The sequence below is a fragment of the Clarias gariepinus genome, chromosome 5 (assembly GCF_024256425.1).
Source record: "Clarias gariepinus isolate MV-2021 ecotype Netherlands chromosome 5, CGAR_prim_01v2, whole genome shotgun sequence".
NCBI classification, from domain to species: Eukaryota; Metazoa; Chordata; class Actinopteri; order Siluriformes; family Clariidae; genus Clarias; species Clarias gariepinus.
In genome coordinates this window covers 7,622,033-7,743,928 of record NC_071104.1, presented here as the reverse complement: position 1 = coordinate 7,743,928, position 121,896 = coordinate 7,622,033, and the positions used below count along the sequence as shown (strand labels likewise).

The 121,896-nt window shown below is 38.8% G+C and overlaps 1 protein-coding gene across 1 annotated transcript; it reads right to left on the bottom strand.

Moving 5' to 3' along the window:
* Positions 1–2,135: 2,135 nt before the first annotated feature.
* Positions 2,136–94,588, bottom strand: LOC128524001 (dynein axonemal heavy chain 7-like). The gene is made up of 63 exons (XM_053496263.1): positions 94,444–94,588; positions 79,556–79,688; positions 79,074–79,146; positions 78,666–78,846; positions 78,179–78,251; positions 77,857–77,982; positions 77,603–77,722; positions 70,630–70,813; positions 69,661–69,840; positions 69,242–69,514; positions 68,745–68,872; positions 68,330–68,408; positions 68,004–68,225; positions 67,618–67,764; positions 67,058–67,378; positions 65,898–66,265; positions 64,674–64,860; positions 64,170–64,363; positions 63,622–63,820; positions 63,398–63,538; positions 62,691–62,903; positions 62,381–62,490; positions 61,467–61,635; positions 61,043–61,145; positions 60,437–60,564; positions 60,038–60,250; positions 59,789–59,887; positions 59,043–59,291; positions 58,424–58,573; positions 57,776–57,958; positions 57,271–57,447; positions 56,898–57,029; positions 56,353–56,574; positions 54,637–54,834; positions 44,264–44,419; positions 43,650–43,818; positions 43,426–43,552; positions 42,947–43,166; positions 41,967–42,839; positions 40,575–40,804; positions 40,126–40,456; positions 39,700–40,046; positions 38,948–39,128; positions 35,008–35,193; positions 34,516–34,679; positions 33,836–33,990; positions 32,942–33,132; positions 32,584–32,717; positions 31,787–32,122; positions 26,691–26,817; positions 26,224–26,418; positions 25,926–26,018; positions 25,647–25,823; positions 25,321–25,482; positions 24,628–24,828; positions 24,308–24,469; positions 17,991–18,176; positions 17,637–17,774; positions 16,650–16,880; positions 16,306–16,458; positions 14,187–14,364; positions 12,114–12,217; positions 2,136–3,192 (listed from the first exon to the last, which is right to left on the bottom strand). The coding sequence occupies exons 1-63, from the start codon at positions 94,586–94,588 to the stop codon at positions 2,986–2,988; spliced, it is 11,934 nt and encodes a 3,977-aa protein (XP_053352238.1). The 3' UTR covers positions 2,136–2,985.
* Positions 94,589–121,896: the final 27,308 nt, after the last annotated feature.

The window sequence follows — 121,896 nt, the reverse complement described above, 5'->3', positions numbered from 1 at the left end:
TATGTCCTATGAGGCGCATAGGCTCACTTCGCCTCGAGTGTAGCCTTCAACGGAGGGTGGCCCCCACTACACTGGGCTATTGCCCTCTCCTATGAGGCGTGTGGGCTCACTTCGCCTCTAGGAATCAGGGCTCATTCAACCAGGGGGATCGCCTCATCTATTGCACTAGCAAGAGGTATTCCCCTGCAGCAAGTGTGTGACACGGAGGGTTGTCCTCTCCGCACACATTTATTACATTTATAGTTTGGATGTTCATGCTACTCCGGGCCCACGGGTCCTCGAGTCAGCTACCCAGACATAGTTCTGAGACGTTCTCGGCCTTGTGCGCACACGCTACACAACCTTGGAGTCCAGACACTTGCAGTGCGGCGGCGTTGGTACTCTCGTTCCCATAGCGTTTTCACGCAGCATCGAGTGTAGCCTTTGAAAGGGAACGTCTCGGGTTACTTTGCTGTAACCCTGTTCCCTGAAAAGGTGGGAACGAGATGCTGCGTCCCAATGCCACACTGCCTATGTGACCGGACGTCCATTCAGACAAATCAATCTGAGGAATGTTTCCGGTTCACTCCTATTCATAACCTGCAGGTGCGTCCTATCAGATGACGTCACCTGACCGAGGTTATAAAAGCCAAAAATTTGGCGTGTTTGGTACACACATGCTTCACAACCGGCAACATGACAAGATGTTCCCATAGCGTTTTCACGAAGCATCTTGTTCCCGCCTTTTCAGGGAACAGGGTTACAGCAAAGTAACCCGAGACGTTCATCCATTTTATTGATTAGTGATCGAAAATTAGCTAGGAAAATGCTGAGTAAAGAGAGCCGATGTGGCATTAGCTTTCGCTTAGCTCCTAGCCCGCCGCACTTACCCCACCTTTGTTTACGGTCTCAACGCCACCGAGTCGGAGATCGGCGATAGAAATAGCAGAATGGTGTAAACCAATGTCTATAAGTTTTTGCCTGCTGTAGGATGTTAAAGCAGGGCTGTTCTGAGTGAACAACCCGACAAGGAATAAAAAGATAACTGTAAAAAACTGGAGAGACGTTGATCCTCACTGTGCACGTGCTGCCATCTTGGTCTTGGTATCGAAAATGCGAACTGTGCAAAAAATAACCTAAACTTGTGTGAGCTTGTGCGCAGTGAGTTACAATATTGTCTGGCCAATCGCCGGTATTTATAGTTCATAGATGAGCATACTTGGAGATTTTTAATGTTTAATTTTCATGACAAATATAACATAATACACAGAATTGTTATGAAACATAATACTTTAGAATCATGTTCTAAAGGGCATAGTAAGGGGGATGGTTTTTGTCATTTTTTTCAACAGGGGGGATGCCATCCCTTACATTCCTTTGCATATTTTTCAACAAATAAAGCCATTTAAATGCCTTTAGCAGAAAACTCAATCAAACAATACACTAGATTGAGAGGTAATGATCACATGACAGGACAAAAGGAAATGCAAATAAAATGAAATTAATGCTACCATGAACCTTGTTTGTGCAGTTATGTTGGAACTTGTGTGGAGTTGTTTTTTAGGAGTTGAGCCTGGCCCCTTACTTGCAGTAAAAGGAACTCTTAATGCTTTAGCATACATTTAGCAAGGCATTTTTGACAATTCCATGCTTCCAAATTTGTAGGAACAGTTAGGGGATGGCCCTTTCCTGTTCCAACATGACTGAGCACCAGTGCACAAAGCAAGGTCCATAAAGACATGAATTAGCAAGTTTAGAGTGGAAGAACTTGACTGGCCTGCACAGAGTCCTGACTGCAACCTGATAGAACACCTTTAGGATGAATTAGAGCAGGAACAGCGAGTCAGACCTTCTCATCCAACATCACTGTCTGACTTTACAAATGTGCTTCTGGAGGAATGGTCACAAATTTCTATAAACACACTTCTAAACATTGTGGAACGCCTTCCCAGAAGTGTGTTTATAGGAATTTGTTACCATTTCTCCAGAAGCACATTTGTAAAGTCAGACAGTGATTCCTTCAAGCTGTTATAACTGCAAAGGGTAGACCAGCATCATATTAAAACCTATGGATTAAGAATTGTATGTTACTCAAGTTTATATGCATATAAAGGAATGCGAGTGAATACTTTTGGCAATATAGTGTTTGGCAGAAATCCAATGCAGCTTAAATAACACCATTTCTCCAGAATCAACAACAAAGAATTCCTAGAGCGCATCAAGCCAGAGACCTTGCTGTAAAGCAGAAATTATCCTGTTTCTGCAATGTCATGTGCGGGAGTTTACTCAAGAATGAAGGGAAAGGTCAGTGGAAATAAAAGGAAAGATGTCCCAACAACTTGATGGCTCGATACTATCAAATGTGATACCAACATGACCCTTGGCACTGAACTGTGTGGAGGAGAATAATCAACAGAATAAACCATAATCGGCCTGATCAAGCTTATAATTGATTAACACGAGAGCCCAAATTGTACACGTCATTTAGGTCCATATACAGTACATTATCTTTACTTGTGAAGTATACTGTCTATATTCATTCTTTTTTGTAGGCAATGACACATTTAAATTAATTATTATTGTTTAACTTATTTTTCAATGCAACAATCAGCCAAAACATTAAAACCACTGCAATGTTACAGTACATTAACTATCTACAGTAGTTACAATAGTATCTGTCAGGAACAAAAGAATCTGAGTGACTTTGACCATACGCAGATGGTTTCTGCCGCTGCAGGATTTCTAATTTCAGGAGTGATGTGGAGTGGGTGCCCACCATAGCAATGCAGACCAGATTCACCTATGGTAGCTGCATAATACTAGGCAGATGGTTTTAATTTTATGGATGATCAGTGTAAATTTAAACATTGTTTTTGTTAACAGGATAATATTTTAGATAAGTGCTTTTGAATTTATCTTATCAGTATGAGCTAATAGTCTTTTTGTAAACATTATAACTTTTAAAGTGTTTTTCAATTGAATATGCCACGATTATGAACTACTTTTTTATGAGTCCAGCTGGCAGAGAAGAGCAACTCCGCGTCGAATCCAGTGCTCGGCTGGTACGTCTGAGTTGAGGCTCATGTTAATGACATAATTGGTGGAGTGGCCAGTGGTAGACAGTGTCCCCCGTCTTTCACTTGTCTTATACACCGGTGAAATGTAGGACAGGCGCTTAGGAATGTCCTGCTTCTTCATGGGCTTAAGCCAAATCTACAACAGAGCAAATCAATGAGGGTAAACATTAGAAACAGACTCTAAATTGTGTGCATATGTAATTACTACATGTGTCCAGAGAGATTAAATTACTATATCACACCATACAAAATAAAAATTATTATACAGTATGAGTCAAAAAGATCGACACACATTCTAATTTAATGTTTTTTTGTTGTATGACTAGTTTCCGCATTCTAGAGCAATACTGGAGATTTCAAAACTACTGTATGAAATAACACATGAACTTATGTAATTAAGTAACAACAATAACACCAATCGATTGTTATTTTAAGAAATAAAGCTCGGTTGTTATGGAATAGTTATTGCAAGAACTATATTGTCAAGTGCATTTGCAAAACTTATCAAGCATTATGATAAAATTGGTTCGCATAAAGACCATACCAGGAAAGCAAGACCAAAACTTAACTCAGCTGCAGAGAAGTTAATTTGGAGTTAAATCAAAGTCACCAATTTACAGATCCTTAGATTAGGGCAATTATAAAGGTTCTGCTCTAAAGTGGGCTCTAGTTCAGTAAGATTCCTAGGTCTGCATGCTAGGTCAAAACTGCTTTTTATTTAAAAAAATTTTTTTATTCAGTTTAGGCAACTGTGATGGTCACTCTAGAACCCTCCAGGACTTAATTTGAAACTTCATTCTGAGGTATGCTTGGGATCATTGTCCTGGTGGAAGGTCCAGTGGCACTGAGGTTGCAGTTTCCTCACAGAAATCCATGAATCCATGTTGCCATCTATACATTGCAGGTTTCCAGTGCCAGAGGAAGCAAAGCAGACCTAGAGCATCACCGAGCCACCACTATGCTTCACTGTAGGCAGGGTGCATTTTCAACCTATGCTTTATTCTTTCTTCTCTACACATATTCCTAATTTATATACCAAAAAAGTCAAGTTCATAGAACAGAATTCCCAAACTTTTGTGTCCTTTTTTTTATATGGTTTTTAGTATATTGGAGCAGCAGGTGTAGCTTTTTGCCACAGGTAGTGTAGCTGTCTTTAATGCTAAATTTGTAAAATAGGCTTTCTCCTTCACTTAACTTTTTGTATACTTGACATTTATGACATGCAGTGAAACATCTTTATCAATAAATCTTTGACCTTTTCAAACCATATCAAACCATTTTCTTAAGCAAATAGTACCAGCAATAATGGAAAAAATGGAAAAAAAAAATTCTTTAATCAGCAGTGGGTATGTTTTAAATTGGCAGTTATTAAACCAATAATTTAGAAACCTGATCACGACCCCTGTCAGCTGTCCAATTATAGGCTGATCTCATTTATCACTTTCATTAAGATTCTGGAAAATATAGTAGCGGAGTAGCTATGTTCATATCCTTATACTGTAGGAATAGCATATAGGAAAATTTCTTATTCTTGGTTACAGTTGCTTACAGTTGTTTTCTGGGAGAAAAAGAAAAATAAATTAGACAAAGAGGGAAAAAGTAAAACAGTACATCCCTTGTTGCACACTAAATAAAATTCAATAAACAGGTATTGCACATGTGAGGGAAAAAAGGAAAAGGCATTGCACAAATTATATAGGTAAATCAGAAATTGCACTTGATGTGGTATGGCCCAAGAGCATTCATAAATACTGCACAGGGAAATTATACATTTAAAGTAGAAATTGCACTTGAAAAGTGGTATGGCGCAAGTGCATTGGTAAATAATGCACAAATTGTCCAGCTATAGTGTACACAAAGTTGTACACAGAGAAGAGTTGTATAATTTTATGGCCATTGGGAATAAAAGATGTCTGTACAACACTTGATAGTATAAGGTACACCTGTGTACTACTCATGATGTCAGATCAGCATCTTGATGTGGCACACAATAACACTATTTTCGGGGGGTCCTAAGCTATAAAAGAAATTGAACGAAATTGAACGAAATTGAACGCATTTTCAACAGACATAAATCAAATAAATAGAGTTACTGCATTATTGTCATGCACACTCGGAACGCGACCGGCACTAGGACCCGGAAGTTAAGCGGTCGCGAACCAGGAAGTATAAAAGAGGTAAACAAACCATAGATCTCCCCCCAGCGGAACCCGTGCCTGTCATCCCTCCATCTCGAATCATCGCACCCCTCCACTGGGATTTGGAGACCAGGGTCCGCCAGGCACAGGCGGCGGAGACCGAACCGGCAGGTGTGCCGCCTGGACGACTCCACGTACCCCAACATCTACGAGCGGAGGTTCTCCAATGGGGGCATTCGTCCATCATCGCCGGATATTCTGGGGCTCGACGAACCCTATCGTTCATTCGACAGGCGTTTTAAATAAGATATTTACGAATCAGGACATTCGCATAGTTTACACTATCAGATCGCCTACTATCAGGAAATTAAATTAATTTCAAGACCATTTAAACCGAGGCATTGCCATGCCTTTCATTGTTTTGTCCCTGAGACATTACAAAAACTACTGTATGTGAGAAACTTTTAAAGCACAAATTTGGGCATCTCATTTCATCATTGTGAAAATACTATGAAGCACATATACACACATTTATCATAAAAGATCTATTGTAAAACAAAAGTAAATTCATGTTTACATCAGCATTGGAGACAATATTGTTTTAGGCTAACTACACACAATTTTCCGTCGTACTTGGTCTGGCTTTTAAATAAAGTCCTTTCATGCACCATCTGGCGGATATTCAGTGAAGGACAACACATTTATTTAAATTCCCAAATGTTGCTTACGGCATACATCCGACGTTGTGCAGTCATCTGTGCAGTCATCTGTGCGGCATCTCAAAAAGCACGTGCAGTCTTAATGGCCACATCTGTATGTTTCTTTGTCTCCTCTCTTTAAAGTATACTGCAAGTTCATCACCTTGGTTGTCTGGGGTTCGCCAATCCTCCAATGAGACCGGAGCTGTTGTTATAAAAGAGGCGGGGCTCCCTTGACTTGCCGTCAGTCGTCCTGCTTTCCGGCCAGCAGGCGACTGTCCATTGTGTGTTGACTGCGTTTTTGTTTTTGTGTTGATCTAAGCGTTGCCGTGTTTAGTCTGTGTTTTGTCCTCTGTGGCTATCCGTTAGCCTGATTTTGCCTTAGTTTGTTTAAACTTTCGAACACTCGAGACAAATAAAACACCTGCTACTGAATGACGTTTGTAATGAACATTAAGCACTGCTTTGCCTTGATTAATCTAGCTCTATTATTATTCAAGTCTTGCTGAAATAACCAAGAGAAAGGAGACAGGTAAACTGGAAACTTAAACTTAGTTTACTTTTGTTGATAGTAGGTAAGGAGTGACAACTACCTTTGTATTTTTGTTTTATTAATTAGAGTAGTTTAGTTTGGGCGCCGTTTGCGCCGAAGCTTTCGATTTCTTTTCTACATTTTTTGTTTGGTAGTTAGACTATTTGGGTTGAGGTTTAGTTATTAGAATTCCTTGTGCTTTTGATAATTTCTTTGTTTTGGTGTCACTTAGTTTTCTCCTTTCCTTTTAATTAATCTTTTGATTTACATTTTGAAATTGGGTAAAAAAAAAAAACTGCTGTTATCCTTATTCACTTGCCTCACGGATTTTCTTCATGGTTTACCCCTGTGGCAAAAACATCTCACTTAAATGTTACAGATTATACCCAATAACATCTAACTTGTAACACTTTGTCTAACGTCAGCCTGCAGCCCAAATTGTAGTTTGTGTGTTAACCTGTGGAGGCAGTTTCGGGAACTGGATATGAAAGCCCGCCGCTACTGGGTTTACTCTCTGACTGCACAACGTCGGATTAAAGGAAGTTTTTTTTGTGGTTTATGAAGAAATGCGTATTTCCGCGCAAGTTTTTCAACAATTAATTTTTTTTATTTTGGCCTTTTCCGCATTTCCTTATGTATAGCATGTAGGATCATGGGATATATCTGGTCCTCCGAAGTGTAAAATGAACGCGAAGAAAACGAACTAAAAGCGCTTTCATTGCGTTCGTTGGGATTTAAACGCCAAGAAAAAGCTGCATGCAACGTTTTTTTAATGCCATATAAACGCGCAGCCAGACAAACGCACGTCACTAAGCGCGTGTGAATACTCTCATTGACTCCTATGTGAAGAAAACGCTCGCCGCTTGATCTGCGCTCAACGGACGCTACAAACGCAAGAAAAACGCTCGATTTTAACGGCCCGTGTGAACAAGGCCTAAGAATCAGAGTGCGCTAGGATGACATCTCGATGTCGAAGCACTAGCTGCTAAGACTGAGCCAGAATCAGCCAGTCATCTATGTAATTCAGAGTACGGATGCCCTGGAATCATAAAGCCAGGGCTGCACCCGTACGTTTTATATATGTGTGACCTTTAGGTCAATTGTCACAAACCAAAGCTCTGGTTGGATTTGAGATACAGTGGTGTGTAAAATATTTATCTTTTGCATGTTTGTCACACTTAAATGTTTCTGCTCATTAAAAACCGTTAACTATTAGTCAAAGATAACATAATTGAACACAAAATGCAGTTTTTAAATGAAGGATTACGTTATTAAGGGAGAAAAAAAATCCAAACCTACATGGCCCTGTGTGAAAAGTGATTGCCCCCCTTGTTAAAAAAATAACTTAACTGTGGTTTATCACACCTGAGTTAAATTTCTGTAGTCACCCCCAGGCCTGGTTACTGCCACACCTGTTTCAATCAAGACATCACTTAAATAGGAGCTACCTGACACAGAGAAGTAGACCAAAAGCACCTCAAAAGCTAGACATCATGCCAAGATTCAAAGAAATTCAGGAACAAATGAGAACAAAAGTAATTGAGATCTATCAGTCTGGTAAAGGTTATAAAGCCATTTCTAAAGCTTTGGGACTCCAGCGAACCACAGTGAGAGCCATTATCCACAAATGGCAAAAACATGGAACAGTGGTGAACCTTCCCAGGAGTGGCCGGCCGACCAAAATTACCCCAAGAGCGCAGGGACAACTCATCCGAGAGGCCACAAAAGACCCCAGGACAACATCTAAAGAACTGCAGGCCTCACTTGCCTCAATTAAGGTCAGTGTTCACGACTCCACCATAAGAAAGAGACTGGGCAAAAACGGCCTGCATGGCAGATTTCCAGGGCGCAAACCACTTTTAAGCAGGGGCCAGGGGTAGCTCAGTGGTTAAGGCACTGGACTACGGTTCGGAAGATCCCAGGTTCAAACCCCACAACCACCAAGTTGCTACTGTTGGGCCCTTGAGCAAGGCCCTTAACCCTCAACTGCTCAGATGTGTAATGAGATAAAAATGTAAGTCGCTCTGGATAAGAGCGTCTGCCAAATGCCTAAATGTAAATGTAAGCAAAAAGAACATTAAGGCTCGTCTCAATTTTGCTAAAAAACATCTCAATGATTGCCAAGACTTTTGGGAAAATACCTTGTGGACCGACGAGACAAAAGTTTAACTTTTTGGAAGGTGCGTGTCCCGTTACATCTGGCGTAAAAGTAACACAGCATTTTAGAAAAAGAACATCATACCAACAGTAAAATATGGTGGTGGTAGTGTGATGGTCTGGGGTTGTTTTGCTGCTTCAGGACCTGGAAGGCTTGCTGTGATAGATGGAACCATGAATTCTACTGTCTACCAAAAAATCCTGAAGGAGAATGTCCGGCCATCTGTTCGTCAACTCAAGCTGAAGCGATCTTGGGTGCTGCAGCAGGACAATGACCCAAAACACACCAGCAAATTCACCTCTGAATGGCTGAAGAAAAACAAAATGAAGACTTTGGAGTGGCCTAGTCAAAGTCCTGACCTGAATCCTATTGAGATGTTGTGGCATGACCTTAAAAAGGCGGTTCATGCTAGAAAACCCTCAAATAAAGCTAAATTACAACAATTCTGCAAAGATGCCTAAATGCCTAAATGCCCAAGTCTGCCAAATGCCTAAATGTAAATGTAAATGAGTGGGCCAAAATTCCTCCAGAGCGCTGTAAAAGACTCGTTGCAAGTTATCGCAAACGCTTGATTGCAATTATTGCTGCTAAGGGTGGCCTAACCAGTTATTAGGTTCAGGGGGCAATTACTTTTTCACACAGGGCCATGTAGGTTTGGATTTTTTTTCTCCCTAAATAATAAAAACCATCATTTAAAAACTGCATTTTGTGTTTACTTCTGTTATCTTTGACTAATAATTAAATGTGTTTGATGATCAGAAAAATTTTGTGTGACAAACATGCAAAAGAATAATAAATCAGGAAGGGGGCAAATAGTTTTTCACACCACTGTAATTTTGGCTGTCAACATTTTGATATTCAGCCCACAAAATGTAAAATTAGATGCAACCCCCGTGTCTCTTGGAAACCATTCTCTGTCTGGCAGGGGAACATGTTCTACGGCCCCTTTTCCGAGCAAAGTCTGTTATCTCTGCAGTGCTTCGTGCCTGAAGAGACATACAGTAGGTTCCCCGCTGCTGGCTTTTCTAAAAGGTGCACAAATTTTGACACTTCGGCTAGATGGGGGAGGGAGAGGGGGGTTTGATGTTCGGCATCCTGAAACGTGGCAGGAAGGAACTGAACACCTAACATTTCGCTGGAGACCGCTGCTCCCCGAACACCAGTGGTGGCGGAGATTGAACCACGGCCTCCTGCCAGTGCTCAGATCTCTCAGTATGTCAGCCTGGTATGCCTGCAAAGCCATTGTGTGCAGAACAGCCAGACCCGCTGCCTGAAAAAGCTTTTCCCACCAACAAAGATGTTAGTCTACACGGCTTGGTGTAGACTAACAGCTCCCAGGAGAAAGATAGCCTAAAAAGCATCTTTTTATTCTGGGGCATCATCATAAAAGACTTTGCTTTCGCATCAATGATATTTGAACAAATCATTGTCAATAGCACAAAAACACGGGATAAATACGGCTTATTCAATGAAAGAGTTACCTCATCATGGAGGTCGCCAAGAAGGAGAGGGGCCATCATTGAGGCCCCTCCTCCGGCCACCTGACAGAAACCTGTCATCTAACTTTAAGTGTTTGGGGGATTTTATTATTTATTTATTTATTTTACGGCGAATCGAGGTGTACGCATTCGACTGCGCATGTTACCACCTCTTATTACAACTGATACGCTCGCTGATCACTAGAGGAGCGCTCTGAAGTGATAGTTTCCATTTCCGCGAAAGCGAGAGAGAAAGTTTCTTTCGCCCACTCACAGGAAGCGCCGAAGTGCGCTTGAGAAGTGGACGGTAAAAGCTCATAATCCGGCGAGACAAAGGGACCTTCCCTTTGTCTCGTGCGCTTCCGCCAGATATGCACGTGAAAAATGCGAGCGCGAGGGACTTTAATAGGGAGAAAATCGTGGTACTCACCTGCTCCCTCAAGCCAAGATAGTATGCTCTTTCCCCAAACACTGAAAACATAAAGCGTGGAGATCGCCCTCAGCGAGATATTCTTCTACACGGAGGGACGGCACTCCTGTCTAACTCTGCCATCTTTCTAGTGAGTAATAAGACACTTCCTATTTTCGCTTTCTTTTTAAAAAAATGCTTGCACACACGCACACAACGATGTAGTCCTTGATGACAAAAAGAGCTGAGGATGTTTCTGGTTCATGCCTATTTATAACCTTCAGGTGCACCTAATCAAATGACCGTAGTACCCATGTCTGATTTTGCCGGCTAGCATTCTTTGAGCCTTCTTTGACTTTTCCTTATCACCTAAAAGCCATTTTTTTCTCATTTAAACAAGTGTATATTTCTCATTGGAACACATGTGTCAACACAGAAGTTTATGTTTTCTCTTTACATACTTCCTCTGGGCAACATAATTTGTAAGGATGGTATTAGTTTTTACTGGTATGCTGATGACACACAAACAGTTTAATAGAGTTGGGCAATGTGTGAAGAACATAAGAGACTGAATGTTAATTAACTTCCTTCTGCTTAATCCTGACAAGACAGAAGTTCCAGTCATAGGACCACATGCAGCTAGAAGCAAATTCTGTGGTCACACTTTGGATGGCCTTTCTGTTCCATCAAGTGCAACAGTAAAAGACCTTGGTGTGATTATAGAGTTCAGTCTTTCATTTGAAGCTCATGTAGATAATATTACCAGGATAGAATTCTTTCATCTCAGAAATATTGCCAAGCAGTATACAGTATTGTCACTAACAATGCTGAATGATTAGTTCATTCTTTTATTACCTCTAGGTTGGACTATTGTAACGCCTTACTGTCTGGTTGTTCAACTAGGTGCATAAACAAGCTTCATTTAGTTCAGAATGCAACAGTGAGAGTCCTCACTAAAACTAGAAGATTCGAGCACATTTATCACATCCCTATCTTATCCACACTGCCTACTTCAATCAAATGATGCAGGCTGCTTGTCAGAACCACATATTTTGCAAAGAAGAATGGGCAAACATTTAACTTTCTATATGTGCAAAGCTGGTAGAGACACACCCCAAGGGACTTGCAGCTATAATTGCATTGAACAGTGGTTCTACAAAGTATTGGCTTAGGGGGGCTAAATACGATGGCACGGCACATTTTTCAGATTTTTATCTTTTAAAAAAATGGTAATTTAAATTAAATGGTATATTATTTTCCTTCTACTTTATAATTATGTGCCACTTTTTGTTGGTCTATCACATAAAATTCCAATAAAATAAATTTGTGGTTGGAACGTGACAAAATGTGAAAAAGTTCAAGGTGTATGAATACTTTTTTCAAGGCTCTGTTTTATGTGAAGCACCTGCATACTACAGTACAGTATGACCTTTCTGGAAAAGAGTATAATAGAGTGATGTGTAAAGACCAGCAATGACAGTGCAGTATGGGTTTAATGTATTAAATTTAACTTTTACAAGTCAGGTGTTATAGGTTATTATGTCAGGTTATTATATACTGTGTCGATGTACAGTATGTAAAGAAACACAGAGGGAAATGTGTAAGAAATGTAAATGAATGAATAAGGAAATTATAAATACTTACCACTGGCATGGTGTCATGGAGGACCTTGGGGTAAGACTCTGCTAACAGGTTTTTATCTCTGTCCCAGCGAGCCCCATCCAGGAACAAACCACGAATGTAGACACCTGCCAGACAAATTAGGTAACACTGTGGGTTATATAAAATTTTTAACCATGAACTGCGAACATGTTCTCTTTCTTTCTCATGTATACTTGGCTTAGTTTTTGTATTTTTGTTAATCCATCCATAACACACGCAAATCTACTCAACTAATCATTTTAATAGAAACATAATGGATTGTGTCAACACTTTAAACTGTTGTTGGGAGTATACTGTTGGGGACGTTTCTTCTTTTTTTTTTTTTTTTTATAAAATGAAAACTAAACAAAAATTCAAATCACATGGGAATTTAATTTACAATAGAACATAGAGAACATAACAAATGTTTAAACTGAGAAATTTTATTATTTTATGCACAAAATGGGCTCAGTTAAAATTTGATGCCTGCTACAGGTCTCAAAAAAGTTGGATCTTCTCTTCTTTTCAAAACAGTTTGAAGAGGTCTGAGCATAGAGGTTATAAGTTTATGGAGTTTTGGTGTTGAAATTTAGTCCCATTCTTTCCTGATATAGATTACCAGCTGTTAAAGAGTTTGTAGTCGTCTTTGATGTATTTTTTGTTGAATGATGTGCAAAATGTTCTCTATAGGCGAGATTTGGACTGCAGCCAGGCCAACTCAGCACCCAGACTCTTCTGCTACAAAACCATGCTGTTGTAATATCTGCAGTATGTGGTTTTTAATTTTCCTGCTGAAATACACAGGGCCTTCCCTGAAATAGACGTTTTCTAAAACCTTTATATACCTTTTAGCATTCATAGGGCCTTCCATAACATGCAAGCTGCCCATACCGGATGCATTTATGCACCTCCATACCATCAGAGATAATGGCTTTTGAACTGAGTGCTGATAACATGCTGGAAGGTCTCCCTCCTCTTTTGCCCAGAGGACATGGTGTCCATGATTTGTAACAAGAATTTGGACAAGAATCAACCATAGAACACATTTTCACTTTAAAACCATTAGTCTATTTTAAAATTAGCCTTGAGCCACAGGACACGATGGCGCTTCTGAACCATATGGCTTTCTCCAGCTTATCTGAATCTTTTTCATGATTTAATGCACTGTTGTTGGTTAAATTTGCAATTTGACATTAAGGAATGTGGTTTTTAAAGTATTCCACATTGTTTTTATGTACTCCAATTTCACAGATTGGAGAGCTTCACATCATATTTCTATGTACAGTATATTTCTATTTTTATGCACATCATATTTCTATTTTTATTTTTAGTTCTATTTTTCCTAGCACATTTCTATTTTTATTTTTAGTTCTATTTTTTCCTAGTTTAATTTAATTTTTTTTATTTAATTTCTATCGTATTCTTTTATTTATATTTATTTCTTATTTGTAAACTTTAATTCTCTTTTAGGGTCAATAGCAGTCGTATAATGCATTTCACTACATTTCGTACTGTGTATGTTTGTGTATGTGACAAAATTTTTTTTAATTTGATTTGAATTTGATTCTGCCCATCTTTACTTCTGAGAGATCGCTTTTATAGCTAATCATGTTACAGACCTAATGCTAGATGTTCTCCCGGCTTTTTTAGCTTTGTTGACTTTTTGAGACCTGTAGCAGGCATCAAATTTGAAATGACCTCATTTAGCGGATAAAAGTGTAACATTTCTCAATTTAAACATTGGTTGTTACGTCCCTCTATGTTCTATTGCGAATAAAATATTGACTCGTGTGATTTGAAAGTCTTTTAGTGTTATTTTATTCACATTGAAAAATGGCTTTTCCGGAATTCTGGTTGTACCGATCAAGCATTATTTAAATATATATATTTAATACATTTTACATTTTATTTATAATAACTAATTCCAGCATGAAAATGGAACACCTTAAAGAATTTGGGTACAAACAAGTGAGGTTGTCCTGAGAGAAAAGGGGTCTAACCATTATGCTGTTCCTAATAAAACAGCTCTTTGTTTCTCTATTTATCTCTGCTTCTGTCTGTCTCTCTGTGTCTTACCATCCTCAGGTGACTCTGTGAACTCCATGTCATCCATGACCTCAAAGTCAAAGGCAAGCAGGTCGATAGGGATGCTGTGTTTGCGAGCATAGTTCTGTTGAGCTCCTGTTAGGAAAGCTTGGGTGAAGAAGAAGCCTGACATCCAGAACACAGCTGGTGTGCTATTATCATACCAGTCCTACACAAAAAACACACTGTATCAGTCATTCGCCAGCACCTGTATAGAGCCCCAGGGGCCCGTAGTTTTGCCATTAATGCTGTGGCATTTTGCAACATGACATCATTGAGAAGTCAACTAGCCCCTGGTCCAGCCACATTATGGTGCTCAAGCCTGATGGGTCCCTCAGGCTTTGTAATGACTTCCAGCGTCTCAATTCTATTTCCACCTTTGATGCTTACCTGCTTCCAGGTGTTGATAATTTTGTGGACCATTTGGAAAAGGCGCAATCGAAGCTATGATGGTGCACCACTTAGTGCAGTCAATTCTAACACACCCACACACACACACAGATGCACGCACACACACACACACCACTACTACTACTACTACTACACAACTACGTTGTGTGCCTAACAAGGCGGCAGGCTGACGGAAACCTTAGCACTCACAAAAAGTAGTACAGGGATCACACTTTGACACTCTTATTGACCCCAGGACATGGGAAGTCACGCGTTTCTCCTCATGGCTCAATGAACAAAGAGGCATGCAGCAAAAGACACTATTTCAGACAATCCTTAAAGTGTGCCAGTAGGGCAAAACTTATATCCATACATTTACTTTTTATTTCTAGGTTTATGTTTAATTATTCTGCATAACCTAAAAGGTGTAATTAGCATTTATAAGCCCTTTTTATTAGATAAAGGTATGAATAAGTATGAAAAATATGGGATGTGTGATATTAATCGAAGGCTTGCTTTATTCAAAGAACATTTGTGTACACAAGAAATTTGTAGCATGAACAGAGGCCATGCAAAATCACTTTATAAAAGGTATTTAAAAACTTCAACCAGATGAGCCCCACGTGACACCTGAAACGGCAGGCTAATGTATGCACAAAAGGGGGAACCACGTGAGGCAGAGCTAAGCCCGCAAACATATCCGATTGGATCGATCACCCGTGGGACAGACCGACACTAAAGGGTTAAAACCTCAAGGTCCGAGCACGTCGTCACGTCATCTAAGGGCTGATCTTCATCTAAGGGTTGAACATTATTCAGCGGCTAAAAGTCACCTACACCTCTGAAGGTCGAAGCAAGCTCTTTCATCGCTCCTTCACCGTTGACTTTCGCCCTGTCTCTGACCAGCAAGCAAACTGCTCATCCATTCTCCAAGATCTTTAAGAAACTTTGTGCCAGAACACCGAAGTCCCGCAAACGAAGAATTTATAGAAGTTCCCTGAGAGACATCATCTCAGTATCAGAGCTCCAGAAAATCAGCAACATCTTGATTCCCTACCACTGAAGGTGAATCACAGAGGAAGCCTGCAACGCAACACAAGTAAACAAAGCAAGCTTCATACCTTGCTGAAATTGGTGCTCATTCCATAGCTACAGTAAGTGAGAGATTGAACCCAAGGCTTTACTCTTGTGACTTTCTTAGTACTAGAAAACTCCATTTAACTTTCACCCTTGAACTGTTTGTGTGTATGTGTGTGCGTGTTTGTGTGTTAAGTAGCGTAGTTTAATGTATCGTAGATTAGTCCAATAAATTATTTCTTTATAAATAAGTTTCTTTATAAAGAACTGTTGTCTTGGTCGTCTACTTTTAAAGTCTAAACATTTGCCCAGATCTTAAGTTACCTTGCTCATAATTGCTTAATACTAGATTTTATGGCCACGTGATAAGCAGAACTGGTAAGATACACTAAATTGTGCTTAACGCTGGATGGGTAGTCAATAAAGTGTACAGTATATATAAATTTTAATTCAGTTCAATAAAATTTACCCAAATTCTTAAAGATTCGATTCACCTCTGAATCAAAGCTGAAACCCTACAGTAGTTTCGATAAAACTGTATTTTTTTGACTTCTTAAAAAGTATATATTAAATACACCTGTTGCTGCAACTGTCCATGTGCCAGATCGTTTACAACAGGTAATTTATGATAGCCCAAGCTTACCTGTAAGAACTTGAGCCTCTCCAGGAAGTCACTGACATATCCTCCAATAGGTTTAAGGCTTGGGTATGACTTTTTCATCCACATTCCTGGAACACGGCCTTTTAGGATGCTAATAACTACTTCCTCTAACTCGGCTGACATCACCACAAGGCCCTGCACCCCAGAAAAGAAAATAGGTAAAGATCTGGCACATACTGTCAATTATCAGTAAAGCATCTCTAAAATGTCTCTAAAGTTTAAGCTTACGAAGTATCTCTGTATTTATGTTTCGTAAAACATTATATGTTCAAAGTAAATATAATGTTTCTTAAGGTATCCTATCTAAGGTTCTCCATGATTCTGACCTTGATGGCCTTCTGAATGTTGATACATGAATCACGGATTGTTCGCAGAAGCTTGTTGAAGCGACCCATCTCCTGCACCAGCACTGTGTTCATGCTCTGATTGTAACTGGTGGGATACTTGCGCATGGCTGCTTCTGTGTCAAAATCTTTTGGTAGTTTGCTCAAAATGTCTGCTGCCACGTCATTGACCATGTCATCAGAGGACTTAGAATCACCACCTGTCATCCGAGACTGTGGGAAAAAGATGAATGAGAAACACTGGATTAGCAAGGTTAAATTCAATGAAATTCAATGCTATGGGTAAATACCAGGACACTGAATTCTTTTTGCTTGCAGTTTATTCTAAAAATCTAGTCAGTGATTTTTGTGGCAAAAGCCACAAAATCACTGACTAGATTTTAAATTAAGCCAGGGGCTGCACTCACGCTTACAATTCTCCAAAAGTAAAATAATGATACACAAATTAACAAGCAATGACTAGTCCCTCAGGAACATACTGTACACAGAGTTTTAGATAATTGTTTCACAACTTAGTTTCCATTGCATGAATATTGCAGCCATCAGTTACGTAAGCTTAATTGACTCATTAGCAGCAATGATCACATTGCAGCAAGTAGCAGAAAATATTTTTTCATTAGTTACATACTGTAGAAACAAGGGTAGATTAAAATTCAAGAAATGCCATGTAAACTCTTCCAAATCTCGCTAAAGAAACAGGTGCAATAACTGAAGAAATTAATGCAAATCAATAAACCCTTATTTTATCGTATTTCCCGCACATACTACTAATGATTTATAAAAATAATAATGTTAAAAATATATAATAATAATGTTGAAGATTGGGACTTGTAAAGGTAGCACTGTTGCTGTCACATTTGACTTCCCTGTGTATTAACTATACTAAGCTCTGTGTTACGTTTCATTTAGGATCAAGAGAAATTAATTTGTAAAATTAATGTAAGTTTAAGCAATGAGATTTCAACAAACCTGAGTGAGCAGGATGCTGTCAAACAGGAGCTGCGTCTCCACCTGGTCCTTGGTGATGTCAGCGTTGGCATTCATTCCAAAGACTTCTGGTGACGGGTACAGTGGGAGCGCTTTGGTGTACTCTATGTAGCTGTTAAGCTTAAAAAAAAAAAAAAAAAGACACTTCTTGATGCACACAAACAGAAGGTAGAGGCATTAAAATGATGCCGCACTTACAGCAGGCCACCATTTTGCAATGCATGGAGAAGTTATATCTTAAAGTCTATTCATTAACTTGGTAATTTTATCAAATTCTGGTGACAGCAGTAAATAAAACATAGGTTTGTGTGTGTGTAAGAAAAAGATAAATATTACATCTCCTTCAGGCGGTGAGTAGTATATCCCGCTTGGGTCAAACTTGTACTCTGGGTCTTCAATAATCTTATCTATATAGAAGATGGAGAGAATGGTGCGTAGGGTCCGGCGGTCCCAGTCATCCGTTACACGTCCTCCATAGTTACACTCCCCTGTCATATAGCGTAGAGCATCGAATGGCACATCCTACAATAAATACAAAACAAAGCAAAAAAATTATTTAATGAAAGCAGCTTATACAGTCCATCTGAAAAAGACACACCTATTTCCTAAATGTGGTGATGACTAATACATTTTCCCTTATTTATGTAAAGCACAGTCTGAGCTTTCATAATGTTGCTGATATTAATATGTCAGATTCATCTACAACTTTTAAACTTATGTCAAAGTACAAATACAAAAAAAAAAAAACAATTTCACACTCTAGCAAAAAAGCAGAAAAAAGGGAGAATAAACAAATCTGACAGATTGTTTTAAACACAGAATGTCCATGAACATGTTGAGTGTGTGTCCATAGCAAAACAACTTAATTATAAGACTTAGAAACACCTTTTATTTGTGGTAAAGTGACTGATGTGTCTAACTTTTTTCAGCAGAACCTCTGTTTCACTAAATCCTTTTCATTAATATGTAACATTCACAACTCCTGTTGTCTTAGCTGTTCACACCCACACACTCCGATTCCTCACACAAACATGGCTCTTTTTGAGATAAACAAAAATAAAGCATGGTTTTTAAAATTTTCAGCATATGTAACCTCGGTCAGGTGACATCATTCGATTAGGGGCACCTGGAGGTTATAAATAGGCATGAACCGGAAACATCCTCAGATCTTTTTGTCTTCAAGATCCTCTTTGTGAGTGTGCGTGTGTGCAAGCACTTTTTTAAAAAGAAAGCGAGTTAGACACGAGTCCGTCCCTCCGTGTTTCTGTTTTCGTGTTTGGGAAAAGAGCACGCTATTTCAGGCTTGAGGGAGCAGGTAAGTATTGCAATTTCTCCCTATTAAAGTCCCTCGCGCTCAGGTTTGCCGTTTTTTTTTTTTAACGAAACCGCGAGCTGAGACACATTTTTCGCGTGCATATCTGGGGGAAGCGCACGAGACAGAATTTTTCTATTGTACACAATGGCTTTGCAGGCATACCAGGCTGACCTACTGAGAGCTGAGCACTGGCAGGAGGTCGTGGTTCAATCTCCGCCACCACTGGTGTTTTGGGGAGCAGCGGTCTCCAGCAAAATGTTAGGTGTTCGGTCCCTTCCTCCCATGTTCAGGATGCCGAACATCTAACACACACAGAGAAGCCGGCAGCGGGGAACCTACTGCCAGGTATGTCTCTTTAGGTACGAAGTACTGTGGAAGATCAGCACCCTCAGAAGACCTGTGTTCAATTCCCGCCGCCACTGGCTTTTCAGGAGACAGCGGTTTCCGACAAAGTGTTAGGTGCTCGGTTCCCTCCTGTCATGTTTCAGGACAACGAACACCTAAAAGCCACTACCATCACCACCACTCCTCCACCTAACAAAGCTACCGCCCCTTCGGAGAAGCTGGCAGCGTGTAAGCTACTGCCAAGCATGGCAAGGAGTCAATCATTGTGCTTCAACGGCGTGGGCTTTCCACTTGAAAAAAACGGCTTTCCCGTGAAACCACAGTGAGCACCTCTGTTAATTCAGAATCACAGGCTTGCTGGTAAAAGGGGCCATAGCACATGTTCCCCTCCCAGACAAAGCCATTCGGCGTCAACACGTCGCCCTAGTTTACCTCATTTTTTTAGGGTGGAGCCTTAATGCCACAGAAAGCATCCTCCTTCCTACACGAAGGATGACGTTGAGTGTGAAGCGGAATCCAACCACAATGCGGGCACAGCTGTCTTCTGCGCGCGCCGGATCCATCAAGCACCCTAAAGGAGTCCAAGCTAGGCCAGGAGGCAACTTTACCGCTCCTAAAGTGGTTTCAGTGGTGGCCAAGTCCCGGGGGATTTCATCCAAGGGCCAATCCCCAGAGGCAATAAGGGTTACGCGCCGAGAGCTTCGTACCCTTTCTATGTGGTTCAGCCCTCGGTCTTTGACTCTGGGTTTCACTCTAAGTCCGTGTTGTCATTGCAGATTGCTAACGACAGACGTTTTCCTCTTACAGGCTGGCAGCCCAAGGGATCTGGAGAGGTCATCTTCTCGCGTGGCACATCAATTGCCCCGAAACGATGACTCTATTTCTGGCCCTGAAATATTACCTTTAGTAGCTGAGAGGCAATAAGGGTTACGCGTCGAGAGCTTCGTACCCTCTCTATGGAGCTAGCGCCTCAGCATCGACATGTCGTCCTAGCTCACCTTGTTTTCTTTAGGATGGAGTCTCAACACCACGGAAAGCGTTCTCTTTCCTACACAAAGTATGACATTGAGTGTCATGTGGGATCTGACCGCAATGCGGGCACAGCTGTCTCCTGCGCGCGTCAAATCCATTTTAAACACTCTAAAGGAGTTTAGGCTAGGCCAGGAAATAACTTTTACCACTTTCATTGGTGGCTGAGTGCCGGGGGATTTCATCCAAGAGCCAATCCCGAAGGGCAATAAGGGTTATGTGCCGAGAGCTTTGTACCCTCTGAGTCTCACTCTAGGTCCGTGTTGTCGTCGCAAGTTGCTAACGGCAGACGTTTTTCCCTAACGGGCCTTAGATGGCCACCCAGCCCAAGGGATCTGGAGAGGTCATCTTCTCGCGTGGCATATCAACTGACTCGAATTGATGACTTTATTTCTGGCCCTGAAATACTCCCTTCAGCAATTAGGAGGCTAGCATGTCCTAGCATGGATGGACAACATTACGGGTTGTAAATATCGCCTGGGCAGACTAGATTTGCGCCGCTAAGGAAACTAGCGCACTAGGTTCTGCTTAAGGACAGGACAAATTCTGTCCCTCAGGATCATTTACATTCCAGGACATAAAACATGTAGACCCAGTCCACTGCCGAACTGTTTCAGTGCTGGAAGTTTCTGCAGGAACACTAACCTCGGGCTTGTGCCCTAGTACACTCGGAACGTATGCAGCCGCTATTTCGGCCTACGTCCTGACTGATGGGGTTTGTGGAAAACACCCTTTGTTGCCGGCTTATTCGCAGACCTCATCAGCCTCCCCAGCGTGCTTAGGCTTTGCCAATTGGCTAGGAAAAGCTGTTCTGCATTTTTACCCAACTATCTTCCACAGTCGAAGCCTTCTGTCCCCTGCCGTTATAGCTCCTGAGCAGTATGACTTCACTGGCTGTGTCCAGCTCATGCTTTTCAATTTACAGCGCACCTCCGCATTAGCTAGTGCTGTAAACTAGGGCTGCAACAACTAATCGATAAAATCGATAATTATCGATAATGAAATTCGTTGTCAACGAATGCCGTTATCGATTAGTTGGGCTGCGCAGGTTACTGAGAAGCGCGACCCCAAGATGCACACAGCCGCTCGCGCAATGGAGGTTACAGAAGCGCCGGCAGGAAAAAGCGCGCGCCCCGAGTCCTCCAAGGTATGGGAGTGATTTACATTAAACGCCTCTAAGAAGACGGTAACCTGCACGCTATGCAAGACCGAGCTTTCATGGCATGTCATGCACGCACACTTAAAGAGAAAACATGTTGGTGTTACGGATAGCGAAACGTCAGCAGGGTCGGTAAAAACTGTAAAAGTATCGTGTAAAAGTTGTATAGTTTAAGTGCTTTTAGTTTAAACTGTTTGCTAACTTCGGGACAGTCGCGCTAGATCTGTTCACGTGCTACTCGCTAGCATCAGATGGCGCAATCACCTCATGAGCAACAGTGATTAGTTAAATGGCGCTATTTTAGATCAGCTTAATTTACACGGTGTGAATAACAGTAGAATATTACATTTAGTGATTGTTGTGGTTTTCAGCGAATGCAAATAACAGTATATTTGTGACTATTAGCTTTTTGCATTTCTACAGTTTTTTTATAGTCCACTACAAAGTTTAGCTGTTTATATCCTATCAACTGAATATATCAGTGTATTTTTTTAACTATATACTGTATATATTATATACTACATTTCATTTAAGGTTTAAAATGTCCAAATTAAACATTATTAACTCTATATGTGGCTTTTGCATTTTATTTTTATACATAAATAATACCCTGATTTATGTTTTTTTTAAATAGTTATAAGCGAAATATCAAATGAAAGAAGCGGTTAGGTTTTATCCGATTAATCGAAAATATAATCGCCCAACTAATCGATTATCAAAATAATCGTTAGTTGCAGCCCTACTGTAAACTAGAGCAGGGTTTCATACGTCGTGGGGCCAAAGGGCAGCCGCCATTAGATGAATTGGGTGAGAGATGCTAGTGCCCTAGCCTATGAGGCGCGTGGTGTTTAGGGCCCATTCGACCAGGAAGCTTGACTCATTACAGTAATTACTCTGGCAAGAGGGGTTTCCAAGTATGTCATGCGGCAGACTGCCTTTTTCCGCAAGACATCTGTCAGGCTTCATAGTTGGATGCCAGGCTCGAGGGTCCTCGAGTCAGCATCCCAGAATTATGTCTAAGACTCTTGGGGGAACTGTGCGCACACTACACAACCCTGAGGGTCCAGACACTTGCAGTGCGGCAGAGTGGGTATTCTTGTTCCCATAGCGCTTTCACGCAGCATCGAGTGTACTGTAGCTTTTGAAAAGGAACGTCTCGGGTTACTTTGCTGTAACCCTGTTCCCTGAAAAAGCAGGAACGAGATGCTGCGCTCTAATGCCGCACTGCATGCGTGACTGGACATCCTTCAGACGAAATTGACCTGAGGATGTTTCCAGTTCATGCCTATTTATAACCTCCAGGTGCACCTAATCGAATGTCGTCACCTGACCGAGGTTATATATGCCAAAAATTTTGGCGTGTTTGACACACACGTGCTTTAAACCGGTCACGACGAAACGTTTCCCAAAGCGTTTTCGCGCAGCATCTCGTTGAACGGGGTTTGTTTCATTCATAACGTACACAATTCACAAAGAGGGGCAACTTTTGCAAAGACAAATTGTAAATTTACCCCAGAAAAACAAAAGACACAAATATATACATGCTGAATAAACACTGCATTTTCTTAAAGTAAAAGCGTGCGCGATGTTATTTCAGTCATTCCAGCCATTCGTGGTCAAATAATTATTTAACGCTGGACACAAACAGCATAAAAGCATGATGATAATTATTGGACTGATTATTACAGTATTATCATCCTTTTTTGCTGTTTGTCTCCAGGGTTGAATAATTATTTGAAACTGAAACACTTTGTGTGAATTCATGCCACGAGTCATTTCATCATCAAAAGAGACTTACTAAATAAGAATATTTACAGGAAAATATTTTTTTAAAAAGGTTTTGTTTCTTTATTCAAGCTCTTCCTGTTCTGTTGAACACAAACAAGCATCAGCACTTCACTCCCCCCAAACAACACAGCAATTAGCATTTACTTACATCTGAATAGAGCCGTTTACATAAGTCTTTTATGTGAATGGAACGCTAGGTGCAGGGGCAGGTCTGACATATGTCTGTTTTTTTTTTTTTTTAAATGCATTTATTAACAGACGTTTATTTGGCAATTAACTTTTTGGAAAAAAAACTGTCTATGTTTGTGAACATATTTTTTTCTGGGTTGCTACAATATAATTTCATTCACAAAAACACTTGCAAAGAAAAAAGTAATTGTCATCGTCGACTAAGGGTTATTAAACTAGGATCCCTCAATGTAATATATTAATTAATACATTCACTAAATTCATCATGTATTTATGTGTGGTTCATTTCAACATAAGTTTTTTTATGTTGATATATATTTAAATTATATTGAAATACAATTTACTGCTCCTCATATTATGTAATATGTACAGTAAACATCGGAAAGTAACTAGAACAGCAAGTATAAACAATACAGTTTTATCTACCGTATAATTCATGTTTTTAGGGATTTGGAACAAATAATTGTAAAAAGACAGCATCTATATATAAAAGATAATATTTATATTCTGTATAGTCATATTTTAATTATAAGAAAGAATGATGATGTCATTCAAGTATGAAAGAGCTAAATATACAGACAGGTGTAAAATTTAAGTAGAAATCTTGAAGGTGGTGTTCTAAGGTATAAATAAAAAAGATGTTAAAACACAATTCTTCTAGGTGTTTTGTAATGGTGGTGAATAGTGCAGTCTTATTTTCACACCAAAGACTATTTTGATTATGTGCTGGCATACTAGGTGTCAGTTGCCAATTTTAGGACACTTAAGAAGTGGATGGACTGTGCGGAGGAGCATAAGTGCATGCACTCTGTGTGTGTGTATTCCTACATCATATTGGTCCAGGAACATATGTAGTTGCTGAACTGAGACACGCAGGTCAGTTTCATTAAACTCATAGGGGATGTTCCAGCCGAGGGGTCCGAACTTCCTTCGCTCTTGAATAAGAGCATGAAAGAAACACAGGCCATACAAAAGCTTCTTGAACACCATCTAAAACAAATATGTATAAAAATGTATTTATTATGTAGACGTACAAACCCATGACCACAGAACACAATTAAAAATAAAACACTTGAGTAAAGAAAACATTTTGCTACCTCATAAAGAAATAACACGTTAGCGCAAACCCTCTATTTAAACTGATTTACCGGCTTTGAGCTGCTTTTGAAAAACTGTGGATCAGAGATGGGGTCCATATTAAGGGAACCGACGATGTTGGAACGCAAGCCCTTAGGGGCCTCATTCGTCATCTTGATACCGTTCTGTAGGACGGCCACAGGGAAGTTAGGCGAGGGGTAACTGGTAAGCCACAGGCGGAATTCTGGATTAGTGTTCTCTGGGTTGAGCTCCTGGAGGAAAGTAAGGTCAAAACATTTTATTTGTTAGTATGGTAAAAGGATTTATGATGTATTAATTATTAACTAAAAAGGAGCAAGAATGTTTAAAATTAAATAATAGCTTGTCACATGACTCTATACTTAATTTTGAGACATTTCTCCAAACTCTACATCCAGGTTTTGTTATAAAGTTTCACCCAAGTAGCACTAGAAATAGTCATCAGTGATACCACTACAGTAACTACAACCAATGCTCTCTTTGAAGTACAAGAGGCTGTAAACACTAGTGTCCTCCAAAAATCTCAAACATCACAAATTTTGCCTGGCTAAATAACAGTCACAAACTGTAGTCGCGAACTTTCACTTCTATAATTATTCTGGTTTTAATCATACAATAAAGTATTAATGTAATGTCTGTACTAAATAGTACAATAAACTATACTTCTATTTCCAACTTTCACCTCATTCAGCTTTCACCTAATAAACCATGTTATCCAGCAGTACCTCACAAACTCGTTCCAGCGTTGTCATCCAAGAAGTGGCCAGGTGGCAGTTTTGCAACACCACCCAGGTACCATCCTTCATTCCCCCCTCAATCATATTCATTGCAATGGGACCCTGGCCTTGACCCAGTGATAGAGAGGTCAACTTGTTGCCTGTAAAGCCCTATGAATAACAAAAGGCAAAGTGCTTAGCATAACAGGGCTGTAACAGGGTAGAGAGACTACTGAGACATAAAAGGGCTTTAAATACAAAACTTCTTAAAGTATTTTACTTTGGTATAATACGCTTTCTTTTACAAATATTGAAAACAAGCATGAATGTTTAACCTGTTCATCTCCAAACTTTAGCAAAGCTGCCATGGGGTCAGAGCCTGGTGAGAGGATGAAGATGAGGGGTGCGCAGCTGTGACTGTCTGCAAAAGCGTAACCCAGGTTAAAGGGAGGCACCTCAATAAACTGCTGTCCCAAGCTGCTGGACACAAATTCCTGCACCATAGGAATGATCTGAATGAAATCAAAAAGGGAAACATATGGATTATCATATTAGTGCATAAAAAAAAATACATAAAACGTGTGTTGACAGACTATTGTTCATTGTCGTTTTACCTTGTCTGGTCTCAGGCAGCGAATGACCAACATTCTCTTAAACTGTACCAGTTTCTTTTGCCACTCTCCAGGAAAAATTGTGTTTTGAGGATCCTGTGTAACAAGCACACATGTACATATAGTTCTCACCTAAATCATAATTTCCACTTTCATGCTTTAAGTTGACTTGCATGCTGTTTCTTTAGGTCCCATAAAATAAACTATGAGCTGATCTCAGCACCTCCTCTACTATTTTCCATCTATTTATTAGGATTTTTCATCTATTTCCATAACACTGTGAGAGAGTTATCAAACACACCTTGCTGTCATACACTTTCTTCCATTCATCATTTAAGCATTCAAAGTCTTTTCGAAGGCCCCTAAAGTATCCCAGCTCATCCAGACGACAGATCTCGTCCCATGATTTCTTGCCAAGCCACTTGCAGGGTTTAGGGTAAGGGTTATCCAGACCCACGCCACCTGTCAGCAGAAAGCGCCACTCAATCTCGTCGATCTACAAGATGTACCAAACATTGCGTTATATTATATATATAAACTTTATATATACAGGTATATATATAAAAAGTTATATTATTCATTGCAATATGGTTTCTGTGTCTATGAAATTGTTTTAAAAAACAAATAACAGCAGCAGTATACATAAAGCAGTCCCATATTTGAAGAGTGTCAATCTCAATTTAGAGAACCAAACACATGGAAAAAGCCACATTGAACATGTCTACTAACCTCTTCTGTAATTATTACATGTGGAAAGGCAGTACTTACAAGTCCTTGGTGTTTAAGCAGGTTGACACTGAGGCAAAAGGAGAAGAGCAGCTTGTCTTTTTCAAAGAGTGATCGGCACACATTGACATAAAGTGAATAGGTGAAATGGTCTTTTAGGATCTGCAATCTGGATAAGCACACACACACACGCACACACACACACAAATTATCACAAGTTCATAAGTTTTTTATCTTGGTGCAATGGTATTATAAATATATCACCTATTGTTACTGCTATTGATTAATTAATTACTGAAATAAAATGTGGATTTTTATTTTTTATCTTATCTTACACTGATATAAGTTCAGCATCCCCTTGAGTTAAAAGCGTTTTAAGCCACTGTTTAAGTCATTGTTTAAGCCAGTGTTGTTATAAGTGTTCCCTTTCAAAGGCTACACTCGAAAACGCTATGGGAACATCTTGTCATGTTGCCGGTTGTGAAGCATGTATGTATCAAACACACCAAATTTTTGGCTTGTTTGAAACACACCAAACACACCAAATTTTTGGCTTTTATTTTTGACGTCATCTGATAAGATGCACCTGCAGGTTATAAATAGGAGTGAAACGGAAACATTCCTCAGATTCTTGTCTTCACCTAGTTGTGAGCGTGTTGTGTTTAACCAGCAAAATAAGTGTTTAACTCACCGATAATGGCAGAGTTTTAAACGAGATGTCCCTCCGTGTGTATAATCCATATCGGAGGGCGATCTCTACACTTTACTGCTTTGATTAAGTGATACGCGCGCGCCTCGCATCTCGAGCCGCCGCGCATTCCTGGAGCTTAAACTTGTGCATCCGGCAGAGCAGTGAGAGACGGATTTAAAAACTCCTTTCTTGCGCGTTCTCATCGGATCGGGAAATTTCTCCGTCCGCTCTCAAGCGTGCCCTGGCGCTTCTTGTGAATGGGCAAGGATAAACATCCTCTCTTGCTTCCGCGCAGATGGTAATAGCCTCTAAGCATTTAAAAAATAAATAAATAAATAAAACAGACGTCAGGTTCTGTCGGGTGGCCGGGGGGCGGAGCCTCAACAACGCTCTCTCCCCTTTTCTTAGCAAACTCCATATGAGTTAACCCTTTCATGGAGTAAGCTGTATTCATCCCGTGTTTTCCTGCAATCAACTTATTTATTTATTTAAATATAGTTGGGGTAGAAGCGCGGAGTTATATGATGACACCCAGATAGAAGAGACGCTTCCAGGCTATCTCTTTTCTGGGACATCATCCTTCCTGAAGAGCTGTTACTTCCTTTCAAGCTGTGTAGACTTTTATCTTCCCTGGAGGGAAAAGCTATTTAGGCAGCAGGTCAGGTTGGTGCTCCATTGCACACCATGGCGGTTTTGCACGCCTACCAGGCTGACCTGCTGAGAGACGCGAGTACTGGCGGGGCTCTGCAAGGTAAGGCGTATTGGACTTACGCCAGGCCACAAGACTTGTCTCTTCGTGCAACAAAGCAGATGGCTCGTGCTATCGGCCGTTTTATGGCTGCTATGGTCTCCGCGGAGAGGCACTTGTGGTTGAATCTCAGGGGCATCAAGGAGAAGGAACGTGCATTTCTCCTTGATGCCCCATCTCGCCTCCGGGCTTACTTGGCGATGTCGTTAACTCGGTTGCCACTAGGTTCATGAGGCGAAGTTATATAACAAGCCTTCGGAAAATTCCTTCCCCGCCGTGCTCAAGAGTCGGGACTGTCGGCCTCCCAGTCTCGACCAGGTCTGACTGTTGCGAGGCGTGAAACACACAAGGAGAGTGTTTTGAGCTGGGCACCCCCTCGCAAGATTGAGGTGCGTCACGCAATCCGCCTCAAAAGAGGTCAGACTGGCATATTGTCTTCACAAAGAAGCCCTGAGGTTCATGTGCCCAGGACCGTGGGGGGTGGCCCCCCCAATGGGGAGAGGCACGCAGAATTCCTTTCAAAGAATGAAGTGTTCTCCCTGGCACCCCCAGGAGGTTGGTGTTCTTGCTCCGCCACCACTGGTGTTTCGAGCAACTCCAGTCTCCAATAAAATGTTAGTTCTTCTGTTCTTTTCCTGCCATGTTTCAGGATGCCGAACATCTAACATCCCACCCATTTAACCAAGCCGCTGAGCTTTGCCCCTTTCTGAGAAACTGGCAGCGTGGAAGCTACTGCCAAGTATATCTCCTTGGGTACTAAGCACTGTACGGAGAAACTACAGGATCCAGTTTTCACATCACCCTCTGCGTTTCAATAGCGTGGTCTCCACTTCTATGAAACCGGAAAGTGCGCATCTGCTGACAGAAGTTGCTGGGAAATGGGGCCATATAACATGTTCCCCTACCAGTCAGAGAGTCAGGCTACTACATTCGGTATTTTTTGGTTCCCAAGAGGAACGGGGGGCTGCGTCCAATTTTTTTGATTTTGCGGGCTTTACCGCTATCTAAAAATAAATCAATAGAAATATTGCCACAACACAGGAGGTTCCTGAGGTTCGCTTTCGGGGGCGAAGCTTACCAGTATCGGGTCCTTCCATTTGGTCTAGCTCTCTCACCCGCACATACACAAAATACATGGATGTAGCTGTGGCTCTTACGACTCCAGAGCATCCATATTTGAATTACATGACGGGCTGGCCCAGTCTCAGTAGCTAGCGCTTCGACATCAGCATGTCGTTCTAGCTAATCTTTGTTTCTTAGGATTGAGATCCAATGCCATGAAAGCATGCTCTTTCCTGTTTAGAGGACAACATTTTTGGGTGTCACATGGAATTTAAGCGTAAGCGGGCACAGCTGTCTCCCGCTCGTGTCGAATCCATTCTCAACACCGTCAAGGAAATCAAGCTAGACCAGAAAGTGACCATCACTTTCAGAGATCTTAGCTCTCATGGCAGCTGTATCCACGCTGACACCTTTGGGCCTTCTGCACATGAAAGCATTTCAGTTGTGGCTAAGAACCAAGGGATTTTACTCTAGGGCGAATCCCCAATAAGGGCTACGCGCCAGGTGCTTCGTACCCTTCCTATGTGGTTCAGACCCCGGTTTCTGACTCTGGGTCCCACTCTAAGTTCGTCTTGTCGTCGCAGATGCTAACAACAGACGCTTCCCTCGTGGGCTGGGGTGCGGTCTTAAATGACCGTCCAGCCCAAGGGAGCTTTTTTTGCGTGGCACATCAATTGCCTCAAAATCATGGCTCTATTTCAGGCCTTAAAGCACTTCCTCCAGCAGTTGAGACTACCATGTCTTAGTGCGGGTGGACAACACTATGGCAGTCTCATATATTAATCGCCAGGGCGGACTGTGCTTGCGCCGCTAAATAGCTAGCGCACCAGGTTCCTGTCCCTCAGGGCGATTTACATTCTGGGAAAATTTCATGTAGCGGAGGTGGACCTCTTTGCCTTGCAAGATCACCAAATGTCCCCTTTACTACTCTCTGACTTCCAGCCCCTGCGTCTGGACGCCTTGGCGGTCCCTTAACAGGACCAACTAAGTCAAGCTGGTCTTCCAGCCAGCGTAATTAAGACTATTCTAAGTGCTAGGGCTGCCTCCCCTAGAAGAGCTTATGCCCTATTGTTTTTGAAGCCTTCTGTCCTCCGCCTTTTACAGCTTCGAAGCAGGAGAGACTTCACTCACTGTGTCCAGTACGTGCTCTTCAGATTTACGTCCACCGCATCAGCCAGTGGCGTAAGTCAGAGCAGCTTTTACATGTTTTGAAGCCGCAAGCTGCGTGAGAGATGCTATTGCCCTCTCCTATGAGGTGCGTGGGCGCACTTCGCCTCTAGGAATCAGGGCTCATTCAACCAGGGGGATCGCCTCATCTATTGCACTAGCAAGAGGTATTCCCTTGCAGCAAGTGTGTGACGCGGAGAGTTGGTTCTCTCCGCACACATTTGCCAATATGCATCCTATTGTTTTGAAGCCTTCTGTCCTCCGCCTTTACAGCTTCGGAGCAGGAGAGACTTCACTTACTATGTCCAGTACGTGCTCTTCAGATTTATGTCCACCGCATTAGCCAGTGGCGTAAGTCAGAGCAGCTTTTACATGTTTTGGGGCAGCAGCTGCGTGAGAGATGCTATTGCCCTCTCCTATGAGGCGTGTGGGCTCACTTCGCCTCTAGGAATCAGGGCTCATTCAACCAGGGGGATCGCCTCATCTATTGCACTAGCAAGAGGTATTTCCCTGCAGCAAGTGTGTGACCCGGAGGGTTGTCCTCTCCGCACACATTTATTACATTTATAGTCTGGATGTTCATGCTACTCCGGGCTCACGGGTCCTCGAGTCAGCTACCCAGACATAGTTCTGAGACCTTCTCGGCCTTGTGCGCACACGCTACACAACCTTGGAGTCCAGACACTTGCAGTGCGGCGGCGTTGGCACTCTCGTTCCCATAGCGTTTTCACGCAGCATCGAGTGTAGCCTTTAAAAGGGAATGTCTCGGGTTACTTTGCTGTAACCCTGTTCCCTGAAAAGGCGGGAACGAGATGCTGCGTCCCAATGCCGCACTGCCTACGTGACCGGACGTCCGTTCAGACAAATCAATTTGAGGAATGTTTCCGGTTCACTCCTATTTATAACGTGCAGGTGCGTCCTATCAGATGACGTCACCCACCGAGGTTATAAAAGCTAAAAATTTGGCGTGTCTGATACACACATGCTTCACAACTGGCAACATGACAAGATGTTGCCATAGCGTTTTCACGCAGCATCTCGTTCCCGCCTTTTCAGGGAACAGGGTTACAGCAAAGTAACCCGAGACGTTCTTGTAAGTTGAAAATGCATCTACATTTTATGGCTTTTACTAGTTAAAATACTTGATTACACATGCACATAATGTATGTTAAGCAAAAGAGGTAATACACAAAGGGGAGAAATACATTGTATCTTGTTAGTAAAAATTAAGAATTCCATTTTGACAATATTATTGTGCTAAACTTTAATGTGTGACACATTAAACCTTGAAACAGTTAATGATCAGCTGCAGGTTTTTATGGCGAAAAGGTAACCATGAAAGCAGATAAAAAAAAAAATGATTTGAAGCAACTAACAAATGAATCTCTGATAGACTGACTAATTACACAAAACATATGCATAAAATACACAAAATTTCAGCTAAACAAAACAGTTCATGTAGCTTCTCACCTCTGCTCCAGAACCTCACTCTTGCCTGAGTTGTCGATGGATGAGTTAAAGAGATTGATGAACCAGCCGAGTGAGTACTGGTACATGGGTTCAATGTTCGCCAGATCAGCGATGGAAAAAAACAAAATGCCAGAGTGGACTGAAATGGGTGTGTAGCCCAAACGTGTTTCATCAATCTTTTTTTCCGTCACCTCAGCTACAGCTTGCTTTTCTGAGATATTATTGGCCAGCACTTTGGAGGAGGAGAGAATCTCTACAGCGCTCTCATCCTCCAAGATGTTCCCTTCAGATGACGAGAGTACTTTCAGGATCCTGTCTTCGAGCTCTTGAAGCATTCTGCCAGATGAGGAAAAGTGGGCCAGACTCTTAGATACAGTAAGCCAGAAACATCTTCAATATTATACCACAATGTTTTTTTTTAATTATTTTTATTATGGATGTGGCATTATAGGAAAATTAGGTAATTTAAATCAAGTTTTCAGTTTGAATCCAGTTACGCTTACCACTCTGGAGTTAAATATTTCCCAATAGCATTCTCCCAAATTGTTATGAGTGAAAGTTTTTATGTTTGCTACTACAGTCCCTTTACAGCAACGAAAAATGTCTTGTCTTGTACAATTAAAGCTCTTGGAGTAGAGTTTGTTTCTCATATGACACGACTTAGGCATCTCTTTACCTCATGAAGCTGGTTTGTTAGTACTGGGATACTTTTAGGCAGTTTCATAAGATAAACACAAACTCCGAAGCAAATTCTACAGATATAACAAATAGGGAATAGTGGGAAATAAAAGTCATACTTCTGGTTTTCTGCTCCCTGCAGGATGAGGACTTGTTTCTCCTCCTCTAGGTCTGGCCTTTCTCGAGCCACTACTATACCAAGCAGCTGGTCCTGAATTCCCTCAGGCGTGATCATGAAGTTCAGAAGTGTCACCTAAACATCCGAAGTGAATTTGAATAATTCAATGGCACAGGAAAATTCTTTCTCAGGCAACATATGTTAAATTATGTTTTATGTTTGGTATATTTTAATAAGTATTAACATAATATAACATATTATAATACAACATATATTAACATAATGTAACATATGTTGCATACAAATGGTCAGGGTGTGTATATGTGTGTGCATGTACAGTATGTGTGTTTAAGCCCCACCTTGACTGAAGTCTCTGGCAGATAGTGTGGGTTGCGTAGTTTGGTGGTGATGTAGAAGCGGAAGTCTGGTGAGTACTCTATGGTGGAGTCTCCCAGCCGGATACACACACTCCCACCCTGCTTAAACGTCTGCTTCAGAAGCAGAGGCTCAAGAATGGGGTCCAACTCCTCGCCCACATTTTCCAGTAGAACTGGAAACCAAATTAGTTTCATTAAGTTGCTTTAATTGCAATTCATTAGAAATAGTAAATAAGTACAGTCTAGTTATTTCATTAATAGTTAACTTTCTAAAATTATAAAACTAAAGTACTGTATACAATAGTAGGAAATGTCACAGTACTCATATAAGGAGCGATCCTAAAATTTGTATGAAAAAATGGAAAATATTTGCCCAAATAATTTCTTGGGAAATGAGTACATTTATTAACATTTCTTCTTATAGTATAGTTTTACACAATGATGGTCAAAAGCAAGGTGAAGCACCGTGGACTGCTCACAAAGGGGGTTCGCCCTTTTTCATGACAACGCGCCATCCTATTCAGCTCACAAAACTGTGAAACCTGCAGGCGACTTAGGTATGAAATTCTGCCTCATCCCTCTATCTTGAACTCCCACCCAGTGAAAACACTTTGTGACAGACATTTCAAAAATGACAAAAAGAAGGCTTCTTCAAAGACAATCTTTACCAGCTCATCTATTGTTTGGTGAGCCTTAGTTAAGTACTGTAGAGAAGGACTAAGCTCACAACTAAAGACTGCTCCTTGTAGTACTTATTAAAACAAAGTTATTATATTTAAATAAAAGCTCTGATTTGGAATTGAATGCTTTTAAATTAATACTGTATATTGTGTTTCTGTTTTGATTATGTTTAAAAACAATTATAAAGTAAATTACCTGGCTTGCCAAATTGAATGCAGTTCTCCAGTGTCCTCACATAGTCGCTGTCGCTCAGTTTGATAATGTGCAGGCTGTTAGCCTTCTCCATGTTCTTTACCCACTTGTTTGCTTGGCCCTGTGGGTCAATCATCAAAGGCCATCGTCTTGCATTCCTACATAGAAGGGGTGTAAGAAACAAGTTGGGAACATGTCATAACTTTGTAAAAAAAAACACCTAAGATTCTTAAGAATCTTAAGAACATTCACATGCAAGAAACACTCTTTCAAGCCCACCTGAGGTAATATTTGCCCAAGATCACAGTGAATCAGACGCAGCAACATTCTTTTATAATGCATTATGTACACTTGTATAACATGTCAAAAGATTTGTTTTCATTTTGTGAAGCTGCTTTGAGACAATGACCATTGTTAAAAGCGTTATATAAATAAAATTGAATTGAATTAAAAAAAATTCTGCGTAATCACAATGCACACATTGCAACAGTATGATGTTTATTGCAGAGCTTTCATGGGAGTCCCAGGCTTACATCTAGGTTCACCTCTTTAGCTGTCACACAGAAAGTTAATATCGAATCTTAATGGCTTTTATAAATACAGGGCTTCATAAACTTCAGTACTATGCATACACATAAATTAAATTACAATTCCAGTATGTATGGATTTGAGGAAGTACGTACGAAATGATAATGGCGCTGTCAATAGAGAAACTATCTGATGGAAGACCAGCGATGTTCCAGCTTCTGATTTTGACTGGATCTCCCAGAGAACGCTTTAGAGACACATTCTTAGAACAGGGAATCCCTCTGTCCTTACACAGCTCGATCCATTCTTCTGTAGCACTCTACAAATGCACATTCAAATAAACAAGTTATATTTCATCCATATATACACTTTTCTTTAAATGAACCCTTATTGTTCAAGTAGGAGAAAATTGCTTTAATTTATAATTGGACTTAAAAAAAAGTACAAACCATGTCCTTTGTAACTGTATGTAGTATGTAACTATGCACTAACTAACTATGAAACCTTGAACAGCATCCTTGTAAAAGCATTTTAATATTGCTAAGTGTGTATCATAAAAATTGGTTAGGTCGGGTATTTAGAATTGTGATGGGTTGTCATACATTTAAAATATTTCACTTGTATGCATGCACTGTTTGTGTGTATACCTGTCTATAACTCGATGTAAAAACTCCGAGGTAGGCTACTATAGCAGCTGAGACGAGAATATCTCCAGTAAGATTGATGTAGAGTTCTCCCAGGTTCAGTGCCGTCTCACTCCAACGTGTCTTCTCTCCTCCTAAACCGCCAATCAGCTGTTCTGCTCTCTCCAGCTTCTTAGTACACAGGGCCACCTATCACAAATTAATGGTTAGCTCACATTATTTTGGCCTAAATCTTTTAAAATACAATACCATCTTATCCTTTAAGAAAAGCATCAAATATGTAGGACTTCATCATTCCTGACACAGAGACTCCATAAAATGGACTTCATTTATCTCTTGAAAAGTGTGCTTAAGGAGTAGGGAGTTAAAAAAGGCATGTTGTTAGAAATCCATTTGTTTCGAACGCACCTTTAGTTTTAGTGATGTGTGATCCAGACATGAATGCTGAGCTGACAATGTACCGATGTGGCCAAAAGTACACAAAGTCTGCTGCTTCAATGTTTTTAGATCTTTTTTTACTATGTTACTATGGTATACTATGTTATACTGAAGCAAATTTAGCATTTCATATGTATCAAAGGCTTTATATTGACAATTATATTAAGTTTATACAAAGAGTCAATATTTGCAGGGTTGACCCTTCTTTTTCAAGACCTCTGCAATTCGCCCTAGCATGCTGTCAGTCAACATCTGGACCACATCCTGACTGAAGGCACCACATTCTTGCATAATCAATGCTTGGAGTGACGTGAGTCACAGCTCCAACAGAGTGACTCTAGGAGCCTGAGCCAGTGATTAATGACAATAACCAAAAGCACCAACATCTGGTATGATGAACGTGTCTCTGGAAGACGAGCTGAACAGCTTCAACGCTCGCTTCGAGGCTGCAGCCAGAAATGCAAATAGCGCTAGCAAAGCTAACCATGCTAACAACGCTAACAGCTGCAGTCAGGAAGGCAATGCCTACACCGGAAAGGCGTTCATCATCTCCGAGCATGATGTGAGGCGAGCCTTTAGTAGAGTGAACACCAGGAAAGCAGCAGGACCATTTAGCATCTCAGGTCGAGTCTTTAGAGCCTGCACAGACCAACTAGCACCTATGTTCACAGGGATATTTAACCTCTCTTTATCTCAGTCGGTAATCCCCACATGCTTTAAACAGTCCACCATTGTTCCTGTCTTAAAGAAACCCCATCCTGCTTCCCTCAATGATTATCGCCCTGTAGCCCTGACTTCAGTAGTGATGAAGTGCTTGGAGCAGCTGGTCAGAGACTTCATAATTTCTTTACTATCCGACACACTGGATCCACTGCAGTTTGCATACCGTTCAAAACGCTCTACAGATGATGCCATGTCTCATCCCCTCCATACATCACTCACTCACCTGGACACTAAAAGGGGGAATTATGTCAAAATGTTTTTTGTCGATTACAGTTCAGCATTTAATACTATTATTTCCTCCACACTCACCACCCAGCTGGAGCACCTCGGATTCAGTGGATGTCCAACTTCCTAACTGCCAGACCACAGGAAATAAGGATGGGCAGACATGTCTCAGCCTCCCTCACCCTTAGCACTGGAGCCCCCATAGTTGTGTTCTAAGTCCCCTGCTATACTCCAGTACCAGTTTTACACCTACGACTGCATAGCTACTACCAACTTCAGCACCATTATTAAGTTTGCTGACGACACCGTTGTGGTTGTCCTTAACTCTGACAATGATGAGGCGACCTTCATGGAGGAGATTAGGAATCTGGAGAACTGGTGCCAGAGGAACAACCTCCTCCTGAACGTCAGCAAGACAAAGGAGCTGATAGTGGACTTTAGTACAAAGCAGGAGAAGAACGTCCGGACCCCAGCAACGAATCATCAATGAGAGCCCTGTGGAGAGAGTGGACAGCTTCCGATACCTCGGTGTTTACATCATGCAGGACCTGTCATGCTCCTGTCATATTAACACAGAGTGATAAAAAAGGCGCGGCAGCATCTCTACCACCTCAGACGCCTGAGAGACTTTATGGTGCAGGAGTAGAAGTTCCTAAGCAGTCTAGAGAGCATCCTGACAGGAAACATCTCAACCTGGTTTGGGAACAGCACCATACAGGACAGACGAGCTCTACAGAGGGTGGTGCAATCAGCTGAGCGCATCATCCACACCGAGCTCCCTGACCTTCAACGATTTACAACAAGCGATGCTGGACCAAGGCCAGGAAGATCATGAAGGATCTCAGCCACCCCAACAATATTCTGCACATAGTTATACATATACATTTTTCTTATATTTCTAATTTTTTAATTTCTTTAATTTCTGAAACTTTCCTTTTGAATCTTGAGGTCATCAGTAGTCATATAAGCATTTTAGTTCATATCATACTGTGTATGACTGTGTATGTAACGAATAAAAAATTTTATTTGTCAGAATTTTGGGTTTTGTTCGTCCACCCCCCTCCTTTTGAATTTGACCAGAAGTTCTCAAAGACATTAAGGTCTGGGAAATTTCTTGGCCATGTGTGTTGGTTTTAGTCCTGGGTTATAGCAAAGTTGTGGTTTAACAGGCAAAAGTGTGAGTTTAAAGCTGTGCATGCAATCCGAGTTGCATTAAATCCTGGTGGTTAGACAGACACATAGTCAAAAGCAACAGCGTGCAGTTAGCCGTCAAATCCAGGTTTTTAGGCAGAATTGTGGTAAAGAAATGAAAATAAGAGTTCAAAATTATAAATGCAGTCAACATGGTATATTATGCTAAATACTTTGCTAAGAAATAGTCAAAAGCGGAAATAAGAGATCAAAGCTGAAATAAACTAGCATGAGAAAAACTGGGCTAAGAAGCGCACGATAATTCAGCACTGAAGCACATGCTGAGGTCTCCTAAATACCAGTAGTAATCAGCAGTGAATGAGCATCCTGTGTGGGGAGGGGCAGTCTCGTGGTCATGAGAAAAAACATGATAGCGTGGGAAAAAACAATGATAGCGGCTTGCGAAAGGGTAGTGGAAACTAGGGTTGTGCCGATAGACGATACTATTGTCTATCGACGATAGTCTCGTCTATCGACGATAGTCAGCTATATGGACGATACAGATGTCGCCATTAAAAACCCACGTTTCAAGAAAAGGAATCCCGTGACTTGCCACGGCTGCGCACGACAAGCTGTGAAAATGCCCTTCATTACCTGTAGGGGGCAGTCGTGTTTCAGTCTGAAGTATTGTGTGTCTACTGAAGCCGAAAATGTGTTCTCTCTCCTAGTCACCCATTGACAGCAAGCGACAGAGCTCATAAACATGTCGAGCTCAAACTGTAAATACTGATAAGTATTAATTCTTCATTTTCTTCTCTCCTTCAATGATGATACTTCTTCGACGGCGCTTTCTTCATTCAGTATAATTATTATTAGTAGTACTGCTCCGAATTTATTATTGTGATTTTTCCTTATTATTATTGTAACGGACCCGCGCGTGTGTGCAAAAAAACTACAATGAGGTATGATATGTTAGCCTAAAACAATTGTTTTATTGTGTTTATGTGCCTCTAAATATACACTAAACAATAAACACTGCCTTGTGCAAAGTGAAAGTGAGTTGCGCGTGCAACTTTTTGATCAAAAGGCTGATAAACGCGTGCGCAGATATGAGCAGATTTATCGATAAAACAACAGACATGAAATGAAAAAAATAACCACAAAAATATGTACTACTCTCTGAATACAACGCGACAGCACGCAGAATCCCTGGGCTTTGACTACTATCGTGTATCGGCGATCTTACAGGCTGACGATAGGACGATATGACAATGGGCATATCGCGCAACCCTAGTGGAAACACACACATTGGTTTAAACTGTATGAATAAATGATACTCAGCACTTGATACAGCTCATAATGCAATTTTTAATTATACTATATTTTACAACATGATTTTAAAATACACATTATTATTGTGACTAACTTGATTTTCCAGGTCAGTTTTCTTATTCATGTTCTCCTTCAGAGTGTCTTGAAGTTTTCCCAGTTCATCTTGGACCTTCTTTAGAGTTGCCTGCTTCTTTTGGAGACTCTCTGTAGCTAAGTTCAGCTTAGCTTCTGCTTGCTCAAACTTCTCTCTCTTAGGGGCCACAACTTTTGCAACCCTGGGAGAGAAGATATTATAGAGATGTTTTATTTCACCGTAATCTTTTCAAACACCTTTGGCCCTAAAGAATAATTAAACAATGCTGTCTGTATTTTCCCATTATGAGTCATGTTGAATCCGGAACCAATACCAAGATCACACCAATATTTTAAAACAATACAAACTTGGGTATTGGCTGTACAATTGAGCGTTTCTTTCTTTTTTTAATGGGCTGAACTTTCCACCGCATATAACACAGTATAATTACAGGGCAATCCCTGCTATATCTGATATCATCCAACTGAGGATGGGTTCCCTGTTGAGCCTGGTTCCTCTCCGTAGTTTTTTTCTTGCCACCGTAGCCCCAGCTTTCTCTTCAGGGAAAAATGTTAATTATAAGTTATACATATTTCCTTGCATTTTTAGAACTTATTTCCATAATGGTTTGATTCTGTAAAGCTGCTTTGCGACAATGGCCATTGTTACAACTGATATATAAACAAAATTTTATTGAATTTAATTGAATGTTAAGCATGCTCTTAGTGTTATCATTTGGGATGGTTATTTGTCTGCACATTATACAAACTCACTTGTCGTAAGAATCCATAGCACAGACCCACTTGCAAAGGCCCTCAGCTGCAGTGGATGCTGACCGGATTTTCTCTGGGACAAAGTCAGGGTTGGAGATATATTTGTTGCGGATGATCGTCATGTAAGCAGGTGGAATGTTGTCTCTGTTGTACTCATGCAAACTCTGGAGGAACTTCATGTCACCTAGAAGCTTTTTGGCTGGGCCCCAAAAGTCCTCAATCTTTTTGCCCGGGGTGAAAGGATCAGGGATGCGGTCAGGTTTTATGCCTTTGAGGATACAAATGGCCTCCATCACGAGTTTGACTCCAGCTGGAGGGTTTTTCATGGACTTCACCAGCGTAATATCCTACAGAGAAGCAGACAAATTTTTAAGTTAACGCAATGTACTTACATGTATAGTATTTGTGTGTTAAGTGTTTGCTTGCCTGTTGAGTAAGTGTATCAAGTGCTGACATAGCTGCCTGCAGGATGGGCATAGCAACAGCCAAGTCTGCATCACACTCATCTTTGATGGCCTTGGCAGCTGTGGCCTTTTCATTTGCCTCTGCTTCTTCCACACTAACAACCTTCTCTTTCTTGGCCACCTCCACAGATTCATGCTGAACCACCACCATTATCTCATCCACTTTTTTGCTAGCGACGCGAAGCTCAGGCTGGAGCGCCTCCAGTTCAATTTGCATGGTGGCCACTTGAGCAGACGCATAATTTAGCTTTTCCAGACCGACCTCATACCGCTCTTTTAGCTGCATTACCTCACTGGAGAGAATATTTTGTTAAAGTAATATACATGCTGAAATGTTTTCCATCAGCTGAAATTATATAAATTGACACCACACTCAGTGGCACTCTCATGGACATGCCTAAATACACTTACGCTCTCTTGGACTCCAGCAGGACTTTGAAGGTGGAGATGAGCTCCAGGTAGGAAGTTGGGGTGACATAGTTGTGGCGCTGCAACTCAACCAGAAAGCATCCCGAAAGATTGATGGTGGAAATGTGGAATTTCTGGCACATGTCTATGCAGCCATTACGGACATCATCTGTCATCTCGGTTTCCTCCAGGAACCGAGACGCCACAGCCTGTAGCGCGTCATCGGGCCAGCTCTAAAGAGATAAAAAAAAAACATGGTGAATCCTGGCAACAGATGAATACATGCTACTTACTACATGAACAATTTGTTTTTTTCGAACACCCAATCATCACATCCTATTCTAGACTTAAGCTCCATTTCCTTTTCACAACCTGCATCCAACGTTTTGGCAACAGATGGGGAACCCACACAAAAGTGTGATGGTTAGATGTTCAGACACTTTACAATTGTAACACCTGTTCCACCACGGTCCCGGGGAATGAGATCAGGTTCTCTGGATTACTGAGCCGCCGCTTTGTCTCCCCCTAGTGTGTCTGCGTTGTTATATGTCTCACAAAAACACTAAATCAAGTTCACCTGTGTCGTTCCCCTGTGTGTCTATTTAAACCAGCCGAACCCCTAGCTGCCTGTCCGTGCACTGAAGTTTTCGTTGGTTTGAAAGGTGTTCTAATTCTCACTCTCTCTTTGTTTTGCTCAGGACTGAACGGTGTCTGCAGGGGCGAGGTCGGAATCTTAACCCATCCGTAAAAAAGGTTGGAGTTCATTGTTGAGGAGTCCTCAGCTCGTTTTTTGTCCAGCGGCGCTATTTGTAATTTTTTCGTTAAGCTCGCTTTTTGTTTGTTTACACCGACCACCTGCAGACCCGGTCTGAACACCCTATGTTTTTACTATATACATCTACTGTATATATATATATATATATATATATATATATATACACACACACACAAAGTGAGTCTTATACGCCTTTGACACGAATATACAATGTAATTTACTTTGTTTTTACTTATTTTATTTGTATAGCGCTTTTAACAGTTGTCATTGTTACAATGCAATTTTACACGATCAAAAGAAAATTTGTAAAATTTGTATGAAATGTGAAAAATGTGTATGAATCAAAATTATTATATAGTCCCTGATGAGCAATCTGAAGGTGATGGTGGCAAGGAAAAACTCCCCGAGATGGCAATAGGAAGAAACCTTAGGAGTACCCATCCTCATTTGGGTGAATATATGATGATATATGATATGATATATGATATGATATATGATATGATATATGATATGATATGATATTAAATAATTGAGCAAGATATTACAATATAAAATCCTTATACTTGAAAAACACTTAAGGTAAGTAATATTATCCCAACTGTCCGGTCAATGGTACTTACCTGGAACCAGTCTATGGTGCAGCAGTTGATAAGTGCAGGGAAACGTCGCAGACGACCTCGGAAGGCGTCACCTATTGGACTCATGGCCAGAACCACATGCAACTGACTACGACATCGCTCTACAAACATGTTAAACAATGCCAGAGGACTTCCATCTGTCTGCTTCTCCCGCTCCCGCTGACGATCCAGGACCCGCATACGTTCACAGATTTCTTGCTTCTCATCCACAGAAAACAGATTAGGAACTTCACCTGTGTTGAGCATATTGCTAACATCTTCGAGGAATGACTCCATCTTGATCTGGGTGTCAGTGAAGAGGAAAACTCCATGGGTATCCCCGAATGTTGATTTGCGCATAATTTGTTTAAGGTCATCACGCCATTCTGTCATGCCGTAACTCTTGGAGATCTCCACCTGGAAGAGCTCAGCCTCAGCCATGTGAGCAGCTAAGCGTGTCAGGGACTGCCGACCACTGCCTCCAACACCAACTAGCAGTGCATGACCCCGTGGCTGTTTTAGGATGCGAGAGATCTTACAGACGTGCTCGATGGCAAATCGGAAGAGTACAAGTTTCATGGGAGCCTTGCTGATGTTGTTAAAGTCATCTAAGTGGGCTTCAACCACCTGCCGTAGCTGATCGAGGTCACTAACCTCACAGTAATTTTGGTCTGAACCTTTGGGTTCATGGAAATCACAGAACATGAGACTGCGCAAGTCATCTTCAGTTACGCGTCCATCAGAGTCAAAGTCAAGGTGCTTGAAGAGCTGATGAAAGTCCTGCTTTAATTGGGACTTGCAGACTGTTTCTAAGAACTCCACAATCCTGTTACGGTCTGATGGGTCAACCAAGCGGTCATAAAAAACTCTCTGCACCTAAAACAATGTTATGCCAGAACTTTTCTCAATATCTTAGAACAGGCCTCCAGTAAAATATTATAATATTAGGGTTTTAAACTCCATTTTATTTTTATTATACCTACCTCATGCACCCATAAGCGTTTAATAGCTTTAGGGTCATCTGCACTCTCTGGGGAAGATAAACAAATTCCCTGGATGACACGGGAGAAATCGCGCAGGTTGAAAAGATAATGTGACTTGTCTGGGGTAGGCAGCAAGTTCTTCGTGGCCCACTGATACACTGCCAGTGTGGCACCCACGATCTGAGTTGTAAGTGTGGCAAATGCTGTAGAAAAGGAATGTCTAAAAAACAGCACAAGTATACATTTATTTTAGAATATTATGCAAATCGAAGGAAGACTACACCCAAAACACAATATCAGAAAATTCAGAATTATACGCTAAATACTAATTTAAGCTATGAGCAGTTATTCTAATCATTATTCAGTTACTTACCAGATCTAACATTATACGTTTAAAATAAATGAACAAGTGAAATACATCTTAAGATTCAGAAGAGGAAATCACTATAACTTGTATACCACAGTCACGGTATAGTTACCGTATAGTTAAGTGCCAGTCCAGGATTCTGGAGAAAATTGTTTGCATGGTCTTGTCATCAAATTCATTAATTGTTACTGTGTTAAAATGCCGGAGGAAGCGAGCTGTCACTGGGTTCCTCCCACCACCTGAGAATTACAAAAAGACGAAGGAAGTACGACACATTTCTTTAGACAACAAAAAGTGAAAGACAAAACTGGATGTCACTTAGAGTTTAATCCTTACCAGGAGGCCCCATGGCACACATCAGCTGGATGTCCACCAGGTGTATTGTGGAGCAGTCCTTCATGTCATACCAGTTCCAGTGGTCCAGCCACTGGCGCAGAAGCTCTACAGGAGGCTGAGCACCATACGTCTCTCTCGCAGGCATATTCACATCATCCACAAACACCACCTACACAGAGAACACATTCAAGCAACACACAAATATGATAATAAAATAATGCATTAGCATCTTATCCAAATGCAAAGACTATGCTACTGTACAAAATGTATATATAATTGTATTATATCTATTTATACTAGATAAAAAGAGATGGCATTGAATGGCCTCAAACCTCTGCAAGTTTTGCACAAAATAAAACATATAATAATAATAATAATAATAATATTATTATATTTTATTATTTACTGTCTCGAGATATGGACTCAAAAATCAAGATCGAAATCAAATAGCTTTTCCTCTAGTGTGGCCCAGGCCTAATAATATTTTGGGCTGCTTAGTACATAAGTAATAACAAGTAAATAATTCTAGATCTAAACAAAACATGTATTATAAAAACAGTAATAAAATGCAACGTAATATCATATCCTATGTAGAATGTATTGAAAATTCATACCATCCTTTGTCCCAGTGGGGCACCAAAAACACCTTTTCGCCTTTTGTCCAGCTTAGACATGATGATGTTCTGAGTCTGAGCGGCTGAGGTTTGGGCAGAAAAGTTGATGAGCAGAGGATTGTAAATATCCTTGTTGAGCCGCTTTAAAAGAAAGTCCTACAGAGAAACAAAAAGAGTCAATTAATCTTCCCTTGTCCTGAAGATATACCAGTAAATGTTTAAAGCCTCATATTGGAGGTTGGAGGAGAAAAACAGACAAGCTGCTGTCCTAAAATTCTCCACCTGTGAGGTGGGGAATGTAGTCTGGTATGAATGGATGTCAACTAAACTCAGACTCAGGTACTATATAATGGATAATATCCAATTTGTTCAGTGTGTAGAGTGCAGGATGTGTAGACATTCTTCCTCCGTCATTAGCAATAATTTTACTTGTGATAGGTGTGTGTTAGTGAGCACTCTGACGAAAAAGATATCAGCATTAGAGGAGCGCATCCAGACTTATCATCCAGAATATGCTCTGATACCATTTCAATGAAACGTGGCGACATATCTTACAGCAGGTTATGATCGCTAAACCGCTGGATGTCCAGGTGGTGCTCCGAAAACAACGTGGGCTTTTTTAGACAATTGGAAGACGTTTGAGGGCAAAGCTGGCCTGTTAGGGCGGGACGGACTGTTAAATATTAGATCTTTTGCATCTAAAGCAGTTATTGTTAATGAAACTATCACAGACCAGGAGTTTGATATACTCTGTTTAACAGAAACCTGGATTAAAGAAAACGAGTATGTAGCTTTAAATGAAGCTAGTCCTCCTGGATACAGCTACATACACCAGCCTCGGGTAACTGGTAGAGGAGGAGGCGTCGCAGTTATTGTCAGGATGAACTAACCTAGGCGACCAAATGACTTAGCTTTAGCGATTAGCCCAATGTAGCGTGGATGGTGAACCCAAACGTGGAAGAAGGCGAGTAGGTAGGATAACCACGCGTTTGAGTCTAAGGACTCTCACAAAAGGGGAGCAAGGGAAAAACACAAATTTAACCCGCGTCCTATAAACACAGACTCAATATCAGAAAGCGAAACCCAATAAAGTGAGTACTCACGAATCGATGATGGACAACCAGAACCGACATGGGCTGAATCGTGGTTTGTTTACTCCTCTTATACTTCCTGATTCGCGACCGCTTTACTACGCCCATTTGAGGTAGCAGGCCCAGGAGCGCTGGTGATCCAAAACAAAACACCTCAGGTAGTGCTCCAGTTGTTGGTTGGCCTGTTCCGTCTAACCATTAGTCTGGGGGTGATAACCGGAGGACAGACTGCAGGTGGAATTGATCAGACGGCAGAATGCCTTCCAGAACCGGGCGGTGAACTGGGGCCCCCTGTCCGAGACGATGTCCTTGGGGAACCCATGCAGGCGGACTACGTGTTCCAAAATCAGCTCTGCGGTGTCTTTGGCTGATGGGAGTCCGGTGAGGGCCACCAGGTGTACGGCTTTGGAGAACCGGTCGATGATGGTTAAGATGGTGTTCTTTCCTTCAGAAACCGGCAGGCCCGTGATGAAATCTAAGGCGATGTGTGTCCAGGGCCGTCGGGGAACGGGCAGTGGCTGGAGCTCTCAGGAGGTAGGTTGGTTGGAGTCCTTGGCCCTAGCGCACACCAGGCACGCCTGAACGAACTCAACGTCCCTCCTCATGGTGGGCCACCAGAACGCCCGTTTTACAAACTGTAAAGTGCGCCAGGTCCCGGGGTGTCCTGCGACGGGCAAGGAGTGGCCCCACTGGAGGACTTCGGAAATTAGACACTGAGGTACAAAGAGTCGTCCAGGCGGCGCACCTGCCAGCCCAGTCTCCGCAGCCTGTGCCTGGCGAACCCTTGTCTCTATGTCCCAGTGGAGGGGTGCGATAATCCGTGAGGTGGGGATGACAGGCACGTGGTCCGCCCGGGGCATCTCCTTTTCTTGTTGGTGGGAGAGGGCGTCGGCCTTGGTGTTCTTGGACCCCGGGCGGTATGACAGATGGAAATTGAAGTGTTCAAAAAACAATGCCCACCATGCCTGTCGTGGATTGAGTTGTTTTAAATTCCGGATGGTGATGAGGTTCTGATGGTCCGTCCAGACCATGAACGGCTCACTGGCGACGTATTCCTCCATCGCCTGTGTCTCAGCAGCCGTCAGCGAGTACAGATGGCCACGGGGGGGAACAGAGCCTTGCTGCAGCTCTATCGCCAGGTCGTAAGGGCGGTGTGGTGGAAGGTGAGTAGCTCTCCGTTTACAAAAAACTGCAGCCAGGTCACGGTAGGCAGAAGGAATGGCGTTGGTGTCGACATCGGGGGCCTCGGACTCCGTGGAACACGTCCCAGCTGGGTCCCGTAGGCACAGCTCAGTGCAGGTCGGCCCCCACTGGAGGATTCTATTTTTAGTCCAGGAGATGAGAGGGTCGTGCTGTAGCAGCCAGGGGTATCCGAGAATGATGGGAGGTGAGGAAATGGAGGTGAGGTGGAATTGAATGGGTTCGTGGTGTTGATTGATGATGAGGGTGATGGTCTGAGTCTGGTGGGTGATGGGGCTGGACGACAGGGGCCGACCGTCGACGGAGGTAATTTGCACTGGCTGGGATAACGCCTCAATATTTACCCCCATTTCTTTGGCATAAGTGGAGTCAATGAAGTTGCCGGCGGCACCGGAGTCGATGAACGCTGCACTTCTGACTCGTTTGTGGCCAAATTGGAGGATTACCTGAATAGTAAGACGAGAGGTGGTTGTGTCGGTTGTGCTGGAGATTTGGAGGGAGCCCTGTGAGTCTCTCCTTTGGCTCACCGGGGCTGCGCGTCTCCCGGACGAAGAGGGCAAATCGCTCGGTGGTGTGCCGCGGACCCACAGTAAGCACACAACCTCTCTCGATACTGGCGTGCGCGTTCTGCTGTAGTCAGGGAGGCGCGTCCTAATTGCATGGGTTCCCCGGCTCCGGTGTCAACCACGGCAGGAGGTGGAGATCCGACAGGTCCAGTAGTGGCAGCGGTGAAAATGGTCGGTGGTGGAGGTGCAGTATGGTGAGAGGTGAAAGCAGACGGCAGGGTCCTCGAGGCTGGCTTCAGACAAGAGAGAAGGCGCTGGTCGATGCGGAGGGCTAGCTAGATTAATCCCTCCAGCGTAGCTGGAAGCTCTCGTCCGGCAAGCTCGTCCTTTATGCGTGACGCCAGCCCCACGTAGTAGGATGTCCAGAGCGTGGCGTCTCCCCAAGATGTCTGCACGGCGAGGGTTCTGAATTCCGCGGTGTACCGACTCACGGACAATCCACCCTGTCGCAGGTGATAGAGCTTGGTGTCGGTCTCCACCTCGCCCGCAGGGTGTTCGAAGGCGAGTCGAAGCTGGCGTGTAAATTCATTGTATGAATGGGCGGCGTCCGAGTCTGATTTAATCACTGCCGTGGCCCACTCAGCTGCCTGCCCAGTTAGCAACGATACGAGGAGAGCAATGCGTAGCCGATCGGTGGAGTATTTGGTGGAATTAAACTTAAACACCAGATCGAGCGCCGTTAGGAACACACTACACTTCCCGTCCGTGCCATTCCAATACTCTGGTAATGCAAGAAAAACATTAAAAGACGGGGGGGGTGATGCGGAGCTGCGACCGCCGCAACGGGAGGCCGGCAGACGCCCGGAGATCCGCGTTCTCCCGCCTGAGCTCCGCGACCTCACAGCGCAAGGCTGCGACGTCCTGGACGCCCTGGCGCAGAGTAGCGACCTCTTCGGTTAGCTTATTGACTAGCTCGGCATGCTGGTCAACCATGTCGCAGAGATGCGCGTAATCCGCTGGGTTCACCGCTTTAGGCTTAGTCATTCTGTCAGGATGAACTAACCTAGGCGACCAGATGACTTAGCTTTAGCGATTAGCCCAATGTAGCATGGATGGTGAACCCAAACGCGGAAGAAAGCGAGTAGGTAGGATAACCACGCGTTTTAGTCTAAGGACTCTCACAAAAGGGGAGCAAGGGAAAAACACAAATTTAACCCGCGTCCTATAAACACACACTCAATATCAGAAAGCGAAACCCAATAAAGTAAGTACTCAGGAATCGATGATGGACAACCAGAACCGACATGGGCTGAACTCAATGACTGAGCGCTGAATCGTGGTTTGTTTACTCCTCTTATACTTCCTGATTCGCGACCGCTTTACTTCCAGATCCTAGTGCCGGTCGCCGATTGAGTGTGCATGACAGTTATTTACAATGATAATCTGACTATCGTACAAAAACACAGACACAAATTTAATGCATTTGAAATTCTCTATAGTAACATAACAAGTGGAGCTACAAATTTTAAGTCTGTTCAGTCGATCCCGCTAATTATAATTTACAGACCTCCAGGGCCGTACTCTGAATTTCTTAGTAAATTTGCAGATTTACTCTCAAACCTGGTTGTTTCGGTAGACGAAGTGTTAATTGCTGGAGATTTTAATATTAATTTTGAGAATCCAGAAGACCCTCTGAGAACAGCATTTATGTCCATACTGGACTCAAGGGGAGTAAATCAGTGTGTAGTAGGACCCACTCATAAAAAAGGTCACACGATTTAATAATATTCTCGCACTTTAGACTAAATATACATTTACCTTATACATTATGTGACTGTGACCATACCTAACTATTATCTGGTATGAGTCTGGTTCCTCTTAAGGTTTCTTCCTATTACCATTTCAGGGAGTTTTTCCTTGCCACTGTCGCCCTCTGCTTGCTCACTAGGGACAAACTGACCATTTTGATTTATACACATTCACATTTCATACAAACTTAAATTATTATTTTGATTATGTAAAGCTGCTTTGCGACAATGACAATTGCAAAAAGCGCTATACAAATAAAATTGAATTTAATTTAATTTCTTGCGAGGCAAAGAGGTTCACCTCTGCTACATAAAATCTCTTCCAGATTTGACTGACTACTTTGGGATGGAGTTTCCATTCCCCATGTGTTATAGCTTGTCTGGACAGCAAGTCTGCTCCCACATTTATACGTCTCGAAATGTAAATCGCCCTGAGGGACAGGAACAACACTTGTCCTGTGCCCAAAGCAGAACCTGGTGCGCTGGTGAACCTGACTACCGTACTGTTGTCCACCTGCATTAGCACATAGTAGCCTCTCAACTGTTGGAGGAAGTATTTCAGGGCCAGAAATAGAGCCATCATTTCGAGGCAATTAATATACCACGTGAGAAGATGACCTCCCCAAATCCCTTGGGTTGGAAGGCCATCTAAGACCGCACCCCAACCTGTAAGGGAAGCGTCTGTCGTTAGCGTCTTGCGACAACGAGTTAACTTATCATGGAGGTCACTAAAGAATGGGAGGGACCGTCATTGAGGCCCCTCCCAAGGCCACCCGGCAGAAACCTGTCTTCTAACTTTGTTACTACTTTCAGTAATTCATCATATGCTCTGTCATTATTAGAGGAGCGCTCTGAGGTGGCTATCTCGATTTCCGCAAAAGCAAGAGAGGGAATCTCTTCTGCCCATTCACATGAAGCGCTGGGCGAAGCACTCAAAACAGAAAGTGTGGAGATTGCCTTCCGAAAAAAAAATTGTCACACGGAGGCACGCATCTCCTATTGAACTCTATTATAATACTATAAGTATTCACATTCATTACTTGAGTAAAAGTATAGATACTAGGGTTAAAAAGGTCTCTTTAGAAGTTGAAATTTATAATTTTTTAAAAATTGCTGTGCACTGTGTGATGTTGCTCCATTACGAATATCAAAAATTCCCATTATTCTGTGTCACCCTGTATATTTTATTTAAACGTCCTTGCTGGAGTGTGTGACGTGACGTCATGTGCAGGTGCGATGGATCGCGTACCAACCAATAGGGTGTCGGAATGGTATGTTTATGCTTCTCATCCAACCACAATCAAATCCACTAGATTTGGATGGTGCGATTTATCCAGATGTTTTTTTTTTTTTTTTTTAAATGACAAGCTGAAATAAAGAATGAGTAAAAAGGCTATTTTTAAAATGTAAGGAGTAGAAAGTACAGATAATTGCGTGAAAATGTAAGGAGTAGAAAGTTAAAAGTCGGCTGAAAAATGATTACTCAAGTAAAGTATAGATACCCAAAATTTCCACTTAAGTAAGGTAATGAAGTATTTGTACTTTGTTACTTGACACCTCTGCACACACGCAAACACAACGCGGTCCTTGAAGACAAAAAGACTGAGGATGTTTTACAGTTCACTCCTATTTATAACCTGCAGGTGCACCTCATCAGATGACGTAACCCGACCGAGGTTATATAAGCCAAAATTTGGCGCGTTTGTTACACACCGGTAGAACAAAGCGATGTTCCCAAAACATTTGCACGCAGCATCGAGTGTAGCTTTTAAAAGGGAACAAAATGTTTAGTAAAAGTAAAGTTATGAGCAGTTATCTGCCATATTATTGCGCAAAATACAGAAATGAAAGTAACCTGAAAAGTAAACTACAAGCCACCCAAATCCCCAAGTGCAACACTTTTGCAGAATTACTTACTTGTACTCCAATTACTTACTTCAAAAATTAATGGATAGATCAATGCATGTATGTATGTATGTATGTATGTATGTGTTTGTGTATGTGAGTATGTTTAAAACCAGTTTGTCTCATATGTTCAGATACCGTGGCTAATGAAAAGCAGAAATCTGAAGTGCCACTGTAAGATAAAAAAGGTTGTTAGAGCAGCAGTCCGAGGTGAGATCATGTAAAATACCCGAAATAAGAATGTGCAGTGTCTGTCAATGGTATAACCTGCACCATAAGTGAAATTAAAATGTTGAGTTAAAGCTATGTTATGAACAGTTTTGTGCAGGATTTCATAATATACTTATAAGATACTAATAATGTACTCGCCCAAAGTAAATAAAAACCTACGCAAATTCATATTAATTAGAAAATCAAAATGAAATATTTTTACTAGGTTTAGTTCACAGTTTCACCGCTGAAAATAACTACTAATGTGGTACATTATAAGTGAATTTGAACGCGTGTAGGCTCTTTTTAAGTCTTTAAGACAAAAAGAGCCTTAATACAAGTTTTCTAATGTCCGATCTACTTTTTGATTTCTCATTTGTAATTCACTCTCTGATTACCGAACAGGGAGTCTATTTGTCTGACTACAAAAGAAGTACAACAAAGCATAAGATACTCAGCCTCACAAAATTGTTTTTCTTTGTATTAATATGTTAGACAGAGTTGTGCCATACAGAAAGACAGGCAGACATGTACATAGGCTTCAATAAGAAATTATAACATTACTTATTACTTTAAGGCTGATCAGATTATTTTCAGCTTTAACCATTTAACTAACTCTTTTTCCCATTAACAATGAGTACTTAGGGTAGTCAGCTATAAACAGCTTTTATGTTTATGTCAAATTGCTACATTGTGCCCTCAGTACACAAGTGTAATTCGGAAAAAAATTTCTCCACTCTGTTCTCTCCAAGTGAAGAGAAATAACATTTGCATAATTTGGTTGAAATGCATACACATTTACATTTACAGTTAGGCATTTGGCTGATGCTCTTATCCAGAGCTACTTACAAAAAGTGCCTTGAAGTATCCGTCATTGGATGGATGCTTACACTGGGTTACTAGGTTATGAACTAAGTGCCATCAGTCAAACATAGTTGGGGAGGTGATTTCAGTCGAGCTGCGTGATGGCATCAATCAAACACACAAGAATGAAAAATAATTGGAACAGTCCTAAAAGTGCTGACCAGATCAACACTCACTCATTCACTCAGTCTATGTATACTGCTTTATCCTGTATGCCGGGTTGCGGCAGACCTGGAGCCTATCCCAGGAGACTTAGGGCCTGAGACAGGGTACACTCTAAACACCCGGACCATTGCAGGGCACACACACAGTCACACACTACAGACAATTTGAGAACGGCAATTAGCCTAATCTGCAGGTACTTGGACATAAACTGGAGTACCTGGAGGAAACCCACCAACCACAGGGAGAACATCCAAACTCCATGCACACAGAGACAGGAAATAAGCCTGTCCAGGAATTAAACCCGGACCCTGGAGGTGCAAGGCAACCGCTCTAATCACTACACCACCATGCCGCCACCAGATCAACTACAGTATATGATTAAAGGGGTCATTCAGACAAATTTTTCATTAAATGTTAATATGATCTTTAGGGTCCTAATGAAAAGTTTGTAATATATTTAATTAAAAATTCTCAATGGTTGTGTAAAAAAAACACTACTTTTAACTGGTAAAAACTAGCTCTGTTCTCAGCAACCTGTTTCCTTTACCATGTTCCTTTAAATGCTTATGATCTCTGCTGAACCCGCCCCCCCAGTTCTGTGGGGCGTGTCTTCACAACACACGTGGGGTATAGCCACGGGAGTGTAGTCCAGTGTGGGCAATGCTTTGAACTGCATTACCCACAAAGCATTGCCCACAATGCAGTGCTTTGTGGGTAATGCAGTCCAAACTGGAAAACGCTGGAATATAGAGCCTGAGCCTGTTTTCTTAAGTAGTATTTGGTTTAATTTGTAATATCGCCTGACAACGCAAAAATTAAAAGAATGGACATGCATCGACTCGATTAGTCTTTTTCATCACTGCATGGGCATGAATTAACGGGATGTTACGCTGCCGCGAGCAACAACAACAAATACGGAGAAGCTTACTGTTACTACATACACAGTTTGCAACTAGACAATCACCTTAATGCATTGTTTATTATAAAAGGGCGATTAGGGATTATATAGAGACAGATGTACACAGAGAAAAAGCCATAACCATGTTCTATGAGAGTATAAGTTAACTTACACTCCGCATTCATTGTGATTATTTAAAAGGCGATCTGCAAAGATTCATAGAAAAAGGAATTACACTCACCAAGCCTGGTGAAGATGAAGCAGGAACACGAAGTTAGTACAGATCCATTTTTTAGGAGCTGCTTCCTAGCAAAACCTGCTTTATATTGACCCGCATTTATAAAGCAGTTTGGTGAAAAATGATTAGCGCAAACATGAACGCATTTAGGTAGATCGGCGGGGAAACAAAATTCAGCCACTGCGTCCTCCGCGGCTCAGATGTCGGTAGTGAATGACGACTGCTGTGTTCACTATTACACCCAACAACTGTACACCACACTAGCTTAGGCGACATTTTGCTCCAGCGGCGAAAAACAATGGCCGACAGCTTCTTCTCACTCGGGGCGGGTCTTTGCTAAAACACCAGTGTCAATCAACTAGTGTAGGAGCGGCCTCTTGTGTTGTGGCGTCACAGTGACAGGCATTTGCGATTGGCCTGATTTCAGAAGGGGCATGTTATTGTAATAAATGAAAAGAAAACCACTAGGCGGCTCTTTATCATCGTAGAGTGGTTGTGTACGCACTCTCCTAACACACAGTTCAGTCCAAACAGCTTAAAAAAGTAATAGATGATTATTTAGTGACATTAAACTATTTGCCTCGCATAGCACTTTCATATTTATGTGAACACTAAAAGGCTAAAAGATTTAATTAAGAGAGATTCATGTGTGTGCACGATGAGAGAGAAACCAAGACATTCGCAAATCATACATCATACTAAAGTATATCAGCCAGATATCAAAAAGAGAGAATCTCTCTCTATTTGATATCTGGTTTGTGTGCTTTAGTAGACTTCTATCCTAAATTTAAATATCTTGATTTTCCTCTTTTTTTCTGTTTCTGCATGGCGCAGGTTTCGTGGCCTCATACACTGTCTTTGTTCCATTTTTCCTTAATCAAGTTTTTGAGCCCCTGAGTGTTCTTATGAATTAAGATAATACTACATCTATCATTCGTGTATGATTAAACTGCAAATATATAATAAATATGCAAATGTTGTAATTTTCTCTGTCCTCTGTGTAAATTTTACTCAGGGATATAATAGTGAGAAGTAGGGGTGGAACTGAGAACCAAGGACAGCAAGGGCTAACAAAAGGGCCCTTGTAATGAGGTATTGCCCAAAAAAGGAAGGGGCTCTAATAAAACCTCTCATGCCTAGGCCCCAGAGGTCTGTGCCATGTCCCTAATGCCCTTCATAAAGTTGCTGGAGAGCATACAGTAAAGGTGATTTGGCTGTCGGCTATTTTTTATTTATTGTATAAATAAATAGAGTCACATGCACCTGTTTTTTTTCTCTTTAACATTGCAACACTATGGTTGTTAGGGCCGATATATGGCAAATATCTGGGTGTGAGCACCGGGGGTGTCGCATGTGTGTATGTGCAGAACCAGTGCCCTTATTTTTTAGAAATTTCATTTTACGCTTTTCTGAAAAGCAGGCAGCATTTGAGTAATGAGTATTTCACTATTATCCAAGGATATAACAGATTTGTTATTAAACACGTACCGTGATGTACACGCTCTTGCCGGTTCCTGTGGGCCCCACAAATATGGTTGGCTTCTGGTGCGTGGTTAGCATCTCCATCAGGGTTGTATACCGCACTGTATCTGCTGTGGGAACAATAATCTCATTGAACTGCGCATCTTTGGTGATCCGTGGTGCCTGCTTTAGCTGATCGATCCACATCTCCCATCTGCCTGCACCCTGAGTTAAATCACAGAGTTAAACAAACATTTATTTATTGCACATTAGCATCTTAACATTATGAATGGAAAAAAAAGTCAATGCATATTTATCTATCCTGCTAGTAAACCTATAAATGCTGTAACAGATTTATTCGAAGTAGTGGACCACATGATAGCTCAAATTTCCACTTTCACAAACAGTTTGTACAAACATGTCCTAAATCTATACAAATCAATAGACGTGGCCTTCCTAATTAACTTTTTATTAAAATGATATAATATTATTATTATTAATATTAATCCTATTAATAAAAAATTACTTTCTGCCAGGAAGTTTAACCCCCTGAGTTTATAACTGTATTTTGCCCCCTAGTGGTCTAACAGATCCTCTTTCTTTAATGATATCACATAAGGAAAAGGGGGAAATAGAAAAGAGAGAATAATAATGACAGTTAAAAGTTTCTGAGGCATGAATACAATTTACCAGTTAGCACTGAGCAAGCAATTTAAATGGACAGGCTGAGCAAGCAGACAGGCAGGAGTCTATAATGCATGGTAACATCACTGGAATGGTTAATTACATTTACAGTACCATTCTGTGTCCCAGGTGTTCTACAATCGTTAATTACACTAACTGTAGGTCGCAGCATGTGTGAGAGAAGGTCAGTATGGTCTGCAGTACTGAGGTAAGAGCAATTACATGAAAAAATTTGCATTCAAAAGCAGCCACGAATGCATTTTAGCAAGAAAATAAATCTGATAATATTGTCATTTTACACAACTCCTTATAATTGCTTCCAAGATCTCCGAATTGCCTGCATGTTGTTTTATTTATGCCTAAGCCAAACTAGAAAGCTAACTAGCTTTTAACACCCTAGCGCAATAGTTTTCCATTTAATGCTATTTGGGATTCAACAAGAACCCAGCGGATACATATTCTAAATCTATAAGTGGAAAATAAAGAGAATCATTTGGTTACATGGTACTGGTACAGATTTTAACCTATTTTCACCCCTTTTAACTAATATAACATTAACTGTTAATCGCTAATTGTTAGTCGCAGACAATTTCAAAACCTTACTTATTTCTGCCAGTGGCAGAAGGATATGGCATGAATATGGATGGTTAAATAAACAAATGAATCATAATATTTTGATAATAAACCGTGTTTGGAGAGCTGAATATGACACTTGAGTGTGTTGCTGTTGTGCTGGTTATCACAGCCATGATGATAAGAGTACAGTACTTCTTCTAATGTAATTTTGCTTAACTGCAATATATATTTCCGCTTAAATAACAGACAGCAGCTTGCTACCTTATTTTAACAAAGAACAACTTGTCAAAATGTGAACAAAATGCCATTAAAGACCCACCCCGCTTAGTGCCCTTCTCCTGTCCGAATACTGTATGTGTCGTGATAACATTTAGAGAAACAGTGCGTCAAATTGGAAATCAATTGTTTTGGATGTTTACATTTTAAAATAAAAATAAAGTTAAATGTCCAAAAGGCTTCTCTCGTCATTTTAGTGCTACTAACTTTTTTGATGAAGTAATAATCGTAGAGAGTCCCCTCTGCAGGTAAGGGCACTGTGAGCTGCTTGCTGGGTGGTTCTCTGTGCTCCAAGATACCATGACTTGTTCTTGTCTTCTCAGACAGAGCACCTGTAAGCAGCTCCCTAACTAGAGCATCAAACTTCACTCTCCCAGGCTCTGTGCAGCTGGCACCCACCGACCACACCAGGCAGAACACAAAAATACCCTAGCCAAGAGAAAGAGACAGATATAAAGAACCATATAAGTTTGACTTGTGTAGTATACAGTAAAACTGTGCAATGAAATGGACCTAATGCAATTTGTTTGAAAGTGCAACTATTGTATTGTTTTTTTTTTTTATTTTGTATACTGTACTGTCAATATTTTCTTTGCTGTTATAACAAAGAAATTTCCCCTCTGGCGGATAAGTAAAGGTATATCTTATCCTATTTTATCTCATCTTATCTGAAAATACTAGGCAACCTGTGTATACAGGAAGGTCATGTGAAATTCCGTGTACAACATGCTAAGGTTTGAGTTCTTTCCCACCTCAAGCCAGGAGCACACATCTTTCTCACTCATGCCCTTCATTTGGCTCTCATCTTTAAACTCATCCATCATGGAATCCATCAGGTTCATCAGGGAGCGGGCAAGGTTTGTGTCTGATGTTGGGGACAGCTCCTAATGTAGGTGATAAAATAGAAAGAGCTAGTGGTCAGACCTTGTTTATGAAGAAGTGATGTGTGCATGCTTGGAGGAATCGCTGACTCAAAAATGTGAAGATCCATTTTTTTTTTTACTAAAAGCTGGAAAGGCTTTTAAGTCTTAAATTAAAATTCCAATGAGTCCTAATCATAAACACATTCTCAAAAAAATCTTTATCTCCAGTATAAAAACTTATAGCAGTAAATTGCATGAGTACCTTGGTCCCTTTGCGTATGAGCTGCAGGCAGGGGGCCATCATGCGGTCGAAGAGTTCGGTGATGAGGTCTTTCTGCTCAAGGCTCAGTGTGGATGGCAAGGTGTTAAGCCAGGAGATCATTAATGGCCTCCAGCCAAGCATATGAGGCTCCATGTAGATCATTCCACACCGAGACACCTGCACACAAACACCGCCAGTTGTCAAAATGTGGTGTTTGTGGTGGTAGTCCTGTTATGTATTTTCTGATTACTGATTAGAAGGGGTGTGACATGTTTTTTTTTCTCCCAGTTGAAAATAACAGTGGACTTTTTCTTTGACAACAAAGCAGTTCTACCTTTCATTGAAAAATATTTTGAATCTTTTTACCTAAAAATCAAAGCATAAATATGCACACAACATGCAATTTGTATGCAAACCTGAAATCTGTTGCAGCTTAGCATACCAAGAAAACAGATTATTCTTAATTATAATAAAACACAGAAAATGCACTCGTAGAATCTCTTACAGTAGCAGGTGAAGCCACCTCCAGATCCATGGGTTCAAAAATGAGGCTCATTTGAGGAGACATCTGGATGATCTCACCGCTCATCAGGCACAGTTTCTTATTGTCATCAAGTACTGTGTTCATGTTCTCAATCCACACAGCATCCACAGGGCCATCAAAAATCAGCCACTTCCTGTCTGGAGTCTAAAGAGAGAAGAAAGAGTGATTATTACCGGGCCAGCAGACTAACTCATTATTAAATCATAAATACATGAAAGGTCAAGCTAGCTGAATTTCAATGTTGGTAACCCAAGGTAGCAAGCAGTGTATGATAGCAGGAAAAGTCTATGACATACATGCATCTCCGGGCACTTGTGTAAGAAATGCTATAGGCGTCTTTATAATACTAATTAGATTTTAAGATGTGGAAGGACCCATTATTATTTACTAATTGAATATTAAACATTAAAGGATCAAAGACATCTCATTAAAATGTACAGTATATTTTAAAAGAAGAGAGTCTTTTAAGAAGTTATAAGAAGAGAATCTTTTAAGAAGAGAGTAGTTACGTATAGCCAGTTGTTATATTCTGCTTCCTCTCTGGCATTTCTTAACTTTCTTATGTAAAGAAGATTTAAGTGCACATTTTAATCCCCTATAATACTGTACCTGAGAGGTGGCAAAGACTCTGTAGCTCACAGCAAGTATGCCATCTGACCACTCATGAGAGACAGGGTCGAACTGTCCATACAGCTGACCCATTGTAATAGACTTGGGGTTGATAACAGTGATCTGAACCTTGTTCTCATCCATCAGACCCTGGAGAGAATGTAATTTAATACATAGTTAGAAGAGTTAACCAACTACCAACTGTAGTCTTTCCTTATAATTTGCTGTGAAGATATCATTGTATATTATGATTTTTTTTTTCATGAAGGGGCCTATAATTCTGAAGTTGGTATACCATAGTAAAAGAATCTACTGTGTTATCTATATATTTCTAATAGTAGAAGAATCTACTGTGTTATTTATATATTTCCAAGCAGATATTGTAACAAACACCACAATATATACATTTATGGTTATTATACAATCGAAATTCCCCTTTCTGTTAATTTTAATACTAGTTGTAGATAAAAAGGACCAAGAGTAATCAATTAATTTACTCATTCATCTTCTATACTGCTTATACTTTGCATATAGGGTCGCAAGGCCCTGGAGGTGCGAGGTCAACGTGCTAGCCACTACACCACTGTGCTGGCTAAAAGAGAGAAAAAAAGCTTGTCACCTTTTCACAGACATCATGCAAGGCAGCAGCGAGGACTCGATAGGCACATGTCTTCCCTCCAAATGGTTCTCCCACCATCATGAAGCCATGACGCACTATCATCATTTCAAAAATCTGCAGGATCTTCTCTGTAAAGAAATCGGTCATCTGCAGGTTCATCTTCTCACAGTTCTCGCTTATGGCCTCCAGCAGGACAGTGTAGTCCGGTTTGGGAAGTGTTATACCAGGGAAGAGATCTGAAGTGATTCCCTACAGGAAATGAAAATAAACAGTGGGACATGAATTCTGGTGCTCACACAAAAACATGTGTGTGTGTATATATATATATTAGTGCGATCTGTTAAGGAATGAACTAAAATTTTGCGTGAAATGAAGGTATGAGATCGAGTTTATTAAGATGATTTCAATTGTACGCTCAATTCTGTGTTAAAAAATGTACAACAGCATCTGTTGAAGTTTAAGATATTTTATCATACAAGAGCTTTTTCCATTAAAATTTCAAAGGAGCACATTTTCTCTTCCCGTGGGCCGATTGAGATAAAACACAAACAAATAAACCTCTGAAAATTTGTTCAGTAGTTTTTACCTGATGTATGAACAAAAGGCAAACAGACAGAAAAAAATTTCTCTTACATCCCCCCCAAATTATTTTCTTGCAAATATTTTTACACCAGCTTTACATTTCATGATATGTATAGAAGATATATAGATAGATGACATTTTAAACATGCTAATGCATATTTTACCGCAAACAGTGGCAGGTCATGGGCCAAAAACTTGGCAAGGTTAACATCAATGATGGACCTCAGGAGAAGAATGTCCTCATTCTCGTCCGGATACTTAAGCTATGATATTTCAAACACAAAAACACAGACTGAATTTGGGTAATAAAATAAGCAAACAGAGTAGGAACAGATTATCTTTACAGACAATGTATTTAACATTGTAAGCACTGACCAACAGATCTATTGAAAATCCTGAATGCTTGAACATACCTTTACGTTTCCAGCAGCGGTGAGGACAGATTTGACAGCCCTCATACCGTAATCATAGTGGCTCTGAGAGGACAGCTGTTCAGAGCAGAGGCGATACGTGGCCACAATCTTCCTTGAGAGTGGACGAGCGGTTACAAAACCACAAGAGTACAGCACAATCTCAGCGATCAGGGCGTAATCTGGCACCATCATGGCCACAGGGCGGAATAGGGCCTGATGCAAAGATTTTAAAAATGTGTGTTTTAAGAGGTCTACACTGACTGGCTTTAAGCGCATATATTTAGGCAAGACAGGATATTTATATGATTTACATGCCAGTTTAAAAGGGATATTATATGTAAATTTTATTGAACAATCAAATTATTTAAATAATTTCTAGATTTATTATACAGGTCATACCTTCAAGTTATCTGGCAGTTCAGAGCGGCCAGCATATCCAGGGTTCATAGTGATGAAGACAGCACAGGTTGGGTCAAGCTTTAACTCCGTCCCCTCAAACATCAGCATCTCGGAATGAGTTGCAATTCCTACACAGAAACATGGATTTCTTAGGACTTCTGTAGAGCTTCAGCAGACACAATGCTTATGGGCTAAAATGTTAATTTAAATGAGTGCATAATCAGTATCATATGTTTCTACACGGAGCCTTGATTTTATCTCTCAATTTATTTATGCATGAAGTGATTCAGATATTTAAAAACTGGATTTCCCTTTGTGATATCTAATATTCTTGCAACAAAATTCCCGTTAATCATTTAGTCCATAATAGCAGCTAAAATGTTTAAATCATTAATGGTCACTGAGAACTGTGATAATGGTGATTAAATGACATTTCTTACTAAATAATGTCTATTTTGCCTTTCTGAGTGCTCAGAACAACACATCACAAGAATCACATGTCCCCAAAAGTCCAACTCATAACTTGATATATAAATTAATGTATTTACTGACTCTATTCCTACTACGCATGTGATCAAGTAAATGGTAGATAGATACTCTACACACCTCTCTGAATGGTGAAAATTTGTTGTGCCACCACAGACAGCACCTCCAGGTCAATACGGTTGAACTCGTCAAAGCATGCCCAAGCACCACAAGCTAGCAAGCCCTACAACAAGCAATCCATGAGTTAAAAACAATCAAAAAAATAAAAATAGTTAAACCTTATTGTCTGACGTATTTATCACTTGATCTATTAATACGGACATAATGTTTTCAAGAATCTAGTATAATTTAAGCATTCTGTTACGTACAGTACAACAAAATTTACCATGAGCTGCTGATTAAGTATTTTATTTAGTCAGACAAAGAACTTAATTCGCACATGTATTTTTTTGTTGTTACATCAGTGTAAATAGAATTGTAAAGACTCATCATAACAAAAATGTACTTTGAAGGATGATACAGACTTCTGGTAAATGTCACTGACCTTGAAGAACTTTCCAAGGGCAATGTAATCAAGGCCATCAGAGCAGTTGAAGACGACACACTGCTTAGCTACAGCCTTGGCCAGATCTTTAGTAGTCTCAGTTTTCCCTGTACCTGCTGGGCCTTCAGGAGCTCCTCCTAAATGCAGGTGCAGCGCTCCAAAAAGTGTTCTAGGGACAAAGACATGCACATGTTATAATCTGGCAAGATGGTAAAAAAATTATTAAATATGTAACTTTAATCTTTAATATTTTTTATATCAATTCATAAAATAAACTTGTTTTTCAAAAGTCAAAACAATAATATTTTAACCAAATTATTTTACAGTATAATAATGTTGCCAATAGGGATGCACCGAAATTTCGGCCGTCGAAAATTTTCGGCCGAAATAGCATTATCGGTTTCGGCCGAAACGTAAGAAAGCGCCGAAAATAAAAGCCGAAATTGTCGCCACGCCTCTCCCATCCTCCCGTCTCGTTCGCGCTGTCATTACGCATCAAACACGGAGTATGTCGGCGGTTTGGAAGCACTTCAAAGTTTCAGATGAGGACAGCAAAGTTGCAATATGCAACATTTTTTTAATACAAACAAAAAGAAAATATTTTAAACATGTTTTTTAATGAAGCCATTTTCGGTTTCGGTATCGGTTTTTAGCCAAGTGCATCCAAAAATTTCGGTTTCGTTTTCGGCCCAGAATTTTCATTTCGGTGCATCCCTAGTTGCCAACATCCGGTCAACATTTACTGTAAATTAAAAACTTGCATCAGTGCGTGGTTTTTTGTTTTATAATCTGAACCATCAGTTATAACTAAACAAGACCACAAACTTGGCTGGATTATGTGGAAATAGAAAGAGAAATGTAAAAGACAAACCCATGCAGTGTGTGTTTAGAATTTAGCATAAAGTTGTTCTGACCTGTAGCAGCGATCAGTGAGAGGGGTGATGACCAGACGAGGTGTGTTACCCAGGTACTCATAGCCATAAGCCAGGCCGGCATTAATCATTTTGGTCTGGAGTTGGTCCTCCTTTAAATATAAAGAGAAATGTTGAAAAGATGAAAGTCTTTCACAGATATGCCTCACTCAAATCATAATATGGGGAGAGATAAAGCCTTATCCGTTATATCCTAAATGTTCGTAATATTGCAAAGTGAATTTTTTATTGCTGATTTTGGAAAGACACAATGCTGTCTTTAAGCATATACATACAAGTTACACATACTTACCATCCAGTAATAACGCAGCTGGCTAAGCCACTCAAAGTTGTTCTCATCATCTACACCCTGATGGACAAGTGATGCCAAGACATCACGGGCATGCACATCCAACACCACCAGCGCTCCCAAAGTCACTCGGTTCTGTTTGGACAGTTTCCCACGCACTAACCCCACTATGTCCTCGATCTGTTTGTTGTTCTGATCCAAATAAGCCTTCAGAGCCTAAGAAAGAAAAGGGGAAAGGGGAAATAAAAGATCGAATTTTGCACTTATACAAAAGGAATGATACTATTCATAATTACTACTGTAATTACTAGGGCTGTCAATATTAACGTGTTGATGCATGTGATTAATCTAGAAATTGTAATGCGTTACTATTTTATTATTTTTTTTTACCCTAAAGCTTTGCATTACTGCAAACATAAAATGTAATCGCAAACATTTAAAGGGGATAATAAGATGCCATCAGGTGTGCTGTTTAGCAAGTTTTATTATAAAAAGCTTCTAGTTTGGATAGAACCAAAGTTGTCTTCTCAAGCTACCTTTTAAGGGGAACTTTTTATACAGGAATACATTAAATTTAGGACACTAAAATAGGTTATAAAAATAAAGCAGTTCAATATTTTCATTAATTCATTTAATTCTCTCATGAATAATTGCCTAAACAGCATGCCATTGTGTGTGTGTGTGTGTGTGTGTGTGTGTGTGTTACCAACCTGTGGCCCCTTTGCCAAGGCTTCATGGATGTGTTTGGTCCAGTATACCTGAGACACACACAGTACTGTCTGACCTGGCCAGGCTCTCACCCAGTCATTACGCTGATCTTTAGGGTATGCTTCATGTGCCTCTGCTATCACCTGCAAATCACAATCAAATGCAAGTTTATTTGGATAGAAAAATGTAATATACATGCAGGGACTAAAATAGAACTGTCTGGTACCTTGTGTAGCGATTTCAGCATGCCACTCTCCAGCTGGGAGAGCCAAATCTCGACTTGGCCATGGGCTTCAGAAGTAGAGATGATGTCCACCAGTTCCACCATCTCTCCCTCGCTGCTCTTCATGTGTGTGATGTCCAGCACGTCGGTGAACACAACTCTGGCAATGCCCTCAAAACACTTTTTTAGATGAGGCTGAACTCTGGAGGACGCACAAAGTGAACAGGTCTAAGGTCTTATCTACTGTAAACTCCTCCAGTGTTCAGCTTATTGTAATTTTATGTACTATTATCTTTTTGAATCAAAATGTTTAATGGCACTCTGACTAGTGTAATCTCTGTATTAACTTCTAACAATGCGTTTTCAAGACGTTCTACTTTATATTTAATACCAGTATTACTTATTACAACTAATATCCCGATTTGATTTCTACCACATTAATTAAAAATGAAACAAAGTTTCAAAAGTTCTTCCTGTTTCTGTTGTTTTTTTTAAATAATCTTTTTCAAAAAGGCAGACCAAATTGAGTTTGATTTGTCTTTATGCTGTACCTGGTTGGGTCTTTCGTCTCAGACAGAATCTCCAGTAGCTCATCATTGGACAGAAAGAAGAAGCGAGGGAAGAAGAGTCTTTTCTTTTCCAGGTATATGTTCAGGCCTTTCAGGATGAGCTCCAGAAGCTCTGTGCTCTTTGTAAGGTTCTCCAACATCTTATTGATGCCAACCACAGCCAAGACACGGTTATCCTAAAGCAAGAGACAAAATGAGCTTTAGAGTCGGTGTAAATGCCTGATTTAAATTTTCTAAGCGGTAAGTAAGTAAAAGAACTGCATTCCAATCAACACTATTCACGGTTTTAATTCTTCAGAAAAACTGTTTTTCTTACATTTCTATACTGTACTAAATGTGAAAAACATTTGTCTGTCTTGACAGTCCATTAATACTAATCATTCATTACTAATTTACAAACTTTTGAGATTAAGTTATTTAAAACTTCATTAATATTGTAAAACAACTGATTATATATCCTAAAAATTACATATATAATCGACCTACCAAGCTGACTTTTTTCATGAGGTCTCTCCAGGTCTTATCCACTGTGGTAAAGAATTGTCCCTCCTCTGGCATCTGGGCCATGATGTCTGGAGAACTGAAAATGGGCTCCAGGTAGAGCCATGTGCACTGCACCTTTAGCCACTCGTCTAAAATATTCTGCAGCAGTAGCAGCTTGCCCTCCCAGTCGCTAAAACACAAACCGACAGATTAATCCATTTGTCTAACAAACGACAGATTTTGCATTACAAATTTTTAACTAATAATATAAACCAGTGATCGATAGTAGACCCAGATTATTATTTACTACTATAATCTATTTTTTAAGGTTTTGCAGAGTAAATATTTCTTAATTGTCTCTAAAAGATGCTGATATTTTCTATTCTTTAGTAATTTTTGCATTAAGTTGGTAAATAATGCAAAAATTACTAAAGAATGGAAAATATGTGTTGGGGGACGTTACTTTTTAAAGTAACTAATTACGTTAAAATAATTACTGTCTTTAAAAAGTAATCAGTTACATTACTGCATTACTTTCTTATAAAAGTAACTAGTTAGAGCACTTTTCCATTGCAGAAAATGAAAACTCCTTTGTGATTCCTCATGAATGTTGTCAAGACCTTTATAATTATTCTACCATCATCACTCAGCAAAGTTTGGCCCATAATCTGTTAACTACTAATACCCCTATCTCACCTACGCAGTTTTGCGCGGTGGACGTAAGTACAGTCCATCATGATTCACCGCGAATTTTGGCGCTGTGATTAGGTTTCCATCTTTTCATGTGTCAGTCCTCACATAAACAAACCGCATAGGTAAGATTGGGGTATAACAGCAGGAGTAACAGAGGGGGCAGGTTATCAGTGGCGGGGCTTGTAGAACGACTTTCACACACACACTAAGGGATTAAGAATGACTGCTGTTTGGCTCACGGATTACATAAATTGTCTAAATAACGGATTACATTTAAAAAAAAACTAACTAAATAACTCAGTACTTAAATGGCGGACCTAACGCGTTAGATTACTCGTTACATCAAAAAAGTAACTTTGTAACGCGTTACACCCGACACTGTTCACCAACCACTTTAAACGACTGCCTCACATTCAAATCCAGAACCTTCCTGTATCTTGTCTATGAATGCAAGTAATGTTAGACATATTACAGTTCTTCTCTGTAAACTTACAGTGTAATTACAGTGTGTAATTTGCCTCAAAAATCACTTACAGTATCTCTGCCTCAAAGGGTTTAATAAATGATGAGCCACGCATCGTCTGTGTTTTGACTATATGGTCATCTAGCAGCATTTGGATCTCATCCACTGAGGACAGAATAGACGTGCCAGATTCACGGTAGGGTAGCAGGTTGAAATTAATATCTGCCCATTCCACAACCATGTTCTCCATGGCCTTTTCCAGTGAGTACTCTTTGCTGGCTGCTTCGTTGATACCTTCAAAGTTGGGCAAGTGAACCTCAAGGTGCATAGAAATGAAGTGGGACATGTGGGCGTCCTTTTCTGAGGGCTTCAGGGAAAAACCCACCACCGCTGACAAGGCCTCCCAGTGGCGGTCTCGCAAGCCTGGATTACACAGCACCTGGAGGAAAAAGATTTTTAGATAGAATACAAAATGCTCTATACTGAAGCCATAAACCCAGCTGTCTACCAGCAAACAATAATGTATTAGTATTAGTATCAGTACTTTAGATCAAGAAGAAGCGATTGGCATATCAAATCACGTACAGTGAAACCTTTGATTGTAAGAATGATACGTTCCGGAATCGTGCTTGTACATCAAAACACTTGTATATCAAAGAGAATGATTTTCTCTCTCCCTCCTCTCCTTACAAAGTAGCCCTCCCTCCTCTCTTATTTGAGGAGGGGAAACACACACTAACTGAATCACAGAGAGAGAGAGACTGGATCTTTAAAATCTAATGTGTATCTTTAGCTGGATCTTTTAATCTAATGAGACTTGCTTTTCTTTACACTTGTATACACGTGTGTTATAAGAAACACACACATACTTTCACACACACATACATATACAAAAAAAAAATAATAAAGATGCTTTACACACACACATGATTATAGTGTTATATTAAACAGTGCACATGCGCACGGATGTTGATTATATGAGTTAGAGACGCACACTGAGACCAAGCATGGGAGACGATTAACCACAATGCCACAAGAAACGCATGCGTGCCACATGATACTCGATGATACTTGGTACTTGATCAAGACTCGCTCGTTTTTCAAGTCACAATTTATTACAAAGTTTTGCTCGTCTTGCGGAACAGGTGAAAAACCATTTGGGGGGTTTTGTGTGGCAGCTGATCCATTAAGTCATCTAAATATTTAATATTCATTTATATGTATGCAGTACCTGAACTAAGGGGATGTGCTGCTTGAAATCCTCAGTTTGAGCCTTGACATTAGTAAGAATTTGAAGAGCCATTGGTGAGTCCTGTAAACTTTTTTCCAGTTTGTTGAATGAGCGCCAGTAGTTGCTAACATCACCCTCTACTTTATCAGGGTTGAGGGACGTGAGGGGGCCTTTAAGCCAACGACGATGTTCAGTCTGAAACTCTGTAGCGGTCTGGTACAGGCGAAGGTAGGGGAGCAGCTGGTCATGGACTGTCTTACGTAGAGGGTACTGGGTGATGGGCCATCCAAATACTTCTTCCTCTAAATTAAAGCCATCAATCTTGCAGAGAAGAAATCAAAATAAAACTGAGGTGAATCAGATGTTTAGGTCAATCTGCTTCTGCATATATGTTTATAATAATGTTGGCCATTATCAAAGTTGATATTAGGTTATGCAGGACATATAGAACTAGGAAACTGAGATTAATTTGAACAGTTGAAGTTTATGATTTAAATGCTTTAATGAGATGTAGTCATTTACTGGAATGAATAAACAACTTGGTGTTTTTCCTGACTTACTTTTTCCATGGCCGTCTCCAGCCTGGAATTGAGGATCTGAGCCTTTTTTAAATACATGCCGAGTTGAGATGGATCCCCAAAAGAGGGAAACTCCTCCACCTGCTTGGCATAGCTTTCCAGGTCTTCCACAAATTTCTTGCACCGCAGCTGTGAGCAGTAAATAAAGTCATTAATTTCAGATCATAAATGCTAACACATCTCCTTGTTCTAACTGTTGTAAATTTGTGCATCATCAAATTATGTTTACTTTAGGTTGTTTGCTGTCTCTTGTTTCCCAAAGTGCATACATGATAGTTGCGTACATAGGCCTTCAAAATTAATATTTGGGTTACTCCAAATTTGGGTAATGTTTCTTTGTTGTGATGTCCCTATGTAAGGTCCCTTACCCTGAGGAAATCCTGAAATTCCATAGTCTTCTCCATAACAATCTCCTCATGCTTGGTAAAGATGAAAGTCATGCCCATGTTACACTGGTAGGGCTTTTTGTTCAGGTTTATATCTATTGAAGAAATTCCATAACCAGCCAAGAAGCAGATACGATTGCTGCAATCGCTGAGCTGGAGCTGCATTTTGGGCATCTCTTCCGTTTTAACCTTCTTGATGTAGGCCTGTAATGAAGGGAAAATAGGAGGTCAGAAGTAGAGTTTAGTGGAGTAAAACACTACTTCACTAACATTTATTAGTGGTAATACATCTGGAAGTACAGTATCACCTTAAGAGCAACAAGCTCTTGTGTGTTAGAAGGAATGCTTTTGGCTTTTGCTTGGATCTTCTCAAATTCTTCACATAATCTGTACACACACACACACACACACACACACACACAGGGGTAAGGAACTACTATAGAATTAGATTGCACTGTTTTAAGATATATGAAATGCTTGAAATTATGTGTCAAGAAAGGGTGGTTAAGATTCACAAGTGTGATTAGACTGTTACTAAACCAGTCACTGTTACAAATACAGTATTTGTTTTTTTTATGTTTTTCTTACAAATAACTACTTTCTTTTTATTTGTTAACCGTTTCTTTTTTGCTTTATTGTTGGTCATGGATAAACCACTATTGTCATCTATTTGGTTTGAATTGTGTATTGGATTCCAACTGTGAGAGAAATATTAGCACTCACTTTTTACTGCAAGTCTGGTGGTCCTTCAGCAGATGGGCGACCAGTTTCTCCCTGAGTCCCTCCGCACGATTTACTAGTACACGGATAAGCTCCTGGCAGTGTAATTCAAACATACCAATGCGTACAACCTGTCAGATTTAACAACGACAAACCCTGTTTAAATCTCTAACTCTATTAAACATGTTTCGCAAATCATACTAATAAAATATTGATTTGAGTTATAGGATTGTATAGTATTGTCACTTCCATAGTTGTTGGTCTGTTTAAAACCAATTTTAAATAAACACTATTTTATTGTGTTATGGTTATAAATTTTTGTGTGATTTTAAACTAATTCAAAAAACACTAAATAAATCATCAGTTTCATGTACTGCATCTCACCTACCAGTCTAATAGGAAAAAAATGCAAATATGGTGAAAATAAAAAAAGCCTCTTAATAAGTATGCAAACAAATGACAAAACACAATACAAAAGACCTCAAAACACACAAAATGACCTTGCTGTAGTCATACTGGATCTCATCAGCCAGCTCCTGGTAGCGTGTTGCCTCCGTTATTAACTCCTGGTAGGAGTGTTCCTTCATCAGGAACTGCTCTACATCCTGATTTGCCTCTTGCGATACCAGCAGAGCAAATTTGTCATACAAGTGCACATGTTTAGTTGGCAAAATGCTCTCCTCACGTATCACCCGCTGAATTTCATCCTTTTGTGCCTGCAGCATCTCAGGCCGGATAACAGGTTTGAGGATTTTGGCATGCTCCGTGCCTGGCTACAACAGAAAATCAAAATATAGCATTGTGTAGAAAATGTATAGTAATCATTGTATGAAACAAGATCGTGTTTTCTTGAGGGCAAAATGTCCCATTTCCTTGAGATAAAGCTTTCATAAATTGAATTTAAAAGAATGACTCTTACCCATTCTGAGTACATATTTGTCTCGACTCGAGGCACTGAGCTGATGCAGGTCAACATAGCATCATAGACCTTAACCAGAATGTTTTCAAAGTCCTCGAATTCTGGTTCAAATAGGATCTTGTTTTGCTTCACGACCAGCCGCAGAACAAATCCAGGGTGCTCATAGGCTTTTACTGAATGCTTTACAGAAAAGACAACATGAATTAATTACATGAAGTTAAAGCAAAAACATTTTAAGGACATTAAATGCAGCATGTTTTAAAATAAAAGATGCACAAACACACAAGAGAAGTATTTACCCAGAAAACACATTCAACAACACTTAGTTTGAATATGAGCCATATAGAAGAATCATGATAGAAACATGATTCTTCTATATGGCTCATATGATATAACAACAATATTAAATGTTGTTACAGATAGTGTTGCTACAATATTGCATACAATAGTAAATTTGGTATTACTGGACTAAAAAAATGCAGTGACAAATGTGTTTTCTATACTGTAATATGGATTTTTTTTAGGTTGAATAAATTATTGTAACTTGCTAAACACTCAACAAAATCGAACTAAACTTGACTAAACTGATAATTCTCTCTTTATACACATAAGAGAAGTGAGTTGATAACTGCATGTAGGGACATGTTATACGTATATGCATCATTACTGTACATTAAACATTGTTTTAAAGGAAATTCCTACTCTGGGTTTTTGACTAGAGACGCAGAAGTGACTGGTAAACCTGTAGATGTTGAAAATTTGAGTCATGCCAGTGTTTTAAATGTGATATTAAGCAATGAAAATGTAACCTCTTAATCCTTCTCTCTCCTCATGCCTGTTACCATTTCCATTAGTATATCTGCTATTGTTGAACAATTCACAGCACTGTGCATTAAGGGTAACAACCCAATAATAAGCTGGAAGTTTAACAAGTTAACATCAGCACATAGCATGCAATGTATGTCTCACTGGATCTGGAACTATTAGGTGTGTGTAGTCATAAATAGACTCCAAGGCCAGATTCTGGAGCTGAGAAGACATTAGAGCAGCTATGCAGTTGAAGAACGATTGCAGCCGTGGTGGATCAGTACTTTCGGGTACCAAGTTGCGCCGGCTTCCCTGATAGCAGATTTGTTGCACTTCAGGAATCCACCTGTTTTATCCAAGAGTTTCTTTTCAGTATCTCTGCTATACAGTACAAACTATCCCATTATTTCCACCACTTCCTATAATAAGAGTCAGCCAAAAAATTTATACACACTTCAGGAAAAAAAAACTACTATAAATATTTTTATATTAAATGTGTTGCATTTAATATACAGTAGTTGATCAATCGGAATGGTTATTACCGTCGCGCTCACCGCCGCGTAAAAACGTCAGCGGCCAAAATAAATTAGTTGCATTTCAAAGTCATTCGTAAAATGGCCGCCAAGTGGCGCAAAGTGACATTTTCGCTCGTTGCCGTAAATACAACAGTGACCGTTATACAGCGTATCTCTGTATCTGTTTATTGTTATTTAAGTTCTGGATTATTTCAGGTACTTTAAACACATTGTTGGGTTGCTCATGTTGGCTCATATGAGATGTAGTTTACGAATGAACACCTGGTTGGGTTATTTTGACCCAACAACTGGTTTATTCATTATTCTTTCCTTTCTCCAAATATCAGCCTGCAGAATGTTTGAAATATTACTGTTATTGTGTCACAGGTGTAGTTTTAAGAGTTGTTTAGGCAGGAATGCGTGTGTATACAGCTCAAAACCTCCATAAGTTATTAAAGATAGCGGCTATTTAGAAAAAATGCCCAGTGATTTCTGAGCTTCAGGAAATCTCCCGGCGCTCTGCGCATACCACCGGGCCAACTCATGTCGGAAAGAATTTATAAACGGTTTCTAAACGTGGGCTATTGTTTTTTTTTTTACTTATAGTATTTGTTAATTTAATTTAAATGATGTTTGGGCTCAGGACTTCAGAATCGTGATTCTACTCTTTAATTTACTCCATAGTTTTAATCAGCGCTCAGCCGCATGCATTAAGTTTTCCAGAGTGCACCGGCAGAAGTAGAATAATGATTATGAACGCGTCGGGAAAACAGCAAGCAGACTTTAAATAAACGTTTGCGTTTATTTTCTGACGCGCTCAAGGTTACCAAAAACAATACAGAGCAGCACAGCTTACAACACTTACAAAATCACAACGTTTTTTCGTTATTGTGAGTGCGCTTAAATAAAAGTTAAGTCTTATAAAGGCATGTAGTCTTATATAGTTTTATTATATAGTTTTTGCACATTAATCTGACACAGTTTTTTCAGCCTGTCACGGCGTGCGCCCAAATCAATATCGCTCCTCGCTCACTAGTTAGGCGGCCTCCCCTTCAGACATGCGAAGCAGCGGGACCGCAGAATTACACATGACTGGTGAGCTATCGTTACTATCGTTGCCCGGCCTTGCACTCCGCGCTAGAAAATACTCGGGGTTTGTTGGGCTACAGTGGATTTTACTACGCGCTGTGTATGCAGCGCGCGTGCAACAACGCGGAAGTGCGGCATGCAAGCAAGGCAAATGGAACGCGCCCCAGTAACTTCAAAGGAGCGAGAGGTGGGAGGGGGGCGGTACCATCCGAGGAGAGCAGAGTCAGCGCGAGCAGACGGATGGCCATTGCACTCACACTGTGTAGTAAAATCCACTGTAACCCAACAAACCCCAATCATCACCAGCCGTGCCTTATTCCGTCATGTCATGTGGGCATTATAAGCTTTGTATTGAAAACTTCTAACTAAAAAGTGGCAGCTGGCACGCCTTATTTTGTTAATAGTCTAAATAAAAACCCTCCGATTTAATTTCCTATAGTCTAACCAGCGCTCAACCGCACGCATAGTTTTCCCAAACGCGAGGAAGTTTTTGGTGCTAAATAATGTTTATGCAGTATAAGAATTCCCATTAATCCTGGGTTGTTCTTTTAGTGTCACTATAGTGCTTTACAATGCCAGACAACATTCAAATACAAATGATTCACCCTCCCCAGGTGTGAATCGGCTGTTCTCACCTATACATTCAGAGGAACTGAAATGCATTTCTCCCCACTTTAAAAACCTCTTGAATCTGAGGCTCTTCTGGAGACTTTCAGTGATTTCAATTTGTGTAATTTTAATCTCCTGGATTCTAGATTCTAAAGTTGACATTGTTACCTTTTTTAATCATTGGAATGGAAGAACTTATTTTCCTTATGATAGCATAAATTGCATTGTTTTTAATCAGTCTATACACAATAATATTATTTGTTTTTTTTGTTTTTTTTTAACGGGTATGGGGGCTATCTTGGTTCATTAATCTCCGTGCCTGGTTTAGGTTTAGTATTCAGTGCGCATCTGTTATATTACAACTATCATAACACTCAAATACCTTTTATTGGGGGTTAAGTGACTGATGTGCCTAACATTTTTCAGCTGAGCCTTTGTTTCACTGAAAACGACCGCGACACCCCCCTCTCTCTCACACACACACACACACACACAGAGCCGAACAAATCATTAGCACGTCCCTCCCCCAAACAGCACAGACATTTACTTACACCTGAACTGAGTTGTTTGAGTAACATGGGTCGAACCCGTTACAAATCATAACAGTCTACTGCATTTCATTCTTATAATAACGCAAAAACACAAGCGGGGCTGAAAGACCGACATCTGCTGACGCAGTAGAACGTCCTAACACTGTTTTAATTTTATGGTCATTTATTTCAGTTAATAAATCTACTATAAATTTAAAGAACACAAGAAATAAGATGACACAAATCCATACACGCTTTTTTTCTAATTACAAGTGATAAAATCAAAAGGCTCACTGGCTCACACATTTATTGTGCTTAAATTTGATCCTAATAAGATTTGATTTAATTTGAATTTTAGAACAGTGGCAGCTGGAACACCTAAACAGATGCAGGATTATTTTTTTATAATCTAAATAAAAATGCTTTTTTAAACGTGGGCTATTGTTATTTACATGCAATATTTGTTAATTTAATTTAAATGGGGTTTGGTCTCCGGAATGTTGAGCATCAGGATCCTCTTCTTTACTTTCCTATGTAGAATCAGCGCTTAATCGCACGTATAAAGTTTTGTAAATTCGTTTAATGTTTAATAGTAAATAATGACCCCCGTTGCGCTGTACCACCGCTCGGAAAACCTTATGAAATACAAGTTTAGGACAATTATGATGATCTGCCACGGCGTGCGCGTGTGATGGGTGTACGCCCAAATCTACTATAACTACTCCCTCACTCCGTAGGCTCCCTGAATAGGCACCAAAGGGACGGGGCCGCTTATTTGTGCCGGCTGGCGATAATTAACGTTAATATGATCTCGGGCTTGCTCCGCATTATAAAAGCAAGGCGCGGAGGTTTGTCTGAGGTCTGGGAAGTACGTGATGTAATGGAGAATATGAAAGAAGCATGTCAGTGGGGAGATGTGACGCGGCCAGGCACTTTAAACAAGGACACTAGAATTCCGCCCTTTGATCTCCGCGCTGAGGACAGCGCGAGAAAGAGCTGCGCGAGCTCCCGCGGCATCTTCACTCCCCCACCGTGCCCGCCCTCGCAGCCCCGCTGCCGAAGAGGAAAAGGCTGCGAGGACGTTTGTGTTAATTTTTTTTACGTCAGCGAGGACTCGCGCCGGCCATCGACAGCGGGAGAAGCGCTGCCTCCGCGTGCTCAGTTCTGCCACTCCGCGCACCAACACTTATTGTCAGCTGTGTGCCCGCATGCCAGTGTGGCACAGCCCCCGGAACTGCACATGCACAATCTTTATCCCTTTCTTTCCTTTCTCCCTCCAACACTTTCCTTCCCCATTTTACCTAAATAAATGACCCTTTTCCCGTAAGACCTCGCCTCGTGTCCGTGCTTTATGGTGCCGCCCGTGCAACATGGGTCGAATCCGTTACAGATCATAACAGTCTACTGCATTTCATTCTTATAATAAACGCAAAAACTCAAGCGGGGCTGAATGACCAACATCAGCTGACGCAGTAGAACGTCCTGACAATGTTATAATTTTATGGTCATTTATTTCAGTTAATAAATCTACTATAAATTTAAAGAACACAAGATATAAGACGACACAAAACCCTACACGCGTCTTTTCTAATTACACGTGATAAAATTTAAAGGCTCACTGTGTTAACATTTATTTTGTTTAAATTTGATCCTAATAAGATTAAATTTAATTTAAATTCTACATTTGTATCGTCATTTTAGTTCTGTGATTATAAATTTGTTTTACTACAATGTTTTACTTGATTTTATCCGCTACTACGTGCAGTTCTAAAACTCTGTGTCTCATTAATCCAGCAGAGAATGAACTAAGGCACGAGGCGTCAGTCTGTAGTTATATAGCGCCACTCAACGGTAAAAGCCAGCAAACGCACAAAGCCAAACGGTACCGCCGAGCGCGGCGACGGTAGGACCTACAGTCCGATTGATTAACCACTGTAATGTTGCATGTGTTGTGGTTGGACCTGGCGAACGCCTATGGGTCCATACCACATAAGCTGATAGAGCTCGCTCTGCACATCCACCATGTTCCAAGAAAAATCAAGGACCTCATTCTGGATTATTATAATAACTTTAGGATGAGAGTCACTTCTGGGTCCGAAACATCAAACTGGAATTACAGGCTGCACCATCTCTGTTGTCCCCTTTTCCCTAGCCATGAATATGGTGGTCAAGTCAGCCGAGGTGGAGTGCACAGGGCCTCTGACTAAGTCTGGTGTGCGACAACCCCCCATCAGAGCCTATATGGATGACCTCACAGTAACAACAACATCAGTACCAGGGTGCAGGTGGATCTTACAAGGGCTCGAAAGAATCATCAGCTGGACAAGGATGACTTTTAAGCCTTCCAAATCAAGGTCCATGGTGCTGAAGAAGGGGAAGGTGATCAACAAGTTTCGTTTTTCCATCTCAGGAATTGTCATCCCAACCATCACAGAGCAACCCATCAAGAGCTTGGGAAAACAGTTCAACTCCAGCCTGAAGGATTCAGCAGCCATCCAGAAGGCCAGTTTAGAGCTCGGCACCTGGCTCTCCAAGGTAGACAAGTCTGGCTTGCCCGGTAGGTTCAAAGCCTGGATCTACCAGCATTCAATACTACCCCGCATTCTGTGGCCTCTGCTGATTTATGCAGTCCCAATGACAGCAGTTGAGACCCGAGAGAGAAGGATCAGCAGCTTTCTTCGAAAGTGGCTGGGCCTTACTCGCAACCTCACCAGCGCTGCCCTGTATGGAACAAGCAACATTCTGCAGCTGCCTCTTAGTGGCCTCAAAGAAGAGTTTATGGTGGCACGCACCGTACAGTACAGTATAGGGACTCAAAGGACTGCAAGGTGTCAGCAGCAGGTATTGAGGTGAGGACAGGAAGGAAGTGGAGGGCTGGGGAAGCAGTGAAGCTGGCAGAGTCGCGCCTAAGACAGAAGGCACTGCTGGGCACTGTGGCAACAGGTAGAGCAGGTTTGGGCTACTTCCCAAAGACCCTCATGAGCCAGTCCCGAGGAAAGGAAAGGCACCATCTGATCCAGGAAGAAGTTAGAGCGGGTGTGGAGGAAGAGCGAGTGAGTAGGGCAATGGGACTATGGCAACAGGGAGCGTGGACGAGGTGGGAGAGTGTACTGCAGCGAAGGATTACCTGGGCAAACATCTTGCAGCCAGACTTCCAGCCGGTCCGCTTCCTGGTGGAGTCCATCTATGATGCCCTACCAAGCCCAGCGAACCTCCATGTGTGGGGGAAAAGTGAGACACCCTGCTGCCCTCTGTGCTCCGGCAGAGGTTCTTTGGAACACCTCCTCAGTGGCTGCGTAAAGGCTCTGGCGGACGGCCGCTATCGGTGGCGCCATGACCAGGTGCTTAAGGCAGTCACTGAGAGTCTAGCCTCAGCCATCAGCTACAGCAAAAAACAACATGCTCAGAAGAAGGTAATCTCCTTTGTTAAAGCTGGTGAAAAACCCAAGGGCACACCAACAGATATCAACAGGCCATCTGACTGGCAGCTGTAGGTGGATCTGGGGAAACAGCTGAAGTTCCCCCAGCACATTGCAATAACAACCCTCCAGCCAGATATGATCATGACCTCTCAGTCTTCAAAACAGCTGATCATATTGGAGTTGACAGTGCCCTGGGAGGAAAACATTTAGGAGGCCAATGAGAGGAAGAGGGCTAAGTACCAGGAACTGGTGGAGGAGTGCAAGGAGGGAGGCTGGAGGACCTTCTACAAGCTCATAGAGGTAGGCTGCAGGGGATTTGCAGGAAGATCACTGTGCAAGGTTCTGAGCCGCCTGGGCATCATAGGAGCAGCAAAGAAGAGGGCCATTAAGTCCGCAAGTGAAGCCGCTGAGAAGGCCACACGGTGGCTTTGGATAAAAAGGGCAGATCCGTGGGCTGCTACTGGGACGCAAGTTGGGGCCTGATCACCCCCGGCTGGGTCGACTGGTTGAGGGTGTATGATGTTGCGAGACCCGAAACACTCGATGACCTCAGGAAAATCACTGATCATGCGTCCCAGTGCATCCAGGAGATGTTTCAAAAATAGCTATAGATTATATATTGATAGATATGGTAATATTATAATAACAATATGATAATATTATTTATATTATATCAATATAATATACCATACATAATTCTTTTTCTGAAGTGTGTATACATTTTTCTGTAACTCTGTATATTACATAAATCTAGAAAATTTCTATTTCTTACATTCACATAAATATCTATGTGAATTATAGAAATTGAGAATAGTTGAACCAAATAATTGTTTTTAGCATTAATTCAGCATTTAATTATAATTAAACATCTAAAAAAAAAGCCTATGTTTTAATCTAAATTATAAGGACATAAGATTTTATTGGTAGTATCTGCTGGGAGGTAAAAGTAAAAAAATAGCCATTTGCTTACTTGTTTAGCAGAGTGGCCTGAGCACTTTCAACGTGTCTGTTGACAATCTGCTGAAAGACAAAAAGCTCCAAAGCCTCCTCTTGTGTATGGCACTCTGTTACATCCAGAAGACGTAAATCTCTGAGTAAAAAGATGAAGATGAAAACAGAGACAAAAGAAGAATTGAAGACAACATTTATGTTCCTCTCCTTTAATTCTTAAAACTTCCAAAAAGCAGGACATAAACATATATACAGAACAGTGTTTAGACTTACTTGAAGGACATATGCCACAGCTTCATCACAGACTGCATGATGGGGTTGATGGCATGGAGATTCTGTCTCATCACATTTAGCACCTGATAGAAAGATGCTTCCCATGGTTTGGGTATAACTGCTATCCTGAAAGACATTGTAAGCCAAATTCTATATAAATCCTACAAATGTTTAATCACTCCTTCGTAAGATATTGTGTCTCCATCACCTAATGGCAGACGTATTAATAAAGGCAGTTTAGTTGGTGGTATTAAAGGAATAAAAAAATAATAATAAAATCAAGCTGGAGTTAATTGGAATTCTGTGAGATTGGTATTCGTACTCTTGTCTGTGAGGTGGAAGTGTGTCCTCTTTCTGGTCGTCCATCTGTTTCTGTTCTTGTAGCAAAAAATCCACTGCAAAAGGGAGGGGTGTTGATGTTGTTATTGCTAACTATTCATGGGTGGGCAATACAAACTAGCATATAATTCATTTGAAATAACAATTTACCATCATACACTATTATTTTTTTCTAAATTGCATAATCATAAAAGTTGCAAGTGAAAAAAACACAATTTGTTAAAATTCCTTAGCGTTGGCTATGCAGACAATCCAGATGATCAATAAATGATCCATTTAATGTAAGGGTATAAAGAATAGATTATTAATTAAAGCTATAAGTACTGCTAGAAAGAGTTGTAGTGCTACATTTTATAGGTGAAGTATAGGTGAAGCATGCTCTCCTCCATCAGTTTATATACATACGTATACAGTATATATATATTTTATATACACAGTATATATGATATGAAATATAACACATTGCTTACGTATAGCTTTTTTTTCGCTCAGCCGATACTCATCTATTATCTCATCTGTGAGAACCTCAGTGAATCTTGTTAATCTCTTCAGGTGATATGGTACGCGGCTCAAGATTGCCTCCATCCAGGAATTTTCCATAGAGCCCAAGTACAGCATATCAATTCCGTATTGAATAAAGTTATTATATTTCTGGGGAAAAATTGAGAAAAAAAATTACATACTTAAGGTTATATTTTTACTGCTGCATGAATATTATGTTACAATACAAGACTATTTCATGATTAATTCAACGGCAATCATAGTGTAGATCATTCAGCATTCTGTTTCTAAATGTATTATTTTTTATCAAACATGAACATTTTTTCATGCAGAATAAAATGCAGTTTTGTTTATACTGTAGCAACTACAGTACTTACCACCATTTTTGCAGATGGTGTTTGAGAACTGTGTGGCTCTTGTAAGCCTTCTTTTGTGTCTGATTCCTCCCCCCTATGCCAATCAAAGTGGAGAAAAAAATATTATTAATAAATTATAAATATAGCATTTAAAGATATAGTCCTTAAGATAAGACATAGTATAATTATTTTCTCAAAGTTAACTTTTTATGCACGCTTAAGGGTCCACACTTATGGATGGTCTATTTACGGCTCCTGCTCTGTTAACATTTAATGACAAAAAAAAAAAAAAAAGTTAGGTTAGTGAATAATAGAAAAAAATGAGATTGTTTTACCATTGCTGAAAGAAAACTCACATTTACGTTTCAGAATTTGGCAAACGGCCTTATCTAGTGCGACTTGCATCTTAGCAGTTGAGGGTTAAGGGTTAATATATAAATGAAATACTCATTAAGAATTTGGTAATGTTATGGGTTCTGACAATTTCGAAAAATAATAATTACAAGAACATATTGACAAGATTCCTGCGAAGCTCCGCGCGGTCTTTTATCATGTCTGTATATTGTTCGAAGAAATCAGTAGTCGTGACTGTACTGCATCTTCTGCTGTCTGATGGCTTGATCCAACTTGGTACTTCTAACGGGGAAAAAAGTAATCAGTTGAACTTCACACAACTCAAGAATTCTTCCCTATCAGTAGCAATATAAATAATTGTAATTGGTGAAATTTGAGGTTATTATCTCTACTGGCATTTTCATATTTTATGAATATGATGTAAAGTGGTCTCCTTACTGAAAATCGAAGCATCCGGTTTCCATTCCGTCATGGACACAGGTCTCTCACAACCCTAAGGGGACAAGGCCATTACATGAGTGAATATCTGTTCATACAAACACTGAAACAATACTGCTTTATAACTTAAAAATTAATTAATTGTGCCCCTTAATCACTCACCCCTAGATATTGTGGCAGGCAATTTAAGGATGGCTCTGGGAATTCTTCCGCAGACGGATTTTTTCCACCTGTATCCTGCATGGAGAATTTTTTATTTTTTTTGGAATAATGATTTATTTTCTTTAAAACCTTAAAAAAAAAATTCTATTCGAGATGCAGCTTAAGCATGAAAAGTTTTAAAGACATCCTTAACTCATTAGTGTGTATAACATCACTGTGTCTAATATCTTTCACATGTAGTTGAATGTGAACACATTCAACACACTTGGGAGTCTTTTCTGCTTTGTATGGATCATTTTATATGACAACACATGTAAGTGAAAGAAATATTCAGTTGATATTTTTGCATATAATGCATATAATGTACAGTATATAACGGATATATCGTATAATAAAAATGTCAAATGTAGTCCTGTATTATGAATCTGGATCTGTATTGTGAATAATAATGACTAAAGATCAGAGGTGTCAAGTAACGAAGTACAAATACTTCTTTTACTTAAGTAGAAATTTTGGGTATCTATACTTTACTGGAGTAATTATTTTTCAGCTGACTTTTTACTTTTACTCTACATTTTCACGCAATTATCTGTACTTTCTACTCCTTACATTTTAAAAATAGCCTCGTTACTCCTATTTAAAAAAAACAAAACAAAAAAAAACATCCGCATAAATCGCGCCATCCGGATGGAGGGAATTAGATTGTGGTTGGATGAGAGATATAAACATTCGGACACCCTATTGGTTGGTACGCGATCCATCGCACCTGCACATGACGTCACGTCACACGCTCCAGCAAGGACGTTTGAATAAAGACCTTGCAGAACTTCACGGAACATTAGCGGAACGTCGGCGGGCAATCGCGGCAGCTCACGGTGCCATCTTACCGGGACTCAAAGCGCATAGGCAAAGATAGGGGCAGAGCCGGCCCAAGGCATAAGCGAACTAAGCGGCTGCTTAGGACCCCATGGCCACCAGGGGTCCCCCAAGAGTACATAAAATTACATAGTTTTTTTTTTTTTTTTCCTTTATATACGTTTAATATTTTAGTTGATATCATATTGGTAATGAAATCCATTATTCAATTTTAAAAAACAACGCAATGTTATTTTAACTGGCTGCTGCAGGATGCATGCACAGTTGGAGTATGACAGCCATACAATGCCTGAGGGAAGTTAACTTAAATTTATTGAAGAAGCAGTGTCACTGCAGCAAAACAATTAATAATCTTACAAAAAATGATATATCTTTCTGGTGCAGAAAAAAACGGAAGAAATCAGAGGAAGAGAAAAAACAGCAAGATAAAGGTAAGTTTAAAAAATGAGTATAAACTTAACGAGGCTAAATTGCAGCTAACAGCTTGTCAATTCATGCTCGTGCAAAGGATGAGACGGACAAAATCAGAGATGGAGAGTCTTCCAGAACTCCCCCAAAGAAAAGATGACTGCATTTGACCTTCTCACTTAACTCTCTCAAAATGAGATCTGTGAGTTGTACCCGAATCTTTGGGTTGCTCTCCGGATAGCCTGCACTCTCCCTGTGACTGTTGCATCTGCAGAGCAGAGCTTTTCCAAACTCAAACTGATCAAAAACCATTTGAGATCTTTCATGGTCCAAGAAAGACTGAGTGGACTTGCACTAATTGGTATTAATAACAAAATTGCCAGTCAGATATCTTATAATGATATCATAAATGACTTTGCCTCCAGAAAAGCAAGGAAACACAAATTCTAAGGAAAGTGGAATATTGAGGTGGAATGTTGAGTTAGTTTGTCTTTTCATATATGTTTGTATTTGACTAATTTGTAGTTCTTTAGTATTTAGCTTTATATTTTATTATTTATTATATTGTATTGTTTAATTATTTTTTGCAACATGTAAAAAAATGTACAATACAATCAACTACAAATAAAATAAAGTGGTTGAAGTGTTTACAGTACAATCATTGTCTACTAGTTTATTTTGCCACTTTTCAGTACACCACATTAAGTATGCCAACTGGTACTGCAAGACTTTGAATGTTAAAGTGCAAAATAACATCTGACTACAGACTATAGTTTTGCCACTGTTACAATTAAAGATCATAGCAAGGGTAAAAACATTGTTATGATGTCAGCAACAGCTCCCAAAAAAAACAAACATTTATATTGGGTGTGTTAGATTTATAGTGGGTAAACAATAAAGGATTGACAATAATTAGTCATATTGGTGGCACAGAGGGGCCCCCAAATAAGATTATGCTTAGGGCCCCCGAAGGCTTAGGCCGGCCCTGGATAGGGGTATAAGGTTGTGATAAGTAGACAAAGATGTTCGTGATAGAGACTTAAGATTCGAGCAAAATGTCACAACCAAGCACCAGCGAGGAAGGTAACAGCACCAGGAAGGTAAGAGGAATGAAATATATAATTTTTCAACCAAACAAGGCTAATTTTTACTAAGCCTGCCCTGGGTACACAGCCTAAGCTTTTATCCTTAATGACCCCAATCATCTGCTTTTACTTTTATACTTTAAGTAGTTTTGAAACCAGTACTTTTACACTTTTACTTAAGTAAAAAGCTTGAGTTGATACTTCAACTTCTAAAGAAGTCTTTTTAAACCCTAGTAGCCATACTTCTACTCAAGTAATGAATGTGAATACTTTTGACACCACTGCTAAAGATTAATTGACTATAAAACGATTGAATAACACAAAGTACACAGGTATTTATTGTCAGTCTCACACTGCCCTCTAGCGGCTTGAGCATGTTTTGCTGCTAAGTATAAGCCCAAATATGATCTGTGAGTGAATGTAAACGAAATTATGAAATGTATAAATAAAAAACATTTCGGAAAGTTGAAAGTGCACGAAAATGTATTGCATTGTTTAAGTTGATTAATCAACTCAAACAATGCAAAACAATTAAGGCAGGGATGCACCCTGGATGGAACCCTGTCTTACCTTACTATCCATGATATTAAATTCTAAATGCACTCGTATACAGATTCAAACATCCTCATGAAGTCTGTCAAAAACAAAAAGATTAATCAACATCAGTTCCATTTACTATTTCCTTATATTAAAACTGGCTAATATTTAAACTGACTAATAGGTTTTTAATACTTATTAAATACAATAAAAGAGAAAAAGAAAGCTTCTGGGTTTTGCATGCATGAAAATGGATCCATCTTCAACAAAGTCCTTAGAAGATTCTGGAAACTAACTGTTTTTTTTTTTTTTTTAAGATATTCTTTTGAATGCAGAAACTTTTTTTCCTTGCTCCGCAGCGGTTATTTGCATGTACATAAGCAGTACTGTCTGTATAAGGTGGATGGTGAAAGAAAAGGATTTTAATTAATTACGGCGTAACCATATAAACTGTAGCCTGAATCACACAGGCTCATTTAAAGTCGTGTACTCAATCATTTCCTAAACAATTCTTTAAAAATTGTAGTAAAGAAATTACTTTAAAGTAGCAATTAATTAATTTTAGTATCAAGACGTGATTTTGATTTATTAATTGTTTGTTTATACAAACGGTTAATTACACTAACAATATTAAACCTTAATACCGTTTTATTCGGGTTTTAAGCTATACTAAATCTAAAAGATAACACTTAGACGCTTTAGTAAAGTAATTTAAGATGATTGTTTACTAAGGTTGACGCCTATTATGGTGGTTTATAAAATGATTAATAGGAACGCCGACAGCTCGTATAAACGTCAAGGCGGACCGAATTTACTATTACTTTTTAAAAATGCACAAATTAACTTACCAACAAAGATAATCTTCTCATACATAAAATAATTAACCTTGTAAGATTTGCCATGAATCTAGTCAAAGTGACGTGATTAAATAAGGTCACTCTTCCCATTATGACGCAATCATCATAGTTATGAATAGTGAAAAGACGGACCAGCACTTTTAACTAGCTACAGAAAAAAAAAACTGCATAATAATTAATGGTCACGGTCGGCATTTGTGTTACAAATATTTAATTATAAATGTGTAAGAGTTTTATTTGAAAAATTGCGCACTATTCGTTCAGTCATGGTGTGGTCTAATTATGCCTTTGGCCGCACAAATCGTCATGTTTAATGATAAAATGCATACAAATCATACATAATTTTATGATGCTTTGGGGCCATTTTGCTGCAATGATCCCTAGTTTGTTAACATCTTGTTTTGCTTTACACTTTGTTTTAATTTAAATACAATTAAAATTTGATTTTATTTATTTATAATCAGCAAGCTTTTTATCTTGGTCAGGATAATAGTGACTCCAGAACCTTTTCCAGAATCACTGGGAGTAAGGCAGGAATGCACCCTGGATGGAACCCTGTTTACCGACCATCATGTTAGGAGGTGGGAGGACTATGATAAAAATATGATTTAATTAAAAAAATATTATATTAAAAATATATTATTATTATTATTATTATTATTATTATTATTATTATGTAATTAAAGCACCAAAATGTAGGCTACTATTTTATTTATTGGTGTTTTATTGCATGTGTTTCTGCTGTAAGGTGTCCTTGGGTGTCTTGAAAGGCGCCATCAAATAAAATGTATTATTATTATTTTTTTTTATTTTTTTTTTTTTTTACTCCACATGAAGTCTTTGGCAAGTCCTACTTGGCAAGGATTTCTTTTCTGTTGCACAACACACTCATACTTTGAGGAGTTAAGTTGAACACAAATTCTTATAAAATATCACAAGGAAGCTAATCTTGCTCATGGGATACAGCAGGACAATGATAGAAAAAGGATCAGAAGCACACTAGTAATCTACATCAGAATGGCTGAAAAAGAAATGAATTAAGGTTTTGGAATGGCCTAGTCAAAGTCTAGCCCTCAACCCAGCTGAAATGGCGTGGTGGGACCTTAGAGAGCTGTGCATAAACTCATAACCAAAAACCTCAATAAATTTAAGAATCACTAAATGGTGGACAGGATCCGGACTGAGTGACATTTCTATATGGCTGATGCTTTTCTGATAAATAAGAATAATTAATACTGTATACTAGTAAAGGTGTGTGTGGTAGGTGTGGCTGTATCTGTCAATCAACAGAGCCAATCAATGCAATAGCTTATTGTGTATAGACAAAGTGTGTGGAGAAAACAAACTGAAAGTGCAAACCAGCATGGCTTACTAAAAAAAGTTAGGTAGACAATAAAAAATAAACCTTCAAAAATGAATAGACAGATCACTATATGCTAATTTTGGTCTTACGTTCCATGAATGGTCTTCAAATTAAAATAAAAATTTTATTTGTTACATACACAGTACGATATGCAGTGAAATGCTTATACGACCGCCTGTGACCTTAATTTTTTTTTTAAACAATCAACAAGAAATAAGAAAGAGAAATAAATAGCTGCAACTATAAGAAAGTAAAACATTTTTTTTTTTTTTTTATGTAAGAAATATAAACCCTATCTGTACAAAAGACAGAAATGGAACTACTGGAAAGTCCGGAAGTGTGCAAATGTGCAAATATAAATAAAAATGGAAATGAATGAAAATGTGCAAATATGCAGTGTGTGTGCAAATGTGCCAAATGTGCTATAACCATGATCTTCATGAGTCAGTTTTATTGTGGTGTTTGATGGGTTTCAAATGCAATTAACAATACTGTTCTTGCAAGAACTGTTCCAGAAGAGCTGACCTTCATGTCTTAAAATAACAATCGAATGTTGTTGTTTTTACTTAAATGGTCTGGTTTGTGTGTGTGTGTGTGTGTGTGTGTGTGTGTGTGGGCGAAAAGAAAAAAAAAAGTTTTATTTTTTCTATACACAGGGTATTAAACTGTTTTCCTGAGAATAAATCTAGGTGCTGTTACTGCACCAAAATATTAAATAGCTCAAGTTCTTTCCACCAAAAGAGATGTTTTAAAAATGAATCGTAAAAAGTACCCTTATTAAGCAAACATTTGCTCTGAAACAAGGTTTTATTTGTATGAATTTTTAGATTATTTTTGTCTAGCAAGAGAAGGGAGATGACATGGAACAAGGGTCACCCAAAACAAGGCTGGAACTATAACAACTAACTACACCACCTGATCCTCACCAACACATGCTCCTGCAAAAAAAAAAGGCACGTTTTATTTAGTCACCCATTTTTTGCCTCCTTCATCACTGCCACAATACTAGCACAAAAACAAGTTGCTAGTTTGTAAACATTTTACACCAAGTTTGGTTATTTCTACATACAATTTGAAATCTAGGTTATTGGTAAGCCATGTCTAACAATTTAAACAAAAACCAATTGTCTGTTTAGCAAAAAAATAAAAATAAATACACACCAGATTCCTGTAGGAGGGTGGTCGCTATATCCATAGCCCCATTTTTTAACCAGCACTTTATATTGTTTTATTTTTTATTTAAAAGATTGAAATGTATTTGCAGTTTAAAACATTGTTTTAGCGCAGAACATTATAATAACTTTTAATGCTAAGACGTCCAAAGGGTACAAGAATAGGCATCTCTTCTCACAGAGATACAGCACCTACATATTTGTGAAGGTGGGTTCTTTTGTAGGTTTTTTTTTTTTGGTAATGCTGTCTTCCAACAATAGTTTCTTAAATAATGCTGCCATATATAAATAAATAATACTGACTTCCCATAAAGGCTATCAATTATTTTGTTGTACCGAAGTACTTACTAGCCAATATCCACGAAATGACTGCATATTGACTGCATATTGTCAAATTATCATCTTTTGAGCTTCTTCATGGGTATGATTTACTAGGTCTTTATACATGTGAAATGCGTATGTTGTTTACTAAACATACTACTACTACTAATAATAATAATAATAAGTAACAATAATTATAATATTCATAACAGTAATAATATCTCACTCTCCAGTTCTATCTCAGGATCCATCCTTGCAATGTCTCATATAGCTCATAGTAACATAGTTTATAAATTCTCACTTTAGAAAGAATAACATGAATATCCTTTCCTGCCCAAGTATCCTACAGAAGTGTGTACAGTATTAGACAATGGTAATGTTACAGTACAGTCTATGGTGAAATGTTAGTTTTAAGTTTAAAATTAAATTAAAAATTAATTGTTGAAAGGCGCAAAACCACATTTCTTTGGATATTTACCCACTAATTGATATCAGGGGTCACACCAGCCCAAAAATCTTTTTGCGGTTGTATCCCTGTTTTTTTTTTTCTAACCTGTGTGAGCCCCCACTGCATCTGTAAAAAGTGAATTAGCTTCTTTATCATCATTTTCCCTTTAAACGCCACATAACTTGAACAACATGTTTCCTGTTACAAAACAAATCCGCGCTTCCATTAACATGTGTGCTGTTTAAAGCCACCTTATTAAAGTAATACATACTATGTTTCCAAAATATAGATTTAGGTTTATATGATATGAAGGCCCCGATATTGGATGTACTTTCAAATGGAATGTAACGAATTCAAAGAGAGTGCACAGCTTTTTTATTTAGGGTAATTATCACTACTTATTGCTAAATTAATATATTCACAGATATGCAATATATCCATGCCACAGCCACTGGTGCACACATGTACAACGAGTTGAAGCTGATAACAGCTTGGATAGGTTTCAATCTTTGACCCCGAGAACATTATATCTGTCATTTCCAAAAACTATTTAAAATGTTGACTTGACAAACCACAAAAAAAATTTTCAGTGTTCCACTGTCCATGAGATAGAGTCCATATTAGTCTTCAGTGCCTCTGGCCGGTATTGATGTATGACTTTACTAAGGGCCGTAAGCATTTGTAAATGCAGTGGCAATGCATTCGATAACACTTCAGCAGTGCCACAGGCTAATCGCCTCTATCCAGGGCCAAAGCTAGACTCTCTGCACAGAGAGCAGAGCATTCTCAGGGGGTCTTTCTGGTAAAGTAATTTTAAAATTCACACCTGCACAATTGCTTATATGTCCTGTCCTGTTCCTAACAGAATGTGACAGTTATTGAGCCAAGCAGGCCTAGGTCTAATAAAACATAAAATAAAACCACTTTGCCACAAAACATTGTTCTGAAGAACAATAAAAGATGACAAGATGAATAACAGGATGCCAGACTTGTTCAAATATTTTAGCATGGAGTATATCGCCACATTAAGATGAGGAAACAGTAACAGCATGGGGTTGAACAGGCCAGGGGCACCGTGCAGTCAGGACCACCACTTTCTTCCACAGAATAACGTAAAAACATATTCAAACATAGAATGGATGCAGTGGTCTTCAACACAATAAGACCTAAAGTTATTAAAGAGTCATTATATTTATTAATTGTTGTCCCTGCTCTTGACTACAACAAAATTTAATATTAGTAAATGGTTAAACGCTGATTTATATATACAGTAAACGCCATTTTTCTTCCTCGTGTCATTACACGCAACGCCCACAAGAGGGCGGGCGGTTTTAAGGCATTTAGCCATTGTAGTTTGAAAACGCGCGACGGCTTTGCTTTACAGATTACTTCGACGGCGCAGTCTGCGGCATTTTGGTGCATTTAGTTTTATTTTATTTTTGTCAGCAAAAGAAGACAGGTATCCGAGATGCCTATGTTACCATGGTAACGCACGAAGGAAGTGACAGGAATTAGAAAGCACCCTTAAAATAACACCGCAGAATGAAATGCAGCCAGTGCGTATAGCGACCCTGTCGTCATTTTGGTTCAAAATCATTTGTAAAAGCTTGTACAATGCAAAACTTGATTCGCTGCTGCCCTCTTGTGTACGCTGCATGTAACTGCTTGAGAAAATGGCCCCAACTCAGCGTTGTTTACTGCTTTGAATTTTATTTAAGACTCTCTAAAATAAACGTATTAAATATTAACTTGTTAAAACTTTTTAGTTTTTATTTATTTTAAGCATACTAGAGTTAAGTCAATGTAGTTGGAAAAAACCAACTGTCATGTAGATATTTTAATGCGCAACACCGGGTTGTACCATTCGGTTCAAGCTGCGGGGGAGTACAGCAAACGTTTTATTTACTTTTTGTCAGAAAAATAACACGTTGTTTTAAAATGGTAAATAACGTAAAACATTGAATAAGAGCATTTATTTTTTGCGTCTCCTTGTTTAAGCGATTCCAAATTATTAGGAAACGTGATTTAAGCCGTCCACTGCCCTCTTGTGGACATTGCGTGTAACTACACAAGGAAAAATACCATTATCTTTTGCGGACGGTTTAATTCACGTTTCCTAATAACTTTCGTTTAGCGTTTTACGTTGCTTTTGTCTGAACTTGTTACAGGTTTAACAACAGTTAATTTTCTTTCCTTTCATATATACCTGTATTAATCAATAGGCACAGCCCCACCAAAAAAAATCTCATTCCCTGGAGTTTATTTTCTTTCTTTATTTCATTATTACTTTTTAAAATAATGCTTTATTTAGAATTCTCAAAACAATTCTGTCATCATTAACAATTTGCAAGTACAACATAAAAAATAGCTGAGTTGCCAAAGGAAACAGTAATATTGGATTTAAATGAAACATCTCAATACAAAATTGACTGATATTGAATTACAGATACAATGGTTGATAAACGCTATAATTAGGATATGCAAGGAACATGGAACAACATGTATGTTTTATTTGGTTAGAAACACATTGTTTGTATAGGCCTTTCTGCAAATTAGGCAAGTCTAATTTTTTATAAACGATAATTAATACAGAGTTGTTTGGGAACGCCAATTAGTCTAACCTGCATATCTTTGGACTGTGGGAGGAAACCCACCAAGCCCGGAGAGAACATGCAAACTCCATGCACACAGAGACGGGAATCGAGCCTGGCCCAGAATTGTTTAAAAGGAAAAGGCGACCAATTACTTTATGTAGTTGTTTTATTATCATTTGGTCCTCACATCTTTGTTTGTAGCAACTGTATATATGTCTCAACAAACTCTGTGTAGGGTTCACTTTAAAGCCTAATTTAAGGAGATTGTTAGATTGTAATTTTTCTCAACTGTAATTTCTGTTATTAATAAGTAAGGAGTAGATTTTTTTCCTGTCTGCTTTTTTTTTTATTTTTTACCAAACCACAGAAATACAGGTTGTTCTCTACTTACAAATGAGTTATGTTCCAGGAGCACGTTCGTAAATCGGATCTGTTCATAAGACAAAGTGAGTCTTATACAACTTTGATACAAACATACAATATAAAACATACCAATCCACTTGACTAAATCTGTCCCCTTTCCCAACACTGCCATCATATGGCCAAAAAATATGTTACTTTTATGTGTCTAGAGAAATGAATCTCACAGTGAAATGTTGTCTCTGTGCTTTGACTGTAGATCATGAGGAATGATGAATATAATATATGATAATGTATAATGTAATTATATATATATATATATATATATATATAATATTTATAATAAATATATATATATATATATATATATATATATATATTTATAATAAATATATATATAATTATAATAATATAATTATTTGTAGTGGAGATGAGTGGTACCCGGTGGGGTCTTCTGCTGTTGTAGCCCATCCGCCTCAAGGTTGTGCGTGTTGTGGCTTCACAAATGCTTTGCTGCCAACCTCGGTTGTAACGAGTGGTTATTTCAGTCAAAGTTGCTCTTCTATCAGCTTGAATCAGTCGACCCATTCTCCTCTGACCTCTAGCATCAACGAGGCATTTTCGCCCACAGGACTGCCGCATACTTTTCACACCATTCTTTGTAAACTCTAGAAAAGGTTCTGCGTGAAAATCCAAGTAACTGAGCAGATTGTGAAATACTCAGACAGGCCCTTCTGGCACCAACAACCATGCCACGCTCAAAATTGCTTAAATCACCTTTCCTTCCCATTCTGACATTCAGTTTGGAGCTCAGGGGATTGTCTTGACCAGGACCACACCCCTAAATGCATTGAAGCAACAGCCATGTGATTGGTTGATTAGATAATTGCATTAATTGAGCAGGTGTTCCTAATAATCCTTTAGGTAGGTGTGTATATATATGGAGTGTAGAGTGTGTGTGTCTACACATTTTTGCAAGATTGAATGTCATTGTTGCCTAGCAGCGATAAAATGCTGGAGATATTGTTTTTTAATGTAATACTGTCCAGTACCATGCTATGCCGCACAGCATGGTTAAAGCAGTAATTTTTCTAACTGAAGAAAGCCTGAGTCTGAGACAGACTAGACCATAATCATCGTCTTGTTTTAAAAGTATGACGAGTACCATTCACATTGTCTGGAATGATTCTAACCAGTGGCAGGACAATAGTGTATGTTTAGCACTGTGGACTCAATGAGGCTTGAGGGTTCAATTCCCGCTTCGGTTCTGTGTACATGAAGTTTGCATGTTATCTCCATGCTAAGTTGGTTTTTTTCATGCTACTTTCCTCCCACGGTTCAAAGACATGCAGGATAGGCCCATTGGTATTTCCAAATTGCCTGTAGTATGTGAGTGAGAGTGTGTGTAAATGTGTGTGCTTATGTCTTCTGTGACCCTATACAGAATAAGCTGCACCGAGAGTGAGAGAGAACGGCTGGAAAGCATATTTCGATGGATGTGAATATAAACACAAATTCAGATGATGCTGCACATTGTTTCACCAGGACAAATTTACACAACTACAACCTCATATAAACAACATCATATAATTGTATCTTTTTTATATTTATATATCAACATAAATATTTTTTCATAGTACTATTACTTATTTAACAAAAATTAAACCAAAAAAAAAAAAAAAACATGTGGGCAATACTAAACTCTGCTTCCCCAGGTTTAAAAGTGTAAGTGGAAACAAGGTGATGCATCATTAGCCCTTGATTAATTTATCATCAGCAGGTGTAAGCAGCTATATTGCTTACAGCGTTTCTTGAAGTACAAAACCTACTGTTTTATAAGTATTGATAAAGCCTGAAATGCTGTATAATCTTTTGTCCTGCAAATCTTCTGCACTAGACCCTGGTCCAACCACCCATAAACTCGAAATAATTTGAAAAAGTGGAAATCTTTGCAAGTAATTTCAAAGTTTTTTTTGCAGAACAAGCAAGTGTTTTGTATTATTATTATTATTATTATTATTATTATTATTATTTTTAAATCATATAATTTGTTTTGCAAAACATAAAAACACTAAATATTATTCAAGGAATTTGCCAACTTTAGACTATTTAACATTTGCAAGGTCACCTAAATAATTAGTTAGGATTTGTTGATATTGTGTGAAGCTTCCCATACCTATATCTTTTACATCTCTCTTTAGGGTTTTTTTATACTGTGCAAATTTCCCCATAGCTCTTCCAACCTCTTTTTTTTTCATCTACTGTACATCATATGTCCATAAATAACAACTCCCTTGTTAAGCTTTCTTATTCCGTATGTAATAATTCCCATTGCTTGCTGGAACCCTTATGTAAAACAATGTCCTTTCCACCTCCCTCAGTCACCGGGTCTCCATACAACTTACATGTGGCTTTTGTTTGTTTGTTGATGTGCTGGATGTATGAGAAACAAACTTATTTGACAATAAACAGAGAGAATTCAATACCCATTGTGTGTTTGACTGTGGCGCTCCCTACATCGATAATCATATTAAGGCACAGCAGTCACATCAAGCAGTAATTCCTCCTCCTTTCATTTATTTTAAATTAACATAATTTTAAAAGTATGGATCAATTATTACTCAAATCGACCAATAAAAGTTCAGTTCATTTGCCCCATAGATTAAATTGCACGTTCTAACTTATGGAGGATGATGCAGGATGCAGTTGCAATAAAACTTCATTTAGCTTAACTGAAGACAAACAATCCAAAATAAAAGTGTAATCGAACAGGGCAAATGGGCAAATGGCAAAAAATGAAAAAAATCCACACATGCTTAAACAGTTCAACACATACAAAATGCTTGGTAAATTCAGTTCCAAAATGTTCAGCATTTACTTTATTTCATGATTAAATATACAGCTAGATTGGAAACATATTGTATGTGTGAAGAGAACCCCAGCGAGCGAGATCTTGCAAGTGGAGTGTCTTGAGATTTGTAATTTAATGTGGGCATGTTTGTAGACTGCTGTCAATTCTGGGAGCTGTGGTTTTGAGCCAAGTCAGGATGGGACCAGTCTTGTAAGTGATGTAACTTCAAGTCTTATTAACAGCAATGCATGCACCACAGATCTATTCTGTATTGTATGCTTGTTGCTGATATGGAGTTGCTTAAGTTACAGAAAAAAACATTGAGCCTTTAACATGTACTGTATAAATGGATCCAATTAAGGACAAAAAAAACAGTCAAAAATCATACTGGGTTAATGATCATATATACAAAATGGCATTAAAATTTTTAGAGTTTTATACTAAGTTTTGTCACTGTTGATAAATTTGAGAAGTCTTACGCTTCAGTATGTTAAAAGTGCACTACCAGGAGCTTATCGGTGCGCTTGTGAAATACGAGGACAGACTCATCCGTCTACTGAAATGACATGCAATTAAAAATTTGTGCTAACATTTATCTTACTTTCGGAATCCCATTCACAATTCAAACCAAAGAAGAGCTAGGTAATTATGGCCAACAGGAGTAAACAACCAACAAATAACAAGTAACAAATAAATTACATAATATTATCAATGGAGATTGCATTGCAATGGTTATAGCTTTTTATTTAATCACACAGAGCCATAGCCCTATTCAGAATGCCTTGTAGAAGAGCTTTGGTGTCTTTTACAAACACATTCTAATACTGGTTCACTAGGCCTCGATTGGAAATTTTGTGAAAACCAGTAATTTTATATCGTTGGCATTAATTAAATGGCAGACAGGAAATGCTGAAGATTTTGTAGAGGTTTTATGTTCTCTTGAAAGAGGATCTTTTAACGGGATGTGTGTATCCCTTCCATCTTCACCAACAATGGTGGATGGGGAGAAAATAAAAATCAGCACTCGCATTTTAGGTAAAGGCGACCCACCAATACAATTTAAAATCGGTCCAGTAAGACAACACCAATGTACATTCATTCATTCATCTTCTGTACTGTTTTCCTGTACAGGGTCACAGGGGGCTTGGAACCTGCAGGAGAGTTTAGGCACAAGGCGGGGCACAAGACAGGTTCATTTCAGGGCACGCACTCACAGACACAGACAGACACTAGGGGAAATATGAAAGCGCTAATTAGTCTAATCTGCATGTCTTTGGACTGTGGGAGGAAACCAGTGTAAACCCCCCAAGCACAGAGAGAATCAGAATTTCATTAAAGAAAAAAAATACAATATTTATAACAATATTCTCATTTTTGAGGTGTATTCATACACACACACACACACACACACACACACACACACACACACACACACACACACACACACACATTCCTAGGGTTGGACAAGATAGGCTACCTCCCTCTTCCCTCCCAGTGAGTCCCTGTCATCATGAAGCTACTCATTACCGATTCAGCTACCCTCTCCTCCTAATTCTGCATGTCACTTTGTCCCTCATCATCGATTACGGTACACACCTGCTCTTCTCCATGACTCACCACCTGCTGCTCTACATCTGTCTGATGATGCTTCGCAAACTTTTGCACTGATGATGAGGTAAAGGGTGCTGCAGCAAACATGTCAGAAACCATTGCACCTTTGGAGGCATCCCACCTTCAAACTTTTAAGCTTTTAATTGCATGGCTTTTTTGCATGCATCTTCCTGCTTAGGTCTGTCCATTTTAACATGGGAGATTTTAAAAGATTTTATATACAGACAAAGCAAAACAATTTCTGGATTTCCTTAAGGCAGAACAGTCACAACAAGGAGACTATCGCTTTTTGGGGACCTGTCTCTCCTCGGAAAGTATCTGAAAAGGCACCAGAAGCTATAGTGTCTTATTTTGTTAAGTAAATATTGGCAGAGTGAAAAATGTATACAGTATGTTGTTGTTTGTCAGAGGTTGTATTGTGTATATATGTATATAATGAGGCTTATTGGCATTCTAAAATTGTCCAAAGTGTGAATGTGTGTGTGTGTTTAAAAATGATTATAAAACTCTGTTCTGTAGAATTAAGTCACACGCACGCACACACACACACACACACTACTCATTTTTAGAATCTAAAGGGTGTAGTTGCCATTCTCAGCTGCTGTGAAACGAAACACGTCGATAGCCTGATGTCGCAAGACATAAAAACCTATAAGGCAGCACCATCAAATAGAAATTATAGATTTTGTCTGAAGGGGCCTCGACCCTAGCACATCATGGAGAAAATGAGAAGTGAGGATGGGGTGTACCTACATTCAGTGACCTTCTTCCTGTCAGTGATGAACAAACAAAAAGAGCATAAATTGTTAAAACAGATGGGATTTAATCATGGCTTAGATATACATATTGTACAGGGGAAGTCGGATCATTTAGCTTTATTGCAGTCATAGTGCAGCACCATGCTTTTTCAAGCCTTGGAGTCAATATCAAACTGCAACGTGAAAATCTCCACATGGTGTCTCTCTTTTTCCACCATTTTTCCAGCAGTTCTTTTCATCAGACATATGAACAGACAAAACACTGCATATGTGTTTAAATACACAAACCCCTTTGAGCACATCTTGTTAATTAAGTCTTGTGCCTCTCTGTGATTTGCTCCCGGTTTTAAAAAGCCATGGATCACCCTTTAGAGCAAACAAGGTACCCTTTTTCAACATCCCATCCACGTTTTTCAAAGGGAAGACGATTGAACTACAGTAGAAGAAACACAATATGAAATAGTCAAATTTCTCTGGTTTCTCAATCTTACTCAAATGTATAATAAGTGTATAATTACTAAAAGAAAGAAAAAAGTTGAACATCCTTGTTCCGATTCAAGGTCGATAATTCGATTTCTTAATTTAAAAGAGGACGTTAATGTCTTTTTGTGTAGGCAGCTGTTCCCTCTGATTCACCTCGACTCCAACGTAATAAAACAGCTCTCCTATCTTGCCTCTCCACACTCCCTTTCATTAGAATCACCTTTCTCTTGCGCAGAAAAAGCTGATTTAGAGGAGGCTTTAGGTTATTACCATCCCTTCATTACACATTCAAAGGTTCCCTTTTCAGAAATCATGTTTCATCTCAAAGTGATGATTAAACTTCTCTCACGAAGACTTCAACTCCGAACCACCCAGACGTGGTTAATAGAAAATCAATAGCAATCAGAATTTGAAGGCTCAGGGGCCAATTATTAGTTTTTCTCAAACTTCACTGAACAGAGTAAAGAGAGAGATAGAGAGAGGAAAAGAGAGAGATAGAAAGAGCGAGAGAGACAAAGGAAGGGCAGATGGGAAGGAAGTGATTCTAATTGTTTGCTTTGTCTCAGATAAAGGACAGACCTTTAATTCAACCTTTTGCACAGAGGCTGGATTGGATTAGTTACTTTTGATGTGCTTTACAACCTTTTTGACTTAAAAGCAATGAATGTGAGACAGCTGTGTTTTGAAATGATGGTGTAAGCCCACACCATATGCTGTTTCATCCCTTAATATGTTGTTTAAATTGTGCCTGAAAAAAATAATACTGGCTTTTTCATACTGACTCTGTATTTTTTTCGATTGTATGCAGAAATTAATTCAAGAGGCTTTGATGTTTATGCTTAAAGGTTGGCCTTCATTTTTTCCATGATAGAAAATGGAACCGTCCTTCATATAAAATGTATATATCTGCTGCACTGCCCACAGATTTAGCTGTTTTTGTACTAAGGATAACCCTCCTTAGTAATTTTAATGTTTGGAACGCCATACGGATGCCATGGTGGCTTAGAGGTTAGCACTGTCGCCTCACTTCTGTTTGGGTGATCGAATCACACCTACAATCAAATAAAGAAATGATAAAGATCAACTGATTTACTAAATGTCAGCTTAGTACTTTAACCTAATTGTAGAAGCTCACATTCCAGAGTATTTATGAGAAGAAATTCCACAGAGCAGAAACGACTACATTTGTAAGCAGGATGTTTGAAAATCTCATTGGATTAATATGGTGTGTTTATGCATCCATATAATAATCTAAGGCAAGCATTTAAGAATAATATTTATTGAACTAAGGAAAAAAAAAAGTAAAAGCATTTAGTGGCAAATGAAAAACATTACATTGTTTAAATTTAAAATTTAGGGTAGCTGATTTGTGTCCACTGAAGTTTCTTAGAATGCGTAACTTTGTGATTTAACATAGGGTGTGGATTTGCGTTGTCATATTTTTACACTGGTTTTATCTGGATTTAGAACATTTTAGTCAAAGGCATTCTAAGATATGACCAGTGTTGCAGATTTTATTAAGATCTTGAATAAATATGAATCACACTTCCAAAGCATGTTTTGTCTCTTGTTTGAGGATAAGCATACTCTGGCTGTGGTGGGCAGCAATAAGATTTGGAGAACCTTAAGAAGAGCACCAAGCTCCTAAAGCTTAAATATATACCTGAAAAAGAAGAGACTTTTTTCACTCTTAATTATTATTTCTGTCCAACATTGAGTGAGTGGAGATTCTGAAGAGTTTGTTAGTTAATTTAAAACCTTCTGTTGGATTTCTTCCAGTATAATGTCTTAAATAAGCCCATTAAAATACAAAAACAAAACAAAAAAATCTATAATTTATAGATTTATAATTTTTTATTATAATTTCAACTTAAGATTAAAGTCAGTGACTATTGGTGAAAAATTATAATCAAAACCCGACAGAGAAATCAAGTCATATTAAATTATTGTAGAGGTTAGAACAGATCAGATCTTTTTTGGCAGACTTTAAACAACATCACAAGATAAAATAAAAACTTGGCAAAGAAACAAAAGGCTGTAATGACTTTTCTTATACATTAGCTACACAATCAAAAAAGTGGTCTGGCTCTTGGTTTATTTTTAGCAGATGGCACCACCACATTTTTTGTACATCTGTATAAAACTTACAGTAGCTTTGGTTGAAAGTTGTAGAACAGAAATGACAACAGTCATTCACAATTTGTAAAATGACAATAGTCATTTATATAGAGAGAAAATTAACTTGTTTTTTGGGACTCAAGAATAATTCCTAAAAAACTTTATGAAGCCATAATTTCAACAACATAGGCGGCATGGGGCCTTAGTGGTTAACATTGTCACCTTGCACCTTCAGGGTCAAGGGTTTGATTTCTGCTTCGAGTCTGTGTACATGGAGTTTGCATTTTCTCCCTGTGCTTGGTGGGGTTCCTCCAGGTACTCCGGTTTCCTCCTACAGACATGCAGATTAGGATAGTTGATGTTCCTAAATTGGCCATAGTTTGTGAGTGAGTGTCTGCAATGAATTGGTACCCTGTTCAGGAAAAACAAGTTGCTGCACCATGTACCACATTACACACAAGGAAAATCCGGAAATCACATATGATTTTTAAAAAATTTATTTGTGAATTACTGTGTCAAATAAGTATTTGATCACTTGCTTATCAGCCAGATTTCTGATCCTCAAAGACCAATTATTTAGCTTTTAAATAGTCCAGCTACACTCTGCTCATGATTCTAAATTAGTAGCACCTGTTTGAGGTCGTTAGCTGTCATAAAGACACCTGTGCACCCCACAATCACCCCACAAAGTCTAAGTAGATACATGGGGTATCAATGATGCTAAGAATGGTGAAGAATCAGCCCAGAACTAGACAGGAGGAGCTGGTCAATGGCACACAGTCAGGAAAACCAAGGAGTGGCTCGGTAAGAAGCATATGGACTATTTAAAAGCAAAATAACTAGTCTTTGAGGGTCAGAAATCTGTCTGATAAGCAAGTGATCAAATACTTATTTGACACAGTATTCACAAATAAATTGTTAAAAAAAAATCATACAATGTGATTTCCTGATTTTTCTTTTTAGATTCTGTCTCTCACAGTGGAAATGCACCTATATATATGTACATCCTACACATCCTAGCATCCTGTGTAGTGGGAGCAAATTATTTGCTAAATTTGTTACCGATTGTAAAAAATATATTTATAATTGAAATATTTACCGCATTGCAATTGCAACACCATGAAACAGCACCTACCTACAGTATTGTGATAATGTCATATAGGGAGGGACCTGTTGAGTCCCATTCCAATAGAAAGGATGACTGAGAAAAATGTAATTGGAAATCATACAAATTAAATGGAGATTACAGTTTACAGATTGTGTAGTCTTGATTGGTATTTAAAGAGGCCAGGGGTAGAAGATCCCAGGTTCAAACCCCACAACCACCAAGTTGTCACTGTTGGGCCCTTGAGCAAGGCTCTTAACCCTCAACTGCTCAGATGTATAATGAAATAAAAATGTAAGTCGCTCTGGATAAGAGCGTCTGCCAAATGCCTAAATGTAAAATGTAAATTATAACCTACAGCACAGTCTTGTTTCCAGAAACCCTCATGTAAAGATATGATTGTTACTTTCACATCAGACACTCACTTGTAGAAAACACAAACTCATAGATTTTTTTTAAATATACAGTATAAGCTTTTAGTTTTTTTTTAATAATACAATTTAAATAATTTAAATAATGCTATAAATGCTATTATAATGCTAATAAGAGCTACTTAGCTCTTAGCTAATATAAATGTCTTACCATAGCGCACCATTTCATCAGAGTTACTAACCAAGGGTCTCTCATCAATTAAATAAAATTTGCATATGATCAAGTAATGAATTTTGAACTGTTTTGTGTTGTTATACAGTCTGTTTTTCTGATGACATTAATCAAAATTCGTTTATCAGCAGCCCACACTATATCCACTGTAGGACCAGAGGAGCAAGGACACATGAAAAGCAATTTAGCTGTGCTTGGCCCTGGAAAAAACTCCTCTTGAGCCTCTGAAAATCCTGTACTTACTGTGGGAATTTAATTATAGAATCTCTTTTCCGTCTGACATGCTGGCCTACTTCTTATGGCCCGGCTCTCTTGAGCATATCCTTGGCTGATAAGCAATCCTTGTCTTATTTCACCCAAGGTATTTGTTTAATAATGAATGTGTGTGCCGACACAGAGACTTTTAGTTCCACAAATCTTATAATCACAGTCTCTCTTTTCCCCCCTTTTCTTCCTGGTGTTCGGGCTTGATTAAGCCCTTTTTTTAGGTCTCATTCATCTTTCTATCTCACACACATGTGCACAATATCTCCTTGTCCTCTGTTGTCATTTCTTTTGAGAATTTAACCAGATCCAGAGCTTTATAGATGGCTGAATTTTTGAACAGTGCTTGAGTTTGAATCCGTCAGCGTAATACTGGGAAAGCTTGGCTAAATGGAGACTGAATGAGGACAGAGCGTCTGTGCTTCTTCATAACACAGTACACAGTTGACATCCTGCTCAACATCATAAGGGATAGTCTTAAAGGAAGAGTTAAAATTTAATGTCGTTATTAGGTGACCTGTTTTGGTCATTCTTTTGACTTCACTAATACTGTATTTTTTTCTGTCAGAAAGACAAAAAACAAAGGCCCACCATTTCTCTATTTCTACCACTGTTCCGATTGCAAGAGACTATAATGAGATAGGTCTAAACTGAAAACAAGCAGACTAAGTAGTACTACAGTATAAACAATATGAACAGTCACTATAACTATATAACCTTACTGTAATACTATTGAGATAAACAATTAAATTAGAAATCACATTTTGGTCAGCTTTGCATGCTTCTAAACTATATTTATTCTTTATAATCTATACTATTTCTTTTATATTACTTCTATACTCACAAACTGCAGTGGTTTTTTCTTCACATACCTCTGAATGCAAAATTGAAGTTCTTGGTCATTCTGTGAGCTACGTAGAAAATGCATTACATTTAAGTTGTGCAGATTTGATAGGAGCTTTGAGAAGAATAAGCAATTCTGTTGTGAATGAGGAAAACTGCTGATCCCTTGGTTTTGCAGACAGCAAAAATGAGGAGCAATAGTATAGGGAGAATTTTGGGGGTAACCAGAAGTGGGGGTAACCAGAAGCACTTCTGGTTACTCCCCAAAATTGTGGGTCTCTCCTGGTTCTCAAAGGTGCAGGATATCTCATGCCATGCTCATGTTGCTCTTGCTACACTCCCCTTGTAGTTGCATTTTCTAGCTCACAGAATGACCAAGTAGTTCAATTTTGCGTTCAGATGTATGTAAGGCAAAAACCCCTGCAGTTTATGAGTATAGAAGTATTAAAAAAAGAAATAGTATTGAGTATAAATATAGTTCAGAAGCATGAAGCTCTGTTTAAAAGCATGAATCTCTGATTCTTTCTTTTGTGAATAGTCTAAGAAAAAACATTGACATTTTTGTCTGTAGCTTTTTTTCAAGATTGGTGAGATGGTAAAGAGGCTTGCAGAGTAACAGGAAATCTCCAGAAAATTGCTCTCAGTAAGATTCCTCCTCAGACTCCTGCATGTATGAAATAGGCTTATACGCTTAAAAATTCATTTTGCATAATAGGAATAAGCAATAATAGCAAAAATAGTTTATTGCTTTTAGGAAAAAGCAATAAACAGCAGGATAATACGAAATTTCTTTACAGAGGTATGTGAAGGACAAACCACTACAGTGTGTGAGTAGAGTTTAGCATAAAGTTGTTCTGACGGTGAGAGGGGTGATGACCTATGATCTATCTGTCTATCGCAGAATATGGAATCACATTCCATTTGCATCATGTTTGATTTTACACAATTCCTCTAAGTGTTGTGATGACAGAAAAGCCTGGGATCAAATGTAATCATATATGCTTCTCTGCAAAGTTTTATTTTTCTGACTGCACTTGTAATTTCCTCACCCTTTTGATAGTTTCCACTAAAAACCCGTTCATCCATATTGTCAATCCCTGATATACATTGCATTTACATGTACATTGCATTTACTCACTCACTCATTGTCTATACTGCTTTATCCTGTATAAAGAGTTGTAGGGGGCCTGAAGCCTATCCCAGGAGACATGGGGCACAAGGCAGGTACACCCTAGATAGGGTGCCAATCCATCACAGGGCACACACATACACACATTCACACACTCATTCACACACTATGGGCAATTTGGGAACGCCAATTAGCCTAATCTCCTTTTTCTTTGGACTGTGGGAGAAAACCAGAGTACCCGGAGGAACCCCACCAAGCACAGGGAGAACGTGCAAAATCCACACACAAACATGAGGCAAGAACCGAACATGGACCCTGAAGGTGCAAGGCGACAGTGTTAACCACTAAGCCACGGTCCTGTCGCACTGCTTTTATTGTTTTAGCAAACAACTGAATAGAATTTGGAATATCAGTGAAAGCCCTGTCCTACTTGATTGTTGACAGATATAATCTTATACAACCAAATATATTATTATTAATTATATTATTATTTTTTACAAAGTCTGTTGCTTCAGTGCTTTTAGATCTTTTTGTCAGATTGTACTATGGTATACTGAAGTATAATTACGAGAATTTTGTAAGTGTCAAAGGCTTTTGACAATTGCATTAAGTTTATGCAAAGAGCCAATATTTATAGTGTTGACCCTTTGTTTTCAAGACCTCTGCAATTCACCCTGCACTCTTAACCCGAATTAGTTGACTTTACTAGAAATTTGCGTGGAAACCCGTTGCACTAATCAAGATTAGTTTTTACAAATCTAAAACTAAACGGGTTAAGCTTTATAAACATTAAAATGTTAGTGGGTGCAGTAGACAAATCAGGTTTGCATTAGTAGTCTTTACTAAAAACCATTAGTTCACACTATTTTTTTTGGTGTACAATTTATATTAAAAATCTTATTGAATATTAATTCTAAGTATTCATGTCATATTACATAATGCCTTATAATTAAGAAATACTAGTTAAAGAAATAAACTTACCACATTCTAATGTTTTTATTGCTTATAAAAACAGGCAGTACAGTGTATTTATCCATGTATAAACTTGTCATACAAAAGACAAGTAACATTTTTTGACATGCAATTCTTGTTTGCTAGTCAACAACTGTACAAATTGCTTATAGTAACATGAACACATAGTATTCAACAATATGCCATATCCCTATGAATGACTAAACATGCATTAAAACTAGATAGCCTTTGGCAAGTCTTTAATGCTTTCCATCACAACTTCTCCCTCGATGACAATCTTAAATGAGGCTGGATTGAGATGCAGAGAGGATGGAGCTCAACAAGAAGGATTCCAAGGTCAAGGTCTTGGAACACATGATCATCAGCAGAGTCCTAACAGAACACATTCAAGACATTAGTCATTAAATAGCTATTAATTATGTTAAACAAATAGTCTGACACATGCAAACTAATGTATGAATTGGTTATGACTGCTTTTTCAACTCTTCATTAAAAGGGTTAGTAAAAATAACACAACATTATTCCAATTTTCGATAAGTTAACAGCTATATAAAAAATCACTAATGCAAAACTTAAAGTAGCAAAAAATACACACGCTAGCATTAACCACATGGAAAGCACATGTAAGTTACATGCATGGACTCTTAACTTTACATGCATGAGTGCGAACCAGAAGAAAAAAATAACAAAGTTAACGAAATAAACACGTTGCAGCTAAACTGTGAGCATACAAAACACTTACACTCCGGATAATGTTACGATATATGAAATGACAAAAATGGCTGAATTAAAAGTTAACGTTATATCTAAACCGACGGGGGAAAAAGCGTCTATCTGCACATTAACACTTCATCATCTTTTTAGAGTTCAACATCGGTCCATATTTTGGGTTAGCACTTTTTTTCAGAAAGATATCTGCAGATAATACTCTTTATAAACTCACCGATTCACGTTGTTTTCAAAAATTAACCGTTGGCTCGTCAACCCTTCTCTTGAGGCAGCTGCAGCTCTCTGCTCAAGCGACCTGCTTTAAAAAGCCCCTCCCCCTTTTCAAAAACGTAACATACTGAGTGATGTCTTCTTAACTTGATCAGTGTAGTCAATTATTTGTCTAAATAGTGCAAACAACTAATACTTTTTAGCAGTGACAACTTTTTTTTAAAAAACAATAAAGAATACGTAATGACTGCTTACATTTTTTGGTTCAGACAAAATCCGGGTTAAGAGTGTGGCATGCTGTCAACTTCAACTTTCGGGCCACATCCCATCTGATGGCAGCCCAATCTTGCATAATCAATGCTTGGAGTTTGTCAGAATTTGTGGATTCTTGTTTGTCCAGCTGCCTCTTGAGAATTGACCACAAGTTAACAGCAAGGTTTGGGGAATTTCCTGGCAATGGATCCAAACATCTGATGCTGCGTTCCCAGGGCCACTTAGTTAGCAGCAGCTCTCAGCAGCAGACTTGATTAATACTTGTGTCCTTCTCAAATTTTTTGGCTATGGCTGTAAATAATGAATTAATTTTTAACCAAATTGCCAGCATGTGAATACTCTGTTATCAGAACCCTTTTCAGAGTGCTGCATTTTAATTTAAAGAGATCCTGAAGGAGATTCTGAATGCCCTTGTTGTATCTTACATAATTCCTAAATTATCGGAGCACATTTAAAATTATTATTATTCTTTTATCAGCACAAAATACTCCAATATCCAACAAGAAAACTGGAGTTAGCAAAGGAAAGAAAGCAAGAACAGATTTAGAGGAGCTTCTGCTTGTTTGTATAAAGATGTACTTTAGGTACTCAGGAGATGGCATGCGGTCAAAAGCTAGAAAAGAACATTGCCTGTTGCCATGGCAACAGAGACTTTGGAAAGCCTGGCTTGTTTGATGATGAATCCAGAGATGTAAAAACTTTAGCAGGAGCAGCAGCCATTATGGATCATAGGCAGGGTTTTATTCACCAAGCACACATAAGAACTAGATGTTTAGTCAGTATCCTTACATATATTTATGTGTGTGTGTGTGTGTGTGTGTGTGTGTGTGTGTGTGTGTGTGTGTGTGTGTGTACACACAAATTAAAATGTACACTCTGACCTGCAATTAAACAAACCTCATCTTGTTCCCGTTTCTTGCTAGCATACAGAATTGTGACTTTATCATTCTACTTCTAGTGAATTAACACTAAAATTTAAAACCTAACCCACATCTTGTCGAATGGCTGCTTTTCATACCCCAAAGCAGGTTAGCATAAAATGAAAGAGACAGGTAAGAAAGCTTGATTGTGCTTTACAAGCTTAAAAAAAAAAGATGGATTATTAAGGTATTATAAATTATAAATTATGTTAGGTGATGTTAGGTTAGGTGATGTTAGGTTAGGAGACTGACTGCTGAGTGGCAAGGGGCAGCAAAAAAAAAAAAAAGTGAACTTCATATCAAGTCCCACAGATGAGTTTTGTGCTAGCTGTGGCCAATAGAGTGCGACAGGTAAAATGTTTAAAATTTTCAGATTTAAGCCAGAAGTGGTTAATGAATATATTATTGTACTGATGCTTTAAAATAATTGAGAAAGTTTAAATCCTAAGCATTCTTTTAAACCACATTAATCAACACTAGAAAAGAATAGAAACAGAGAGAAGGCTTCACAATCATACAGAGCGTAAAATAAGTATTAAACATTTTACCATTTTTTTAGTAAATATATTTTTAAAGGTGCTATTGACATAAAATTGCCATCACCAGCTGTTGCTAACAAGATGTCTATAAATTAAGTTATGTGTAATAATGTGAAATGACACAGCGAAAAAGTATTGAACACATGAAGAAAGGGAGGTGCAAAAAGCCATGGCCAGTCGTGACATTATCTGAAATCAATCAATAATTAGAAAGCAATTCTGACCCTTGTCATTGCAAATTATTATCAGCTGGTTCAGTCCCAAATGATAACCTATAAAAAGGTGTACACATATATAAAGGTGTCACATAAAAAACATTTCACGATAGGTAAAAGCAAAGAGCACCCTCGATACCTTCACATCCTTATTGTTGCAAAACATTACAGAAATATTTCTGAATGTTCCAATAACTTGTTTTAGGTCCATAATCCGGAAATAAAAAAAATACAGTATCATTTCACCAAAAACCGGCCATAACCAGATGCTCTAAAGATGCTCTAACAGAGGAGTACAAAGAATGACTGTATTAGAAGAGTTGTCCAAGGACCACTTATGGAGAGCTTCAGAAACACCCGGGATTAGCAGGTACGATTATTTCAAAGGAAACAATAAGTAATGCACTCTATGGCCATGGCCTCTATTGCACACTCGAAAAAGTGTATTTGGACAAGCATCTCACCCCAAAAACACCATATCAACAGAATGTTGGAAGTTTGGAGGTGGGAACATTATGTTGTGGGCCTGTTTTAAGCCTACAGTACTGGCAAACTTCATATAATTGATGGAAGCATGAATGGAAATATGTAAAAAAATGAAAAATTGCAGGATGGTAAAGATGAAACAAGGGTGGACATTTCAGCAAGACAATGATACACACTTTAGGAAAAGTAAAATTAAATTAAATATTTTAATACTAAATGTATTAATATATGTTTTATATTGATATATATATATGATAATACAGTGAAACTTTGGATTGCGAGTAACATGGGTTGCGAGTTTACCACAAGACGAGAAAAGATTTTTAATAAATTTTGACTTGAAAAACGAGCAAGTCTTGGTTTACGTACGTTTGAGTATGATGTATCACACATGGGCTTCTCTTTTTGCCCCAAGCATCAAGTGATCCTAACTGAGCCAATGGTTTTTCTCTCTCTTGCGCTGCAGAATTGTGGGTAATCGACTCCCCTGCTTGGTCTTAGTTTTGTCAAAGATTTGTACAGTATGACAAAACAGTCTTCCCGTTAATGTCTGTGTACAGTATGTGTGTGTTTGTGTGAAATTCAAATAAGAGAGGAGAAAGCTTTACTGTGTAAGATAAGAAGGGGGAGACGGGAGGGGCTAAAAGTAAGAGTCTTCTCTTTCTTTAACTTCACATACATACACAGCGCACCTACTTTGCCTGCCGCAGATAAAAATGAAGATAAGACCAAGAAGACAAAGTAGAAGGTAAAGGTAGTTTTATTTTTTTGCATCAAATTTAAAATTAATTATTGTTGACAAGGAGACAAAATGTAAGTTAAAACCTGTCTGTGGTAAAAATGGGGACTGATTCTTTTCACTGGAAGATTGTCACAATGCTGTGGCCTTTGTGTAACTCCTGTATAAATCATACTTTGAGTTGAGCAGTGTGACACTTAATATATTTCTCAGGTTGGGTGACATTTTGTATCATTTAGTGATTTGCCAGATTTTGCTGGTGTCTGTTGTATTGTGTGAATTGTACACAATACAACAAGTGTGAATTGTAAATGTATTACAATGTATGCTGTTAGTTTATTAATTCCCTCTGGGATTAATAAAGTTCTTTGAATCTTGAATCTTAACTAAGGATTATTTTAATAAAACTATATTTCTAATTTGTTTCATGCATCTCATTTATGTCTGACTTAAATCTCATACTGGTCTTATTTGGCTCATTTGCTTCATATTCAGTTCTGTTTCTCATGTACATCCCAGATTTCTCAAATGTTTCTCAAAAGTACTGTACTGTATATCTCGCTTTTTTGTGTCTCGATTATGTCTCTTTGTTTCTCCTAAGTGGGGTTTAGAAGAAATAGAAAAGACAAAGTCATTCTTGTAATGAGACTGTTCAATTCAATCTCGTGAGACAAAAACAAAACAAAACAAAAAAAAAATGTTGCTATGGAGGGTATGTACAGGACCCTACATGGTGCTGGTGGGCCCTATTATGTTTTTGTTTGAGTAAATGTTTTAAATGTTAGTTTTCAAGCTTTTCTGAACAGTTGGCAGTTATGATGTAATCCAAAGGTAAAATTATGTTAATCTTACAGAATTAAGTGTCCTGAATTGTTTACTTATTGTTATCTTTCATGCTAGCTAACACTGTAAGCTAGTTAAAAGTTTGTTTAGCCTGTTGTTGTTTCAGACCATTGTAAAAAGAAGTTTAAGGAGATTTTGTTATTTAACCATTTAACTTTGTTCTTAGCAAATAGGCTAGCCTGTTTTCACCACTAAAACACCACTTTTGTAGACATTAATAAATACGGAAGTTGTCAACTGGAGTGTGAAGATGTTGCTAACTTGTGTTTACTTGTGCTGTTTCATTTTATTGTATACACTGTTATTGTAAAAGTGTCTGTCACTTTAGACAAGAAAAAAAAGAAGGTTGCTCATTAAACTAGATAGTATTGTTGATTTAGCCTAGTTTTGCCTTGTTTAACTAGCAGGTTATGCTCATGAGATGAGTAAAGCGTGACATTTACTGGGCAGAGTTTCTCCTAGATATAGTAAAATAGTACATATCTGTTTGATAATACACTCTTGAACTTTTCCTTCACCTGTTTTTGTCCCTTATGGGCATGTTGCAGTAAACAATTTATACACTATACTGCCACCAAGCAGGGCTCCAGATGGGGACTGAAATGGTCTCCAGTGCATCTAATGTTTTTATTTTGTACCCTTTTTTTATTCAGACAGTCACCAGTAGTGACGAAAACCCACAAAGAAATTTGAAAAGGCATGCAGCAACAGACTCTGTTCTCTCTACCGTGTGCCTGCCGGCAGAGAGTACAGGAGCCCGTGTGACGGTACAGCAGCGCTAAGTTCAATTATTCAATTATAACAGTGCTTACAGGCTGTTCATTACAACTGTTTAGCAAAAATTTCACAAGTACTCTTGTAATTAAACGAAGCCTTGCTGTAATAGTTTTCCTTTTGTAAAACAACAGTTTTCCTATGCTGTTGTTTAAAAATCATTCAAAGTATTATAATGTCTTACCCCAGCTCACTGCGCTTGCAGATATCAAATGTTTTATATATTTTGTTTTGCTGCTGCTAAATATATGCTACTACTGCCATAAACTGGTAACGTAATATTTTTCCTATTTCGATATTTCATTTGGTTTGCTTTTTTTTTTTTTTTCATAATTTAAGTCAACTTGTACACTGACAGATATTATTAAAACAATCAGCCACATGTGCCACATGTTAAAACTATTCTCATAACATTAAAAACAATGTGTCACAAAGTGTGTCAGAAATGCTACCTTAGATGAATCTATAGTACTTTTTGCCGTGCTACCACTCTACGGGCAATTTCAGAATGCAAATTAGCCAATTGCAATATGCAATCTGCATATATTTGGACTGGGATGGAGAGAACATGCAAACTCTATGCACAGACCCAAGGCAGTCCTTAACCCTGGAGGTGCAATGACAGTGCTAACCACTAAGCCACCGTGCTGCCATGCAAAATTAAAGCTAGCAAATACTGATCAAATTGCAAAGACTATTGGACAAAATTCAGGAAATATTAGTAGAATACCATGCTAAATAATGTTAGCTAAATTTAGGCAAGGCATATACAGTAGACAACTGACAAGAAAATTAAATGTCCTAAGTGGCCAATTTCACACTACAACCAGTCAGTGTGGCTAGATCTGTTTGCCTGGTTATGTTATGAAATGAGTTTTATGTTGCTCCTAAATATTTTTGTATCTATGAGCCAAAGACTTAAGATTTATGATATCTGGAGCTCTACTGCGACTTAGTCTTGTACACAACACATACTAGTGCATCAACAAGGAGCATTTAAGTCAAACCATTATGAGACCAAAAATAGCTTTATTTTTTATAAAATCCCCTGCTACTCTAATGTTCATGAGAGCATCATTTATGGATGTATAGCCTGCTTTTAAAGTACTGATTCATCATAGATAAGCGGTTAATGTTTATCATATCCTGTGGCTGTAAACACTGGAACAAGTGCTGCCATTTCTTTTTTATGTAATTTACACAACTGTATACTTTATCCACTTTCAACAGACACAGAAAGTGAAGCTATGTAACAGGTAAATACTATTATTTCTCTTATTAAAGACTTCGAGACTCTGCTTGTTAGAATATAAAACACAGAGGGAATAATACACTAAACACATTAGACAAATAAAGGTACAGAACAGCTTTTATTTACTTATTTATTTGACTTTACTGTATCTGCTTGTTGTAATTCTGTTGCATGTGGGAAAAGTTCAACTGCACCGAACTGGAGGTGCTGTCTATGGTGGCACAATCAAATCTTTCCATTCAGAGGGGTGTGTGTGTGTGCATGTGCAGGCTTTGTGATCACACATGCATAGAGTCAATTAATACAACACTAACCTGTATATCAAAAGATATAATTATTTTAGAAATACACTTTAAAATACAAATCAATACTGAACTAAAAGTATGACTACTTTTTCTGAAAATTTACTCCAAATCACATAAAAGTACAACTTTAAACAGAAGTACTAAGTACATGCTCTAAAATGCACTTTAAATGCAAAAGTACAAGTAGTCCACAAAGAAAAAGATTTTTCTGGATATGTACCTGGTTAGTGATAAGCTGTATTTTAAAGTATATAAAAAAACAATTACAGTTGATGTTGAAAATGTGACTCTACAAGTTTAGGAGAGATCTGACACTAATTAAATGAGTCGTGCTTAGCATTGTCTGCCTCTTATATCAGTTTGGTAGCTAAGTTTGTTAGCTGCTATAAAGCATTTTACACAATTAAACATGGACATACTGCAAGTGTACTGAATAAAATAATGTTAAAGGACATAACTATTATTATAAGCTTGTTATAAACAATTATTGGCATAAGATCCAATCTTCTAATCTTATCTTTACAGATACGTGAAAATTTTAATGGAGAGCCTAAAGAATCGGCAATAAAGAGACCAAGTGGGTGGGATTTGTTCCCAAGGTAACTGTCAATCACACCTGTGCGGTAAAGAATGTAAGCGGTAATGATGGAATTGTTTTGTTCCCGGCCTTCCCATGTGGGGTAGCTTAGGCCGTGGTATGGTGTGAATGACAGCATAAATGGTTATGTGTTGGTTAGAAAATCAATGCACATTTATGTGATTGTCAGCTGAAAAGCAAGGAGTTTTAAAATGTAGGGAGGGAAAAAAACAAATTTTTTTTCATTAAAAAATAAGTAAAATGTATGATACAAAATATACTTAAAGTGTAAAAACATAAAAAAATACTTAAGTACAGTAACAGAGGAGAACTTTGTTTAATTGTAGAAGTTCTACTTTGTTTATTTGCAACCTCTGTTAATTTTTGAAAATGTTGGAGATCATTTGCGATGCTTTGTGCTGATCAGAGCAATCCCAAAAAGCCACAAAGAGACTTTGACATAAAAGGGGTCATTATGTCTTTGATCACAGCTCTTACCGACTCTTAATGGTTTGAACTTTTTCATCTGCTATATAAAATGATAATGTGGATTAAATAAATGTTAATATTGCCTAGCAAGAATGTCATGCAGATTGATCATTCTCAAATTTATTCATGCTTAATTTAATTCACTTAGACCACATCTTGTATTTGGGTCGTCAAAATCAAATAGTCATTAAGTAACTATCATGACACCTTTATACGAGTTCTGAATTGTATTTAACCTTACTTGTCAGACACTAGTGTCAGAAATGAAACATATTACAAATGGAAATCCATTTTAAGGATCTAAATTGCTTCACTAATAATTAAATGGACAGTTAGATAAAATGAAGGCTCCATTTAGAAACATATTGTCCTGATTATGCACTCATTGAAATTAATATTTTAGCCCTATTAGCATTGTGTCTGTTAAAGCTTTATGGAAGTTCTAAGAAATCCATGTTTCTGTGTAGGGATCAGGGATCAGGAGCTGTACAAGTGATGCAGATGTGCCAGGTAGCTCAGTGGATAAGGCATTGGACTACGGTTCGAAGGATCCCAGGTTCAAACCCCACAACCACCATGTTGCCACTGTTGGGCCCTTGAGCAAGGCCCTCAACTGCTCAGATGTGTAATGAGATAAAAATGTAAGTTGCTCTGGATAAAAGTGTCTGCCAAATGCCCAAATGTAAATGTAAAATTTGTCCCCATGGGCCAGATCATCAATACACTCTAAAAAACGCTGGGTTGTTTTTTTTACCCAAGCGCTGGGTTGCCTCTGTTGGGTCATTTTTCTGGGTTATTTACAGAGAGTTGGGTAGTTTTTGTGTAACCCAGCTGCTGGGTTGAAGTTTGCTTGGCTCCTCCCCCAAAGTTCACCGGTGGATTCAGCGGCTGTCAGTCAGAGCTTCGTGTCTCTCTTGAGCTCCCACACCGCTGATGACGGTTCATTTAAGGGAAAATGACGTTAAATACAAGGTCTGTATACACATGTTCACTCACCTAAGTCACATATGAATGAAAAATTATTACTACATGTAACATTTATTACTGTTACCGTGTTAAGGTTACACTTAAACTTTCAGGCTGGTCTGAGGTAAGATAATTTACCTGACAGTAGCTGCTATAGTTAGCCTAAGAACCGCACCTGTGTGTGAAAGAAACGGATAAGATGTCTGAGCTTTTTATCTTTCTCTGTAGAATGTTTGCAGGGTGACGAAACTGTAACTGTAGTATTAGCATGGCGCTAGCATTTAGTTAGGTTGCTACGTAAGCAACCACATTAACATTAGAACTTTATTAATCTCACTGTTTGAGACAATAAAATGCTGGGGTGTTACAAAACACTGACCCTCTCACAAATATACACACCTGCTAACCCTCCCATTTTTCACTAGCTAGTAATTTACTCCGCGGTCAAAAGTCACCCGCGTTTCTCCCGAGTTATAACAATATTTTACACCTTTCCCCCTTTGGCAGGTAGTATGTAAATATGACTGCTGCATGTAAGATAACCAGGTAGCCCTCTTTAACCAAAGTTGCTTGTGACTCAGACTAAATTAACTATCAGTCAGCTGTACAGAAAACTACTAGATGGAAGTATTAATATTTGGGTGATTATAATGTGTCAGTATGACCCCAGCTATGACAATGCATCTCCTCTGTAATTAGCTTAAAATCAACGCAGACCACAAGACCAACTAGTCTGATAAAGCTCATATATATATATATATATATATATATATATATATATATATATATATATATATATATGAGCTTTATCCCAAAAGCCATGCTTATTTTGCTTATTTTATTTTTGGTTGTAGCTGTCTCCATGTTTTTGTTTCAGGTTACCTATACCCTAGCTTTGTCATTTTTTTATTTAGTATAAATCCTATTACACATTAAATTGATGGTCTTATTCAGTTTAATCTTTGTTATTCAACAAATTTTTAACTTTCTTTCATTTATTTCTAAGGTTGGCACCAACATGGTGGAATACCTCCAGCAGACTGAAGTGTCAAGGCCGTACCCCTACTGTACATCCTGACGTTGGGAGATGATGACCAGCGCTGCTCTCAGGCATTCGTCATTCTGGTGGGACAGGCTCTGGAGCAATGCACACTACTTGGGGCGGTTGATGTGTGCTTCAAGGCATTTTATATTTTTGACATTAACTATTTAAAGTAGTGTGCACCTGTATAGGACTTTTTGTAATGTTGCTATGAAATAGCAAGGCCTACTTGAAAAGTCATAGACAGTGTTTGTATGTTAAAACAGAACCAGGGCTGGATAGTTTTGTTATGCAGAAAAGATATCTAATGTCACAAAGAGATCCTGCTCTGTAGAAGCTGCCTCAGCCTATTTGTGTTATTACTCCATTCTGCCCTTATGAGTAATAGTAGGGAATAGTAATGATGTCACTGTTGATTATCTGTTTTTGTGCTTTTGAAAAATAAACGTTTTTTCTATGAACATTAAATAGGATGTTGTTTATTGCATATATGTATGGTTTGCAAAACTTTTACGTTTTTTTTTTTTTTTTGTAATAAACCAGTGTATCAAAGTAATTTAACTGTTTAATAGACGTGGGTAGTTTTTTTTTTTTTTTTTTACAGATTTACTGTAAAACTTGAAAATAATAATAACCTATTTGTGAGGTAGAATTAACTTAACATTCCAGTTAAAATGAACCAACATCTGGGTAGAACATTTAACCAATTTATGTGGTAGAATTTACCCAGCATTATAGTTAAATATGACCCAGCATTTGGGTTGAATATTTAACCCATTTTGCTGGGTTAAAAAAATAACCCATTTTGCTGGGTTAAATTAACCCAGCATTTAGTTAGTCCAATAGTTACCCAGCAGCTGGGTTAAAAACAACCCAGATAGGGTTGTTTTTAACCCAGCATTTTTTAGGGTGTAGCGAATTTAACTGCTAGGTTTTAAGAAGTCTGTGGGAGGACATGTGGTGAGAAAACAGAGGTTGTAAACAAAACTAATTTTGAAACGTTTTTTGATATCCCCTCTTATGACTCATCACTATGAACCCGGAATATGCAGGTTGCTGCATATCCTGAAAACCTAAAGGTACAACAAGTATAAGAAATTCAAGGACATTGGCTGATAAAAGCATGTGTGTTGCACAAGCATATTACACAATTCACTCACATCCATTAATAACTATTTTTAGATCTGAAACAGCTCACAGACCCGGCTTTTACCTTCATCATTTACTTTTCTAAGGCTGAAGAATCTTCACGAAGTGGAACTAATGGCACTCATGGTAATATCATGGATAACCAGAGGCATCTGCAGGGATGGGGATAAAACCTGCACTACAGCTGGCACTCGCTCAAATAATTTTCCTGCAAGAGTTACTTTAGTCGAATGGCAGTAGTGCAAGTTCTCAAGTCAATTAAAATTTTTCCTGAATTACCAAGGTTTACAGGATTAAAAAGGTTTAATCTTTAGGGCATATAACTGCTGAAGCTTTAGAATGCATTTTTTTCCATGCATTTTATTTCATAGGCTTGTCCCGTTTTTGTAATACTCTTAAACTGTAATAGATTCTACAAAAAGGTGTATAGTGTGGATTGTATAAATGTGCCATTATATAAATTGAACATGTTTTTGACATATACTAAGAATAAAAATTAAAAGAGTAACTAAATATTCTCTCTAGCTAAATGTATTAAAATGTAATGATGGCAGATAAATGTATTATTTCTAGGACCTTGTTTATAATGGAGATATTTGTATTGCCATACATTTTAAAGCTAGTCAATGTAGAACTCTTAAAAAAAAACACATTTTTTAAATCTTTGCCTCAGGCCCTGTGCCATCCCGTGGCCATGATTATGCCCGATTACAGTGTGCTCACCGAGACAGTGCTCTACTCTTGTGGTTTTGTAATCGCTCGCCCATTCTCAAGGAAGATTGTGGCCACATACTGTATCGCCTCTCCGCCTCTGCATCTCAGAGTCACTATGATTACGTTATTTGGTATATGATTTACAGATTGAGGGCCATTAAATCTGTCTGAATCTGGAAACGTAAAGGTAAGTCAACTTCATCAGACATTCAGGATGTTCAAAAGGTCTCTTGGTCAATACTCATTAAGATATACTTCTAGACTCAAGAGAAATATATGTTTGCCTAGAAAAAATATTTGTCTAAAATATTTCAATAATAAACTATTTAAATAATTAGAGTTTAGACAAATTTTGCCTTTACAGTAATTCAGGATGCTCAGGACATATATACACTAAGTGGTAGTTTACACTTAAAATGTGTATTATGAGATAAAGAGCCTTCAGTAAATAAAAATGCACGAAAAAAAAAAAGTAGTAATTAATTTATTTCCCTTCAGTGACCTAGCACTGAATACAGAGAATTATTAATCTAAAAATTAGAATAATTTGATGAGTAATTAACATTTAAAGCACGTTATTAAAACACAGCAATTAAACATTGTATTCTGGATGCTTTTGGCTCAGTTAGTTTTTTTGTTCCTTTGAAATCTTTTATTATATCATTAGAGAGGGCCAATGTGGTCCCTCATTGTAAAGGTAGCATTTAAGCTACCTAAATGGTATTTAACAAAAATCAAGGGAATTTTTAGGAGGTAATAAAAGTCACTGACCTGGAAAACTTTCCGTACCTTTTCAGTCACTATTTTTCAAGTTGAGCACGGTGTCTTTTTATGCAGCTTTTTGAAAAACTAATGCACATGTGGCATTTCGATGGCAATTTGTTTTCTGCACTCAGGATTGCAGCCTTTTGTCCTGTCATGGAATGACTTGTGGAGTAAAGAAGTATGCGCGCTTAGCCTCCTGGGCTCAAATCGTAAATGGCAGTGATGGCAAGGAATGACCAAAAAATAAAAAAAATAAAGATGCACAAGGGGAGTGGGTGGATGAGATTTTTCCCAAATGACATCAAAGAGTTGTATGTGTGATGAGTCATTCACTTCAAGGTTAACCTTGAGGGTAGCCCCTTTCTTTCCATTTGGTTCTTTCTGTATTTTTTTTTCCTCTCGCTTTCTTACACATCCTCAATGTGTGATGAAATGTCACAGCTGAAGTTTTCAGAAGGGAATGAGAACATTATTTTGCTAAGGTCAATTATTTATGTTAACCTTCCCAAATTATTTGGCCCATCAGGCTGTTTATAATTTCATAGCTCATTGTCTTGATAAGTCTTAATATGGTCCACGTGTAGCTTGTTTAGGCTCATCAGTTCCAGTATATAAGCATCTTGTGTTTTATGTTTAATAAAGTATAAATACAGTATGTTTTTAATAAATGTTTGCCTACATCCTAAATTTCTTTAGTCACTTACAGTTAAAATCCAGCATTCTGGTGCCAACATGTATAATTATGATATAATGTTTGTGATTTTCTGAAACCCTGCTACATTCAGTTTAGTTGCTTTAGTTAAAACAGTGATCAGTTTGAATGCAAATTAAATTTATCCCCTGGAAGAACAGACACAACACCCTAATGAAGCATACTTGATTTAACTAGGTGGAATATTACCTGTAAGCCTCTGGCTTGGCGACAACAAAAACTTAAGGAGCTACTAATTTTTCCATTTGTTTCTGACTTTTGCATCCTGTATTCTTACTTACATCAAAAAAGCTTCCAGCTGTGTTTTTGTGATTAAAGGTTTTTTTTTCTGTCTGTCTTTTTGTTGCTGTTTACACATTTTAAAGTACATTTGATGGCTTTACCAATGTGAAACTTATGTGTTACTTATTTCCAAGCTAAAAAATGTGAGAGCTGGCATTACACAGTTTTTACACCACTTATAAAGTGAAGAATGTTGTAGCTCCTAAAACCCAAAGCATTTTATCCATTTTAGTTTTGCTGTTTTTTTAATAAACATATAAAGGGCTTAGGATTGTGCAGTACAGAGTAATACTGTACATTCTTTCTTCAGCACAACATAGGCAATATGATGTACTATACAAAAATGACTAAGAAAAAAATGGGTCACAATGAAAAAGCACAGTTACACATGATCAGGTGTTTTTCTTGTTGTTTTTGGCTGTTTCTATGAACATTTTGAGAGTTGTACTTTTTTGCGACATCATTCCCCTGTTCAAGTAGTGGGAAAATTTACATGTTGTAAAAATAATGATAACTTTTGTTCTACTTGACATATGCAAAAACTTCTCATTAACACACAGACAAGGTTTCCTTATACGTGCATACTGTACTGTATATATATTTTTTATCATTTACTTTTGCTGTGTTGCAAAATAGTTTTAAATGTTAAAATGAATGTTTGTTCAGTCAGCAGGCTGGGGCTCCACACATGTCTCAGCCTCTATCTCAAAAATCTTTTCGAGAATGAGCCAAAGTGGTATAACCCACATGTCAAGAGACATAAAATTCAGTACATGATTCTCAAGTGGAGCTTCTCTCTTGAAGTTGCCCCAATTTTAAATTGAGTTTAGCACTAAAATGCAGGAAATGGGAACAAACTATTGAGCACAACCTAAATATTACAATATGGACATAGCAGCTTTCATAAAAATTAGGCTTTTTATTTATGAACGTGACAGCTACAATTGTTATGAAAGGCTAAAGTCCACCTTGTAATTTTTAGAAATTCATTGGACAATTAAACTGAAACACTGACCAATTTAGTGTTGGAGGTTTCATGGCTAAATTTGACCAGGCTGGTGGCCAATCTTCATTCATAGCACATTCCACCAGTAAGAGCAGTGTGTGAAGGTTTAATTATCAGAGTATTAGCACAGTTTTGCTTAAAATATTGCAATGCACACAACATTATCAGAGTTCAAAAGAGGACGAATAGTTGGTGCATGTCTTGCTGGCCATCTGTGATCAAGACAGCAAGTCTTTGTGATGTATCAAGAGCCACGGTATCCTGGGTGATGTCACCATACCACCAAGAAGGACCAACCACATCCAACAGGAGTAACCGTGGATGCAAGTGGAAGCTGTCTAAGAGTGAAGCAAGGGAGTGAATCAGTTATTGTTTGAGCTGCAATTTCATGGCATTCCCTAGGCCTACAGTAATACTTGTGCTAGATGGATGCGTCACTGCAAAGGACTACCAAACAATTTTGGAGGACCATGTGCATTCAGTGGTTCAAACATTGTATCCTGAAAGCAGTGCTATGTATCAGGATTATAATGCACCAATACATACAGCAAGTCTGGTGACAAAGAGGTATGATGAACATGAAAGTAAAGTTGAACATCTCCCGTGGCCTGCACAGTCACCAGATCTAAATATTATTGAATCATTTTGGGGTGTTTTGGAAGAGTGAGTCAGGAAACATTTTCCTCCACCAGCATCACGTAGTGACCTGGCCACTATTCTGCAAGAAGAATAGCTCAAAATCCCTCTGGCCACTGTGCAGGACTTGTATCTGTCATTCCCAAGATGAATTGGTGTTGTTGGCCACAAAAAGGAGCCCTACACTATACTAATGTATTATTGTGGTTTAATACTAAGGTGTTACAATTTCATTGTCCAACTGTATTTAAGAAAGATTACCCTGTTACTTATTTAAAGCAAAAAGACCAAAAAAGATACTTATTTTAAGATCCTAATTGAAAGGAAACAGAAAGGAGGCTAAGATATGATTATCAGCATAAAATACTGTATATTTTAATATATTGGTTTAAGTAATAGGCAAATTAATCTAATTAAAAAAAAACATTCTTTATTTAATACTTTCACTATAAAAGTTATGTTTTTACTGTTAATGTGTTACCATGCACCTTTATCAGGTGATCTCTATTTATGATTATGTCCAGACCACATTTCCTCCACAAAATTTCAAATCTCTCATGTAAGTTGTTTTCTTTGCTCAATGTATTCCAATAACCTGACCCTTCTGAAATGGGAACTTTTTTGACCAGGTTTAATTGTGTATTTTCAAAGCCCTAAACAGAATCTTTGACCCCAGTATAACCCAGGTTTGTGTGGTAGTGAGGCAGTTTTCACAATTCATCACTGTACTGTTCTACTCTACATGCTTTAATTATGTTAGTTTAATGATGTAGTTACAGTATTTCTTCTTGTCTGTCAGGAAGAAAATGCATTATTTCTTACTCCTTTAGACTACAGACAGAAAGTGGCTGATATTTAATGGTCCAGAATATGAAGTGTAGATAGAAAACATTAGCACAATACTTGACAAAAAGAATCTGTCTCATTAAATGAGCCTCATCTTTGAACTTCTGGACATGGAGGTGCCGTTACCTGCCACGATGAGAGACACTAAGTGGACAGAAGCACAGACCTGTTCCTATTAGGAGACTGGGAACTGCATGGGACAGGTTTTATGATCACACCAGAAAGCATCACAGTTTATCATAATTTCTATTTATATAAATTCCATACAGCTGGTTCCTAATTACCCAAGATAAATTTATATTTAACCAAATGTCTAAATTAATTGAACAGTTAAATTAGCTTAAGTTTTAAATATTTGTTATTGATTTTAGGTACCCATAAAGAGCATTATTATACCAAAACCTTGCAGCCAAGTCATATTACGTGCATATGCTGTAAAGTTTAGTACTGTGCAAAAATATTATAAAGCAATGATTCCTAAAATTAAGCATTTGCACTCTATTGTGAGCAATACACAGTTTTGGCTTTTTCAAATGCAATACAAAGTAGGTTAGGTTAGTCTTAGGTTGACTTTGTGCAGTTATATAAGCAAATTATGTGGTATGTTTTTTCTTAGCATTTTGGAACAGTTTTTCTATAAAGTCTAACCATCATAAACTTTTTTTTTGGTAAAATAATCCACCAAAAAATGGAAATAAAATCAGGAAAAAAAAAAAAAAAAATTATATATTTTTTTTTATATTTTATATATATATATATATATATATATATATATATATATATATATATATGACACAGTGGGGCAAAATATATATATATATATATATATATATATATATATATATATATATATATATATATATATATATATATGACACAGTGGGGCAAAAAAGTATTTCATCAGCCACCAATTGTGCGAGTTTTCCCACTTAAAAAGATAAGAGAGGCCTTTAATTTTCATCATAGGTAAACCTCAACTATGAGAGACAGAATAAGAAAAGAAATTTCAGAAAATCACACTGTAGGATTTTTAAATAATTTATTTACAAATTATGGTAGAAAATAAGTATTTGGACAATAACAAAACTTCATCTCGATGCTTTGTTATATACCTTTTGTTGCCAATGACAGAGGTCAAACATTTTCTGTAAGTCTTCACAAGGTGTTTACACACTGTTGCTAGTATTTTGGCCCATTCCTCCATGCAGATCTCCTCTAGAGCAGTGATGTTTTGGGGCTGTCATTGGGCAACACAGACTTTCAACTCCTTCCTGTGTTTGGGATCATAGTCATGCTGAAAGACCCAGCCATGTTTCTTCTTCAATGCCTTTGCTGATGGAAGAAGGCTTTCACTCAAAATCTCACGATACATGGCCCCATTTATTCTTTCCTTTACACAGATCAGTCGTCCTGGTACCTTTGCAGAAAAACAGCCCCAAAGCATGATGTTTCCACCCCCATGCTTCACAGTAGGTATGGTGTTCTTTGGATGCAACTCAGCATTCTTTCTTCTCCAAGAACAACAAGTTGAGTTTTTACCAAAAAGTTCTATTTTGGTTTCATCTAACCATTTGAGTCCCTGGTGGCGCAGTATGTTACTGAATGTAGCCTTTGTTACCTTGATCCCAGCTCTCTGCAGGTCATCCACTACAGTAGGTCCCCCCGTGTTGTTCTGGGATTTTTGCTCACAGTTCTTGTGACCATTTTGACCCCTTGGTGTGAGATCTTGTTTGGAGCCCCAGATTGAGGAAGGTTATCAGTGGTCTTGTATGTCTTCCATTTTCTAATAATTGCACCCACAGTTGATTTCTTCACACCAAGCTGCTTACCTGTTGCAGATTCAGTCTTCCCAGCCTGGTGCAGGTCTACAGTTTCATTTCTGGTGTCCTTTGACAGCTCTTTGATCTTGCCCATAGTGAAGTTTGAAGTGTGACTGTTTAAGGTTGTGAACAGGTGTTTTTTATAATGATAACAGATGCCATTAATACAGGTATGTTAACGAGTAACGAATGGAGGACAGAGGAGCCTCTTAAAGAAAAAGTTACAGGTCTGTAAGAGCCAGAAATCTTGCTTGTTTGTAGGTGACCAAATACTTATTTTAGTGAGGAATTTACCAATTAATTCATTAAAAATACTACAATGTGATTTTCTGTAATGTTTACATAAGACTGCTCACAATACTTTTGAAAACCCACCTACATTTGCTAAGGAAGCAGAAAGGTTAATGTTTTACAATGCTTGTTGTCTTGGTACAAAAGCCTGTCACAATATTGTAAGAAGAAATGCTGTAGCAGGATTTAAACTTCGATCAGGACAGTAAATGCTCCACATGCTTACCGCTGGACCACAAGGGAGCATGCTGTTGATTGCAAATGCAGGTACATAACAATGAGCATGAAAAAATACCAGACCATTACTGCTCTATGAAAGCAGACATGATGCAGTTTGGATGCTGTGCCAGCATCCTAATACAGTACAGTAAGTTGGGAGCCAAAATGCACCTCACAGTAATATTTATTTAAATATATATATATATATATATATTAAACAAGAGGTAGCATTACTACAATATGAGAGGAGAGAGTGCAGGAAGGTGTTGTGCTTGTCCCAAAATCTGATTGGAATTCTAAATGCTAACACCACGACTGTAGTCAGACATTGTG

Coding starts and splice junctions, on each gene's coding strand:
- LOC128524001 (XM_053496263.1), bottom strand. CDS start 94,588: ATGGTTTCTGACATGTTTGCTGCAGCACCCTTTACCTCATCATCAGTG. Junction 61,146..61,466: donor CCCTTGGAAAGTTCTTCAAG/GTCAGTGACATT, acceptor TGCTTGTTGTAG/GGCTTGCTAGCTTGTGGTGC. Junction 40,805..41,966: donor GCACCATAGACTGGTTCCAG/GTAAGTACCATT, acceptor TTATCTCTTTAG/AGCTGGCCCGATGACGCGCT.